This window comes from Sphaeramia orbicularis, chromosome 13 (assembly GCF_902148855.1).
Source record: "Sphaeramia orbicularis chromosome 13, fSphaOr1.1, whole genome shotgun sequence".
Lineage (NCBI taxonomy): Eukaryota > Metazoa > Chordata > Actinopteri > Kurtiformes > Apogonidae > Sphaeramia > Sphaeramia orbicularis.
Genome location: NC_043969.1, coordinates 22132017 through 22276195, shown reverse-complemented (window position 1 = coordinate 22276195; position 144179 = coordinate 22132017). Strand labels below are relative to the sequence as shown.

Genomic DNA, 144179 nt, shown 5'->3' with positions numbered 1-144179 from the left:
TGGCGTTCTGTGACGCTGCACTCTCATTGGCTGACGTTCTGTGACGGTCCGCTGTTATTGGCTGCTCAAAACAACTAAATGAATGAATGAAAAAAAGCCTGTTTTGTTTAAAATCATTGTTTCCTGGTGCTTTTATAAGGCTAAAAACTCAAAAAAGACTGTTCTAGGGAATTTGCAAATGCTCATGTCCTTGTGACTGTAATAAAAGAAGCCTCAAATCATCACAACTTTCATCACAATTTTTTTTGAAAATCAGGCATTTTAGGCCACAACAATCAAAAAAAAAAATCCTGCGAAATCCTGGAGGGACTGATTAATATGCCAGTTTTCATTTTTATAGTAGTTACCTCTGCCAAAGAGGTTATGTTTTAGTCGGCGTTGGTTTGTCTATCTTTCTGTCCATCTGTTTGTGTGCAAGATAACTCAAAAAGGTATGGACGGACTTGGATGAAAATTTCAGGAAATGTTGATACTGGCACAAGTAACAAATGATTAAATGTTGGTGGTGATCGGGGTTGGGGGGAGTGGGGGCCCACAGGGGCCCACTGATCTGCCTTGGCGGACGTCTGCTCTCTCCAAGTGCTTCTAGCTCTTAATTAAACAATCATTACTCTCATGTCTCGCATTCTTTATGAAGTTGTGATTTGAAATACACTTTTTTTAATTTTCCAGACATTAAGTGTATTTGTACAAAGTATCAGTATCAGATTGGTATCGCTGGTACCAGCCTGAATTTTACCCAGCATCGGATCAGAAAGGAAATCTGTTGTATCAAACATCACTACTGACCATCCAAATGGGTCATATCTGATGACCATGAAAAGATGAAAAACTGCATTTTACCTGAATTATTTGACTATTAATAGGTGTAGTGGTTCAGAAGTCATTAAATAATTTTGATCAGTAGATGATTTTGTTTTACAGTGGCTGGTTGGGTCTTAAAGAGTTAATACCGACACTGACAGATGCCTATTTTATTATCATTTCTTCTGAGGTAAATACTGATGATAAATAGATTTCAACACAAGATGCGATTCCTGCATCTATCTGCATTTATTCCATTGAAACCAGTGGGAACAAAATAGTACCCTAGTGCTGGGTGATCTTTGCAACAGCCCAGGCCATCTGTTGAGCATCTGTACAGACTGAAAATGGTTTTGCGAAGACAGCAATTCTAACAGCACTGACAACTACAAAAACTGCTGAAGCTGACTTTAAGCAGGTTTTGCAAAGTGCAGAAATCTCTCACCAAATATTTCCAAGCAGCTGCATGAGGCACCAATAGCGCAAAGCTTTTATTCTGTGTGGTTCAAGATGTTGAAGTCTTGTGCTGTGAATGCTGTACTGTTAACTACCAGACTTTTCCCTTTTCAGAGGACGAGCTGGCTAGCATCCTTGACATAACTCTGTGTAGAAGAGAAAACTCAAATAATGATTTTTAACAGACATTAATGGGCACTTTCCACTCTCAGTGTCGGGCACTGAGCCAAATCAGAGCACCTAAACCTTTTAGTTGAAACAGAGGTTGTTCACAGCCCCGTGGAACTGAAATCCCTCTGTTCTCACCTTATTTTACAGCGATACCCTCTTCACCTGGATGGAAACACTGCAATAAAGCTGAGTCACCTTATGCTTCATTATTTGAATCAAACAAAATAACATCTTATGAGAGATTGTTCATCTGATTTACTCAGAAGTACAAAGATTTTTAATGCATTACAGTCGCTGCAAACTGTACCCGTCCTGTGATAGGCGACATAGATTTACAAGATTAATTTAAGATCAGAATGACAGCCTCTTTTCATCTTATCAATACAAATAAGCAAACATTATTTGGTGTTCATCATTTTAATGAATAGTATGAAATAATGAATAATATATGACAAAGTCCTGGAGGAACATCTATCAAAAAATACAATAATCCTCTCAGTCCTCAGAGAAACAAGGATTAAAAATAAAGAACAGTGACAAAGGAAAACACAACCAAAAAGAAGCTCCAGCCTGGGTTTAAGTGAAGGAATAGGAAAGAGTATTCCACTGGGTCATTACTGCAGTGATTAAAGTGTTTCAGCTGCAACAGGTTTTTTAACCCTTTAACTGATGCAGTGAGTCAATTCTCATCAGTTTGATTGGAAGCAGAAACATTGGACTGTGTTCCAATGGAAAAAGGTCATGTGGTCTGATGAGTCCAGACTGACCCTGGTCCAGAGTGATGGGTGCATCAGGGTGAGAAGAGAGGTGGATGGAGTGATTACCCATCATGCCTAGTCCCTGCAGTACAAGCCTGTGGGGGCAGTGTTATGATCTGGGGCTGGTTCAGCTGGTCAGGTCTAGCTTCAAAACAGTTCTGTGTCATTTCCCTGATAACACAGGCATATTCCAAGATGATAACACCAGGATTCATCAGGGCAATATTGTCCCAACAGAATTTAAACAATGGCTCAACTTTAACCTTATAACGCCAAATGTATCATATTTGAGACATAAGTTTTGAAGACCTCAACATAATCAGTGTGATATTGTTTTTTCTTGAAAAACCTGATGTATTCAATTAGATACGTGCAATACACAGATAATCCACCAGGGGGAGGAATTCATTCACCAGAAGACTTTCCAGTGAAACTACAAGGCTGTCATCAATGAGGAAGGAGGCAGAACTTTGCCAATTTCGAAAAGGAATTACCTATTTGTCAGACATGTTTGTGTTATATTATGTGTCTATTTGTTTTAAAATAATATTTGAGCAGTGAGATTTGATGTATCAAATATGATCCAAAATTTAAACTCATACATGAAAATGTATATTTGAAAACTTTTTTTTTTTGGTTGTTCAGAAGGACCAAGAAAAGCTCCAGTTTAAAATTTTCTGTCAGTGATTTAATGGTTCAGGCTTTACAGGGTTAACTTTTACTGAGAGAGACCTCATATTATAACCATTATTTTTGCTTTTCTTTGAATAATTTGTTGTGCAAATTTTAATAACTTACATTTTTGTTTGAACAATACTAATAAACACAACAAAACTCAAATGTTTTCAAATGAAAATAGAAAACAAAGATTAATATTTCAACAGTATCAGTAACTGCAATGAGCCTGTTTTACATTACGCATATTCTTAGAACAATAAAGTGCAATTTGTTCTAGCTGCGCAAAAACTGAAATGTCTTATGTTTTTCTTTGACCCATTAAAATACTTGTCCGTTGTCCAAACTCTTTATCTACTCAAATGAGAAATCACTATGGCAGTGGATTTGTTTATTGTATCTAAAATGAGTTCAGGCTGCTCCGATGCCAAAACATTAGTTCCACCTGCTACATGTTCTGAACTGAAGACAAAAACCCACCCAGGAGTGACCTGCCCCACAGGTTGAGAAACACTGATTTAACACATGGATTGGCCTCAACCTGAACCCCACTGAGAATGTTTGGGACACGATGGAGAACACTTAACAAAGGGGTCTGACTCCCCCATCATCAAGGCTGAGGTTCACCAGTGTTATGTGTCCAAAACATTAGGTCATCTGAACCTCAGTATGGAGTTTTTTCTCCTCTAATGGGACTGGCCTATTCCAAGATGACAATACCAGGATTCATCAGGCTCAAACTATTAGAGGGGTCATTCCATATAATTTCATCAAGTGGTCCCCACCTGACCCTCTCAGATTTTTCTAAATTTTTACATACTTATAGAACATTATATATGATGGAAAAATCCAAAAATTTCAAGGCTTAATTGTCAATAGTTCCAAAGTTATGACCATTTGAAGTAGGTAGGGGGTACCCTAAAATTGCGACTAAAATTAAGACTTGAAATTTTCTGCTATTTTCAGGCTTCTGCAACTTCTGAACAACAAGAGCTAGAGGTCTGAAATTTTCAGAATCATTTCACAGGAATCTATAGTCCTAAGAAATGTGAAAATATTTACTTGAATTTTATAATTGCATGTTACAGAGAATGACAAAGTTGAGATTTTATCCATCATGAACTTCTAAAATGCTACTTTTTTGGCCACTCATTACACAAAAAGTAATCATTATAGTCATTAGAAACTATATGTGCTATCTCTTGGCTACTTAGGGAGTGGATCTGAGTAAAATGAAGGTCCTATGTTATGTTATGTATGATATATGAACAGCTGAACATCAAAAATATCTGTCCGACCTTCAGATTCAAAGGTCAATATCAGAATGTGGGATCGGTTATATCACAAAATAAAAGACACCATGTGAAAGGACAGGAAGTGACCGAAATTTTGACACCAAGCACAACTTGCTTAACGTAGAAGGATTTATAGAAGCAAGTTGTGCTTGGTGTCACAATTTCGGTCACTTCCTGTCCTTTCACATGGTGTCTTTTGTTTTTAAATTTTGACACCAAGCACAATTTGCTTCCATAAATCCTTCTATGTTAAAATTAAATATGGATGTTTTCGGCTAAAATATGGGATTTATAGAAGCAAGTTGTGCTTGGTGTCAAAATTTCGGTCACTTCCTGTCCTTTCACATCATGGTGTCTTTTATTTTGTGATACTACCTATCCCACATGCTGATACTGGCCTTCGAATCTCAAGGTCGGACAGATATTTTAGATTTTCAGCTGTTCATATACATAACATAACATAGGACCTTCATTTTACACAGATCCATTCCCTTAGTAGCCAAGATATAGCACATAAAATTTCTAATGACTATGATGATTACTTTTTGTGTAATGAGTGGCCAAATGTAGCATTTTAGAAGTTCGCAATGGATAAAATCTCAACTTTGTCATTCTCTGTAACATGCAACTATAAATTTTAAGTAAGTATTTTCACATTTCTTAGGACTATAGATTCCTGCGAAATGATTCTGAAAATTTCAGACCTCTAGCTCTTGCTGTTCAGAAGTTATAGAAGCCTGAAAATACCTGAAAATTTCAAGTCGCAATTTTGGTCGCAATTTTAGGGTACCCTCTATCTACTTCAAATGGTCATAACTTTGGAACTATTTACAATTAACCCTTGAAATTTTGGATTTTTCCATCATATATAATGTTCTATAAGTATGTAAAAATTTAGAAAAATCTGAAAGGGTCAGGAGGGAAATTTTCTTAAAAACAGTTGATTTCACATGGAATGAGCCAGAGAGTAGCCAAAAATGATGGAAATAAATGTTGCACTTAATAAACATTTCAAATTATGCCACAACATGCAATTATTAAAAGTGGTTCAACAAAATGTATGGCTTAATATTAATCATTTCCTACAATCAGGGTTCGTACACATTTTTCAAGGTCAAATTCAAGCACTTTTAGGGGTCATTTTCAAATTTTTCCAGCACACCCCTTATCACTGGTGTAAAATACATATCTACAGGAATAGATATACTCAGGATTTTTTTTTTCTCTCACTTTTGAATCACAGTGATGTACACTGTATTATGGTTTAAAAAAGCCTTCATAAGAGCAAAAAGTTTAGAAATTAAAAGAGAACACAAAGTTTTATCCAAAAAAAGCAAAGCCACTTAGTGTTCTTCAGGCACACTGGCACCAAGACAAAGATTAATATAAACATTTACCAGGAGTCGACCTGAGAGCACCTGGGAATTTTCTTTTTTTTTTTTACATAAATTTTTATATTTCAAAATGTTTTCAAATGTTTCTGTAAGTAGCTTTGGCTTGCCATCTAACTTGGCAGAGTTAATATTAAAAATAAATAAATCACATCACAGAGTTATAATTGCAAGAACTTTCAAGCACGTAAACTAAAATTCAAGCACTTTTCAGACCTTGAAAACACAACATTGAAATTCAAGCATTTTCAAGGATTTCAAGCACCCGTACGAACCCTGTACAATATGTTTTTGCAACACAACATGGGAAGAAAAAGTAAAGAAAACCCAAATGATAACTGAATAAAGAAGAAACAGTCTGAGGAGATAACGCCAGAGGAGCAAAAAGATTGAAGGAGGCACCAGCAAGAAGTAGGATGAGACAAAAAGAGCAGGAAATTCCCCTGAAGTGTGTCAGTGTGTCTCCTGAGAGGATCACAGATCAGAGAGATGAGTGACCTTGTGGTCATCTGTCAACCCCTCTGACTCTGCTGGAGGCAGGATTTCTCTCCAGGGAAAGAACGCTTTGACGCACACACTTGAACATACACCCCCTTTTACAGCACACTGAGACTGACGCGTGTGTGTGTGTGTGTGTGTGTGTGTGAGCTCCCACTCCTATAAACAAAGCAAAGGCAAGAAACAGTAGACGGTAACACTCCTCTGCGTTGTGTTTTCACCTACATATCCAGGGTAGTGTGTGTACTGTTTGAAATCAATGAACAAGATGGCCTCATATTACATCCTAAAGGCTTTTAAAGCTTGGCTGGCATCCTCGCCGCAACTTTTCTATTTTCAATTTACTCGTATTCTGTCGACTGGGGCTTTTACACACACACATACACACACACACCATATATGGAATGACACTCACATTATTACTATCCTGTAGAGAAATTGCAGCTTGCCTATATAGATATTCTAAACTAAATGGACTGTGCAGGTCATTTTCCATCTTATTCCCAATTTTTAAATGGTGATTCAGCCAATTTCTGAAAAAATAAATCATGTTTTATAACACTTTTCCTCATGGTACCCATGCAATTTGAAAGAAGTATCCCCAAAGCTAGCATCAAGTACTTTAGGTTGGAAATGAAGTTTATTGCAAACACATAAACTTCCTTTATTTGTAAGCAATAGTGAAAATACTTGAAACACTAGTAATTAAAAAATATGCTGCGTTAATAAGCTTAAGACTCTCTCAGATGCATGACTTTTATTCTGTATTTCTCACTAAAATGTTATATGAGACCATCTAGAGCACAGGTGTCAAACATGCGGCCCGGGGGCCAAATCCAGCCCCCCTTAGGGTCCAGTCCGGCCCTTGGGATAAATTTGTGAAATGCAAAAATTACACTAAAATATTAACAATCCTTTTAGTTCAGGTTCCACATTCAGACCAATTCAATCTCCAGTGGGCAGGACCAGTAAAATACGATCGTAATAATATATAAATAATGATAACTCCAAATTTTTCTCTTTGTAAATGTAAATATTTTCATGTATTTACACTAAAACAAAGTATAATTTCACAAAAAATGTGAATAACCTGAACAAATATGAACAACCTGAAATTTCTTAAGAGAAATAAGTGTAATTTTAACCATATTCTGCCTGTTACTGTGTGTATTTGTGTATTTGTAAGTTATAATATATATGTGTAAATGATAAACTGAGGCAGAATATTGTTAAAATTACACGTATTTGTTTCAGTTTGTTCATGTTAGTCACCTCTTTTGAAAGGATAGTTTGCAGATGTAAACCTTTTCATAATGTAAATTTACTTTTTCGCCCTAAAACATATAGAAATTTTTGGAGTTGACATTATTTACATATTATTATGCTATTATTTTACTGGTTCAGCCCATTTCAAATCAAATTTAGCTGAATCTGGCCCCTGAACTAAAATGAGTTTGACACTCCTGATCTAGAGTTTTCAGTTTGTGTATAAATGCTGTGCAATTATTCTAATGTTCATTGAGGTTCATGTATTGCTATTATGGTTGAGGCCAGTTGAAGCAGTAGCTGACCATTCATGCAGTGCTGTATTAAAATCCATATTCCCATCATGACTGGCATAACTGTCGTGAGCATTGGTCCATTACAGAATGAAGGTATTACTGATATCACGTAAGTAATGTTAGGAAGCGCTGCAATATGTCTCCTCAGAGATGGGGATCAATGTTCTGCTGGGAAATTGTGACACAAATGTTACATCACTCTGATGAGATACAATAAATAACCTGTGGTCACCGAAGCAGTATGAATATAAGAAATGAAAATAAGGTATTGCATCAAGTTTCAGCTTTCAAAGTTTATGCTGTGGCGTAAAAGCACAAAAAAGGAGAAAAATAAGTAACATGTCCAGTTTCACGGTTCAGATACATTTTTCAAGGTCTGTTGAGCCGCATTATGTAATAAATTCCCATCATGTAATAAAAGTTCAAATGTAATAAGAATGTCACGTCATCTTGTAATAAAGCTGCATTATGTAATAAAGTGACGCATTTTGTAATAAACTACCTCAGTGCATTATGTAGTAAATTTTTTCATATTATGTAGTAAGTTATTACAGTTTGAGAAATTTATTACAAAATGCACTTGACACATTTTTATTTTTAAAAAAATGTAATAACATGGTTCATTATGTAATAACAATCCAAATTAATATAATTTCAGAGTAATTTAGAAGAAATTAGTCACAGGAGCTACAGGTAATGTAATCAGAACTTTAACCACACAGTTTAAAGATTAATTTAGCACATTACATTTTCCTGAAAATAAAAATGTGTCAAGTGCATTTTGTAATAAATTTCTCAAATTGTAATAACTTACTACATAATGCGAAAAAATTTACTACATAATGCATTGAGGTAATTTATACAAAATGTGTCAGTTTATTACATAATGCGGCTTTATTACAAGATGACGTGACATTCTTATTACATTTTGAACTTTTATTACATAATGGGAATGTATTTCATAATGTGACTCAACAAGGTCAAATTCAAGCACTTTTAAGGGTCATGCTCAAATTTTTCCAGCACACTCCTTATCACTGGGGTAAAATACATATCTACAGGACAACATATACTTAGGATTTTTATTTTTTTTTCACTTTTTATGTCAATGATGAGATTCGAGTGTTTACATGTTCTAGGAAAATTTTAAGAAATGATAGTGAATGTTGTGAACCCCATTGACACATCTTGGAATCATAAACCAAAGCAGAACCACCTGCACTTTTATCCAACGTGTGGCATAAAGCACCCAAAAGTAACCTGAAAAGGAAAGTGAAAAAACTGGTGGAGAACATGCCAAGAAATCACCTCAGTTTTCTGTACAGTTTATGTTGTGAAAATATGAAATAACCGTCCAAACAAAGTCAGAACTGTCACAGTTTAGCCCAGTGGTTCCCAACCTTTTTTGGCTCGTGACCCCATTTTAACATCACAAATTTCTAGCGACCCCAGACGTTCAAAACGGAGACTTTTTTTGTGGCTAAAACTAATTTGTTTTTGATCATGTAATAGTTTGTTATACGATGTTGCAAATAAACATTACTTTTAGAGGACATTTAGTCTATATCAGGGGTGTCAAACTCATTTTAGTTCAGGGGCCACATTCAGCCTAATATGATCTAAAGTGGGCTGGACCAGTAAAATAATATAAATAATAGGATAAGAACTTATACATAATGTCAACTCCAAAGTTTTTTTCTCTGTTTTTGAGTGAAAAAAGTCAAATTCCGTAATGAAAACGTTACATCTACGAACCGTACTTGAACATAACATGAACAAATATGAACCTGAAAATTCTAAAGAAAAATCAGTGCAATTTTAACAATATTACGCCTTAGTTTATCATTTATACATATGTATCACAACTTAAAGATCATAGTGGATCTACAAATACACAAAACATTTAGAAAGAGGCCGAATATTGGTACAATTCCACATACTTCTCTTAAGAAATTTCAGATTATTCACATTTTTTTTGCAAAAAGCTAGTCTGTAAATGTAAACATTTTTGTGTAATTTTACTTTTTTTTTACACAACAACAAAGAGAAAAAATTGTAGTTTTCATTATTTATAGGTTATGATAGTATTTTACTGGTCTGACCCACTTGAGACTGAATTGACCTAAAATGATTCTAACATCCTTGATTGTTAATATCGTTAGTGTAATTTCTGCATTTCACAAACTCATCCCAGGGGCCAGATTGGACCCTTTGGCGGGCCAGGTTTGGGCCCTGGGCTGCATGTTTGACACCTGTGGTCGATATAATGTATATTATTGTGGACGGAGGCAGTAAACCCAGGTGTAGATTACTGCACAAAGGGAGATTTTGATTTTCCTTGGTCAGGATATGTACAGTCAGTCCAGTTTGTATTTACAAGGCTGACAATTAATACTGAACAAACAAGAACTCAAACTATGAATTACAAAAGAGCTGCAGCATCTGAAACTGACCACAATGAACAGCTGACAGATAAACAGTACCACAGTGCTGCAGTTTCAGCTTCACAGTTTGTCTTTTATAGATTGTGATTGTTTCTCTCAACTCACCATATATTTTTTATTATTAAGTTTTTATTTTTATCAATTACTAGAAATTTCAGGCGACCTCATTTGAATTCGTGGCGACCTCAAGTGGGGTCCCGACCCCAAGGTTGAAAAACACTGGTTTAGCCTGAACCATGAATCACCAAATACCAAAGATAATCATATCACAAAATAACTATCTCATAATCAGACTCACCCATGTAGAACTGCACTGCTGTGATTTCAGCATCAGACTCCATTCTTTTCATTTAGAGCTGTGTCCACTGGTGAAAACAATAACAGTGTTCCCAGTTTTTATCACTTTATTTCACTGTAAAACACAGATGTCACAATTATTTTAGTTCAGAGGACACCGACACAGCCGTATTTGATCTCAAATGGACCGGACCACTAAAATAATAGGAACATTTGGAGTTGGAATAAAATGTAAATTAAATTATGAAAACCTTTAAATTTACAAACCATCCTGTTACAAAAAAATGCAAATAATCTCAACAATAAGGGAAAATAAATGTGATTTTTGCAATATTATGCCTCAGTTTATCATTTACGCAAATACATTACAACTTACAGATCCCAGTGAATCTACAAAGACACAAAACATCTAGTAACAGGCCTCTGGAACTGACAAATACAGCATTTAACTTCATGGTCAAGACTCAGTGATACCTTTGACTGTCACTGTCTTCTGTGTAATTTTTTTGCTCTGTAAATCCATCCTGTGGACCGGATTGAACCCTTTGGAGGGCTCATTTTAGCCCATGGGACATATCTGACACCCCTGCTCTAAACCCTGTTTCTTAGCAGGTCTCATCCCACCTTATCATTTCCTGTAGCTTTTTGCTTAAAGGGGTCATATTTTGCTATACCTACTTTTATTAGTCTTTGGTTCATTTATTAGTGTATTTGGACCCCAATAGTTCCAAAAGTTTGAATTTGAACCCTACAGGTGCTGCAAAGCTATCTTTAGAGTTCAATGCAGTTCAATGCAATCCGAATGGTTCAGGTGTGTCAGTTTACCAGTGATCTTACAGTTTGAAAACTTTTTTTTTTTGGTTTTGGTTTTCAAAGTTATTTTGGGAAGCACATTCTTTCCAGGTCAGAGGAAGGAAAAAGGATCAGTTTCTCTGTACAATGGAAAAAAGCGTCTTGCTGTCATGTTATAACAACATGCGTTATCATTGTATGATGTTGTAACATATGGGGTTCAGTATGGGGTGTTGTAACATATGGGGTTCAAACAAGATACATATTGAAATGCAATAATTTATCTTGTTAAAATGAAAAAATGTTCATGTTTCAATGTGATAAATGTCTATATTGGTAAAATTGGAAACTCATGTTTGATAAAACAGTGAAAAAGCTTCTGTACTTGTTAGAGCAGTGTAGTATTTATAGACCATTTTTTTGCTTAAGCATAGTATTTTTATTTAATTGCGAAAGACTTGTACAAATGAGCTGTACAGTATTATGAGCAGCCATGTGGAGACGCCCATGCATAGATTTTGAAACAAAAACTTAACTACACGTATAGCCTCGTTGGCGCAGTAGGCAGCGCGTCAGTCTCATAATCTGAAGGTCGTGAGTTCGAGCCTCACACGGGGCAGTTGTTTTAACAAAACAGAGGGACAGCATTTCACACTGAACTCAAAATGTGTTCACAGAGTATTCATCAGTCTCTGGCTGCATTGAGCAAAGTCATCAGAGGGACCCAGCTGCTGACTCCTGAAGTCCAAAAACTGGCCACTGCATTACTCAATCAAGAGGTAATTACGACAGAGAAAGACAAAAACTGAAGTCGACGAGTTGGTAAAAAACCCCCACAACATTATGAGAAATACCGTGTGTGACATCAGGAGTTATTGCATGTATATTTTCAAGATGATTTTAGTGTCATCTTAAAGTGTTTAAAGGGGTCATATTTTGCTAAATCCACTTTTATTAGTCTTTGATACATTTATTTGTGTATTTGTGGACCCTAATAGTTCCAAAAGTTTGAATTTGAACCCTCCAGGTGCTGCAAAGCTATCTTTATATTCATTTTGGCAAAAATCAAGTGGATATCTACAACCCGCTTTAATTCCTGCTTAATTTGTTACATCTATAACTAGTTACGTCACAACATTTGCACATATAAGGTCAAGACTTCCAAAGAACATTTCTCTGAGTACGCCATAATTGTTTATCAGCAGCAGCGGTTGTAGTCCATACTGAAAATATGTCCAAACTTTGAGCCGATTACCTTAAATGTTCAGTTGTTGGTTGTATTAACAAACACAAGTGGTTGAACAGGAAAGAGCAGCACAGCCAACAACCTGGAGGGGGCGGGGCATGAAGTGGCTCATTTTGCATTTAAAGGGCCAGCGCTCAAAATGACCTTTCTGGTGTCATTACTTAGAAATAGGGTTGAAGATGGACCTGTGGAGTTGAATTAATGAAGAATTCAGACCCAAACATAGCATTTACAGTTTATGTAGACCACAGGGAAATGCTTTAAATTCATAATTCAAATTAAAAAAAAAAAAAAAGCAAAATATCACTCCTTTAACCATGTAAAGCCTCAACCATTAAATCATTGACAAAAAAATTCCAGTTCTTTGAAACTGGAGCCTTTACTGGTCCTTCTGAACAACCAAAAAAAATATATATATATATTTTTTTCAAATATCAATTTCCATGTATGAGTTTCAATTTTGTATCATATTTGGTACATCAGGTCTGAATGCTCAAATATTATTATTTATGAGCAAATAAAAACATAATATAACACAAACAATTCCTTTTCAAAATTGGCAAAGTTCTGCCTCCTTCCTCATTGATGACAGTCTTGTAGTGTCACTGGAAAGGCCTCTGGTGAATGAATTCCTCCCCCTGGTGGATTATCTGTGTATTGCATGTATCTAATTGTAAATATCAGGTTTTTTAAGAAAAAAATATCAAACTGAGAGCTTCAAAACTCATGTATCAAATATGATACATTTGGCATTATAGGGTTAAGGCCTTATAAGAGACCAGCAGCGTGACTCACTACTCCCTCTAGTGGACATAATTCAGCCAAACTGTGTGCATGAATACACCCAGATCAAATGTCTTTACATCTTGGGCATAACTTCAGGGGTCTTTATTCCAAACACTAATGATGCTTTGAGGTCTTTAATACTACATGCAGCCCCATAAACATCTGATCTACTGTCATTTTATTCAAACACCTAGAAATAAATAGTAAAGTCATTAGTCTGGTAATGTTTTGGGAGCTGAACATGGATCAAACATATCATATGAGCTATTAACTGAGGACAGACTACCATTAGTTCTGCTTCACAGGTAAAGTCAGTCTCCTGGAAAAGGCTTTGATCCCATTCATTCTCTCAAACACTGAGCTCTCTTTGCAGTTACGTTCCCCGTCTCATCCCACACCTCCTCCACACCGCTCCCCTACAGTGAATCTCCAGCAGGTTTTTTTGCCGTCATCCTTTACACCCCATGGTCAGTGTTAGCTTTTCCTCTCACTCTCCACCCCTGAACACTCTCTTCAGCGCTGGGGCATAGTGTCTATTACAGCAGAATCCAGGATGTTTACCAGGAGCATATACTGGAAGCAGGAGAGACGACGGGCACAGGATGGGAGGATCCAGGAGCACCGTGACCATCTGCCTCCTCAGATCCTTAGAACACCTACTCCGACTGATGGTGATGTACAGAAAAAAAAAGGAGGAACCGGATATGATAAGATTTGTGATTTAGTGATTTATTACGAACATGCAATGAAATGTAACATATCGTCCCTTGAGAATCAGCTGGTTCTTCGTCCACTTTTCCTCATTTTGAAAATTTCCCCTGTCTGATCTCTGATATTTGGAGAGTTATCAATCATCTTTTGTGTGGAATAGTGTTGACTGTGGAAGGTACCCTAAACATATTGTTAACTTGTTCTAAATCTCCATAGGCTTAGAGATATAAGAAGTCAAAAAAGGACATAGAACTCTCTGATTCCAAGGTCTGGAAGTTGCCCCTGGTCAACATGTTCTATGTCCAACATAGGACCTGGTGCCAGGTGTCACTTATGATCCAAATCAGGAAGTTCTATGTCCACCTGAGTTGTTTTTAAAAAAGTTATGAACAAACTAAAAACGTTTTAGTCAGTGATTACATGTATTTTATACTGATGTCACAAAATGCAACATAAAAAAACATCCTTTGCTAGTGTTTTCCAATCCACATTTATTTAAGGTTGACAACTAAAATGAGCACATCTGTCCTTTTTCATTAAAGGTAGAATGGTGAATAAACGTGTTAGGACACCAGGAGTACCTGAGGAAATTGTGTTAACTCAGTTTTCATGGCAAACAAACATTTTCCAGCCATACTTCAATCCTCAAAGGCAGGAGAATTAGTTGTGGAATGGAGGCAAATGATGTGTAACACCATGAACCACCTTTTTAAGACTGAGGAGTGATGAGGACTGAAAATTCTTGGTACACTCACAGATAAAAGTCAATGACTGAGCCACATTCTCATTTGAACCTGACACTGAACAACATTGCCCACTTGACCAGAATCTATAACATAAAAAATAAAAATTAGAAAAAAAAGTGTATAAAATGCAAAAATGGCATCAAAATTAAATATACAGGGTGACACAAAAAAACGGGAACATTTTAACAATCCAATAAAACCAAGAGTGATGGAAGAAAAATATTTTATTCATAGTAATTGAAACCTTAAAACACGCCATTTAAGAAACAATGATGGAATTTTCATTTTTTAAAAATTACATGGTGACCCAAAAAAACGGGAATTTTTGAAGTGCGTATTGGCAGACTTGAGCAAGTGGCAGCACTGCGAGACAGTGACCTTGAGCAAGTAAACACACCCCCATTTTAGTAACCATTGGCGGCTGTGCGAGAATTGTTCAGTAACCGTGTGATCTCAAGATTCAGTAACGTTCCCTGGCCCCCTAGATCGCCAGATTTGTCCGTTTGTGATTTTTTCTTGTGGGGCTATCTCAAGAGTAAAGTGTACACGACTGGACCAAGAACTCTGGATGAGTTAAAACAGAGAATTCAGGATGAAATTGACAGTATCCCAGCTGAGATGTTGCAGCGGTCAATGAGGAATCTCAACAGCAGATTTCAAGAATGCATTCGTACAGGAGGACGCCATCTACACGAAGTAATTTTAAAAAAAATGAAAATTCCATCATTGTTTCTTAAATGGCATGTTTTAAGGTTTCAATTACTATGAATAAAATATTTTTCTTCCATCACTCTTGGTTTTCTTGGATTGTTAAAAAGTTTTTTTGTGTCACCCTGTACATTCACAGATAAAATGATCATATCAAATCAATGACAAGTCTGTAAATGAGCCAAATTCTCATTTGAACCTGAGGCTGGGATAATATTGGCCATTTGACCAAAATCTAGTATGAAAGAATGAAAGGATGGAAAATAAAACTTATCCAGAAATGCCAAATTTTGCGTCAAAATGCCTCATACACTCAGATATAAAATGACTATCAAACACACAAGTTTATCTATGAGCCACCTTCTCAGACCTGACTTCGGGACAGCCTTGCCCGTCTAAAAATGCCAAATTTGAACACTGAACTACTTTGGAGTGAATATCACATGATCCAGGTATGGCCCCTGATTGGCTCCTCTTGGACATAGAACTACCTGATTTGAAACGAGCTTTAGCTTTGATTTTAGAATGTCCTGATATGCTTAACTCCATTTCTGCAAAAAATGGACACAGAACCAGCTGATTCTCAAGGGACGATATAAGCAAACTAGCAAAACATACATAATAATACAAATATCAAGAATCATAACAATCTTAGACAGAAGAACAGCACAATAGTTCCATTTACATGCCTGAAAAGGGGTAGGAAGAAGTGCAACTTAAGATGAATGAGTCTGTTTAATGAGCATTTCTGGTCATGTCTGAGTAAGGTTTTCCAGCCTTCTATGCATCATGTTTTGATGCTGTGTAATGAGTTGTCTGTCTTCTGTAGTACATTCTGCACTGAGTCACCTCATCTGATGTCACAGTATATGCAGCTGGTTGTGGCTTTTCTGTGGTCGCCTCATTGAAAACTGACTACTATGAGATGCAGCTGCGATTAACATTTTAAATCTGGAAACCCAAATGAGAAATCACGCTTCCTGCTGGAACCCAAAACATTTTACCACTCCTGTTCTTTAGGGACCTCGCAGATGTTGGCCCGGTTTGTGTGCTTGGTGCCAAAAGCCGAAATGCCAGGGTCAGATGCATTAGACAAGATGTGTAAAAGATGTTATTGAATGAACAAACCCGACTCCATTCAGAGACAGAATGATTACATATCTACAGGATACAAAAACAAATGAAAACGTCTTATTCTGCACTGTTTATATCTTTGTGTTTAGACTAAATGTTCTAAATGTATTTGTTCGAGAGAGATTATCTGATAAAAATGAAATGTTTATGTCTAACATAGGCAGGCTTTACACAAGTATTGTACTGTATTGAGGTTAAATAAGTAGGGAAACCCCATGCATTGTGACGGGTTGATGAATGGAGGATGTAAACAGCAAAAGTGTAAGAAGTCAGGACTGGACTGGCTGCGATCCAGTAAACAACAACTGATTTTAATTATTATGCACCCATTAGACCTCATTGCTGTGTTTTCTTGACCTTAGTTCTCTTTGTATTATTAGTTCCTTAGTCTCTCTGACTGGATATATTTCCTCTGCGACAGCTATTATGTGCTTGATACTTGATCGAAACATTCATAATGAATCATAACTGACAACAGCGTGTGGGAGTCAATTCTTTGTCTTAAAAACTTGACAAATTTCCTTGCTGTGTGCGCTGCATTGTAATCACACAAAGCCTTACCGGCACACACCGCCTGTGCTTGTTTAGGATCAAAAATCCAAACAAACCTCTTTTTTAAACAATGACTGAATGCCATCATTTTCTGAATTTTATCACAAAGCGTACTCCGACTTGGCATTGCTAATTGGTGACAAAGATAAACTCTGTAAACACATTACCATGGAAACAAGCCTCTGGCAAAGTGGATTGTGTTTGCTATGATGCTGATGTTAATTTTCCACTTTTAGTTGCAAAGTTTTAAAATAACATTTGCTGATTTGAGGCCAATTCATACAAATGTATTAGATAATATACTTGATTTAGATTTGTCATATATGCAGTACTGTGCAAAAGTCTTAGGTCACCTCTAGGTTTGTTGTTTTTGAAAGTTGCTATGAGCATACATGTTTATTTCTCTTTTTTTTTTTTTCACACACAAGAAAATGCAGGAAATATGTGTGCACAGCCTTAAAAGACACACACACACAAAGTAATTAAATGGGTTTGAAAGGTTAAAGTCAATATTCAGTGTGACCCCAGACCCAGCTGACATGTGTTGAATGAAACCTGGTATAAAACATCAAAAAACTGACACAATAAATCTCATATTATCTGAACAAAAAGGTTTAAGACATGTTAAGAGCAAAAGGAGTCACACTAAATATAATCACTTTGACTGAAACATTATTACTATTACTATTGTTAATATTATTAATTTATTTTTTTAAACATTTATTAGAATAAATTCCTTGACATACAGTTCACTCTCACACATATTGAACAAATCTTATCTTATACATATTTTTTCCTACTCATACACATGTGCAGGAAAAAGAAAGCAGAGGGAGAGAAAAAAAAACAAAAACAAAAACACACCTCCACAGGTCAGGAACAAATCTTCCTTGCCAGATACAACTTAACAGGGGACAATGTTTCCAAGTAAATGTCCATCTGGAGTTGCAGGCTTGCTTACAGCTCTGTCTTTGGATCCACTGGTCCACAGTGGGTGGGTGGGGTTTAAGTCAGTTTATAGTAAGAAGTTTATGAGCTAGTAATACAAGAACTCTAAGCATATTGTTTTTTTTTTACTCAATCCCTCTAAACATATAGATAGATAGATGTTCTTCATTTATCCCAAAGTGGGAAATTACATTCTCTAGAAGTTAGGGATGCACCGATCTGATACCAGTATCGGGCATCGGCTCCGATACTCAGAGTGGGTACTCGTATTCGTACTCGTAAAAATAATCTGATACAAATGCACCGATACCACTTACGGCCGTGTGACATTCACAGTTCAGTGCGGCAGGTACGATGGAATAATGTGTGGGGAGTGTGAAGAGTGTGGAGATTTTTCAAAATAAATGACGGTGATAAAAGTAACGCTGATTGCAAGTAATGTTAAAGACACAGACAGATACGGATGGAGCGTTCTGTCCATCCTCTGCGTACATTCCATCTGTTTTCCAGGTGCTGATGGATGCGTAACCAGATGGAGAATACCGGTGGGAACCGTGGAGGTAGAGGATCTGTTCAAAGAACAACTGTGTGAGTTGGTGAAAAACTACTGACATATTTATGACAACTACCCAGGGCTGGGCTGGTTTACATCCTACTTATAATACTATGGGGGTACGGAGCAGTGCAGACCGCCACCAGCAGAAGTGGAAACAAAACTTATCACTCATTTCTCTTTTCTCTTCCTGCTGAAGCTAAGCTTAAAACCTTACCAGAGAAAATGCTGCAATATTAGTATCACATTAGTGTTACCTCTGTCGTCTCCATGTTTGTTATTACTGACTTTCTTCTTCTTCTTCTCCTCATAAAACTTTCCTCTTCTTCGTGGTATTTGTCCAGTACGGTTAATTAAGAGTGGCACCCTCTGGTGGATTAATTGAGAAACGCTCATTCCAGCACATTAAACGTCAGTAGCAGCACTTTGTTCCAGTCAGACTAATGACAACGACAATGAAGCACATTTACAAAAGGAACTAAGAACTGGAATGGGATTATTAAGTACTCGTATCAGTACTTGGAATCAGCAAGTACTCAAATGTAAGTACTCGTACCCATACTCGGTCTGGAAAAAAATGGTATCGGTGCATCCCTACCAGAATTATCTGGTTATGGTTCAAATAGTACATTCCAATCTAAAATTTCTTGTATTTCCTTCTGAATTCTGTCCCAATAAACTCTTTGGTTAGTCCCCAAAAATATGTGAGAAATCCCTGATTAGACCACATCTTCTCCAGCAAAGAGAGCTCACCTTGGTATCTACACTGGCTATTACCATAAGCATTCTAAAAAATCTCATTCTCACCTTCCAGCTATATTCTTTCCAGTTTGGGTTACTCAGACATGTGTGACAGACTATCCAGGATCCCTCCCAGTTCTTTTATTTCATTTATGACATTGGATTCTAATTCACTTTTTTTTTTTTTTTTTTACATTTAATGTGTTTTCTGTGAGGTTCAGGCATATTATAATATATAGAGAAGATATCATTTACTTTTTTTTTTTTAACCAGTTCTATCAAATATTGTCCAATGTTGTTCAGTATTTCTTTGATTTCATTGTAACATTAGGTTTTAATGCTGCGTACTTCCCATATATCCAGACCATATTTTAATACAGAGACAGAGAAAAGCATATGTGTGGTCATTATAACTTTACTGAACCAGCAAACCTGCAGTTGACCTACGACATTTGCACAGTAATGTATTTATTACTGTAATGTGCATGTTCTGCAGGAGGTGAGGACATGCTCTTAATAAAAAGAATCAGCAGAAAGGAGATGAATTAACTTTGGAAAGCAGCATGCTACTTTACTGCCAGTGTCACATGGTACAATACAGCACACACTTATATTTTATAGCCAGAAATAAAATCAGGAATAGCCGGATAATCAATCAAAATTCCAAAAGGCATCCTGAAGTAAATGACTAAAGCAGATTCAATAGGTACTATCAAATACTTGTAAAGATTACATTGACATTTAAACTCATTCATAAATAGCGCTGCTTGAGGTGCTCAGGTCTGTGTAATAATCTCTGATGGTGTTTTTAATATAGGGTGTGTGTAATATGTGTTATATGTTCTTATCATGAGATGTCACAATGTGTATTATTTTTAATGTATTTTTTTAATATCACAGGAGTGTGCAATTTCTATGTGTGTACCTATGACTGCATAGAGTTGAGAATGCAGGTATTTTATAAACTAAAGACCTAAGTGTTTGTCTGCCTTTATAATAATCTTATTCTCTACATTTCAGATAAAATCAGGTATTTTGCTATATTTAATTTACTCATCATGTAGATGTTTATAAAGGCTCAAAGTAAATCTAAAGATTATTATATCAATACAGAGAAAACACATCATTAACTGAATGTAAAACAAACATTTGAAACCACTGTTATTTGTCAAATGACATGAGTTTTACTGGTGAATCAGTGTTGCAGAGGATGACAGTGTTTCCACCTTCACTAAGGAGCCTCTGAACGTCCACATGGGTCATGAATAACTGATTTATTCACATGTATTGATAGGATTACTGGTTCAAAAGTTACTACATATTTTAGATCAGGAGATGCTTTTGTTCACCAGTAGCTGTTTTATTAATACATTTAATTTTTTATTAATACATGACTGGAATAAATTAACTTGACTTTTAAACTTTGCATTACTTTAACCCTTTCATGCACGAATTATGAGAACCTTAATCAAGATTTTTTACCTGAGTGTTTTCATTTCTCTTTAAACATGAAAAAAAACACACACAAAAAAAAACAATGTAATTGAAAAATGTCTTATAAAAAATAAATAAATAGATAAAATAAATAAAAATTAAAAAAAACATTAAAAAAGTAACAATAAAATATAATAATAATAATAATAATAATAATAATAATAATAATAATAATAATAATAATAATCAACTGGACACCATGCGTTTAATTTTTGAAGCAAAGAAACATGTATTTACTGATAAATTTTGTGAAAACTCTGGGGGGGGGGGGGGGGGGGGCTTGTGATTTTGGGGGTTTATGCTCAGGGGAGATCTACACAAGGTTACCAATTCACGTCAGAAAAGATATGTAGTGTCTTAAAACTTTAATAAAGATATGTGTAAAAAAACACAAAAAACAAAAAAAACACAAAAAACAACAAAATCCATGAATATACAAGAGAACAGCTGTAGAATAGCTGTCCACTGTAGTGACCAGTATCCATGAAAGGGTTAAACACATAAACTCAGTGTACATTTGTAATGAAATGTATATTAAAGCTGTATGTGTATTTTGTCATGTTGTAATTTGTATTTTATGTTGTGTTTTATTACAGAGTAAGTGTCAAACTGACCATAAGCCTGCCAGTGCAGTAAGTAAAACACTGTGGTGCCACTCGAATGAATATATTTCCAATCTGCTCCCACTTTCACACTCTGACCTAGTGCTTATTTCTCCATAACTCACTCACTACTTGTCCTAACCTTCTCTATCCATCTCTTTCCTTTTAACTCCTACTCTCCTTGCACCCTATGTCACCTGTATTGTCCTCATTTTTCTGTTTCACTGCAATTTTCTCATACAGGTTTTATAGCCTTTTTCTTGCTGCTCGTACTCCGTGCATCATCTCTCTCTCCTTCTGCTTCCATTTCTCTGTCTCTCTTTCACTCTCTGACCCAAAGGGCCGTGTTTCGCCGAAATCCAATCCTCTCTCTTTTTTAAACCCGCTGTTCCATTTCAGTCCCATTTTGTCACACTGCAGTGCACACACAATACCCGCTCCTCCCTCATTTCAGCCTTTCACTGTCTCCACAAATACACACACACACACACATTCACAGACGACTGCACACACACACACACACGCACACGCACACACTTGCACAAATGCATAAACACAAACAAAAACTAGGCCAACACAGGGAAAAAATGACTTAATTAAGCCATCAATCAAATTTGATGCTCTTGCTTGGATTCTCTGTCTACACACAGACATACACAAACATAACAAACATACACACCTGACAAACATCTCACCCCCTCCTTGCTTTTTGTAGCTCTGTGGCCATCCATCACGGCTTCACCGACTCCACTCAACCTCAACTCAGAACCAATCACACAGAGGTTAGGGACTAACTGAGTGTTTGTAAATGGGTGCATGAGTGTGTGTGTGTGTGTGTGTTACCGTTTGCTTTGGGAACAGACATTGAGGTGTTTCGTGCCTTGAAAACCTGCTTCAGCAGATTTGACTGAGAGACAGAGCGTGCCGAGTGAACTGCGATCTGTATTGTTTACTGTTGAACAGTTGTGAGTACTGATAAGTGTGCGGTGGAGAGTCAGCACGGCTCCGAAACACACCCACACACGCAGACAGATTTTTGTGTCGGCACTTTGGCGAACGGCTGCAGCTAACACAATGACAACAAATAATCTGAGCAAAAACACCATTACAATAACATTAAGGTCATCTTTATTCTTAAAATGAATAAATACAATGCAAAAATACACTGAGGGATGAATAAACTAGAACATTCAGCAAAATAAAACTTGAGATTTGGGTAGAATTTCTTTCGTCAGGACTTTTTGCAGAAAAATCAGTGATGCACATCTTTACAGGAACAGGCACAGAACTTTAACAGTTGTAGAACTCTCACCCCGCTATCAAAAGAATAATTCTACTTCAATTAAAGGGGTCATATTTTGCTAAACCCACTTTTATTAGTCTTTGGTACATTTATTTGTGTAGTTGGACCCTAATAGTTCAAAAAGTTTGATTTTGAACCCTCCAGGTGCTGCAAAGCTATCTTTATATTCATTTTGGCAAAAATCTAGTGGATTTCTACAACCTGTTTTAATTGCTTCTTAATTTGTTACAACTATAACTAGTTACGTCACAACATTTACAAATATAAGATCAAGACTTCTGAGGAACATTTCTCAGAGTTCGCCATAACTGTTTGTCAGCAGCAGCGGTTATAGTCCATACTGAAAATATGTCCAACCTTCGAGCTGATTACATAAAATGTTCAGTTGTTGGTTATATTAACGGACACAAGTGACTGAACGGGACAGTCAACAACCTGGAGGGCGTGGGGTCATGTGCATTTAAAGGGCCAGCGCTCAAAACGACCTTTCTGGTGTCATTACTCAGAAATAGGGTTGAAGATGGACCTGTGGAGTTGAATTAATGAAGAATTCAGACCCAAGCATAGCATTTACAGTTTATATAGACCACAGGGAAATGTTTTAAAATGCATAATTCCATTTTAAAAAAGCAAAATATCACTCCTTTAAATGTTTCATTGTTAATGTGGGTGAGGCCTACACTTGTCTGGTCAGTGAACAGAGAAGAAACTCTTTTCACATGACTGTCAGACCCAAAATCTGTGATCATTCATTTTATGAGTCTGTTAGATTTTAACTTCATGTAGAAGTCTTTGGTCTCTAAACTAAGAAAAGTATTTAGTCAGGAATGGCATCAATACTTTACATTCTGACGTGTTGAGGACTTTCTTTTATATTTCTTAAGTCAGCCTGATGTGACGGCACTATCATCACCTCACAGTGGAAACACGTCGTACCTGTAGTCATGTGAGGCTTTGTTGTCAATCTTTGAGTGCTTGCCCTCATAGAGACGTGTCCTGTCCATCACTGTTGTTTGAGAAAGAGTGCTGCTCCGGTCTGAATCCACTGGTCAGGGTTCGCTCCACAGGGCAGACAGATGTGTGTGACCACTTTCAACCTTTCGGAGCTGGTGTACAGAGGGAGCCAGATGGTATCTTCTGAAGCACCGGAGTCTGCAGCGGAGTTCTAGGATTGAATGTAAATTTTTAAATAGCTGACATACATGTACTCGGATCCACATCATCTGATCAGTCATCCATTAGTTTCTTTAAGTACAATCCAACATAACCTTCAGTTTGACATGAAATCTGTCAACGGAGAAAAATTTTAAGTTGGTCCACCAGATCACTTATTGGATCAAAATAAAATGGATGAGAAAAATATTTACATAGTTAGAGCAGAGTATTTTCAGAGAATTTCAATCTAAGCTTATTTTGGAATCAAGTTTACCCTTTGTTTGGATTGTATTTCTAAGCTAAACATGGCAAACATAGGTTTTCTTCTAAAATCTTGTCCAACACTGAAAGACGTATAAAGCATGGACCAGATGCTGCAGATACTCTCACTAATTGATGAAATGATAACAGTGAACTGGAAAGAATCAAGTCCACCAGCTGTAGGTCAGTGGGAGCAGAGACTTAAACAGGCTCATACAATGGAATGAATGACAGCGAGCCCACAAATGACCATGGACATTTTTGCTTGATGATGGAATTGTGTTATAGGACATTTGGGTGTTTGAGTGATACGAGTTGTTATAACTGAACTATGTTGTTATTGTTGGAAAAAGACAAAAATCCAAGCATTCACTTGGTTAGAAAATTTAAAAAGCCTTTATTTCATGTCGGCATGTAGATTAATTAATAGGGGCTGGAGTTAAAAACACACCAATGTCTGTCGGCATGTGCCTTCTTCAGGGTGTAGGTTGAGTTGTTATCATGATGGAAAATGATCTCATGCTCTGTTGAGAGAATAGCAGTTTTTTTCTTTACCAATATTTATTTTAGTGATTCATCAACAGTTCTATGTCAGGTATGCAAAATTTAATATTCTGAAAATGAAAGTAAAAAGTAAAAAAAAAATCTCATCCAACCTCTTCAGAGAAATCAGTCTACAGGGTAGAGTCATAGATGTCGGTAGGTGAGAAAATAAATATGCTCATTTTTATGTTACATTACAATCCATGAAAAAAAATAAAAAGACTGAAGATACATGTAAATTTCCTCATGTTGAAAACAGACTTACCTGTGGAACCCAGGCCATGTAGCAGGCAGGAACAGCTGACACACTGGGAGAGTCATGTTGGTTCTCACAAAGATGAACTCCATCAAAACTACAGCCCTCCAACTGAAGACCTCCGACCTAAAAAAAGGTCAAAGATTGGAGGATGAAAGGACGAAGAGAGAAAAGGATGAAAATAGCATGACGTGAAGATGCCAAATCGAGCAGTAAGACAGAGACGGGAGGAGTAATGAAGAGAAGAAGCCATGAAATGAACCAAGAATGTGCAAAAAAACAGAAATATAGGGCATCGGAAAATGACATAGATTAACTTGTATGTTATGCACAGAGCACATGAGAGAGGCAGAGTGTTTATGTGAGGGAATTCAGTCCAATGACTCAGGGATTTTCCACAGTAGACCAGACAATAAAGGGAACTCTGGCATCAAGTCAGACATACACAGACAACTACTAAATCACCATAATCTGGGAAAGAGCAAGAAAGACACAGAGAGACAAATCCAGAAAAAGCTTCAGTGTGTGTGTGTGTGTGTGTGTATATGTGTGTGTGTGTGTGTGTGTGTGTGTGTGTGTGTAAGAGAGCTCACTTCTTCACAACAATTATCCTCTCTCTCCTCTGTCAGATGTCTGAGTATTTCCCTTCCTTTCCCTTCCCTTGCTACAGCTGCAGCCTCTTTTTAAACACCCACACCCTTCCCCTCTCCCTCTTTGTGTCATTTTAACTGAATACATGTCATGTCATGCCAATAACTACTGGCATGACAAAAAAGAAACAAACAAAATAATAGATATGAAACTTAAATCAGCATGAATAAAGGAAAAATGAAGTTGGAGTGCTTTTGTACAGAGATGGTTCGCTCCATAGTCTTTTAATTAAATATTATTGAATACATTTCTGCTGATTTAATGCATCAAATGCAAAGAAGGATGCGGATAACTGTTACCAAAAGCAGCAGACTTGTCTCATGTGGTTATGCAGCAAACTTTCTTTGCTTTCTTTCTCAACATTTTCTTTTATTTTGGCTCCATTCTCACTATCTGCATTTGTATTCTATTCTTGCCATTCTTACCCCATTATTTTCTAATTATCACTCATCCAGAGTCGGCTTTGTTTATAGCTCAGTGTTCTGCAGCTGGATGGGGTGTGTCTGCTGCCTGGCATGCATGATCTGTAGGAAGACATTTGTTTGTTCTGATTCTACCTTGACTTGTAGCTTGGCCTGTGCAATGTGACTCCTCCATGATGAGACAAACACCAAACTATCCATAGAACAACCCATAGACCTAAAATCAGAAAATAGATTAAACACTGTTGTTTGTCTTTATCTTGACAAGCGTGTACGTGGACACACAAAGGGATGTTACCTGGCAGTTTCCTGTCTCAAAGCGTTGAGGAAGGTATCGGGGTGGAAGAGCTCAGACAGATCTAGTGTGTCCAACAGAAGAGCTTGTCTGCCTGCACGTTCCACCCAGTTCTAAACACAGACAGACACGCAGATTAATCACCCAAAAAAATAACAAATGAGAAACACTCCAAGATAACACACAACTCAGGCATAAAATCAGTTTTACAGAGGAGTCATGCAAAACACTGAGATCAATTGAAGATAATTAAAGTTTCACAAATGGAACCAAGTCTGAATTCTTAAAACTTAGACTAAATATTTACTGTCATCCCGCCTGTACAGAAGGACTGTGTTTGTACTACATTTTCCTCTTTAAATGTCATTTATCAAACAGAATGTTGACCTGAGAGGAGTGATCATAATTTTCTGTCTGAGTCAGTAGCTAATGAGAGATGAAAAGGGTTACAAAGGGAGGCCCAAACATAAAGTCAATGAAAATGTGTAGCCAATAAAGTCTTTAGTGTCCCCTTGTTCTTTTATCACCATGTTAACAAGCTCTCTCCAATTACCTATTGATGGAAATACAGTAAATGCACACACACAAGTGTGTAAATGCATAAACACAGCACAAATGCATGTATATGTGAAGGCATGTTTGTGCAAAGACACTAAAGGCAACACCTGCTGCATCCAACCACAGGTACACAAACACTGAAGCGAAGCATGAAGTGTGGATCTGTGTGATTGGAGACAGAGCTCTCTAAGCCTTATCCAAAGCATTTATCCAGTCCGCCTGATTCAGCAACATATGCTTCCATCAGGTAAGTACCCTCCTTCTGCGTTGCTGTAAATGCTTGTTATTTTTGTCCAACATGCAGCTCAGGACTTAACCTGGTATGATACAACATTAAACAACACAATCTTAGCTCTTGGTTTGTACGCTTCCATTTCTTTTTTTTGGGGGAAAATATTATCAAAAGGCACGACAACTTATTTCATCCTTTTTATCCACATAGCTGAGCTGAAGAGTCCTGATTTATGTCTTGAGAGCAGTCCTAAGACTTAAGTCTTAATTTTGGGGGATCTTTGTGCGTGCCTTTTTTCAATAGGCAGGCAGTTTTCTTGAAATCACCATAGAAACTACAGGATTTGGAGGTCAGCTGAATAAAACTGCTGACGACTAAAGGCACAATGAGCAAACATCTGATCCTATCTTGATTATAAATGGATTCATTATTAGCATAGCATCAGTCTGCACTGGCTTTGGAGATAAAATGGGATGAGCAATAGCCCAAGAAGAAATGTATGAAACACAAGCCCATATGCACATCAACACGGCCCAGCATGTGCACCAAGAGAGAATTTTGGGTGTTAATAAAAGACGAGCCTGTGTGTGCTGGTATGCATTGGTTTTCCGTGCGTGTGTGTGAGAATCTCTGTGTTTTCAAGGTCTTCTTGCGTGTCCGGATGTACTGCTGTGTTATTAGCTCTTCATTCTTCAGCTGCTCCACACAGCAGCAGCTCTGGCCTGGTCTGCCTTTATTAGACTGATTAGCCAAGAGAACACAGACACACTGCTAACAGAGACATCACTCAGCACTGATGGCACAAATAGACAGTTAAGGACAGTACTGCCTCCAGATAGACACACATGAAGACAGATGAAGTGCAGGTAGACTAGGCAGGCTTGCAGTCAGAAAGAAACAAGAGATGGCAGGCAGACAGGGAGACATACACACAAACAGATGGGAAGGCAGGCAGGCCAGCAGACAAACAGACACAGGCAGTGAGACCGCCCACACGAATAATGAAACGCATCAAATTCACATAAAAATAAATAATTTCTGAATGTCTGAGTGTGTATGTGTGCATTCCAGTCTGCCAGAGCATATTGAAGTAGGCGTACAGTCAGACACAGTCAAGAGCAGCTATAGAAGAGTTTCAGCCAGAACCTTTATTTCCTGGCAGCGACCCGGGGCAGACACTTCCCAGAACCTTGCACTTTTATATAATAATCCCCTTTTATTTATGCTGCACCTTTGAAAAAACAACATTAGTAATTTTCTGGCATTGTTTTAATCAAGACATTGCCTAGATCAGTCATAAATAACTTCAGTTTGAGCTGAAAGCACTCAGCGTGGACTCAAGGACATCACATCACATTCGCACAGCTCAAGGACTGTGCGAATGTGATGTTTAAATACATCAGAAAAAGGGCCTTTTGGGATCCAACTACATGTTTAAAGGTGCAAGGTCTTTTTTTTTTTTAATAGCTCGGAAAAGAAATACCGTATTATGTGTCACAACTAGAGGCCGAGGCTCCAGTGATAGGATATAAATGGATGACAGGTTTAAATGGACCCCTCAGTCATACTAATGCTGATTAGAAAACTCTATTGCCTCATAAGAGTCTTACTCCTGTTAGAGTGGATTCCCTGGGACATATGGAGTTTTGTAATTACCAGTAAGGCTGTCGAGTGATTTTACCTCAAATTATTAGGCTGAAATTTTATCACATATTTTTAAACCAAGATTCTCCGACAGTAGCAGAACTGTACAAATTTCAGTCCCTGATGGAACAAATGCAACAAAAACATCAGGGATGAAACAGAATAGTTGGCATATTATACATGTGCACATGCAACACACACTGACAGTGACCCTCTGCTTTTAACCCATCACACACTATGTCATGTCAGGTACCCAGGGAGCTGATCTGCTGGTCCAGGGAATTGAATCAGCAACCCTTCTGTCACAAGCTGCTTCTCCAACCTCCTAGACCATGAATGCCCATGCATAATATACAGTTGCGGAAAAAATGATTAGACTACCCCTTGTTTTCTTACATTTCTTATTCATTTTAATGGCTGGTACAACTAAAGGTACATTTGTTTGGACAAATATAATGATAACAACAAAAATAGCTCATAAGAGTTTAATTTCAGAGCTGATGTCTAGACACTTTCCATGTTTTCTTGATAATAACCAAAATCACTTCAGTTCTTACAACAATAGCTCTGGCGTTGTACTGATAAAAACAGTGCTTTTAGGCATTCCATGTTTTCTTTTCTGTCTGTTTTAGTCATATGAAACACACAGGAGTTAGTACTTGATAACATAATTATTGTTTTTGATGACTTTTGATGGTCTAATAATTTTTTTTGCGACTATATCTTCAATATTCGCATGCATGTATACCTGTATGGCGATAGCACGTGCTACGACGGCTCTGAGGTATTGCATTGGTTCCTCTGGTCCCTCCCATTTACTCTGCCATGTTAAAGGACACTGAAAGACACAGAAATTAATATTAGCTGAGAGCAATGTCAAAAATCAATGCATAAAAAAATAAAATCTTCATACTGTATCTGTCATTTTACCCATATGACCACACTAACATACAGTAGGTAGTGATAGAATCATGCCTACTCGGCCATTTTTAATGTAGCAGTGTCACCTTTTCTAGTTTTAATTAACATATTTTAATTGTAACATGCAGAAAACACCTTAAATGGGTGATTTCTCTTATATTAATGGCACTAACAAAAGCAAAATATATAAGGAGGTGACAAAAGAAACCTTCCCTCTGGATCCTAGTGTTAACTGGGACAGGTTAGACAGTATGCGATGATTAAACTGAAACAAAGATCAGAGAACTACATCGCACCCGCGCACACATAAATATGCACAATGGGATATTAAGAAAAAAGGCATTGACGCTGTTCAAGCTTAAAGACATAATGGAAATAAAGAAGACCTTGCATAGCTCTCAGCTGTATGTCATCCATTTAGTTTTACTCCTGCTGAGTGTGTGGGTTTCAAACTATGTATAGGGAAAAATTACTGAAATGTCTATGAAGCAAATATTAACTATTGTTTTCAGCATTTCTTTTTTTTTTATTTTCTTTTAGTAAGAGTTCTGGAGGCAGTTTAGATTCTTCAGACTATGTATGTGCTGGCAAATGATTAGAGCAGTCTCAAGCAATTACAATGTTCTTTATGTTTCAATATTTAATTTCAACCAGTCTTATTAATACACTTCAAGCGTAATCTCACAAGAAATGTATATGTGATTCAGTGTCGTATTTTGTTGCCAGAGCTTTTAATTGTGGCACATTAGGTGATCTCCAAGGTAACTCACTGGTGGGTCCTGCTGGCAAGTGTATATATGAATAAGACATTTGCTTTTCTAACATAGGAAATCTAAAAATACTGGTGAAGAAATTGACATTTTTTATGTGCACCAGTCCTGATGCTGCACTGCAAGAGATGAAATTAAATGTAACAGTCTGCAGTACCATGCTATGTTCTTCAAGTCCTGCAGAAAAATTCACTCACACATCAGGTTATTTAACCTTTGATTAAAAAAGTCAACTCCACATGAGTGTTAATACGGCATAAATGCTATTTTTACTGACTAAAGGCAGCTGTGATATTATTTCTATTTTGTACTGATACTTACCCCTTTCATCTGATGCTTGGGTAGTTTCCAAGTGTCTAATTATATTTTACTGCACAGTTGAGAAGAGGGGCAATGAAGCTTATTCCTCCAGAGCTGTGCCTGCCAATCTTTTGCAATATTACAACCCTAAAAGGACTCTTTTTCATATAAGTAAATCACACAACCTTCGTTCAGCCATTTATTCAGTGGTGCTATTTTCATTTTCTATTTGCTACTTACTATACTCCCTCTCATAAAACTTTTATTTATTTATTAATTTCTTTTTATTCCAGTCGTGGGTGTTGTTTGAGTTGGAAGAATGTACAAGTATCATCTGTTATTACTTCTAAAATCAGGCTGAACTTTATATTACAATTTGAAAAAAAAAAATTTTGTTCAGGATTTACGAGCAAATGGCTTGTCGACTTTATAAGAGTGAAGTAAAATAATTATTAGGGTGACAAAAGTCATAAGCTTTTAGATAAGTCATCAAGTTTTAGATTGTACTACTAGTAAATGTAATAATTATGTGTAAAGATTTTGTGAACAGCCGACATGCTCAGCAGTATATCGAGAAAAAAAAAGGACAGCTGCTGCTGTATTTTCCAGGGTTCCATTTTTTTTTTTCCAACCATGGTTACTCATCATGATCATTTTTTTTCAGTTCACTGTGATCAAGGTCTTTAAAAACACTTCCTCTCTATGCGAAAAGACTGTTAAGAAAGAGTTGTGTGCCAATGCTTTGAGTCATAATGAATCATATTTTAAAAAGCATTCTGCCTTCAAAACAAACAAAATACATCTGTCCAATTGTCAGACAACTCACACAAATGCTGCAGTGATATGATATGTAGAACAAATGGAGAACATGTCTAAAGTGATTATTTATAATGATCTTTTGTTTTGTTATTTCCTGTCCATCAGATATTAGTTCAACATCCTCAACTGAACAAATCCCGATAACTCCTGTATGATGGATTCAAACCAGGCTGACGATGTTATGATGGAAAATAATGGAGCTACAGTACCATAATACACCTTCAGGTTTGTTGTTTTTACCAGGTTGAAATGAGCATACATATTTAATTCTCATTCACTCTTCTTCAGATAGACATTATGAAAGAAACGCAGGATAATATGCGCACAGCCCTAAAAGAAAAACAAAAAAAACAAAAAAACGTACTAAATGGGTTCTAAAAGTTAAAGTCACTAAACATCTGATATGAGTTGAACATAACATGGTACACAAACATCAGAAAATTACTGCAATAAATCTCATCTCTGAACAAAAAGGTTAAAGACATGTTAGGAGCAAAGGGAGGTCACACTAAATAGTACTTGTCTGGTTTATAGAAGCAGTTTTTTCCCTTTTATTGCTGTACATACTTGACATATATCCTGATTGTATCTTAATACAGAGCCTGAGAAATGTATATGTGGTCAACAAGCCTAATGTTGGCATAGAACTTTTGCACAATACTGTATGTTTGGGGAGTTAATAAATCTTTAAAAATACATACATGTTTAAAAAGCATATACTAATACATCATTATACATTTCACATATAAGGCAAAATGCATTGAAAATAGGTGAGCTTTAGAAGTATAAGTTGCAGGAGCTGGTAGTGTATCTCTCCTCTACCTCCCCCACCACATCCCCTTTGTCTTCATCTTAGCCTGGAGACATACACAAGGACACATGCAGTGTTTACTTGCTGCCTACAAGTCAACTCTGTGTACTGTTAGTGTCCCTGCCCCTGAGGCCTCAACTTCACAGTATGAGAAAATTTTACATCCAACCTCGACAAAGAAATAGAAGAAGATGTCATCTGGCAGAGAGTCAGAAAGAAACCATTTAGTTTTATAATGAGATTAAGAGTAAATATGTCTAATATTTGGCCGACAGATATAAAAAAAGGTACTGAATAGGTGTGAATTTCACTGAATAGAGTCTACAGAAAAAAAACAAAAAAGGGCTTTTTTTTGTGTCATTTTTCATTATTTAAAGAGGTTATATGCAGTATTGATATTCCTGACTATCAACAGCAAGGACAAGTCACATACCAGAACACACTCTCAGCTACAAAAACCACTGATAAGTATCCACAGACTGTATCCCCACACTGAATAAAGACTGTTTGGTTTGTCTGTTCTGACCTTCAGTAGAGACAGCGTTCAGAGAAATGACTCATGACAGGTGATAATACACTAATGAAAACCTAAATATGAATACTATATTTCTACTCTGCCAATATCCCTCTAAATATTAAACACCATTCATTTAAAGGAGTGATATTTTGCTTTTTCAAATGGAATTGAACATTTTAAAACATTTCCCTGTGGTCTACATAAACTGTAAATGCTATGCTTGGGTCTAAATTCTTCATTAATTCAACTCCACAGGTCCATCTTCAACCCTATTTCTGAGTAATGACACCAGAAAGGTCGTTTTGAGCGCTGGCCCTTTAAATGCAAATGAGCCACTTCATGCCACACCACCTGCAGGCTGCTGGCTGTGCTGCTCTGTCCCGTTCAACTAACAACTGAATATTTTAGGTAATCGGCTCGAATATTTTCAGTATGAACTACAACCGCTGCTGCTGACAAACAATTATGGCATACGAGGAGAAAAGTTTGCCAGAACTCTTGACCTTATATGTGCAAATGTCGTGATGTAACTAGTTATAGATGTAACAAATTAAGCAGGAATTAAAACGGGTTGTAGATATCCACTTGATTTTTGCCAAAATGAATATAAAGATAGCTTTGCAGCACCTTGAGGGTTCAAATTCAAACTTTTGGAACTATTAGGGTCCACAAATAAATGTATCAAAGACTAATAAAAGTGGATTTAGCAAAATATGACCCCTTTAAACACTTTAAGATGACACTAAAATCATCTTGAAAATATACATGCAATAACTCCTGATGTCACACACATGGTATTTCTCATAATGTTGTGTTTTTTTTACCAACTCGTCGACTTCAGTTTTTGTCTTTCTCTGTCATAATTACCTCTTGATTGAGTAATGCAGTGGCCAGTTTTTGGACTTCAGGAGTCAGCAGCTGGGTCCCTCTGATGACTTTGCTCAATGCAGCCAGAGACTGATGAATACTCTGTGAACACATTTTGAGTTCAGTGTGAAATGCTGTCCCTCTGTTTTGTTAAAACAACTGCCCCGTGTGAGGCTCGAACTCACGACCTTCAGATTATGAGACTGACGCGCTGCCTACTGCGCCAACGAGGCTATACGTGTAGTTAAGTTTTTGTTTCAAAATCTATGCATGGGCGTCTCCACATGGCTGCTCATAATACTGTACAGCTCATTTGTACAAGTCTTTCGCAATTAAATAAAAATACTATGCTTAAGCAAAAAAATGGTCTATAAATACTACACTGCTCTAACAAGTACAGAAGCGTTTTCACTGTTTTATCAAACATGAGTTTCCAATTTTACCAATATAGACATTTATCACATTGAAACATGAACATTTTTTCATTTTAACAAGATAAATTATTGCATTTCAATATGTATCTTGTTTGAACCCCATATGTTACAACACCCCATACTGAACCCCATATGTTACAACATCATACAATGATAACGCATGTTGTTATAACATGACAGCAAGACGCTTTTTCCATTGTACAGAGAAACTGATCCTTTTTCCTTCCTCTGACCTGGAAAGAATGTGCTTCCCAAAATAACTTTGAAAACCAAAACCAAAAAAAAAAAAAAGTTTTCAAACTGTAAGATCACTGGTAAACTGACACACCTGAACCATTCGGATTGCATTGAACTGCTCCAGAGCAACGAATGAAAGGACCGGTGACCCCTGACCTTCTGCTGGTGGGGAAACCTTCTGGTGGATCAGAGCAGAGCCCTAAGAAACAGGCAGACAGATATGAGAAGCCACAAAAATAACTTCCTACCGGTTATTTTACATTATAGCACATACAATTATAGAATGATATAGTCACATAAGGACTACAACAACTACAAGCTAAAAAAAAACAAAGGCATGAACATAGCATTATCTACAATTAGATCAATTATGCATTTTTGTTACAGCTGCTCTTAATATCCAGTCTTAATTATTTCTAGCTAGTTTTTCCCTTTTTTGTCTTTTCAGTGTTCTGGGTGGGTCTCCTTACTTCTACATACATAAATAAAATCCTAACTTTCTTGGTTCTTCCATTGCAACAAAGTATAACCTAATGGGAAATCCCCTTACATGGGAAACTAATTTGCTTACACTTGTCAACACAACGATCTGATTAAAGTACATCACATATTTTTTGTTTGTATTTGTGAACACATTGTATTCTGTTGCAGGCATCACACTCTAAACTCACAGCTTATTTTCTTCTCTTTGCCTCTACTCAGAAAAAGGCAGTGAAAAAAAGGGAGGACGACAGGGATGTTGGGAAGGTGGAGCGGAGGAGTGAAGACAATGAAAATGGGGATAAATGAGACAAGAAAAAAAACTGGTAGGATGAGACTTAACTCATCTACAGCTCTGCCATTGTCTCTAATAAAAATGTAACTAAACGGCCAAATAAACATCCTCTCTCTGGATACAGACTATGTAAAAAAAACAAAGGCACACTGACAGAACGCACACACACACCACACACACAGAGAGTCATAATTTATAGACACAGACAAAGATTTGCACATTCAACACATCAGGTAACACACATGCACTGATGGTCAAACACCAAGGGTTAGTAGAAGACAAAGAGCCAGTTAACTGAGAGCAGTCAGAGGTTGATTGGGATCTACAAAAGGCAGCTGCTGATAAAATGGAAACAATTAACACGGTCAATCATTCTTTCTCTGCAAGTGCAAAACAAAACCTCTGCCTGCATGGGGAAAGACAGAGTCACAGAGTGAAGGAATAGATGGGAGAGAGGCTGTAAATGTGCAACTGCAAATGGGAGAAAAGAAGGGCACGTGATTAACAGCACAAGGGTGAATGAAAGAGAGGCAGAGTGCGAAAACAGGAATATGGTGACTAAATTATTTAATGTGGAGGTGATTTGAAAAGGTGCTGGTCTCCAAGCAACTGCACACAGCAGCACTGCTTGACTAGAAAAGCCGGTGGCTATCACACACATTAGACTCTGCTAATTTCCATTTAGGTTTCATAGTATTCATTAATTTACAGTACTAGCTGTTACTTGAGAAATATTAAACCAGATTAGGAATAGAAACTTGAAAATGTCAAATACCTAAAGCAAAATATGAAGTTACATAAGATATACTGTCTATGTTTTAATATTATATAATTTAATAATAAGGAGTTGAGGACAAAGTAGAATAGGGCAATTTTACAAAACCACCAAAAAATTAACACTCTCTACCCACACACTGTACCACTGACTGAATAGTATAACCTATAAAAATGACTGTTTACACACATCTGTAATGTGGTATTATCAAGAGTTATAGTTCTATTTTGACAGTCAAAATTATTATTATTTTGGATAAATATAATCATGGCCATTTCTTTAATGAATTTTAGTTGCCTTTACTCTCTGGTATGGAGAAAGTTTGAGTTTGTACGCCAAATGCTGAATACTGCCCTACTACTATCATTAATGCTACACTATGCATCATTATGCTTGTGCTTATGTTGCTACCCCTATTGTTATTATTATTATTATTATTATTATTATTATTATTATTATTATTATTATTACTTTCTTTTTTTAAATTCATGTATATTTAGACTTTTATGTTTTTGGTCTGTTACTTTTGTGTGTGTTTAGCTGGTTTATTCATTTAGGGGTGGGGGGTGGGAAGAGCGCACAAAGGAGAATTGCAAAATGTAAGACCCAGTATCACTAAGTTTGTACTGTATCTGGATGATTTCTTTTGTGAAATAATAACAATAATATTTTGACTGACTTCACCTGGTAAAATAACACTTTCTCACAATCTTCATGCGCAGTTGATGGTTCACAATAGATATGTTAATTTGCTCTTGTTTTTAGACAGAAAACAGCCACAGTAAAACCACAAATCACCTGTGTATTCTGTCCAGTTTGTGCTGTCAACAGCTGCACTAAAAATCTATTTGGAATTGTCCAAACAAGGTCAGAACTGTCACAGTTTAGTCTGAACTGTGGATCAACAAATGCCAACTTAGCAAAGATAATAACAACACATTCTAACTTTATACATTCTTAAGCCTCATAATGAAACTCACCGTGTTGAAGAAGCTGTTCAGTGGAAAAAACAACAACAGTTCTTGTAGCTTTTATGACTTTGTCACTTTCTTTATCTCTAAAAGTTGTTTCTTAATGGTTCTCATCCCATCATGTCCCTTTCTGACTCACTACTCACCTCTAGTGGTCACATAAACCCACTGGACCATGTGTAAGAATACACTGATATCATTATTCTCTACTATCTAATTCATTGGCATCTTTGGAATAACTTCAAAGTTCCTCATTCTCAATGCTCTAATGATAATTTTAGTTTTTTTAGTTTTTTTTTTAAATATCTGACCGTACAAATACTCCATAATGCCCTTTTAAGGAGAAGATTTTAATCAGATTGAACAGAAAAAACAAGTGCCTTAATTCTTTCTAAACAGAAGACAAACAAAGATTAATGCAGAAAAAGACTGACCTGGTTGAGCTTCTTCCACAGATTTAGGATGGGTGAGAGCCCATTCGACCATAGCTCTCTGTCGAACTTTGACCCTGTGGCTACTGAGCGACTCAGCACACGCAGCTGGGAAATAACCTGAGGGTCAATCAATAATAAACACAAAGAGATTACTCAATTAAACAAAGGGGTTGCACAGATGTACTGTACCTGTTTCCTGAATTAGTTTATAAGGCAGACACATCCTGCAGCATGGCTGTAAAATGTTGCTAAAAATAAATAGCGTGCATGCCTTCATGTAATTAGAGGCAGGTGCCCGTCCGACAATAAAGACCTTTAATTGTGACGGCAATAAAGATTTGTGGCATTTACTGAACCGCACTTGAATTGCATGAAATCTGAAAAATGTAAGTAGAATACCTATACGTGTAGTAATTTCATGCAAATACTAAATGTGATTTTAAAATGACTGATTTCAATGCATTCATTAACATTTTAAATGGAGCTACACTATACAAGTCCAGAAATCTCACAAGGGAGAAACGGTGGAACCCCAAACACATCTTCTAACAGCTCCTTACACACCTAATCAAGCATGCTTAGCTCCAGGCTCAGAGTCCTGGATAGTGCTTGTATCTAGACTCAGTGTGCGTTTGTGAAGTTGTGCGAGTGTCTGTACATGTGAGTGTTGTAAGGAAGGCACAGCGTCTGATAAATGGCTTTCATTTGGTCCAGGAGAACTCTTTACTAACACCTGCTTTATCTTCCCTGCTCAGGAGGAAAAGTGTGTGAATGTCTGTGCATGTGTGTGCAGGAGAGAGAGAGAGAGAGAGAGAGAAAGAGAGAGAGAGAGAGAGAGAGAGAGAGAGAGAGAGAGGGGGGTGGGTGGGGGATAGGGATAAAAAACAGATAACTAATCTAGAACCTCACCATGACAGTGGTAAAAATGAGGGCAGCTGAGGATGGAGATTTGGGATATATTGGGGTTCGAATACATACGGATTTAAATATATTAAGATTTATATTTTTCTAACTGGCAAAAACCAGGCAGTCACTAAATTTACCGTCATAACTGACTTCAGAGGGGAATGAGACAATGACTAAGAGAAATTAACTAACCATAAACCTGTTAAATCGTTCAAAGTGCACTTAATTTAGGGAAGGTTTTCCTTTTAATTACATTTAATCCAGAATTGTGGGTTTTATCAGGAGCTGCTTTAACAATGACACTCACACTGATACAGTTTACACTCAAATGACTGCAGATGAAAACTAATTATGCACACACACACCAGCATGTCTGAAAGCCCGACAGCTTTCTCTGCTGACATTTAGATCCACTTTGACCCATGTTGGATCACTGACACTGATCTTATAGATTTATTTTGAAAAGTCAGACAGCAGACCCATCCAGCAAAACCACTGCCTGTCCCCTTGACTGTGTTCAGTGTGTGTTTAAGTGTGCAACCCACAGATACTGACAAGGGTCTTAAGGGAGAGGTGAGGGAATACATTAAAGGGACAAAGACACACACGCACAGAGCAAGCTTTAACGTGACAGTGACAAATGATAGCAAAAGAGGAGATAGGTAGAGAGACACAGTGGCACAGTCACAAGTGGCCTTGTGGGAGTTCTGTGAATTAAACTAGGTTGGTGGCTTTGTTGATCAGCAGACCACACATGGACAGAATGGGTGTAAAAACGCTGACACCCACATGATGAGTGCACACTTAAGCTATAATGGTTCTGCACGGTTTAAGTACGCAGGGTGATGATGATTACACACAAAGACATCTCACTCAGTCCATCCTCTCCTTCTACTGTAGTTGCAGAGAGAGTGTTTCTGTGAAAACAGTGGGTTTGGTCTAGGGATGTAACGACTAGAGATTTTGGTGCTACAATTATTGTAATAGAAATAATTGCAGTTTGACGATTACTGCGATTATTTTGCGAGGGTCTATACATGGGGGTGCGGTCTGTGTCACACAAACCTCTCAATAGGTACGCGCAGACCAGACAACCGTACTAAGGATGGGAATCGAGAACTGGTTCTTTTTAACAACCGGTTCCTAGTAGCTCGATTCCTTGGAATTGTTTGCCTGCCTGCTTAACAACTCTGCTTATCGATTCTGCCTTCGTTGTGCATGCGCGATGACGTCACACGTACGCTGCATTGTTTTGGTAAGAACGTAGCCAACATGGCGTTAAGGCAGAAACGGTCTAAAAAGACGACACCAGGTTCACTTACTTGGAACACTGTCAAAGCTTCCAAGTGTCCAAAAGGGTGGAATCCCTCAAATATGTTCAAACATTTGTCCACAGCATGTGAATCATTTACAGGAATGTCACGTATTTGATACTCTACTTAGCGGCGCTTGTGAATGTAGCAGCAGAGTGAATGCCGGGCCGGTTCCGGTGTGGGCAACAAACGTCGTAACTCCTCAAATACAAGTTTCCGAAGATAAGAAGGGAAAGGAAATGAGGTGCACAACAACGGGAGACAAGCCGAGCCAAGTCGAACCGGTTCCACGTAGTAGAAATGCGGCAATAGAGGAATTAGTAAAGTGTCTTTAGTTTCACTTTCACTGTACGCCCCCCCCCCCCCCCCCCCCCCCGAACCGGCCCGGTGTCATCTGTTATTATTATTTGTACACACTGTATATTGTATATATTATATTTTCTGTGCAGAGATGGCAATATAAAAGACAGTTAATGCGAACACACCCGTTTGTACTCTTTTATACCCTCACCCAATGAGAATTGATAAGAGAATCGGATCGATAGGCAATATTGATAATGGAATTGGAATCGTTAAATTCTTAATGATTCCCATCCCTAAACTGTACGTCCCTTTGCAAAGTGAAAGTGAAACTTAACATGCGTTACTAATTCCTCTACGTCTCCCACTGTTGTGAAGCTCATTTACCTTTTCCCTACCTCCTGAAACTTTGCTAACTTTCTTTTGAGGGGGCAGGATGTTTATTTAAGGGGGCATTATCCCCTCTTGCCCCCCCTCTAGAACCTGCCCACTCTAAAGGCACATCAGACTATTCTATGCAGTTTGCCTTGTGTTCATATAGGGTGTCTTTGGTTCCGCTCTTAATCTACTACACCTTATGAGATGGTTTTTGGCAGCCTTGACGATTAATTAACCGTGATATTTAAAATCGCAATTAATTGTGACACCATGACGTCATTACAACCCTAGTTTGGTCTTAAAATCAAGGGTGTCAGTCAAATCAAATACACATTACATTAAAGTTTGTGACATTCAAGAGCTCAGTCATGTGCCACTCAATCTATTTGCAGTTTTTTCCCCCAAAACTCTGTGATTTTACTTTATTTCCTTTCCTCTCAGTCCTTTAAACACACAAAACTATGACAGCAAAACAATGCATTCTGTGTATAGATAAGTATGTTGCTTTGAGTTACATCAGAATCTGCAGTGGCCATCAAGAAATCCTCATCCATACACATGAATACACTTGCAGATGCGTACACAACAAAAACTCACTCTTACACACACTCAGTTTATTCGCTTTGAGGATAATTGTTGAGTTTCACTCCAAACCTGTCACAAATTTTAACTGAATTTTTCAAAAGATCTTCAAAAGAATCCATCAATTGAAAATAAGACTAGTTTTTTCATCATGTTTGTTTCATACAATAATATCTACTCAAGCTGTAAATTGAGGAGCTGGCAGACATTAGAGGTATTTTGTGAAAAATCCTGAAGGTTGTTTGAACTTTTATACCCTGAAGTGAACCCTCAATCTGGACCATATTTACCGTTAAAGACTCTTCCACAATTTGTCATAGCCTTGGTCTAATAATTGTTTGTGCAGCTTGTCATCACACATGGTGGTGTTTATTTGTTGTTTCCATCTACAATGACATTTCTGTTTGTTTCTTGTAATAATTCAGTGAACAATGCAGTCTCCTTATTAGACACATGAAGATATGCATAATTACTAACCTTTTATCAATACACCAACTTTTCTTCTGCTACATGTAAAACTTTTGTTGCTATATTTAAGTTTGTTTTTTTTCATATTACCAGAATTTCCACTCAAGTGTTTTATGTGCAAACTGAAAATGTAAATACACCTACTGGCTTAATTTCCCAGAGAGTAACACTATGTTAATATAAAGTCTTACAAATACATGAATAATTTTTACATTATACCTTGTCCCTAAACAATAGTCATAATTATAAGTGTATGAAAAGACTTGCATTCCCTGACGTAACTGACACTTTACAAACATTATCTACTTACATTTTATTATTATTTAGGCCCACATGAGCATTGTCTGCATTGTCTGTGCAACTAGCAGTGTAAACAGATACAAACAAATTTGTTAAAAATACTGGTAACAATCTCTCATTTTGTTATCATGGAAGTTTAATCTACAGGGCTGCCATTTATATTATATCTACAAGTAAATCAGAAATAAAATAATCAGCAGTTTTAATACTGTCAATATGCACAGTAAAACACAGCTGTCAAATGAAAACAGTCTCAACTTGAGTGAAAAATTTGCAAGTATTCAAGACATCGTTTGTGTAAATAAAGTAGTGATACAGTCGCAGAAAAAATGATTAGATCATTAAAAGGCACCAAAAACAATGGTTATGCAATCAAGTACTAACTCCTGTGTGTATCATGTGACTAAAACAGACAGAAAAGAAAACATGAAATGCATAAAAGCACTGTTTTTAGCAGTCCAATGCCATAGTTATTGATGTAAGAACTTAAATGATTTTGATTATTATCAAGAAAACATGGAAAATGGCTAGATATCAGCTCTGAAATTAAACTGTTATGAACTACATACAAATGTATCTTTAGTTGTACCAGGCATTAAAATGAACAAGAAATTGAAGAAAACAAGGATGGTCTACTAATTTTTTCCGTGACTGTGTTTACTTATTTACTTTTCATCCCAGGTACACTCTCTGTGTTCTTACAAAACCTTCATATAAAGCTTGTAAATGCATATGCATATGTGAGTACATTTATGGATGTTTACATGAAGGAATAAATGTATGCCTTTAGCATAAGTGAAGCAGAGATATAGATTGTGGTATGTTTGTCACTGTGTTTCTACGTGTGTGTGTGTGTGTGTGTTGCACCTGGGAACTGACGATCCTCTGGGAGGATCTCTCAATGTTGGCAGGCAGACCAAAGAATGCTGGTCTGTCGTCCTCTGGGAGATTCTCAATTACACTGCGGTAGTCCTGGGAAGACACAGGCACACACACAGGTCGCACAAAGAAATACACAAACAAAGAAGGACAGAATGTCAGCATTTTTAGCAATTCAAAGCAGCATGAGTGACTAAATTTAATAAGTAAAAACTAGAATGCTATGTGGGATGGCATGGTGAATAATAAAGTAGTACTTCTAATGGGTTGTTAGTACAATTTTAGACAGTTTTCCTAACAATTCCCATTTGAAATAAGAAGTTAAATGGCTTCAGTTGGCTCAAAGGCTTAAATTAATAAAACGACCTTACTTAGTACAGGTTGTTAAATTGTATAAAGAGTTTGATAATTCTGCCAGAGGATTTTAGTATTGGCTTTTTTCTTCACCAAATAGTTTGAAATGGTTGTTGTGCACTAACTTATGTAACAGGAAAATGTGCCTAATAAGTTTGGATATTATGCTTTATATATATCAAACAAATGTAAAGCAAAAGAAAAACAAAAAATGTAAAAAAAAAAAAAAAAAAAAAAGGGGTAAGAAATGGCTTCATTACAAGACAAATAATAACAGTGTTAACAAAACGAACATAATAAGACTTTACCCCTAACCAGAGCATTTATAGGAAATATAGTGGGTGAAAAGCGTGGCCCCACTGATTTGGTAGAATTTCTTTGAGCATTTTGCTTCTTTATCGAAGCACTTGGAACCACTAGGATGTGAAAACACAAGTATTAAGTTGCATGTTTCAAAGAACAAAAAGAAACACAGAAGTGCTACTTAGGTACATTTCTTCATGTCCAGAATGTATTTCCATGACATCAGCAGAAGGTAATACGGTTGCAGTACAACCTAAAGAAAGGTTATGCTTGTGCGACACTACGACATGTTTTTTTTTTAACCTACCAGGATAGAGCATGTGCTGGGAAGGCTGATTTGAGGTGGAAAAAAACGTCCCCCTCCTCTGCTCTTTCGCTGTCCAGCTGAAAGGGAGGAGGACAGGAGTCGGGCAGAGAAGAATTGCTCCAGATAAGACCGTAAGATACGGAGGTCAGAGGGGTTGTCGATACGTCCACCATAGATGGCGCATTCGAACAGGCCATGGACGAACTCCCACTGAAAAGCTTTACCACCTTGGAGAGACACCAACACACAAAACACTGGAGTGTGGATTAAAGAGGTAACTGATTACACACCACACATACACCAGCTCTAATTATCATTTGTTCTGGCCACAGGAGTAATAAAACAGATATTTACAGCTTTGAGAAGTTTGTTACAAGCCATCCTACCTTCAAAAAGTCTGTCGATGATCTCAAAGCCTGCACGGAGGTCTGACAAAGAAAACTCATAGAACTTGGTCCAGCCCTGGATGAAGCAGAGAAGAGGGAGAGAAGTAAAAAGACAGCTATGTTTATTTTACTGTCCATACAAGTGCCACAACATATCAAGTGCTAATATACTCATACAGAATTTAACAAAACAGAAACAGATGGTGTTCAAAGTCTTGCATCAAATGTTTACACAGTGAGGATTTCAGCTTTATTCCTCTCACGTAATCACTTTCTTGCCAAATCTTGTAACTGTAGATGCAGTCCAAATTACCGAACATGTCTGATTTTTGTAACTGAAGGATACTCGTTGAAAACCTTTCAAGGTTTTAGATAATAATGACTGAATGTTATCTGTGGTCTTATCTTGGGGTTCTCAGTTTCAGGGTTAATATCAATTTTCATGAGTTATAGTACCTGAAAATGAAGCTTAGAAATAGATTGTTAAAACTAAATCTGCCAGTTCTGTCTTTAGCATGAAAGATTGTGCACAACAGTGGCCATCACAGAGAAGAATTACAATACTGTTTGAACATAATTGAGTGTAAAGGCAGTGTGTGTTTGCTGTGCTTCGCTGCTGTTCAATCAGCAGCCGTAACCTGCCTACTGATGCTGTAAATGGATGGCGTGAGGAGTGAAGGAAAACAACCAGTGTAGGCATGTTTAGTAATTTTTTGGAAGATTGAGTATGTGTTGTATGTTGACTAGTTATTTACTGAAGCATGTATTCACAGGTATTTTTGGGGATACTTGCTGTGGTTTGCAGTGAGCTGGTGAGTCACTCGACTGCAATCACACCCAAAATCATTCTGATACTTCAGTGGTTCTGGAATAATCACAAGGTCTTTCCGTCAATCAGCTTCTAATGTTGAGAGATCCGATGCAGTAGTTCTTTGTTTGAGCTAATGTTGGATTTCACATTTTAGGTCAGTATGTTGCTTTAAATGAAGCAATTTTTTTTTTTTTAATTTCATTTTATTTTTTTTTACACACAGGGGATAGTATATGAGAAAAAGAGGGAGGATATTAAATGAAACAAGAAGAGAGTAAATTATGGAGTGGATGAGAGGCAGTGAAACTGTTTCAATAATGAGCCTATCATGTTTTTGGATGAAAAACAACCTTCACCGAAACAAAAAAAAAGAGAGAGAGAAAAGGCAAACTTTATATCTTTACTGTCTTTTTCTATGTGAAAACCAAGCCTCTGTTTTTCCAAAATGAGACTGAAAAAGGAGGATGTTTAACAGGGAGTACTGGGACAAAGCTTAAGGGACCTGGAGAACAGAAAGACGCGATACATGCGTGGAAAAGTTGTTGCAAGTAATTACAAGAACACGTCCTTTGCCACAGTTCTCCTGAGTCTTTGGGTTTACTGGAAGCAATCTCATTTTGTGTTGCTTAGCCAACAAAGACATCATTGCAGTACATAGAGACAAATTAGTCCCACTGCATCAGGATAGACTGTGCCATACACTGGCATGATACCAAACACTGTCAAGTGGAAGCTGACAGGAAGAAACATGACAGTAATAACTGCTGCATGTATAAAGTACTGAGATAGTGGAGGTGCAATTAGAACTCATTCTATTTGTGTTACCATCTTTAATTTGTTTTATCGTTGTATTATTGTTGTATCATCGTCAAAACTGAGAATTGAATCTTAAACCACAAGTGACAACACAGCGACACTCAAATATCACTGTAAAAATGTGTACTCGTATCTAAAACTGGGGCTGTAGAGATGAACTCACATTAATGAGATTGGAATAATACAGTCCGTGCTTCTGTTACCATGGCAGGTTGGGAGATAAGACTTCATTTTGCAGATAATAAATCCAAATGTGCAGGATGGTGGAGTTTTATGGGTCAAGGCTGTTTAAGTATGCATTTTGAGAACTTCTCTAAAATCCTTTTATGTAGTGATGCATTATGCGTCACTATTGAAGTTAAACAAAATCTTCATTTTAGTACTCATAAACTTACACCAGTAACTTTAGTTTTTTTCTACCAACAGAGATAAAATTACCACACTTCCTTCAGCACATCAAAAGTGAGTAAACAAAACTGTTTTTAGGTTTTTCCATCTGGTTCCCTGTAGCCTGAAAACCCTAATAACCCTCCATCAACGTTTTTCTATTTCTTATCTGGTTTGTGCTGATTTATCATTGCCTGGCGTTTCAGCTGAGGAAAAAAAAAAAAAGTCTGGCTTTTGCTGCAGAAATGAACATTATATCATTCTTTACACTGTCGAGTAGAGATGATTTACCACCACAGTTGTAAACAGAGTTGATTGTAGTTGAAATGCACCATTCACATCTGTTTGGAGGCACTGTGGAACTGTGTTGCACTGTTGTACTAAAATTTTGACACACATTTATCAGTACAGTCCAATGTAGTGGGCCATGAAATCTATTTTCCTCGACTTATATTTCCCAAGGTCTCTTTATCTGAAAAGTGTCAACTGGGAAATCTGCCACTCTGGACCTCCACAGACCCTTTGTTCTACAAGCAGTGCACCTGAGAGACATATCAGCTCAAGAAACTCCTCTAAAATCTTACCACTATGGGAGTGAGTGTTTCTCACAATGTGTGCATGTCTGCTGACCAGCAGGAAAGATCACTATGAGGGTTGATACTTCTTGTGCACACACACAGTCATACAAAGACACATCTCTGCACACAAACACCCTGCCAGAGGCACACAGAGCTAACTTCTTGCTATGCAGGGCAGAAAGGACATAGACAACTGATCTTTTTTGGAGAGTCTTTACTCTTTACTGGAATTTTAATTGAAACTTTCACCCAATTTTAATTTACTTTTTTTTTTTGTAATATACAATCAATGCAACTTCTTCCCTTCAACTGGTAGATTTTGCATTTTGTCTCACTAAAACGACATTATAATGCATCAGCTGTTCTGATTAGTTTGATGCAAATGTAGCATTAAGACCACATGTGTCAGTAATAGTGTCCTTATGCATTTTACCTGTGGTATGTAGTTGCGTCTCTCCTGGCACACAGCATGGAACCAGGCTAGGCAGAAGAGAGACTGAGCTCTGGCCAGAGTGCCTCCTACACATTTAACAGGGGAAACACAACCAAAACAATAATAATCATAACAACAAAGTGGATATTGCCACAGTACTGTGGGACTAAGTTTCTCATTTGTCTGTTATCACAGAGCCAATCAGCACCCTCGTTACATCATGTGTAGACTGGTAACCTGTCACCCTGCTGCCACAGCACTGTGCATCGCACATGCCATGTGCCTATCTGGTTACAGGAAAAGGCCAGGGTACCAGTTAATGGTGGCTACGTTCAGACAGCAATGCTCGTGGTATTTTTCTTTTGCGGATTCTAAAAGTTTTGCGTCCACACATGTATCATTTCAAGAAATATCTGCATCCAGGTGGAAAAAGGAAAACTGGGTATACCACACCTATATGTAGCGCTGTACACAAACACAGACAGAGCCGCAGGATACACTAAAATCAGAATAGACAAAAAGATATTTCATGCTACACTACTCTGGTAGTAGCCATTGCCTAATTATAATTATCAGACACTGTATAGAAGAGTTTTGCTTTTTATACTGATAAACAAAAAAATTAAGATATATTAATACAAGGCAAATCAAGTGCCTAAGATATGCTTAAAATGCTCCATTATTTTGTGGATGGTGAAAAAACAAATAAACTAATAAATAAACACCAAAATGTAAAACTCAGATCAGAAGCAAATTGTCCTAGAGGGTTAACAAAGGCAATAAATGTGAAAAAATAACATCAATAATCAATTTGGATTTTTTAATACACTGAATAGGATTGAAATTGTCAAATATAAAGTCATATGATCACTGAATGAGATTTTTTTTTTCTTTGTCACAATCTCACAAGAAATAACTTGACTGCTTGATTTCTAGGATAAAAGACAAGTAGTACCAACCTTTACTGATTTGCTCTGGTGTCCAGGACTCATATGTTCTCAGCAGGTTCTTCTTTAACCCTGGTGGTGCCTGGATATAGGTGCAGAAAGGGATATTTTAAATCGTCTTCATTATCACATGGCAAGTTTTTCATGCAAAGACAGACTGTAAACATTAACTTTGTTTTGCATGATATGATGAAAGGGACAGAAACAAGAAGACACTGCTGGGATTCGAACCCAGGATCTCCTGTTTACTAGACAGGCACTTTAACCAACTAAGCCACAGCACCACATAACTGACTGACCTCACTTTTAAGAGTGGATGTCCAATACCTTAGCTCCTCTGTTGGTTCTTATAGCAGATCTGTGTATATTTATGCTCTTTTGATATTAAAACAGTATATATTTTAATGAGACAGGGAGTGACACAGAACTAGACTCAAAAGTTTCATCAGAGGTGGAAAAACTGGTTGTTTGGATCCAAAAGGTAAAAATTAACAGAACACTGAAGTGAAAAAAATATTATTAGCAGAGAGAATCCATTTTAATGAGAAGGCTGAACATCTTTTTTTACCATGAACTGGACAAACTGCCAGTTTGTGGCATACAGTTCTAACTGAAAAAATAAACCAAAAACATAATTTGTCCTGATTTGGAATAAGTATAATAAATCCTTTTATTCAGTATGGTATTATCACAAATCTACACAATCTGTTGTCTGTACATAACAGCCTGCTGGAGACAACATGCATTGTTTAAGATAAAACACTAAGGAAAAGATGTTAGTGATATTTCACACACTGTAGGCTTTGCCGGGTATTTGGTACTTCTACCTGGGAGTGTTAGGAATATAGACAGTAATGTATATTGTAATCCTTTACATAATTAGCCAACATTAAACATACTACCACTTCTAGAGACTGAATGTTTATTAAGGCATTCAGTTTTCTACATGCCAAGTGACAGTATGTACTGACGAATATAGTAGTTAATTTCAAAAAGGTCATTCCAATTAAGTTTTCAAACACAAACTACACTTTTAAGTGGCAAATGTTGCAGAAATAGAAGCAGAGCAGCTATCAAAAAATGCATTTGAGATGATGCATAGTGTACACCCAGGTAAAAAGCTCATCTGGATGTTTCCTCACCTGCATGTGACAGCTACCTTATTGCACTGTTGGTTTCTGCTTGTGTGCATGTGTATTTGTGTATCTGAGTGTGTGCGTTCACATCGGCAATGTCTTTTTGTGCCCAGCTGTTACTGCCAGCCATACTATACATGAAGTTTCCCTTTAATAATGTAATAAAATTATGCCAATATAAATATAATGGGGGTGAATCTGCAAAGGACAAGGCAGTGTAGTTTCTGTTTCATAATTAAGAAAAGAGGGAGTTCTATCCGCTGAAATGCTAGAGAAGTTTGAAGAGTTTGGAGATGTTGCTCAAAGTGGTGTTGTAACAGGTAACTTTGGTATCCATCGCTAACTTTCAGATAATGATGGGTTTTTGCTATTTCATTAATTCTTGATCTAGGCCAGGGAAAATCATACAGGGATTTGTCGAGTTCCACATAGTCACTCATGCAATCCACATACCAAGTTTCATGAAGACTGATGCAACCATTGGTGAGTTCTCATGCATTTTAACACACGGAGACATACAGACGGATGCTGGTGATTGCAATACCCTGTTCGCATGTAGGGCAATTATTATAAGATATCGCAGATGATTTATTGTGAAAAGAGCCTTGTTAAATCATAGCACTACTCTTATAGATGAACTCTGGGAAGCCTAAAAGTCACAATGATAGAGGAAAATAGTCACTAAAACAGTATGGATCTTCTGCATTGTCAGTTTAACATACCCGAGTTGTGCACACTACAACATTGCTCATTGGAAAAAAACTAGCCGGTATGTTTTTTAGTATTTGGTGCATGCATATAGTGAATATATATAGTATGCATTGTAAGTGTATCAGAAAAATAAAGACAAAACAGAGATAATAGAGACCGTTTGGGCAGCATGCTTGGCTGATGAAGCAGCTAACCCTTCAAGCATGAGTCCCATCAAAAACACAGTGAGCACTAAAGCATGCATCACTAACACATGAGCTGCAGGCTTCAGTATTTCCATTTCCTTCTGCAAAGTTAAGCGTAAGGTCAACACTACCCAACCCTGGGAGCCATGATAGGAGCATGGTACTATTATGTCTGCAGGTGTAATATGTGTGTGATGGTAAATGTGTGTGAAAATACCTCGTAGGTGATCTTGAGGCTAGACTGCAGCAGTATGGGAGGAAATCTGGGGTGAACTTCTGCAGTCAGCCAGAGACGGAAGCCTGCTTTGGGATGTAGTGCATTCAGTTCCTGTGGAGTCATGACAGTACACATATTAGATTTACTGATGTTACCGCAGTCTGGATGCAACTGGAATCAACTGGATACAAATAGACACAGTTATTAGCATTTCTACATATTTGATCCAGACTTTCTTTCTTTCTACATTTCTGGTTTGTGTCGTCTCTGTCTGCTCCTTATTATTTCAGTATCCAGCCTCCTTTCTTTCATTTCTCCTCAATGTCCCTTCACCCTCTGTTTGTCAAAGGCTCCTGGTTAAAAATAGCACACTGGCACCTTGGGGTCTTGTGTCATCTGATTGGGTACTCTCACACAAGTGCGTACACACAGTGTTATAATCAATGTATTTCTGCATCATTTGGAATCTAATTTACTCTCATGGAATCACTGAAAATCAAAGAACATGGGAAGTGACAGCGCTCTGAGAAATATCTTTTGTCCGTCAGTGTCTGTGTCTGTCTGATGTAGTGTTAACTACAATTTTGCTGGAAGAAATGGCAGTAATGTCAGGGAAAAAAAGCACAACTGTGACAGAAAAAGGGAGATAAAAATCATTTGACTTTATTAAAATCTCAAGTACTTGCCCAAAGCTTCCTCTTGGTTAGAATATAGCTGTACTGTTCAGAAACATTTAAAATCATTTATACAAACTCAATAGTTTTCATTTCCAAGCTGTGTACTGAAGTCAGAAGTGACTGAAATTATCAGTAAAAGAATATTGCCGTAAACATTAAAAATTATGATCAAAATGCGATTCATCCATTTAATCACATTCTTAATCTACATGCCAAAGGACAGACACTGAAGATTAGAGATGAAAGAACCAGCGCAAGTGGAAGAATATGAGTGGACAGGGATGAGAAGACATCTGCACTGCCAACTTCAATTATGAACACTGGCCGCTCTCCATTCTCCTCTCTCTAACTGGTCTAGCGAAGGAAGAAAGGATTTGAGAGACAGATGGAGCCTCAAAATTCACAAACTACATTGTGAGACAGTAAAACTACAGTAAAAGTGAGTAGATGAACAGAGAAAATGAGGCGGATAGTAAAACAAAGCCTTTGCCTAGTAGAGTTTCCACCTGTCTGTTGAGGCTAAGTTAATTCCTCCTTTCACATCAAGTGTTTCCTCATTTTTTTCTAAGATCCCTGCCTCCTTCGTTCCCCTTGTTGCGTCAGTTTTTCATTTCAAGCTCGACTGCTGAGACCTCATCGGTTGCAGGCCAAGGAGCAAGACAAAGAGATGCGAGGGTGGGGAGTGGGGGGGTGGGGGTGGTACAGGGCTTTAGTTGTGCAAAAATAAGGAGTGTAAAGAAAAAGTGGTGAGAAGATAGAAAGGATGATGAAGTGTGGATGAATGTAGAAAAGGAGACACTGAAAAGAAAGAGAGAAGGGACAAAAGTGGAACAGAGAAGGGGGGAAGTAAAAGAGGAGGGGTGTATTAAGCCATGGTTTAAGTCACTATAGAAGCATAGGAATAATACTGAAGTGGTGGGCTATTTGGTTAACCCTAGGGCTTGCACATGCACACACAAACACACACAGGTAGGAACACACACTCAGGTAAGAGCATACACAAACACACACAGGCCAATCATTGCCAACAGCTGTGCCTCCAAGTGTGATATGACCTGTTATAGTGACACAGTACTAAAGTGCACCCCAGGAAAAGCACATGGACACTAATAAACGCAAGAGGAAAACACATATAAACCAATTTAACATGACACAAAAACATGCACACATAAAAAAAAAAAAATAACAGACAGGATACCCAACAATGATCATTGTGATCAACACTAGCATGATAAAAGCCCACATACACACACATGTATGTGCAGAGAAAATACAGACAGACAAATAAACAAACACACGTGGTCACAAATACAGCCACACAAACACAGCACAGTGACTAATATGGGCTGACAGGTAGAATGCAAAATGTGTATGTGCCGGCAAAGGACAGAAGGTAATTTTAGATATGGAAATTTAGGCAGCCAGCAGAATGTGTTCTTGTGTGTGTGTGTGTGTGTGTGTGTGTGTGTGCGTGTGTGTGTGTGTGTGTGTGTGTGTGTGTAGCAGTGTTGTATTGTTATAGATAAACACTGACAACCAGAGTGAAACAAGAAATTACACACATAGTTTAAGTACAGAACATCCTCCAGGCTCCCACTTCCACTGACCTTTCCCCCTAACCGTGACTCCATCTACCGGACACCTTAGGCAAGAGTAGATGTGAACAGGCAATATTACACTTGTTTCCTTGGACTCATTTACTGGACTTATGTTCATGGAATTATCCTATAGGACTTCTCTCCTTCTCTCATTGTACCCCCCCCCTTCAGTAGACTGATGATAACCTTGACAGTCTTTGGAAGTTTTTTATGAGATTTGACATATCACTTTTTTAGTCAATATATCTTCACGTTGTATGTTACTACTTCCCTTTTTCTGATTCACAAGTCATGATACACTCCTGGTTTCCCACAGGCACACAAACACACAGGATCCCTGTAGGATACAGATATGTGATCATCACCTCTCAGAGCTCATCCTCACTGAAAATCAGCGGCTGCTGCCCAATCAATACTGTCCAATCAACTTGCCAGCCAAAGAATAAAATATACAGAATAAAATATTTAATAATAACACACACAGCCACATGCTAACATCATTCAGCAAATAAACACATACAAAAGCTCACATACACTCACAGTACTCACTTTTTCTAGGAGCGGTAGCCATGCCGTGACAAGGTGAAGGTTTTTCAGGCAAAGCCAGTCTCCATTTCGGGAACATTCTCTGAGTGTAGCTAAGGCCACATCAGCCTGCCCCTGACCCATGGAGATCTAGACAGACGGAGAGGGGAAGGCAGAAAGGGCGAGAACACAAGCAGTGGAATGGAAAATTTGATTCCACATTGTAATTTTTTCAGAAGGTAGCGGTACAAACTTTGATTCTGTATTTTAATTTGCTTCTCCTCAAAAGAAGAGACTGGAAAATACTTACAAAGTCTGTTTTTACAATGTGATTTTCTATAAAAGAAGTTCTAAAATGTTACATTTTCTCAATGCCACTGCCACACTGATACCTATTATGTATCAGTGATATTATTTACACATATATTTGACTCTTTTCACTTAATGTATTTTTTCAGGAATCTGCACTGGGTGAAGGTCTAGTGTGCACTGCTTTACCATTTAATAATCAGGTTTACAAGAAAATAATATAGGTTTCAGTTACAACTGTGACTATTAAGTAAAGTGAGGAACCCTTAAATAAGTAATGTCGAAAAAATCTTTTTTAAAAAATCTATTAAAATATCACACTTCCATGGCAGAGCTGTAAAATAGTGAATTTGGAAAGGTAGATGTAAAACAGAAGTGAAAAGGAAGCATTAAAAACATATTTGAAACATAGTCTTAAACAAATCTCATCTATTAAGTTTCCATTACTTTTGAGTAAAATACATTTATTTGAGTTTCAGGCCTTTCCAGAAAATTCTTGATAATTCTGAAAGATTAGACTGCAGGTGCTTACAGTGGAGTTACTTTATGAAAGAGACTGTCTCATCCTCATGCTGGCTCGAGATCTATTACAACTGATGAAGTCTACTGGCAGAGCATTACCCAGACCTTAACCTCCTCCTCCACTGTTTCCATACACCATTCAATAAACTACTACTCTCTCATTTTTACTCATTAGGGTACACGATAGGCTCTACTATGTATTTGTTCTTGTTTCGCTTTCCTTGAGCACTTGCTAATCTGCAATGACTTGTCCATTTTAATCTTGTGATTCTCTACCTCATGATAGTTATCCCTGCCCACAGTTTCTGCAGCTAGTTCTGCGAGCTCCTGGGAGGGATCTGCCCCTGGAGAGATGATGATCAACACTGGCTCCCATTCCAGTGTCTCAGTGTAGAGACGACGCAGGTTCAGAGGAGGGGGAGAGAGCTCTTTCATACCTGCAGAGAAGAGGAGAATGAGATGAGACGAGATGAGATGAGATGAGAGGCGAAGAGAAGGGAGGGTGTTCAAGACAGTAAAGAATCGGTAAAGAGTTATTCAACATTTTATTTAAATTCAGAGCAGAGGTAACAGTCAGAGTAGCAGCCAAGGGGCATTTGGTAAAGGTAGATGGGGAAGAAAGAGACACAGGAGATGTAGACAAATCAGGTGGGAAAAGATGACAGAGCGCGAGAGAAGGAGCGAAGTGTAGATGAGGGTGACGGGGAAGAGATGTTAGGGATAAGAATAAAAAAAGGAGATGGGGAGAGCAGAAGGGAGGCACTGATGGAAAAAGGGAGAGAGGGCAAAAGAGAAAGATTTTTTAAAGAGACAGAGTGAACAAGATTAGGAGGGTGATGCACTGTGCATACTGAGTGCAAGGTATGCAGGAGTATTCACCACACATAGCAGAAGAATACCTTGTCAGCCCCCTGGTGTTGAGAAGCCAGGCTCTTTGTATGTGTGTGCGTGTACATGTGCATGTGCATGTGTGTGTTTTCTCACTTAGCGTTAAGCTTTAATCCCACTGTAATGTATTGAATCACATATCAGATACGAGTTAATAGTGACACACAAGCAGCGGTGTAGGCAGGCACAGCACAAGTGTCGGAGTTCAAATTCCACTGTGACGTTACACATGTATCAGTAGATATCTTTTTCATCCACACACACACACACACACACACACACACACACACACACACACACACACACACACGCGCATGACTCTGTCCTCCAGGTAGACATATATAAACATACACACAGCGCTGTCTTTTCCAGCTGAGGCAACTGCTCCAGCCAAGAACATTCTTTTGGTGTCTGCTGCCAAATGCAATCTGCTGCACTGAAGTACACATACATGTACGCAGACAAGGTCTTGCTTGAGAGCATCTCGGGGCGACCTTTTGCTGCATTGCCATAGCAACACTAAGAACAACAGTCATCTGACCACATGGCTTATGATGTCTGACTACAAAACAGAGAGCATTTACAGAATGTGCCCGTACACAAATAGATACACACTAGCTTTGACTTGGGCTGGTAATCAGTATTCATGCAGCAAACCCCTGCCTCTGAATAGCAAAGTTCACCTTGGGTTTTATGACACGCAATCAGGGCAAAGAGGAGCCAAGATAAAGGTAGTATTGCCCCAATCTCCCTATGATTCCAACACCGCTTAGTGGAACAATAAACGACTAGGGAATTACTGAGTAGCATGACTTGGTCAAACACAGAACTTAACATCAGGGTTATCTATTAACAGATTTTAATTTGCATTTATGTGCTGATTATTGAACAAAATGGGGCATTCTCTTGGTAAGATAACACTGATAGGAAACCTAACTGAGTGACAGAGTGAGAGGTTTTTTTTTTCTTAATGAAAGTGTATATGTGTATTTTAGAAGTGGAGTGAGCAGCTCAGTGAGTGAGACCAAGAGCGTGTGTGTTTGTGCAGTTGTGTTCACCCAGGCATGCCTGTGTGCGTGAGTAGTGCCCAGGACTGGACTGGGGGGATTGAGTGAGATTAGCTGTAAGAGGATTACAGACCATGCCTCATTAGCATACTGATTTACTGCCAAAAACACATACACACAAATCTCTTCTTTCTGTTTTGTCTGTCTCTCTTGCTTTCTCACACCGACAGACACTCTCACCCACCTCATGCACTTGTACACACACTACACCTTCCTCAGTGGGTTCAGTTGTCGTTCAAGGAGTTTAAAGATTATCTCTTTATCACAATAGAGTACAGATACATTTATTCATTTGATAGATATTTCTGTCCGAAGAGGCGTATAAATAAGGATGTGAATATGAGCTGCAAACAAGAGTCACTATAAAGATAGATTGATTAGCTCGAAGTATGGGTATCCACAAACGCATATTTGAAATCCCTCAGACACATAATTAGATCAATACACATATACTGACTGCACTGTTATCCTCGTGGATTTTGTTTCAGTTTAAGTGCCTTTATGGTGCAATGGAGGCCTTCCCTCACTGTAACCACTTACAGCTAATGGAAAAAATGGTGGTTAAGGAAAAAAGACATGATTATTGTGACAGATACCAGCTAATTTAAGTTTATGACACAGAAGTATGCAACCATTACTCTTTCGAGATATCTAATCTGAATTATACTTTGTGAAGCCTCGTTGGCGCAGTAGGCAGCGCGTCAGTCTCATAATCTGAAGGTCGTGAGTTCGAGCCTCACACGGGGCAGTTGTTTTAAGACAATGGATTCCTTAAATAAACCATAAATAGAATTGCCACTACAAAAAGTACTGTATGCTTAGACACAAAGCTGTTATGATTGTACACTTGCAGTGCAAATGTAAAAATGACAGCAAAATCTAATGATATGCTGAAAAATGTGTCATGTACACTACGACAGTATTATTATTAGCACCACAGCAGCTGCACAACAGCTGACACTGAGTGTCAGTCTATAGAGCTTCTGCTCTCAGCAAGTGAGGCAGTGGCAGTATTTAGGCTCATCTGAAAGTTCATTTGTAATATATGTGGTTAATGTCGATATAATTCCATTTTTAGGAGATTCTTTGGACATGAACATGTGTCTCATTTGCTGTATTTATTGCCTGTGATTATAGTCTGCTGGTCTTTAGAAAAACATTCTTTGTGGTCAAGATGTATGCTCCAAAGAAACAGAGGACTTAATCTTAAATATTATGAGAAGAGGATATCTGGAGGTTTTGGGACATGTGCAGATATCAAATAGTTGACTTTTTTTTTTTTTTAGAAAGTATTTAAGGGAATGAAAGAGGGAGGCTGTATTCACAGTGAAACTTTTTATTGAAATCAGGGTATGCATGGCTACATGTAAAAAGGAATTGCAGTGAGCAATAATTTTGATTTGTTATGTCACCAGTAGATAGGAATTACATTTTTTACAGAAAAAATGGCAAAATTGTTCATGTTCGTGTAAACATAGTCACTTTATTTATTGAGTGCAAAGGTCAACAATTTATGCAGCTTTACAAACTTGTCCTGATTAATATGATTTAAGCCACTTCCTGAAGTCATTTGGTCAGGTAGTGCATTTGGACTGATTTTAGGTGCTGTATACTTTGTGGGACAGTGTCAATGGCAGTGTGTCAGTTTGATAAATTTAGCTCAAGCTTTATAGTCACCTGCTGATATCACCTGAAGACAAAATACATTAGTACAACACAATGTAAAATATTAATTTTATGGTTAAAATTCAAAGCTGGTTTGTCACTGCCAACAGAAGTGCCTATAGTCTGCAGTTTCTCCCACTCATCTGTGTTTGTATTACGCTATACTACATCATACCTCTTACTCATTTATGCATGACTGATGCGCTTTGAACTGTTGTGCAGGATCATGAGCCTCTTTGGTGTAGTAGGTAGTGCGTAAGTCTCATATTGTAGGCTGTGAACTCAAAGTCTTCCACAAAGCAAATGCTTTAACAGCAACTACGGGTTTTAAACACACTTGTGAAAAGTATTAATCTGCACTAATCTGTAGAAAGGAGAAATTAAAAAACACAGAAATGTCACTTCCTCAAACTGAACTCCTCTCAGTATCAAATTCTAAAGGGCAGTGGTGTGAATATGCTTTATCAGCACCAGTGCTTTGTGATTAACATATTTCTAAAAAAAAAAAAGGCATGGTTAACAGACAGTTAATTCTGCGTAGTTCTTTTAAAATGACTTCACCTTTTTCTGCAGCACTGCAGACAACTGACCTTATGGAGCTGTTAACAGTGTGCATGTACTTTTAAGCATTAAAAATGAACCTTAAACCTAAAAATATGTTGAATATGCTGAAAATCAGCAACAACAGAAATACTGTAATATTACCTGATTATTTGATATGACAGTTGTTCAAACACTCATCCATGCCTGTCTCATTTGACACAGCTTTGCAATTTGCTTGATCAGCACCAGTGGTTGGTTATTTGCATATTTATAAGATAAGACATTACAGTTAACTCTGTGCAGTTCTTTGAAATGCATTAATGTTTTTCTGTAGCATTGCAGACAGCTGACCTTAAGAAGCTCTTAACAGCATGCATCTTCTTTCATTCTTTAAATGCTAAAGCTTCACCTTTAAGGTTAGAAACAAGACTGTGCATTAACACCTTTCAATCAAACTAAATAAACTAAGACTTTAATATGTTATGAGTGTTTGACATGACAACTATTCAGTCTTGTCTGTGACCCCCAGTCTCTTTTGTCTTGGTTGAATGACTTGGTTGCAAAACAGTGATTGTAATCTTTATGTGAAAAGGTAGTATGCAGATATGTGTGATTCACAGACACTGATAAAAGAAGTCAGATTATGAAGGTTTTAAGCCTCGTTGGCGCAGTAGGCAGCGCGTCAGTCTCATAATCTGAAGGTCGTGAGTTCGAGCCTCACACGGGGCAGTTGTTTTAACAAAGTGGATTCCTTAAATAAACCACAAATAGAATTGCCACTACAAAAAGTACCAAACGCATTTGTTTCAAGAAAAAGTATGTAGGAGGACACCAAAGTTGAATTATGTCCATGAAGCCAATCCCCCCATCATACAGATTTGACCATTTTCTTTCAGCGTTTTGGTTAATCAGTTTCATGTTAGAGTCTCTGCACAGTAGCTGTCAGAGGATTAGATCAGATCAGATCAGATCAGATTAGATTAGATTAGACTAGATTATATTAGACTAGATTAGACTAGAGTAGATTAGATTAGACTAGATTAGATTAGATTAGACTAGATTAGATTAGATTAGACTAGACTAGATTAGACTAGAGTAGATTAGTTTAGACTAGATTAGATTAGATTAGACTAGAGTAGACTAGATTAGATTAGATTAGGTTTGATTAGATTTGATTACACTTTCTCGATCCCACAACAGGGAAATTCACTGGTCAATATAATTCCCCATTCATTACTTATCATGTATTCTTTTCTAAAAAATGAAAAATACATCATTCACTCAAAATAAAGATTTTGTCCCACTAACACATGAATCTCAGAAGATTCTGAGTCTGACTGAATTGAACACTGCTCTCAGTCAAGCATCTCATCTCTTCATTCTGTTCAGTGACAACATACCTCTTAGTCATTCATGGATGGAGACACATCCACTAGACAGACTTCCATGTGACATGTGTTATTATTTCTTAATTTGTTGTATTCCTTGTTGTTTGGTTCCTAATCTATCCCAAGTATTTACTACTGGTAATGACTGTCATTATACAAACATATGTTGTAAATATGGTGTGCAGCAAGAGTACACTACAATGTATAATTAATACACTGTTATTCTGTCTTTTTTTCAATGTTGCAGTTGATTGTGAAAGTGTTCTTGGTGCAGTGGGCAGCGTGTCAGTCTCATAATCTGAAGGTGGTGAATTTGAGCCTCACACAGGGCAGAAATTATGTCATGGTGAAGAAAATAAACTTTACATTTAGTCAACCATCATGTGGAGCTGTGATACAGGCACTGCAATATCTTGACACAACCTGGATTCACTACACTACATAAAAAATCAAATCTCTTGCTAAATCATCTCAGTTTTGGGTTTGTCACTTAACATCCCATATCACCACTGGTGGCCAAAACTACAGCAGGGTTACAAATTATATGTCCATGCAATATATGCAAAATACATTACGTATAAGCACAGAAATCCAGATCATTTCGTATGTATCACAAAAATACCTAGATTGCTACATGCATGTTTTTTTTTTGTTACTTTGAAGTTAAATTGTCTGGAAAATTACTTCTGGCACATCAATGAACAGATGAATGCCCGTGCTCTGTTTTGTGAAAAGAAAAAAAAAAACATCCTCCAACAGACAGAATATAAAGCCCATAGGTCAAAAAACACATAACAGACTTCTAAACCTTGTCACACACCTTATATAAGTCAGTTTAAGTATATTCACATACTGAACGTACATGAACACCTGCATATTAGTTTCTCCTGACACCAATTAGTAGTGTCGCTGATAGTGCAGTCAAAAGCTAACACACCATTAGGATTATCTGCACTAAATGAATGGGCTCATTAAGCACAATAAACTAACCACTCTCCAGCAACATCATAGCGTGTGTGTATATGTGCATGTGAGCATGTGTGCTAATCTATGTTTGTGTTTGTGTGGAAGAGAGACTGTGACAAATGGAGACAGAGAGAGAGAGAGAGAGAGAGAGAGAGAGAGAGAGAGAGAGATAAAGTATGTGTTGGTGTCCTTATACTCGAGGCCAATGACAGTGCAGTAGCATTCTAACACTGAAGAAACAATGAAAAGACAAATGATGAGCAGAGGAAGTGCATGAAAAGCTGTGGGTATATGCTTGAGTGGAGACTGACGGCAGAAGTAATGCAAGGGTAAAGTATTTTGGTAGATGAATCAAATGTAGTTTTAATGATGTTGTGTTTAAGGCTGCATGTGCGTTAACTTTCTATTATTTAGAGAATATTCAGGCCAATTACCAAACCTTTATCAACATTGCTTTGCTTTGTAGAAAACAAAAATACAGTTGGTTATTGTAGGCAGTTATTAAGTTGTTGATTTGTTTAACCTAACCTTCTGCAAAATGCTTCATAAGTATGCAAAACAAATTATAATGTAATAGAAAAATCTTACACTTACCCAGCGCATGGGAGGCAAAGGCTGCCATAGCACTCTGAAGTCGGTCTGGTCTGACTGCCTGGACCAACAACAACTGGAGAGAAAACAGAGTAAAGAATATAAAAAAGATAGTTATTTATAGATTTATTAATAAGTGTAGTGTATCCAAACAGTCAGGTTAAGAAATAATATTATAAGGATAAGGATAAAGAATAAATTAACTGAAAACTTTCTCTTAGAATCTGAGGCATATAGTGACAAGTGCACTGGGTACTATTTCTACACTAATAGTTAAGTAAGTCATATGATTATAGCATGTAAATAATATTTAATTTTAAATTCAGTTCTAATTCCATATTTATATTAATATTTATATCAATACCAAATTTCTTATTTTTCTCTTTACACTTCATTTTTCACTTGTTTGTGGTTCTCTCTACCTGTCTTTTTCTCTGCACTTGCTTGTTGTATGTTGCTGTTAACTGTGAGATTTCTCCACAATGGGATAAAGTCTTATCTTATCTTATCTTATCTTATCTTATCTTATCTTATCTTATCTTATCTTATCTTATCTTATCTTATCTTATCTTACGTCAAGAGGGAAACATGTTAATACAGTCTTCAGGAAGAGAAAGTACACCATCCTTGAATTCTGTGGTTTTATATCCTTACCACTTCCTAAAGAATTAAGATGGTAAGTAGTGGTCAGGTGTTATGTTATGAAAATGCCTTTGATTTATCAGTCATCAGCAAATACGATCATCTCTATTAAAGTAGATATTTTTTGCAGTTTGTTGGTTTAGACCAGTGGTTCTCAAACTTTTTACAGTGGAGTACCCCCTGAAATCAAATTAGGCAAAATTTGTTCCTGTGCCGGAGGTGTCTGTTTGTATTTTCAAAACTTTGTAAACAAACAACATATATTTAACTGTAATATATAAAAAATAACACATTTTAAAGTAAATTTTGTGTGCAAAATATAAACTGAAAAGTGCCCTCTTTCTCTGATAAGAAAAATAAATAAATTGATCATTAATTAATGAACCTTTCATCAACAAAAATAATTACTTAGCTACTCAAATAAGCTCATTTTGAATAATATAAAATAGAAATGTTCTTAAAATGTTACCAAAGCTTAAACAAGATGATTGTCAATAAAACTATTATATGAATGTATTTATTGTGTGTTATATTTCAGCATTAATTCTCATTATTTGGTTTGTATTCGGTACATGATGACTTATTTAATGTATTTTTCCAAGAACATTTCAAGTACTCACTGGGCTTCATCCAAGTACCCCTGGAGCTACACATACCCCACTTTGGGAACCCCTGGTTTAGAGCATTCAATTGTAGGTTAATACAATGCCAAGGAGGAAAGGCATCAGCAAGGAGCTTAAAGGGGCAATTGTTGCTCCACGTCAATCTGGGAAGGGTTCTAAAGCCATTTCCAGGCAATTTGAAGCCCATCATTCTACAGTAAGAAAGATCTTCGCAAGAGTGGATGTCTCAGCAAATTCACCCCAAGGTCAGACTGCACGATGCACAGAGTAACTATAAAAACCCAAGAGCTACATCTCAGATTCTACAAGCCACAGTTAGCATGATGAATAATAAAGACTATTACAGTACAATTAGAAAAAAACTGGGCAAATACAGCTTGTTTAGCCATACATAATAATTATTCAGATGGTAACGTTATCTTTTAAAAGTCTTGGTAGTTTATGAATCGAGATAAGAAAAATATAGCCAACCTGCTTTTTGAAGAGAATCATATCTTTTTGAATGTAAGAAAACACATTACATCCTTAGTCACAAAGAAAGGGATAAAGCTACAGCAGATTCCAATGGCATCTGGCCAGAGGAGAAGTTAAGGCTAACATTTCTGACTATAAGGAGTCAATTAGGAAAGATCAACACAGAACATGAATCTGCAAAGAGAATCATCTTTGTCTGGATTTCAAGAAAGTTAGTCTAAATCCTAAAGAAAATCAAGTTTTAAGGTCTAGGACAAAATATGAGTAATTCTTCAAATTTAAGAGGCGTCTTGTCTTAACATACTCATATTTGGACAGATCTGTCCATCATCCACATTTTGACCAGTGAGTTCTATGTAGCACCTTATATTTAAAAAATGTCAGCTTTGCAAAAGGTGTGTTTAAGCATATACTATAAACAGCTTAATCCACCTGCAGTTGCCAAGCAATCAGAGTTTTGGCAGTCAGATGAACATCAAGACCCGTGAGCTGCTCAGAAATCTTGGACATGAGTGATTAATGAAAGGGAAATTCATTGGAGTTAAGTACTTCTTTGATTCTTTTTGTGAACACAAATTAATAATTGAATGATTATGTCAACACGTATCAGTCAAGTAGTAAACATCTGAGTATAGAGATAAGTGTCTGCTTTTTGAGATGCTTTGAAATTAAATTAACAGGAGATAAAATCAAGTCCTTTGCCAAGGTTTCATGTGTGAGTTTGTCTGCCTCAACCAAAAAAATCCAGGCATAAATCAGATCTAGGAACAAAAAAAATAAGAAAGTAATGCTGCAACCCAAGCCGTAAAAATAGGTAAGCCAGTTCTCATTTTACCTTTAGATACACTTCAAATGTGTTTTTCTGAATTCAGCTCTCTCATTTCTGAGCTATTTTGACAATTTCCAGAAATGTGCACAAATAGTATTGTGCTGAAATACAATATTCTTGGCAGTGATACTGAATTTCTTGACTGAAAGCTGACCTGTTGGAATGGAGTAATCTTCTTGACAATGGAGGATGGGATTTCCTGTTCACAGTGTGAACTCTGAGAGAAGGACAGCCAAAGGTCTAAGTCATTCAAACACAGGGACTGGTAGAGGGCTGGGAAAGTAGCCTGTGAAAGACAAAAAGCAGAAGTAGAAAAGAATTAAAAACAAATCAAGATATAATCTAACGCTATTTTTCCCATCTATTAGGAATACACCAATCATATCAATACATCAACCACAGCATGATGACCACTGACAGGTGAAGTAGTAATTATTTTGTTTATTTCAGTACAATAGGACCTGTCGGTGGGACATATTAGGAGGCAAGAGAACATGTAAACCTTGAAGTTGATGAACTGGAAAAAGCAAAATGGCCAAGGGTAGGAATCAAGGCACCTTTGACAAAGGAGAAAGTATGATGCCATCTGCAGATGCTGTTGGACATCCCTAGTGTAAAGTGATTAGTACCTACCAAAAGTATCTAAAGAACAACAACCAGACCTTAACCAATCAAGGATCAATGACACAATAACATTATTACCACCTGTCTAATATTGTGTCGTTCCACCTTTTTCCACAAAAACAGTTCTGACCCAAGACCTGGACTCAACCAAACCTCTGAAGGTGTGCTGTGGTATCTGGACTGAAATGTTAGCAGCAGATCCTTGAAGTCCTGGAAGTAGAGGTGGACCTCCATGGATCAGACTGATTTGTCAAATACCTACCACAGATGCTCAATTGTGCTGAGATTGGAATGTCCCTCCTTAGTCCATTTCTGGACTGTACTAACCACTGCAGACCAGGAACATCCAACAAGACCTGCAGATGTGGAGATGCTCTGATCCAGTCATCACCGTTACAATATGGACTTGGTCAAAGTCACTCAGTTCCTTACATTGATCATTTTGCTTCTTTCATCACATCAGCTTCAAGGACTACATATTCACTTGCTGACTAATATATCCAACCCAGTGAAAGGGGTCACTGTAATGAAATAATCAATATTATAACCCTGTCTCCTGTCAGTGGTCAGAATGGTTTGGCTTATCGTTGTATATCCAAATTCCCAAATGTGCCATTTAAACAGTACATAATTTAAATAATTTAGATTTTGTCGTAAGTATGAAAATACATGACAGACTCTTTACTTTTAAAATGGCCACAGCTGCATGCCTCTCCTGATCAATCCAAGAAGGGAACTCCTGTTAATAGAGTAGAGGTAAATACTTAATAGTAAATAAAATAGTAAAAAAAATGCAGTTTCTTTTTAGTGGATACAAAACTCTCTTACCTCTTTTTTAAACATTTCTCCTACAATAGATCCAATGAAGACGTCCCATTCCTATAATAGTGGTGTTCATTCATCAGTCAAATTATATTTTTCTTTTTACATTTCAGTTGTCGTACATATCTGTTAATGGTATTCTACAAAATGCAGTTGGGTGCACCTATGAAACTGGTCCCTAAAAACAGGACAGAGGGGCTAAAAATTTAAACAAGATGTAGATTAATGTTTTGAAGCAAGTTTGGAAGCAGTTTTGGTCTACGTTAAAAATAAATATTTACTGAGGTAAAAAAGAAACAATTTTTCAGGTAAAACACATTTTATATTATTTTTATACAAAAATCTGCATGTAACATGATAAAAAGGACACAAAAACTATGTGCTACTATTATTTCAAATATCTTTTTATTCAGTGGACACAGTGGGTTACACATGAAACCTGGAATGAGACTTCCAATTCCTGAAAAACCCACGTCTGAATTAGAAAAACCACTAGGATTGTCAAATTTAACACAGTGTCTTTATTTATAGTGCTATATAAGACCATTTTAAGCCATGTTTTCAGGATAAAATGCACTCACACCTAGGTAGTTTTTCATGTCCCAATTTTGGTCCTATTTTTGGCTCCAATATTTTATCAAAAATTCATTAATTTTGGGATGGCTCAGAGCAAGAGTATACATTTTTTGCATTTATCTGAGGTCATCATTAGGTACATCCTGGGGAGAAATATGTCTAAATTTTTCTTTTATTTTTGGGTCTAAAAAAGCTGGCTAAGTGCCAGGTACCAAAATGAACCCAGTTTCAGCACCCAGTTAAGTTTATAAAAACACTTACATTTTCCTGGAAGAGTTCAGGGTGCATGCCTTTCACAAAGTGCATAGCAAACATCAACTGGTCGACCTGAGAAGAAGAGGAAAGAGAATGAGGTATACCCAGAATATGTCACATGGAAAAACAGGCTCTTCTGCCATGTTCAAAGCCTGAAAAAGAGACAGGCAAAATAGAGCAGAAAAAGTTAAAATCATTTCATATTACTGCTGTCGATAACGGTGGGTGATGCAAGAAGACCTGGTTCAAGTTTCATGACTCATTATTTTCTTATAGGTTTAAACTCCAAGGGTGTTTTATTTATTTTTAACCAACTCATACCAAACCAAACACCTGAAGACGTCCAGTAGTTCTGAATTATTTTTGAGACAGACAGATATATTGTCCAAAAAGTATGGTATTAGATTTTCTTACACTTTTAGTAACTATGAAACTTTTGTGACTACTGAAGTCTAATGAGAAACATTAAGGACAGTTTTCCTTGTAGTACATAGTTGATATTTCAGAGTACAGTTGTGTAAAAAATTATTAGACCATCAAAAGTCATCAAAAACAATGGTTATGCAATCAAGTACTCAATCCTGTGTGTATCATGTGACTAAAACAGACAGAAAAGAAAACATGGAATGCCTAAAAGCATTGTTTTTTGGCAGTACAATGTCATAGCAATTGATGTAAGAACTTAAGTGATTTTGGCTACTATCAAGAAAAGCATGGAAAATGCCAAGATATCAGCTCTGAAATTAAACTCTTATGAGCTATTTTTGTTGTTATCATTATATTTGTCCAAATAAATGTACCTTTAGTTGTACCAGGCATTAAAATGAACAAGAAATTGAAGAAAATAAGGGACGTCTAATAATTTTTTCCACGACTGTATATACTATTGTAGCGTGAATTGTTCAAGTAGCATCATAATATATTATTGCATTCTTGGGTGTTGTAATACATTTATAATTGATTTTCAGACATTTCTGCTCCAAATACCGATGCCATTACACTCAATCACCACATTTAATAACAAACAGTGCACCTACTAACATTTGCATTGAAATACAGCCACGCTGCTTATGTGCTGGTCATGCATATTTATGTAAATCTCATTTCATGCACTTAACGACAAGCTGGCAAAGCCTCACAAACAAGAAGAAGCAAGCAATTCAGTCTGACTTCTCACTGCTGTGTTTTGTAAATGACTGTGACTGCGTTAACTGTGTTAATTAAATCAGTTTGGCTATTCACAGATTGCTACCAAATGATGGGGCATTTGCTGAAAAATCATCCAAATAAAGGAAAAGTTAGTCTATCTGAAAACATCTCCTTTGGAAATATCTTGTTAAAGTACAGACTGACTGCTAAAAAAACCCCTACAGAATTACAACATTACTGATGGAGATTAGACTCAATTATCATGCATAATTTGTAAATGAACCTTGTGCTTATCGTGTTCAACTCATCTGGGACCAGGGGAGATGTTTCTTTGTCCAGCAGTTATCGCAACATGAGATCAGGGGTCACATGCTTAATTAATTAATTTTTTTGTCAGGAATCTGAGCACATGCAAAAACCAACTAAAAACAATGCAATAAATCAATAAACAAAAAAAACAAATCAAACATCCAAGAAAATGACTGAAATAAACATACAAAAAGACTTTATTCCAAGGGTTGATCAGCAAGGTCTAAGTGTTCCTTCTTTGTCTATTCCATACTGTTGTTTTATCTACAGTTGTAAAAGCAGTGTTGGACCAGAGTGCTACACACCCATGCCTTTTCTGAGACCATCTCCATGGTTCATCTCTTGATCTGATGTTTAAATGATTTACACCAAACTGCGAAGCTCAAGTTTATCTACTGAACTGGTGGAGGATACAACGACACAGTGAGCAAAGCAATGTGAGAGGACTGATCAAAAAAAAAGAACAGCAGCATGACCTGGATATTTGTATGAATATATCAGAGAGTATGTCACTTTTTTTTCCAATATTATTGTGCGTACATGTATATTTTAGGGAGAAATAAAGCAAACAGAGTGCAATGAGTATAAAAGAAGTCTGCCTGTGTGCTTATATGTGTATTACTCTCATGCTAACACTATGACAAGACAGGAACCCCAGTAGACAATACAACCTGGAATATGTCACACATCAACACACCACTTACTCAGACTACTGCACGCCAACAAGAGATGTGTCGACATTCCTAAAGTAGATTCATGCATAGACCACCTCACATGCATGCATACATACATGAAAAGCTAACTTAACAGATGTTCTCAGATATTTATATATTATGCACATAGTCTTGGAAGTAAAAAAAAAAAAAAGAAAAAAAAACAACAACTTTTAATTATTTTTGGTTTGGTTTCTTATATTTCCAAAAACTTAGCTTTCACATTGCTTCATTCTACTTTTATATCTACTTTAATATTGACTGAAGTGTTAATTAACTGAATTCGCTTAACATACGCTTGGCAAATTAACATCAATAAAATTTTTGTCCATGAGATGTGCCAAATCAATATTTGCTAGCCCTGATTCATTATCACAGCTTTGATGTGTCTAGGTACACTCAATCAATATCTTATTAAGCTGAATCATTTGTGTCTGCGTTGAGATTGTGTTGGAACACATATATGAAATAGATTAAGCGGGTGCCACTGGAATACAAATACAGAGATAAAACACAGGCAGAATTGTGATAGTTGTGATATTTTCATACATGTATGATATACTTTCAGCTCGATACCCTTCTCTACTCGCTAGTCTTTTTAATTCTTATTACTGTCCTTATTATATGTCCTCTTCTACTCATTATACACCTTTATCTTTTCACCAGACGCCTTCTTTCACCTCTCTGCACACTGGAGTTATCTCTCAGGTGGCACAGATGGGGTTGTGGACAAGAACACTGATAATGTATTCGAACGTTTCCTCTCTGCTAATAACAGAACCACTAACTAATGTATATGTGCATGTGTATATGTGTGAGATAACCTACAGAGGGCTGACAAGCATCTAGCAGCCACCATGACTTTGCTTGAACCCGCAACGTCATTACCATAAAGGACAGCACATACACAAACACACAAAAGAAAAAGAAATTGCATTTACCATTTACTGCCTGATCGATGCACTGATTGCTGTGTTGGTCAATATCTGACACTTCATTACTGTGTTTGTTGACAAGCTTTGGTCCTGAAGAGTGTAAATGTATGCATTTCTAACTGTGCTGCGGTCTAAACAAACCATTAGACAACCAGTAGTATGAACAGTAATATTGGTATAAAATCCCAAATATTTCTGTATATGATCAGGGCTTGAGGGGGAAAAAAAAATGTTTGTTCCACATTTAGCTTATTCAGTGGATACCTGGCTTACTAACTGGGTAGAAGGATGGATTTAACACGGTGTAATTGAAGTGTTAAAGATAATATATGCAAATTAAACTGTTAACATTCCAAAGTATGAGACAGTTGTATATATATATTATATAGCTAATAGGTAGCTAATGTCCTATTTTTCTTTATATTAGTGTAATTGTTTTCCCTTTTTAGATAAAAACAACAATAAACGTATTCAAATCCAGTGATTCATTGAGGGACTATATTTGAACTTGTCACATTTCTTTTGCCCATGATGAAGCACAATGACATTAATTTTAGCATTCATCTTTTAAAGCAAGAGAAATAGTCTTTATAGTATACATTAAACATATCATATGGATCAACGACAGGCTTTTTGAGATGCTGAAAAGCTCACTGATTGAATTTCTGTACGTGAATAAATTTGTGTATTACCTTAAATAGTGAGCGACACACATACTCGTACACCATATTCTTTAAGCTGGCTTCCAAAGCAGCAATCCGGGATTCAGTAGTCTCTGCTTCCTACATAAATAAAGACAAAAAGAGTAAAGGGTTGTTAATTTGGTGAAATAATGTTAGACTACAATATTCATGGTCCATTTTTTTGATTTTCCAAACTTTGACAAAGATATGACTTAAATATTTTACAGTGCAGTGTTTCTGTGTGGGTCAGTCTGGTTGAATGTGTTTATGTTATTGTTGCTCTTTGTCACCTGGATAATGTGAGGCAAAAAAAGAAGAAAAAAAAATAATAAGACAATCAACTAGAGACATCACCAAAATATTATAAAGAGCATCATAAATTATTTTATTGGGGGAGTCAGAAGAGAGGAAGAGAAAAATGATCAAAAGGAAATAAAAATAGTTAAACAAGAGAATTAGAGCAGCCACAGAGAGAAAAAGAGTAAAATTCCTGACGGATTTTTCTCTTTGTCCTCTTTTCCTCATTCATCCTACTGTCCCTCTGCCTGAATTACTGCTGTTTTCAGTCTTTTTTAATGCTGAAATGTCACCACTGTTTACTACAATAAATACATATATAGTAGATGTGTAAATATGTCCTTTCATGCAGATTTCATGTAGTTATCTGAGTTTTTCATAACAGAACTTACCATGTGTGTATTTGTGTCAGACAAGAACACTGACAAGTGTCCCCTAAACCTCAGGAACCATCTGCATTTGCTTATGGCAAAACAAACGTGCTCACTCAATTCAACAAACATGTCAACTACACAATGGGAGACTGATTACATAAATCAGTGCCGTATTCTTTATAAACTTACTGGATATGCCCTCAGACCTACTTATACACAAACACACATACAGAACAGTGGTGACCAGCTGCTGCCTGGTGACATTCTTGGATGACAGCATTGGCTCTAACAACCCACACAGGATTTGGGGAATTAGTGCTCAATCAGTCAGCCCAACGCCCGTGTGCCGATGCTTGTGTATGTGTTTTGGTTATTGGGCAGTGTTTAGGGCTCAGATGGAGGAGCAAACAGCATGATAGACAGTCCATGACGCTCTCCAGCTGCACAGGTCAGACTGATAAACTCACTTAAAAAAGCAAAAATGAGCCAAAATAAATCAAGCTGACCTTTGGTGAAATACATTTAAAAATAATCTTCATAAAGCCAAGGGAAGCTCATCAAAAATAAATAGAGTTGAAACAGTTCAGATATCAAGTAATGCATGACATACAGTAGTGCCAACCCAGCACTATTTAAGCCTTTTTAACCTGCCCATATTCAGTTTTCTACATACACAACAATTGATTCTATTTCAGACTAAAATGTTAAGCTGCTTTAACAACCTGAGTTGGAAGTTGGTCACGACATTCTGCTTACTAAATAAAGATTTCTGATTACAGAAATGATTTTCTTTTGCCTTTTTAAATGTCTTATATTGCTACATCTTTCTTATTCAGCATCCTCTCACAGGTTTTTCCTCGCTGACGAATAATTATGCAGTGTTGAAGAAAACCTAGTGAAGCTCTACCTCCCAATACCAATAACCATATTAATATGCAGATATGATCTAGTGTCTGACGTTAAGCATCTCAGGGTGTTATTAACAGATATGACCATGTTTTAGATCATCTCCTATAAAATGCAACATAGAATAAACTTTCAACGGTAATACTTTAAGCATTTAATAAATAATGCTGAGTAACATATGTTGTCGACATATTTTTACTATGTGTGGGTGTGTGGTGTGAAGTTATGCTACCCCTTGAGCTAAGGCTAAAAAACTGCCATACTTTTACAAACTGTTTTGTATGAAGATAGTGTATTAGCTGCTTCCAGTTCAAGGGCATTTTGAAAACCAGTTGATTTTTAGAGCACTTTTAAGAGAGAAGCACATGTTGGAGTGTTCACCTTCTTGGCCTGAAGAGCTCTTTGAAACAGGCGCAAAAAAGAAGCAAGACTGAATCGGTACATGTTGTTGATCTTGGACAGGTCCGTGATGACAAAATACATCTTGCTGGCACTCTCTGCAAGAGGTAGGTAGGCATCCCGCTCCTAAAGTAAAAAAAAAAAACCAAAACAATAGAGGGACAATAAAAAACAAAGGAAGCAGAAAAAGGACAGTAAAAATTTTAGACAGTGTTTCCGATAATACAACAGATGGGTGGCACAGAAATGGGTATAAATAAGTAGAAGAGTAGAAGAGAAAATGTGTATTTCAATCAAGATGGAAGGAGTGAAAGAAATGAGGATAGACAGGGTGAGGTGTGATAAGATGCAGAAAAAAGTGTCCCGTCCATATGAGAAGCAGAGAAGGGATAATAATAATAAATAAATAAAAACACTGAGGAGAGTCAGAAACAGTTTTGGTGTAACACTGCACCCTAGAGGATGACTATGTAATGCACCTACCACAGCTTATGCATTAACACAGTCTGGAAAGTACGGCAATTTGTGCAGTTGCACTTCTAACGTATTCAAGTAGGTTATATTATTGTGTAATATTATTGCTATGATGCAAAAAATTATATATAGATATAGATAGACTTTATTTCAAACATAAGTAGGCAAAAAAAATTCCAGAGCAAAAAACTACTTCAACATTGTGATAAAAAAGCCTCAACATACATAAATGATTAATAATAAATGGTACAGATACACTGAACCCCGTGTCAATATTTGTTGCCCTTGGTGTCCTTCTTGTGAGTGTAGCAGCTATTGTAAAGGAGAAATAAAGTAATGTAATCATTAAAATGTCTATACTGAATCTGACACAATTACATAGGTAATGTCACTTTTTAGTTTTTCCATTACCATTACCTTTAAATAATGCTTTTATATTCAAATGAAGCCACATAACCACTTGTTCTGTGTAAGGGCATATGAGACATATGAGTACAGTACCTGGTCCAGAGACGCCTGCAGCCTGTGTGATTCCAGCAGTGACTCCTGGATCAAAGCACTGCTTGCCTTGGTCTGGTTCAGACTGTCTATCAGCTCCCTGTTTTCCAGAATATTCCCCTGTGCTGTAGCCAAGGTCTGGGAGATACAGATGGACAAGTGAGGATAAGGCAGAGGCAAAGTGACAGAATTTGAGAAACAGATAAGTGAGAGGGTGTCATATGTCAGTTGGTTGAGGTGCATGATCTGATAGAAGATACTGGGATAAGAGTTGATGTTACATAACTACCTGGTGTGTGGCATTTTTTAATTAATTAATTAATTTATTTATTTTAAGCTTTCATTGGGTGCCATGACACCCCCCAACACACACACACACACACACACACCCACTTCATCCCTTGGAATCTATTCTCTGAAACGAACTAATAAAATTTATTCAAATAAATTCAAATAAAATAGATGAGAAAGCAGCGGAGCATGGAAATGTCAAGTCGAATATGCTCCTACAACTCTAGAATAATTACATGTCTAGTACCACTGAAGCACTGACATCCTGCCTGCTTGGTACTATCTGTGTATGAGTGTATCCAGATTTTTCCTACAGTGCTCAAAAATGATTATGAGTTTGGATCCCTGTATGTCATGATGTCAAACAATTTAGTGTTTATGGTTCTCAGTGTATGTGCCTGAGGCTCTTGGTTTGTTAAAGTTTTCACTGATTTGTTTCTTTTTGTACATGTCCCACCACAGTCCAAGAGTTAATCTCAATTGGATAAGTTTTGCCTCACCAGGATCATGCAAAATTTGTTTGCGCCACACATTTCTACAAATTCCCTCTCAACTGTAAGGACAGTTACATATTCAACATCAGGTTGAGGTTGTGGGTTTCATCCCCGGTCGGAGCAGGGCCTTTCTGAATGGAGTATGCATGCTTTGTTTGTATTTGCTGGTGTACAGGTAACTTTCTTGCGTGGCTACTGCCATAAATAAACAATCAGCATGTACTGTAAAAGTGAAGCTGTCTGTATCACAAAGCAGATTAAGGGACTAGCCAGGCACCTTCTGGTTCAGTGCAGGATTTCCTCTGCTCTCCTCCTGCTCTGAAGCAGGTTATGTTCCAGATAGTGCATCAAAATGTCTGAAAGTGCTGCTGATCAATCAGTTCTCTTCTACGGATGTCTGAATTCTGTTTTTATATTTTTCCTTTACTGTTGACTCAGACTGTTTAACAGGGTTGAGCTGAAAAAAATAAAGCTCCAATCGTCTTTCACGCCCTAAGAATACATCTAAGCAGTGCATTAATTTAACTGGATACACAAATGTAATTATAGTCAGTTATACTCATGCTTTAATGGGGTGTTGCAACCCTACAATATTAACTTTGACATTCAAACAGCGGACAGTTTGATGTCGTTTTTTCCTCCCAAGCTTTGGCTGCAGCATATGTGCTGGTTTTAGCCTATGTTATTATTCTAAACTCTTTGTGTATTTTTTTTTTTTTTGGGGGGGGGGTTGTTTGTTTTTTTTTAATATATCATTCCTGCATGCATCTGATTTCTACCAGTCCATGTTTAGTGCTAGCCCCACACTTTTTATGTGAACACGTTGATATCCAGAGTCAGTTAGTTGATAACCAAGTTATTGATACCAGTTAGTGTAAATGTCACTGTTTTTTTTTTTTCTAGAACAAGGAACAGCTCAGTGGCAAATGGGGGGGGGGTCAAATGCAGAACTCAAATTTCACTAGAGGGACAATATAGTGAACTAAAACCATCACATTAGAACTGAAATTCCCAAACTTAAGAGCTGTAACCTATCTAGTGAAATATGAAACTCAAAACAATAATATGACATATGAATTAATTTTCAATCTCCGAGTTTATAAAAGTTGATCTCACAAATCCAACATGAAATGTACAAGTGGGGTTTGTTTGTGTAAAAGATTTAGCAAGATAAAAATGATGTAAAAGACAACTAAACAAAAGCAGTGTAAAATGGCACTAAAGGTGAAAAGAATGTAAACAATGCAACAGGGAGCAGCAGAAATGTGGACACTGACAATGCATGATGTATTTCTGTAAATGTGGGTCCCAAAGAGACATAAAATCAATTGCCTGCATCTAAAGTTGAAAAAGTTTAGGAACTAAAGGAGTAGAGAGTGCAGGTCTGAGTTGTCTAGAATGGAAGTTAGTAGGACAGGGGAAATGGAGCATTCAGAAGGGACAGAAGAAAATGTTTGACAAGGGTGTATAGCTGACCTTTTTGTGAGTAGCAATGTTAGTGTAAAAATGTAAGAAAATTCATACAGGCTACTGTCCAACAATTTAACAATTTTGCTCTTACAGTGTGTGCTGTGTGACAGCAAGTCTACCTCTAACAGTGATTCCTCTAAATTTGCCAGCTGTATCTTTTTGTCTTCTTCTTGTTGCAGTAGTCTTGTTTTCTCAGTCTCCAATTCTGGCTTCTCCTGCTGGATGGTCAAGGCCAGGAGCTACAGGATACACAAAAAAAGATAAACACATGAGCAACTGGGTCTAAGTGTGTGCTTACAGACACCACACTAAGACACAATTTAGTGCTAGGCTATTGTAATAGATGATAATGATGTGTGTGTGTGTGTGTGTGTGTGTGTGTGTGTGTGTGTGTGTGTAGTCGTGGGTTACCTGTCCTCTCAAGCCTGCTCTGGTGGTTGTGAAGTTGACCTCAGTAACCACAGAAATAGCATCAGGAGGGATGAAGGGGGTGGGATTCCGTGTTGCCAGGAAGAGACGGAAGTCCTCGTTGTAATCAATAACTTTGTCTCCTATCTGAACCACATATCTGGGACCTGTGTGTGACAAGCACAGAGTATGTGTTGAAGAAGGCACTAAAGGCAAAAGTCCCTGTTTAAAAACATGCAGTAAAGTATGTGACAAGCTTTTACTGTGAATCCAGAGGGCACTTTAAATCTTCCCCTCTCCCCTCCTTAACCTTCTCCTCTACTGCATTGCAGTACGGTCAAGCTTTATTCTACGCTTGTTTTTTGATCCTTTTCAACAGAATCTTTACATAAGTAATTTGAGTTTTTCGCACTTTCTCTGCCCCCACTCATTCCAGTTTTGTATGAAACAGACAACTGCCTCTGTAGATGACTCAGAGCCTTATGAATCACCTTCTTTTCATAGGTGACTCTAACAAGTACATTACATCTGTTGCTGCAGTTAATTTGCAGTAATCTTCGATGTAAAACTAAAATATCAGAAAGGCAACCATGCAAACACTTAAGATGTAACATTATTAAAGACGGCACATAATAGAATCAACACCACTCTAAAGGACATATATATGGAATTATTTATATATTAAAAGCCTTTAAGCAACCACTGTTTTTACCAAGATTATACTGCATTGAATGCCATTGATCCTTAAAGTGACTAAATGGGACTGAAGAGGGCTGTTTGATATTCCATAAACACCTTCCAACTTTGCTCAGCATTTAGCATCTACACACACCTGTGAAAAACAACTATTTATAAACAATCAAAAAAATTATTCACCTAAGCTATGAATGATGACATAACATGTTTTTATGAGTCAGTTCTACAGACATGCTCCCAATTCAGTCTGACAGAAAAGGGCTGTAAATTAATTCACTTTTATGTATAAATGAAACCTCACAGTCTTATTTGCCCTTTCTGCTTCCTTTTTTGCTTTTAGCTTTCTTTCTACAAGCCAGCATTGTCAGAAGTGAGAGGAACAAAGACTATTGACGTAACAAAAGAAAGCTCAACAAATGAGCTCCAACTGGGAAACCACAACCTTTGTTTTGAAAGGTTCATTTCAATGCCTGTACAAAAAATGTCAAGTGATACATGAAAAACTTTTTTTAAGCACTTATGTTTTTAATGGACCAGAGTCAGATGAGAAAATATCATTTTTTGTTAGACAAACATGACCTCTTATTAAAGTATCTTTATTTATCCACTCGTTTCTTCACGCTTTTCTTTTCTGAGTCATCTGCGGTGCTCCCACACAGTATGCTCATTAAAATCCTTCTCCTAAGTAACTTAGTCCACTGTACATTCTTCATTTTCTTCTTCTGTTTCTATAGTTTTGTTGAAATACTCAATGGGCATGGATTTATCATGCAGTAAATTGAACTCATCTTTATCCGTGTAATGTTTTCAAGGGTTTTCAACTCTGGTGCGCTTGCCTCTCTAATGTCAAATTGCCAGTATAACTAAATTCAATTGATGACTGATTGACTGTATATAGTTGACAAGGCAAAGACCCAGATTTTATAAAGAACTACATTGGTCCTTGATTATAAATGCCTGAAATGCATTGAATCTGTAAAACACACTATAAACACATACATGTTATCCGATTACATCAGTATCATTAAAACTATTTCAAAATGTCAGATTCTGTTGTGAATTTTGATTTACTGGATGGATAAAACATGAATGAGCATTGTAGAGAAATGGACAGGACAGAGAAGGAAGACAACAAAAGAAAAACTCAGAAATTAATATGGAAAAAGAGCAGGAAAAGCAAAGAACTAACACAGAAACACTACACTAATGATCTATGGTTAATTAGTGATATATCTTTAGCTAGCACATATGTTTACTCATTGTCTATTATCTTCATCTTCCATTATTTAGATTATCAATGGCCGGTAATATACACTGTCACCCACAAAGTTGGAATCCTTCTGACACATTCCTCTTTTCATTCCTATTTATACACATCAGTAATCACAATCACATGGCTACAATCATTTCATGAAAGGAGGTAAAAATATTTTATTCTAAATTTATGGGCAACAGTGTACTTTTTGTTATTATATAGCTTGGTTACTCTGTACTGTAACAAAAGGTATATTGCTGGTGAGCAGGACTGCACAATTTGTTGAAAAAAATTCTTGTCAACAATATTGTGATATGCACCTTGAATCCATTTGCTTTGTTATCATACGAAATGTAAAGATCCCTGATGGTTTAAAATGTGTCTTTTCCAATTCAAACATACAACCTTGAACTAACATAAAAAAAGAAACAAGTTAATATTAAAGTTAATGTTAAATATTGCATGTTCTATACAGGACACTTGTCTGCTCAGTGTCACTGAATCCAAAATACTACCATACACATGCCAGACCATTAAACTGCAGCCGTTTGCGATTACATAATTGCACAGACTGGTTGCAAATGTGATTCAATTAACTGTGCAGCTCTACTGGTGAGGGACAAAAGCTAGGGGTAAGTGAGCCCAAAGTTTGCAGATGATGGATATATTTGTAGTTTGTAACTGACTGGAACTTCTTTTTTTTTCTCTCAACATTAGGTCCAGTCAAAAACTCCATATTGGGATGGAGTTTAACAGAAACCAGCACAGGGACAAATATACCAACAGGGTAAATGCTCTAAGAATCATCCCTGCAGATTGTTCTAGTGCCCTACCCCCAACAACTATACTATAAGAGAAGATACTGAAGCAGTGTTCTTGCTTCTGGCAAAGTGCAATACAAACAACCTGAGCAGAGGTACTTGAAGGAGTGATAACATAATTGCACACTCCTTCAACAACTGAACCGTGAATGGCAAAATCCAGAAGAAGCTATGAATAACCTCTCTTGTATTTTAACACATACAAAAGAGGCCGCTAAATGCTAAAATACTCACAATTTAAAATATTTGATTATTTTGATAGCATATTAATATAGCTTTATAACTTAAGTCTGCTGAGATCAAGTGACAGGACAGTGACAGGAGAAGGATACAGTATTATGCTGATTTTTCACATTTTTCATAAACTTTTCACACTAACAATAATAAATGTAAAGGTTAATTGTTGGTGTATACAGTATATTGAAAAAATTATTTATTTACATTTTTCACCAAAGCTTGAAAATGTAATGTAGTCTAACTTTAACTGATTCATGTGGGTGCATTTAATTAACGTGTGTGTGTGTGTGTGTGTGTGTGTGTGTGTGTGTGTGTGTGTGTGTGTGTGTGTGTGTACCCTGTGCAATCAAGTCCCTCCTCAGCAGTGGATAGAGTACAGGTTCAACTCCATCCATCTCTTGGATGATAAGGGTTTTTCCAAATCGGACTGCCAATTCCAGGGATGTCATGAAGTTACTATCCTATAGAATGCAAACACATAGTCACATCACTGAATGTCTGTAACCAATCACAACTGATTATCTGAGACAGTGACATGTTCCTCCCATCATGTTATATCGTCATTTGGTTGACAGTTATGTCGTGTTATGTAACAACCAAGAGCATTCATTGTATATGAGTAAAATGACACACTGGCAGATAGTCAGAGACGTGAAGAGCACAATAAAGATCTTACATATTAACAAACATGTGCAATCACATCCAGGAACAAAGTAGAAAAATACCAGTACACCCCAGTTCCAACAAGCAAGAAAAGCATGCTCTCTCAGTTTTTGTTTTTTTTTGTGACTAGATTTAAGTCACACTAACATAACACTAACACAATTCATCCATTATCACACACTGCAAAAAAAAAATCTAAATCTTACCAAGTGTATTTTTCTCATTTCTAGTCAAAATATCTCATCACGCTTAAAATAAGACATAATCACCTAAAGAGTAACTTTCAGTGAGATACGAACTTATTTTTACACAATAGATCTTGAAAATCTTATTTCAAGAAATCTTACCAAGATAATTTTCACTTGTTCAATAGGCAGATTTTTTTTTGCTTAATTCAAGATTTTTTTTTTTTTTGGCTTAATTCAAGCCAAAAAAAAAAAAAAAAAAAAAAAATCTGCCAATAGAACAAGTGAAAATTATCTTGGTGAAATTTCTTGAAATATTTTCATTTTATATCTATTGTCTAAAAATAAGTTCTTATATCTCACTGAAAAGTTACTCTTTATGTGATTATGTCTTATTTTAAGTGTGATGAGATGTTTTGACTAGAAATGAGAAAAAAACATTTGGTAAGATTTAGATTTTTTTCCAGTGCACAGTGTAGCAGCAATCTATTGTGTAATCCTAGCATACCTGTTGGTTGATAACCTCTAGTCTGTGCTCTTTCAGATGGGTGCAAAGCCACTCTGTAGCTCGGGATGATGGATCAATCAGGAATGGACAGGCAACACTCTGAAACAAAGACAGCAAAACATTTTAGTCAGTTACTGAATGACGCAGTGAAGCGTGTGTGTGTGTTCGTGAAGTTCAGTGCTGTCTCAATAGAGTGATGTTGCTTATCGACCACAAGTCACTATACCAGGCTAAGAAAAGAGTCACCACCTTCCTTTCTTCCTGTGCTTCTCTATTTCATGGTCTCTTGCTCAAGGATTCTCATTCTTGAAGGAGCTCTTTCAAACCTTCAAATCTCAACAGGTGTCTTTAATCGCTTTTTACTAGAGTATTTCTTTTATGTGTGTATCAATCACATGTACACACAGTATATGTGTGTCTTCAATGGATAGACAGTGCAGATGGTGTAGACACATTTACAGCCGTCAACAGCACCTACAGCACCATCCAACTATGGCTCGAGATGCTTTTTTTTTTTTCTTGAAATTGATGGACTAGGATTACTTGACATCTACTGTCACTTGTTCATATTTAAAAGATAATATTTCAACATGAGACCAAACAAACCAAACCAAAAAGCTCAGTGTGTTTATGAGTTGGTTGATGTGTGTTTATGTGAGTACTTAAAATTAGATCCTTCCTCCATTTTAACTGTGTTTAAATGTGGATGGTAGTATGAGTGCATATGGTAAAAGGATTTAGACACACAAAGGCAGTGAAAAAACCCCCAAACAAAACACTTAAGGTACACTAGACACAGTATGAGGCTAAAAGTGCTAAAAAGGATGAATGGCAGAACATTCTCTTACCTGTAACTTGAGTGCATTGATCTGAAGGCAGCAATGGTAAAAACAACATAATACAAACAAATGGAGGACAGATGAATGGCAACAAGAGTAGATTTTTGACATGATTTATGAACAGGTACATGCCGTATGTACTGTTGTACATTTAAATGGCTATTCTTAAAGTGCATACAACACATAAAACAGTAACATAATATATAGTATATAATGTGAATGAAATACAAAGGAATAGTAATGGCAATATAATGTCCTCTTTAACCCTTTAAGCCCTGAGACATTATTTCAATTAAATTGGCTGCTTAATCCTTGTATTCCTTTTCTCCAGGAATCCTTCTACTTTCAACATCTGGCAGTTGTTTTGCTTTACTGTGTGTTTTAGGTATCAAAAATAGGGTGGAATAACAGAAAAAGACAAAGAGGAATTGAAGTTTTACAGTTTTTTGGATGTTTAACGTAAACTGTGAATTGTAACACAATGAACAACAACAGCTACTTGAATTTTGACCCAATAGCTTTTGTTTTGGGGCTCTTTTTTTCTAAATCAGTTCAGCTGCTTTTTGGCACTTGGTTGAACTCCAGAACTTAGCAAAAAAAAACGGAAAAAATAAAGGAAAATCCCAACAACACTGCAAATAACAGTAAAAAAAAAAAAAAAAAAAAAAAAAAAAGAAAAAAACTGTGTAAAAAACAGGACAAACAAAAAAAACATCTATTTTTATAGTGAGTCGGTCTCACTCACTACTCCGTGTTTTGCCCCCCATTACACAGGTGGCAGGGGGGTGCACTGAGCATGCTCAGATGTCTATGGAAATTGCAAGGTCTATTTATATCAGTGGGTTTTGAAATTTTTCCTATGGAGTAAACGGTTTAATTTTTATGAACATTTAAAATAAATCAGATATTAAGAATCCTCAGGGGCTAAAGTGTTAATGAGATGTTTAAAACCCCACTTTGAACTCAAATGATTTTATACACAAAAACCGAACACCAAAGTAGAGACAACAAAGAAATGAAACTGACATATTGATGCCTAACCTGTAGGATGACTAATGCATTCTCCATGGAAAGGTCATCGGACGGCAGCCCTTGGCTCTTCCAGATTAACTGCTCACTCTCGGAGCACAGGAACGACCGCAAGTCAAACTCTGACACAAGCAAACAGCAAAACAAATGTACATGTTCATTTAATGCTTCTTTTTGTATATTGGATTACTTGGAAAGCACTTGTTATCATTAAAACTTACTTAATTACTGCACATAATTTACCAATAGAAGTGTAGTGATAAAGAGATAGACATTGGAATCACAAAGAGCAATGAGTACAGTTGATTACAGAGGAGTTTGACAAATACAGGTTATGAGTTGGACAATTAATTCGAATCATTCTACATTTGATTTGATAATAAACGTAAATTCAGCTTTAGTAGTTGGGGGGGGGGGGGAGTTTACGAGGAGCCCAACCAAACTACCAACAGGTGAAGGTGGGGTACACTGTAGACGTCTCCTCAGTTCACCACAGGGCAATTTAACAATATTCCACTTTTATAATGATTTTGATCAAACTGACTATTATGGCTGATGATGACTGGCTGGGCTGCATATGAAACTAATGAAATAACAGGGGAAGTACCATGTTTGGGAAAGGTATAATTAATATTGTGTCTGATTTTGAATACTGTTCTCATCCGTCCTCCAGGTTGATTTGGAAAACATACTAAATCATTCATACACCTTTTAAATACAAAAAACCATTGTATGCAAGTATTATGAATTAATGTGAATTATGTATTAAAATGTATTATGTAAAATGTAGTCAAATTTAACATAATAAAAAGGTAAACCAATAAGAAAAATGAAAAATGCACGGGTATAAGATTATTATTATTATTGGAATTATAAATAAGGGGGTGACAACATGTGCTGGTGAATTAATGAGAGAAGATGAAACCTTTATCACAGTAAGTAAGAATAGAAACCTCCTGTACAGACGAATGCGTAACAGTAATGGGGCACACAACTGATCTGAAGTTCATTGATATTCACATGGCCAGGGTTTGTGGCTTTGACTTAGAAATTCATTCTTCAGGGATAGCCCAGTTTTTCCTTCCTCAAATGTTCACCTATCAAAGCTGCTGCTATATTCTACGAGATCATTCAATACAAGAACTTTTCTGTCTCAGACTTAGTTTTCGCTGAATTGGCTTCCATCTGTGTGTCTCAGTTTGCTCACTTCTCCACAATAACATAGTGTACATGGCAGCCTGTAGTATATAGCAACCTGCATACTTGAGGATCCAGACAGGATGAGCCAGCCTCCTTATGCCTGGCAAATTTCATTTTAATAATTTGTCTGATATAAGCAATATATTATGTTTTTCCAGGGTTAAAAGGCTTCATGGTTAGGATGTTTCTTGTGGTCTACCAACTGATGAACACTGGCCTAGACAATACACCTAAGCAGACATATTGAAATCAATGAGGGAAAAACTGAAGAGCTGGAAAAGTCAAATTATATCATGATAAGCCATGACTACTAACTAGTGGCAGGTGACATTTTGAACGTGGGGTCGATTTGCTGTTTTCAGACTAGGTGTGTTGCATCTGTCTACAGAAAAGACAGGTGCAAACAGACCTATATCAGCAAACAGGAGTTCTAACATTTCTGAACACTACTATAACAACTGTACAATTAATGTCCATGTCTAGATAAATATCAATAATCACCTCATTACTTAAAGATTTTAAAGTATGTTTTCATCAGTGTCCAATGTGTCTCTTTTTATTGTGGTATTTATTTTAAGAAACATCAGGTATATGTATTAATCATTATTTAAAAAAAAAAAAAAAAAACAAGCCATGTAAAACTGATTTACACTGACTTTACTGCAAATATTACAATACTCTTAGCTACTCTAAAATCACCGTAAACCACAGACTCTTGGGGCTTATTACTTTAGACAGTACTCATTTTCAGCAGAATGCATAGACTTACACATGTTGTATACAGAGTTTTACATATTTAGAGACATGTTATGTGGGAGTTTATGCCGTTTAGTATGATAGTTTGCATATGCAGGTACTGTGTGTTTACTTTCAAGTCCAGATTGAGCCATCCATGTCTCCAGACAGTGTCTTCTACGGACTTCAGGAGCTGCAGACAGATAGGTGATGAAGGCTGCAGCGAGCATGGCCCTGCTAGGAAGTGTATCCAACTCGTTCTTTATCTCTGACATCTAGTACATAGAAAGAAAGAATCAAGTAGAAAAGATCACTGAGTCCTAACTTGTCAAATTCAAAAATATCAACACTGGTTCAGACAAGAATCCAAGAAAATCTAACTCATCAACAGCAGACACATACTAACACGTTTGCACCCTATTAGCTCAGTATAGTATTTCAGCATTGATCAGGATAATTTAAGGCTCAGTAGTTGGTATTTTGGCATTCAAAATACACACAAATGTCTATTAAATACCCATTTGTCTGGCATAATTGCCAAATTTCATGAGCTTTAAAAGCCATAATAATACGTCAGAAACTGCAGGTTTTAAGGACCATGTAATCTGTAGCTGTATAAATAGTGTATAACATCCCTCTGCCTACTGAACTCATGAAGTGTGTCTATTTCTGTACCACTAACTTTGTACCCTTCTATTTATGTTCCTCTATTTCTTGAAAACACTCAAACAGCTTTGAGGCTTTAACATATACAGTAGCAAACCAAAGCCGCCAGACTATGTGCAAGTTAGAGTTAGACAAATGTGTGCGTATGTGCACGTGTGTAATTGCAAGCATATGGAAATACGTGAGTAGAGAGTCAACTGGCTCTTTGTTGGGGGCCTTAAGGGAGGCTGCGCATGTGAGGGTGTGTGTGCAAGTATGTGTGTCAAGAGGAGATTGAGTGTTTTAATTAAGGGGCAGACAGATGCTGTGGAGAGGAGTAAAAACAGCCAGAAGGGACCTAAGACACACAACTCGTACACACACACATACACCTCCTGTTGCTCTTACATGGTAAATGATCGTCTTTCTGAGTAAATGTGCATAACCTCCCACACCAATACACACAGCAACACCCATACATCAAACTACCTGTGCGTTCCACCGTGTGTGTTCCCCATCCAGTTGTGATATGAGCTGCTGGGCAGCTGTGATCGTGTCCTGAGCTTTTGTCACTTCAGCCTCCAGCTTAGCTGCCTCAGCAGTATGACACTGAAACCTTAAGTAAAGGCAGAAGGGGAGGGAAAAGCTAGTGTACATTTAACATTTGGAGATTTGTCTGAGCTATTAACTGACATAATTTATGAAAGAGGAAAAGAAAAGCCAATCAGGATTATAATTTCCTTATTAGGGTCAGGCATTTTCACAAGTGAAACACAATAGCCATAAAGTTTTAAGGGCTGGAAGAATGGATGTTAACATAGAAGAAGGCATACTTCTCTTTCAGTTCGTTGACTTTGGCTCCAACAGAGTTGAGCTGGTCTTCTAGCTTATTTTTTCTGTTCTCCGTTTTCCTCAGGTTTCTGGAAACAAAATTAGTAGAGTATCTAAAACTGCGTCTGCTTGCACTTGGTGGATATGAAACTGTATAATACACCTCGTATTTAAAATATAATATACCTTATGTGCACTAATGATATGTTTTAAAGTTGCAAATTGCTGTTAGGACAACAATCTTGCGTCACCACGGAGTTGCATTAAAAGTATTGTTCAAAGTATAAGGTCATTTCACAACCACATCAATGTCTGTTCATGCAGAGCTTATAAACAGGTGAGTGATGGTGATGAAAACATCCCAAAAAAACATTTAAGGTGCTTTCAAGAGATGTGTGGGTGCGTGTGTGGGTTCCTACTCCAGCAATCCAGCCTGTTCCCTTGCCAGTGGCTCTATTCTCTCTAGGACATGGGAGTACTGGACATTAGCTTTGACCCACGCAGCCAGAGGAGCAGCTGCTGCACTTGCACGCTTTGCATTCTGACCATAACAAAACAGAATCACAAGTCAGAACCAACTTTTTGCCAACAGCAATAATTTTATCTTCCAAAATCCTAAACAGAACTACACATCTAATTGCGATTCTGCTAACAGGGCAGTCTGACCTTGGGGTCAAAGGAAGCCTTGTTTCTGTTGAGTAGCTCTTCCACACTCTGGCGAATTTCTGGGGTGACATTCCTGGCCTCAAATGTAGCTATATCTTCTCTTACTCCACGTTTGGCCAGGAAGCTAAAGGGTGAAGAAAATAAATGTATAAAGTAGTACTTCCCAAAACCTGTAAACACAGACTGATGCAAAATTGTAGCATATACTCTGATATCGCTTGAAGCAATGTAAATATATGAAATACTTGAATATATATTTATCCCAACAACATGTGTCTTATCTTCTCATCACATGCTGAAACCTCTCATAGGTAAACAAAACTGTGATAATCAAATAAAAAATTATGGCTTTAATTGATTTTTTTCTTTCGTTCAATTCTTTTTTCTCACTTTTCCTGTCTTTGCTTTCTTCTCACCTTTTCATGCTGACCCAGGAAGTGTCAAAGATGCCCATCAGTCTCAGCACCCCCTCCAGGATGTCTCTGATGACATCAGGGGGCATGCGGAGTGAGCGGATCTCAGACAGAGCTTCAGGCTTGATGTTCCCCACTGCACGTTTTGCTTCATCTACCAAAGGCTAAAGGGCAGCAATGAAAAAAGATGGAGAGGAGAGGGAGGGATTAGTACAGAAATGGCATGTATGGAAAAGGTAGAAGACAGGTTTATTTGTTTGAATTTTGAGTCATTTTTAACCACAGCACAACATAACAAACATACCTGTACTTCTTTCAGCTCATCGTCTATTTTGGCCTTTCTTTCTTCAATCTTGGACACTTCTTGAGCCATCTTCCCTTTTATTTTTTCCATTTCTGTCTTCTGGTCACTGGCATTCTGAACAACCAAAGCAATGTTTAATTTTGAACTAAAAATAAATAATTCCTCTGAAACAAAAATGCTGAATGCAATGTGTTTATATTAAGATGTAAATGTTGCAAACAATGTTTCCTTTTTAGTAGTTTCATTGGGTTCAAATTGTGCATGGGTAGAGTGATAGTCCTGCTTATATGAAGGGAGAAAGATTTGGTTTAGAAACAGAATCAGAAGTAATCAATGAGCAATTTGGCAGCATCCCTTTCCCACACTTCTCTTTCTCTTCTGTATTTGTAAGATCTATGTGGAACATGACTCATCTTCAGCCAGACCTAATCTTTTCACCAATGCCACACAAACATCTTATCCCTCTGAAAGGCAAAATTTTCCTTCATCCTCCACTGATCCCTAGTCTGAAATTCTCTATCTATACTAACCCTCCATCACTATTCCTCCTAGTCATTTCCACCTTTCATCTCTTTGTCCCAGTCTCTCTCCTTTACTCACTCCCTGCTGTCTCTATCTCTACAGGAGGCATAGTTGTTACAGCCTCAAGGGAAAATACTAGTCATTAATTATCACTCTGCAAACTGACTCTTCTGACGCTTTTTCCTTCTCTTGTTTCTTGTTTCTCCTCTGTCTTCTCTGCATTTCACTCAAAAAGGAAGATTCACCACAGGGAGAGAGACAGAGGGATATCATAAGTAACGAAACAGAGTTCAGATTCCTTTTTTCTTTCCATGCATCTACCCATCCATCCATCCTCAAGACAGTGCCAGCAGGAGGAAATGGAAACATGGGTGTCAGGAGATAGAAAATGCTAGTTGCACAAACAAATGTGCATACACACGCAAAGTAAACTCTGTCTTCACAGCAGGGAGACACAGCCAAGGGAAATTCAGCAGAAGTTGCTTGTATAATACTGTGCTCACGGGGATAGGAGAGGAGAGGACAGATGAGAAGAGGACACAGTACAGAGAGGAGAGGAGAGGAGAGGAGAGGAGAGGAGAGGAGAGGAGAGGAGAGGAGAGGAGAGGAGAGGAGAGGAGAGGAGAGGAGAGGAGAGGAGAGGAGAGGAGAGGAGAGGAGAGGAGAGGAGAGGAGAGGAGAGGAGAGGAGAGGAGAAGGACTGCTCTTCTTACTGCCACTGAGTTTAAAAGTTACATACTGAGTCTCACACACATACACTTATGTACCTGCATAGAGGTAGTGATTTCCTGCAGGGCAGAATCTGCCTCCTGTTGTTTAGTCTTCAGCAGTGCACTCTGCTCTGCCGCTCGCCTCTTCAACTCATCAACCAGTGCCTTGGCTTCATTCAACTTGGACACACCCGCCTACAGACACAAAAAAGAAACATACATTTCTATACAAACCTTGATAACATTCCCATTCCTATATTTGTGCTCAACATCATGAGTTATTCTTAATCTGGTTACTTTTGATTTATATTTAAGACAGGCATGTAAATTACTAACTAAACAAAGGAAGCGTCAGTATATTTGTCTACTTGAGGATGTTTACTGGAAGCCCATTTAGAAAATGTTCTTTGCACATGTCCTACCATGTACCAGTACATCTAATTATGTACCTGCAGGTGCTGCTGTCGTGTTGTTAGCTGACTCTTCTTCCGGTTATATAATGCAGTATAAACATGCAGAAAGGCCATGTACTGGCTGGGTGTTGCACCGTGTTCTCTACATGACTCATGAACGCTCAGGAACAAACGGCAGAGGTCTCCCTGACTAGATCCTCCTGGAAGCAAAGGTTGTAAAAGCTTGTAAACAGGCACCAGTTTTGAAATTCATTTTCATTTTGCTTAGTTTTGTGACATAAAACAACTTAAAGTTATTTAAAAATAAATAAATACATACATACATACATACATACATACATACATATATATATATGAACATTAGGTGCATTGGGTGGATTGCAATGCTGCAGTTATCCAAAATTATTGTATGCACTTAATATACCATAACTAGACTATATACCTGAAATTTTTCCCTTTGTGGCTTTTTCTCCATCATTTCTGTCTCCTGCTCCATCTGTCTTTGCTAGCAACAGCTCAGGAATCTGAAAAAGTTAAGAAGATAAGATTAAGACAAAAAGCAATAAATTGTGTAGTAAAAGTCTCCCTAAAGTTACCTACATAAAAAACAGAAATAAACTAAATAAAATATACTATACATTTACCGTAGATTGCCAAGACAAATATACCTCACCAATTACACAGTAAAACATTTAGTTTAACTTGTATCACACTTTTTGTAAATTAACAGAACATTATACATATGGCTTATCTTATATCACTTATTTTATCCTTTCAGATAACAACAACTTTATGCCAAATTATGTCTAAAATAAATTTAACCCAACAAATGTAATTTTAGAATGCTTTTTTATTTCAAAGAAGTTAGCTACAAGTGCATTTACACAGCTAAAATCTGGAGAAATCTGTACTTCATTTGAACTAAAGTAACGTGATATTTGAAAAATAGGACCAATGGCCCTGTAGCTTACCGGCCAAATTAAAAGCTTTGGGAAATGTATCCAGATGCCATTTATTATCACCCAGTTACGTGTATTTATTATATTACAGGAATAGCCCATGTTTTGGTCATATTCCAATCAGATTTGTAAAAAATTCAAATTCCAACTTGATATCATTGATACTTACTGATTTATTGGATCAATCCACTTCCTGTTATAATGGGAAAATTTTTCAGTCACACCAAATCCAGAATCAGATCTGGATCGAAATAATTGCAATACCTTGTGTTGACATCATCATAAAGAAGCTGTATACCAAGTTTGAAGTCAATCAGAATTGTAGTTTCGTAGAAGAAGATGATTGAACTGTCGGCCGGTAAGCTCAAAACTTAAACCTCAACTCTACCTATCACTGATAACCATTAGACTAATAGACCAGTTAGCCCATTGGCTCAATTTTCTAATATTGCAGAATGATCGCAACTGGGAGAAAAGACAGCCTTTGGTCTGATTTTGCAGTTTAATATTGTTCGGAATTCTATTAACATCAATCTGTGCTTGTTTAACCTTCTTCATGCTGTTTTCAGACCATCCTTCCATCCACTGGACAGAACACTTGCGGTAAAAAGCTGGGTTACTCTCACAGTTGATGGTGAAGTTGGTGTTGGAGCAGTCCATAATAAGAACAGTGTGGAGGTTCTGCTGGATTCCTAAAAGGGATAATACACAAAGAAAGAAGAAATGAGAAGGAAACAGAGAAAATATGGAACAATTTAAAAGTAAGCAAGAGTTTCAGTTATGAGCCTGTCCCTCTTGTTCCTCTCTTGCAGCGTCAAATAGTGAAGGTGAGCAAAGAGCTCTTTAGAGGGTTTAGAGAGTAACAGAGCTATTGATTCAATTCTCAAGAAGCAACGTCATCCACAGTGACACAGCCCCATTTCTCCAGAACACATAACTGCACAAAAGGGAAGCAGCGGAATGGAGTCAGATACAATCACAGAAAAGAACAAAGATCAGTTTTTATCAGGATGACACCTGTAGTTTTATAGACAAAGGCCAGTGGAATGACACTGTACCATGAAATAAGACAAGCACAGAAACAAGACCCAAAGAAATAATGGAACTGGAAAGGAACAGGAATGCTATCAATATACAGTAGAAATCAAATTTTCTGTTATTTCAGGGTCAGCATTAATAATCAACATAACCAATAACAAATATCTGAAACCAATGTATGTTTGCAGTATATATATATATATATATATATATATATATATATATATATATAGTTGAATAATTTAGTAATAAATAAATATAAAACAGTACAGTAATAGAAAATAAATTAATATTATTTTATCACTGATAGGCTATTGCTAGTTACGTGTAACCAGTCAAAAGGGGACACAACATTACTGAAAACCTCAGTGGTCACTACTGATGAGAGAGGAAAATCTGTCAGGCCCAGAATAGTCCTCATTAAAATTAATTTATCTCATCAAAATTTGGATTTATAAGAATAATTTATAAGACACTAACTGTGGGAGAAGTAGTTATAGAGAGGTCCGGTGAATCCGTCCTGGGAGGCAGCATCTTTGAGGGAGGACAGGAGGGGCTCCAGTTCTTCTGGGGTGTATAAACCTGGAACTTCACCTTAAATGTGACACACAGAGATCAAAGCAAACATACAGAATTCCCTTAGACTTCTAAATTTGTCTTGTTAATGGATAAAAAAACAGAGCAAACACACCTGAAGACAGCAGGCTGTTGACCATCTCTAGGAATGCTGGGTGGACAAACTGATAGTCTTCCAGTAGCAGAACCACTTGTTGGCCTTCCAGACCAGCAAGCTGCATCACCTACACAAACAGTGAGCACAGTCTAACTATACAATAATATAAACACACCAAATCTCCTTTGCAAACTATCTGTGGATTTCAACTTTCCTTAGGTATAAGGTACAGTAGGTGCCATTAAATAACAATCAATCGTGGATAGCAAATCATAAATTAAAACTTCGATGCCAATGCAATTTCCTCTAAGTGCATTTACTTGGCACAATCTGAGCTAATTGAATCCAATGAAATTATATAAAGGCTACTTTATAATCTTACTGTCTTCAGATCATTGTTGAAATGCTTCAGAGAATAACCACGGGAGATCTTGGGCGTAAACAATGTCTTCCCATGCATGTGTGACACCAGGCATGTGGCTGTGTGCCGACCCACTCCATTCCGACCTGCCAGAAGCAGAGAACCACCCGGTCTGCTCAGGACCCGATCCACTCTGGACACAAAGTCACACACCTCCCAGAACAGGAGAAGATCCAGCTCCCTGTTATCTCGACTGTACAGCACTACTCCCTAGAGGGGGGAGAGAGAGGGGGAACACACACAGGTGAGAGGGTGTAACACAGGCACTGGCATTGTGTTATAGTCAAAGGCAGATGTGACAGAAAGAAAGGAAAACCAAAGACTGAGACAGTAAGATTAAAAAAACAGAGGAAATATTCAAAGCCTTAAGTTACTGAGTTATTGTGGTTCAAATAAATTCATCTAAAGTAAGTACATGTTGTGGCTTAAATACTATACAGTTACGCAGTTGAATCTGTAGAAATTTACCTTATTTGAGAGGATGATTATATATTTTGTCTAAGTTATCCTAATCTGAAAACCCCAAATATTAAATTGTACCTAAAAACTAATAAAAACATCAGCCACCAAGGCTGACAATGCAACACATCAGGAAAGACATTCCTCAGTACATACCTTTTGTATAACTTGTTTTAGATCAGCAGAATCCAGGCGTCCCAGTTGTTTACCATGGGGAGGCAGAGACTGGCCTGGAGCTGTCACAGCCCCCTCAGAGGCTCCCCATGTCACATAGAAACCATCTGCACACAGAGGAAATATCAGAGGTTGCTAGCCACGCACTTGCATTTGCATTTCCACTGCTGGTATACTCAATATTACGAAAAAGCAGTTGTGTTTTTGTAGCACTAATTAACACTGTAGCAGTCTTTGCTAATGCTCATTCAGCTTCAAACAGAAGTGCTGTGAATGTCAGGTAGCATTTTTTAGCCAGTGCAATGCCTTAAAGTTGAGGACAAGATAGTCAAAAAAGCTACCTCACTTGTAAACTCTCTTGAATCAGTGAGAGGCGCACATGATGGGAGGCTGAAATTTCAAGTTTTCTTGGGTTCTTAGTAGGAAACTGCTGCTGAAAGAGCACTTTGGATGAAAAGAGCACTTATCCATTAGCCCTCTGTCTCCCTGGTGTCTCCCTTTAGTCTACCTGCCAGAACTGTAAGGCTTTGTTTAACAGCTTCAAGGGTTTTGCTTAGAATTATAGCATTGTTTTTATTCAGCAGCCAAGACCTGTTCTTGATCATTATACTTCTCTGTAACTGAGTCAACTGTCTTTCCTAGTGGCTACCCCTCTTAGTTTGCATGAAGACCAGATTCATCATGCTATCATTTGCCAGTTACTTCTAGTGTGGCATTACAGATTGTTATCTATTATAAAACATAACATGCCTGCACCTGAAAACCCTATGCCTTCAGTCCATGCCAGGGTTTCCTTATCATTGATTATCTGCTGCTCCCCCTCCGCTGCACCAGTTGAGAACTACTGGTGCATGCCAAAGTTTTTGCACATACGGACGGACAAACAGACAGACAATGAACTGATGACAAAACCCTGCGGCAAGGGCCGAGGGTAAAAATATGAATAATGTGATAATCTAAGGAGAATGCGATCTATGTCTTATCATGTCTTCTTTAATGGGTTCTAAGGGAACATCTTAAAGAACTCTGTGGTATTAGTGACGTTGTGGTAAAGATATTTTCTGATTCATGTCTGCATTTTGTTTTTTTCTGTCATATTATTGGTGGTCAATTCAGAGTCACTCAGTTATTAATTTACCTCGTACAGTATATTTGTGATATGTGAATGAGAAATAAAGTGAAACACATGAATTGTATCAAATACGTCATAGTAACAGTCACTGAAGAAAACAAAAAATACTTCAATCAATGATTTAGCCTAAACACTCACACAATTGATGCTGTCATTCAGTCATAAATATCAATATTTAAAATGTAAGACAACCTAAACCAAGCAGTAGGCTAGATCTAATAAAACTTATTGTATCATGCCCTGAAGTTAGGTAGTGTATTCTGTCTGAGTCAGGGTGCAATAAATAAAGTGTTATATGTACGTCATTAATAAGTGAGAGTGCGTGTCAGCAAAAGCACAGCTATCTCATACCGGTCATGTTGTCAAGTGCGTCAGAGCCCCAGTCTCCCCGTATGATGGAGGACAGAATGTTATCAAAGGTGTGAAGGTCTTTGGAGGAAACCAGTCGGTCTCTGAACAGTCTTCTGGCCTCATACGCTACCACCTCCAGCACGCTGTCTGTCACATTAGATTGAGCTGAAAGGGAATGATGAAACATACCTTTTTGATAACACTGCACAGGATATCACAAGACAAGACATGAGCTGCATGGAAGAATAATTTCTAAATACGTGATTAAAATTAGCTCATTGTCATAACTTTCACAAACTTTTTAGCATTAAATCTAAAAAGAGGCAAGATTTTTCTATAAAACAAAAGTCTAACTTTGTAACTCTCTAATCACATTCCACAAATGTAGTGATTAATTTCTTTAATAAGTACAGATATAGGTACAAGCGCTCAATTTGCACTATAACTAAGAAATGTCAGTGAAAATTGAAAAGAGCTGCTTTGGTGGCACTAACTAACAAAAGTATATTAACGTGAGAAATTCCCCACAAAAAAGGTCAATTTCATTCTAAAGTGAAACACAAAGGGAATAAAAATACCAACATGTCAAGATTTAATTCTATAACTTTTAAAGGTTGCATTCATACTTTACATTAGCAGAATATATATCTATCCAAAATACGCAACATATTCTCACATTACACATTTCAATATACAATATTTTAAAGGTTTTATGTGTGTTATTTAGTGCCAATTAGTGGTGACTTTGCAGACTAGACATATGCACATGCAAATACTATATGTGCATTTATTTGTATTTCAATCATCTTGTCCTCCAGTGTTCCTATTTAGGATCTTTTTTTTTTTTTTACAATTGTATTTACATTACATTGTGTACAATGTAATGACAATAAAGGCGCTTTGACTTGACTTTGTTAATACATTAACTGCAAATCCAGGCTTACTCAAACTCCTAACAAACACATGTACTAATATAGTCACAGAATAAAGATGAAAAGAGAGTGCTTTTACATACCAAAAGGAGGGTAAGCAGCAATGAAAAAGAGCGGAAGAAGTAAGTGTAAGTTAAAAAATGATGAGCATGGGAAAATAGAAGTTTGTCCACTGACGTGTTTAATTAAAATAAATGATTGGACTCGCTATCACAGCAGGAACACATTGCAGAGGGAAAGTCTGACAGAGGGAGAGTTGAAAGGACAGCAATGGGACAGGATGATAAAAGAGGGAGAGACAGACGTGTGACAGAGGACGTGAGACAGGAAAAAAGAAGGAGGGAGAGAGAATGAATGAAAACAAAGGTGAGGGTTGGAGACAGTGGCTCTGAGGTAAAGGTATACTGACAAGAAACCAAGCCATCTGGTGCTGTCATGTTGATTCTGGCATCAAAACTGACAGAGTTATTAATGCTTTATGTTCGTCAGGGGCAGCAAAATTATTCGAGAGTAGATTCAGAGGAATTTAAGACAACTAGTGGGTCATTGAAGACCTCTAAAAATGTCGGTCAAAGCCACTTATGGGCCAGAGAGTCTAGGACCCACCCCACAGATACTTGGAAAAGGTATGATCATTGTTAGAGAGGGTTTTACATTCTCTGCTCCTACAAAAACATGTGCTCTGCTTACCTGCAGTCAAGTCATATCGTAGCAGGCTGAGAGCCCACTCTGTGAGGATGCAGGGGGTAAACAGGTAGTGGCTGTGGTCATCAACTGTAAACTTGGCTTTTACCTAGGAGAATCATACAATAGGATGAGGCATAATCCAATATATTAAATAACAAGAAGAGGTACTGATCTATCTTTTATTCAGGCAGCATAGGTAACACAGATCATTAACTTTTAAAAGCCAACTTGTATAATATTGGTAGTCAGACTTTTTGATCATCTGTGATTCTGAAATGTCCAAAACAACATAAAACAAAAAAACCTATTCCACTGCACCCCATTTCTTTGGCTTTTAGAAGATACTACATCACACTGATAGAGGCTCTGTTTAAAGCCTCTGTAAGTCAGTTTTCCAGCAATGTACAGAGCAAACACAAAAGACAAAACAATAAATGTAATAAAGTGCACAATAAGACGGCTGACAATGTCAGCATCTACATAAAATCACAACATTCATCAACACTTATTAACTAAGTTATGGTATTGATACTGTGCATAAGAATCTCCATAGTGCATAAGGGCTTACGCAGTACATTTGTACTGTAACTGGGTGTAATGACACTATATTATATCAAGTACATCTATGTGTTCAGTCAGTGTGCTTGCATTTGCTTTTCTTCTCATGAGGAACAACTGTTCACAAGATTCGTCATTAAATTCATTAAATTTAAAATTAGTCTCCAATTACAGGTTTATGTTTTTAATAAATTGGTAACATTACACATAAAAATTAATAAACTCCCTGGCTAGTTCAATACCTGTTCATAGAGCTGAACAAAAGATCCAGCCAGCTGGTGTGTTCTCCCTGAGCTGGCCCACGCTGCCTGGCTGCCCAGGCTGTGCTGGAGAACAGGGTGCAGGTATGCTGAGTAGATAGTCTGCAGCTGCTCCCTGTCTGGATAGCTAAAGGCAAGAACAAAGAAGCAGAGAAACAAATGGATTGAAAAAAGGGAGGTGATTAGGGTTTGGTCAGATGGATGGCAACAAGTTGAGAAACAGTCTGTGGAGAGCATATATTCAAATCTATGAATAATGTATAACGCAGGATGTTTGGCAAGACATGAAGAACACATTATGCATGCTTACTGAGAACACTTTATGCATGCTTACTCTATTGTGCAGATGCGCACTATCGAAGAGAAGCGGGAGGTGAGTGAATGGCTTCCTACAGCACCCCCTGTTGACATGGAAGCCACAACCTGGATGTTTTCAAGGCTCACCCACTCCAGATTTTCGTCATAGAATCCATGATATGTTAAGACCTAAATGAGGAGAAGATAGCAAAAAAGACATTTAAATTAAAGTCAAAAAAGGAGGAAATATGGCGTATGGAGGACAAAATATCAGAAACACAAAGTACAGTACTATCAAAGTTAATTGGTTGACAGTAAATTTTCATGTTAATCATGCAAATAACTTTAGTTCATCAGTTTATCTGCTTTTTTAATCTTCATTCCCCTTTACCTGTTGCAGGAAAGCAATGAGATTGCTAGTTCCCCATTTGTCAGGTTTGGGCAGGTTGATGTCTTTTAGGTAGAGAACCAGGTTTTCACAGTCCTTTGGCCTGAAGACTCGGCCAGTATTAGAGCTCAGCAACAGGCAGGTCTGAGTGAGCTTTTGTAGGACATGGCGTGATGAAGTCTGGGCACTGCAGTGAACAACAGCCACCTGGGTGGATCTCAACCGGGAGAAGGCATAGCGCAGGAGCATGCTAAGGCAAGAAACAAAACAGAGAAGAATGGTAAAGACAAACGGAGGCATGTATCTTCCTCAAAGCTACAGTCGTAGTTTATAGTCATAGGAAAATGTCTAAATGTGATGACTTTAACACATCTCAGTTTCATAGGTTTAGGGTAATATCAGAGCAGTTTTGAAAAGGACAAAGGATAAAAATGTGCATTACCAGATTTACAACATGGCCTATTGGGATCTAGAGAACAATGTTTGTCAGAACAGACCCAAAGGCAAAGATAGACATTTTGTGAGGGTGCAAATAGATAGAGTATAATTGGAAAGTGGACTGTGTGCAAGAATGTGCATGCATGTTCACTCCAGTATGTGTGTAAATTAATTAGATGCTCTTTCATCAGAAGAATAAGCAGACAAACCCAGTGCCTCATTGGCACAGTAACCTTTCTGGGGAAGTGATGCAAGATAAGAGGACAAGAAAAGAAAAGAAGAGTGAGGCTCAAGTGGAGTGTAAAAGGCAAACTGAGTGACCCCCTGTTCTTCAAACCCCCTGAGGCTTGACGCAATTACTTATGAGGAAACAGCTCTTTGTCAAGACATAAACAGACTAAACTACACGTGTACTACACACAGACCTTAACCTCACTTTCTAATTATTGGCACTTTTACAAGAAAAGTCAATTGCAGAATAGATGATCTTTTGATATCAGTAATGATCATGTGCCTATGTCATTTTCAGTGCATCTGCCTCAGGATCTATAATTCACGTTGTGTGGGACTGTGACCTCACTAACCATATTTCAGGCTACCAGTATGAAGTTTGCTTGAGGCAGTGCCGACTCATACTGTTTAACTGCTAAATGCTTTTACTGCCAACTGCTAAGACAAATGAAAAGACAGTAATAATGTTAAAAGTGAATAAGCACTGCTTGCATCTACTTTGTTACTCTTTATGTGCATTATCAGGGTATTTATGTTTTAGACATAGATTGTGACTACATACAGTACATTGTACTATAAATATTTACTGTATGAACTATTTCCATTTCTAATATTTCCAATGTGTGCATCAGCTTAAGTTTATGAATGATTTTTTCTGTATATCACCTTTCATTTCCGTAAGTTTAATTACCCTTTCCCGCAGCCCTCTGGCCCAACCACCATGAAGGGCTGCCTGTGCTGAGTGGTGAGCCATGGGGAGAAGCAGTGTAGGCCTCTCTGCATATCTGGTGTCTCAATAACAGGCAGCCTCTGCGTATTAGACAGCTGTTCCAAGGTGAGACCCTCAGGACGCTGGAATGTATAGGCAACTAGATGTCCACTGCCCGGGTCATAGTAGGTATCTAGTGGTTTTCTGATGTCAGGTGGATTTTCTCGAGCCCAGCTCAGGAGCTATGGATAAAAACATGGAAATGTAAGCATGTGTAAATTCCAGGACACGGTATGTTTAAGAGTAGTGAGATGGATAAGTTTATACTGGTTACAGGTGCTTCTTCTGCATCAGTACATGATTAATGCCTTGTTATTATTATTTCATGAGTTAAGGGGACAAAACAAACCCCTTTAAACTGAGCCATGAGTAAAATTTAAAAACAAAAAGTTACTTAAAAATAAAATAAAATAAAATAAAATAAAATAAAATAAAATAAAATAAAATAAAATAAAATAAAATAAAACATAAAGCTGTGCTTGCATTAGAAACATTTGTCTGGTCATAATCCATTACACTGTTTATCAGGTTAAGTCATTTATGTTTTAATTGACAAAAATGTTCTATATTTTTGCTTATATCAGGGTAATATTAATTCTTAAGTCATCTGCATACAGCAATCTTCTCCCCATACAAAAATACAGACTCTCACCTCCTTGGCAAATTCTTGTCTTGTTTTGAGGTGCAGATTTCCACCCAGACCTCTAAGAAGGCAGATGATGAATTGACCTCTCTCTGTCACACCACTGAGGTGTGACAGCCCATTGAACACTGTACCCACGAGACTAGTTTCCACCACAAAGTCATTCTGATGACAGGAAAGGAGAAAGGAGTAAGATATATAAGCTTGAAGTAAAAATGTTGGTAATGAAGTGAGTGGTATAACTTTACAATTAACAGTGGATGAGCAGATGTGGAGGTCAAAAAGGGAACTGATATGTATTGTTCAGTTTGTGCCAAAATTCAGGACACTGGGTGTGTAGGACTAATTTCAATCTATTAAGTACAGATAGGATAGGAAAAAATGTACCTGTTTGAGAACCCAGTCAAGACCTCTCTGGAAGTAGTCACCCAGCCAGTTTTCTAGGCTGCTGTGGCACTCTTCTGGCTGACTAGACAACCATGACTTTACCAAGGCTCCCACATCAATGTCTTCATCACTAACAATTTGAAAAAAACAATGAGATGGGCTTCAAATAATCATGGGAAGGAATTCTTCTAGGACCCAAAAAAGAGTTTTTTTGAGGTGCTCTTTGGAAAAAGGGATTCATAAAGTAGATGACAAACAGGAAGAAAACTGCAAGGCACTCTCTTTAAGCATTAAAATGCCTATATTCTCACGACATGGTCATATACAGACCTTAAAACCTTAATAAGGTCTATACATGACCATGCCATGAGAATAAAGGGATTTTAATGCTTAGAGTGCCTTGGAGTATTCTTCTTGTTTGCCATCTAATGAGATGGGTTTGTTGAGACATGCATATACATTACACACAACACCCAAACACTGCCCAGTAACTGGCTGACTGACCTAAGAAAGATCATGCCCATGCGAGATATGGTAGCTGGTGATGCACAGCTTAGGTCATGAGTCTCGAAAAGGAAGTTAACGTTGGGTCCAAACTGGATGCGTTCTCCACTGGGCATGGTTAACAATCGATTATCATCAAGGACAGAATTTAGACTCTCAATCCACTCTGGGTCGATGTCACCATCACACACGATCCAGGAGCTCACCTCTAGAAAACCAAACATACAAATGCATCAGTGCGTAGTATATTGGAGGCTTAGTACATCTGCCTCAAAGGGTATTAACAATAGTCTAACTGCTGTTGACCAGTACAGGCTTGTGTATCCAGTTACTGAAGTATGCACTGACTGGATGCTGTGATTGGTTGAAAAGTATCTGATATCCAGCATCCTAGTTGACAAAAATCTGGCTAGACTACAAATAAACAAATTCTAAACTAACTTCTTCTCTTTCTTACCCTGTGGTTCTCTGACGACCTGCCTGGCACTGTGAGTAAGGACGCCATCAGCCCATTCTCTGGTGTCCATATCTATATGTCCTAGTAGTTGTTGTCTGGGCATTGCCTTAGGATTCATTGTGTATTCCTTAACCTACAAAAATACAGCAAAAATGTAAAAAGACAGCCAAGAAAAATGTTTTCTCATAAGCATTTAAGTATTAAAAGTGACACAGGTGCACAACATGACAAGATGCATAATTAACATTACAGTATAAAGTCAGGAATTATGTCCAAAAATTAAAACACACGTGAGATAAAAGAAGAGACAGTCCAGGAAGACATTGTGTTTCTTACTCACCACTTTGCCTGTCTTATTAAGAGCAGCCCGAAGCATCCTCCAGAGCGTAGACTTTCCTGCTCCACTTGGGCCCACTATCACAACTCCCATGCGCTGCCTTAGCTGTTCATTCAGCTCCAATGCTTTCTTTAGCTACATAGAGACAGTACAAATACTTACTCAATTTGTATAACACAGGTGAATACATCTCCCCATGGCTTCAACAGTTAAAGGACATACTGGACAATTGTGGCCTGTTGTACATCTGGACCACACAGCTATCCAGTAATGTCATTTGGCTTAAACACACTGTGTAACAGGTCCTGAGAGACCAGCATGTACAAAAATGGCGGAGTGAAATCAGGGACATGACTTCATGTGACGTTTAAGTTGAAGTTAAATCGAAATAAAACTTGAAAAATATTTGTTATGCAAAAACCTTGGTTATAGGCAAGCAATTTGTAACTTCAGAACAAATAACACAATGATTCCTAAAGTCACCGGATGATAAAAAGGTTTGGAAAGAAGTCTGAGAGTCTGTCATTTGTGCTGTAATGGTTGTGTGGGAAACAAATTCCATGTTTTATTTGAATGTACTAATGTACACGTTGTTAAATTTAGGCAAAAGTATTTGCTAAAATACTACTCACAACATCCATCAATGTATAAACTAGTAAGGCTTCTTGAGTCCAAACAACCAAAAACAATCCATAAATTAGGCGCCTTTTTGAAAAGGGTTTTACTGCTTTTTCAATGAATTTTGTTATTATTGAATGTATTTTTTTTCTGTTATGACATAATGTTTGTGCTCCATACCATGTATTTGGTGGTGAGCAAAATAAAATAAAATGATAAGAAATATGTATAAACCTTTTCCATATATCTATGCACATTTTCAAAGTGTCCAAATGTTATCCATGCTATGTCTGTCTTAAAGACATTCGGCTGGGATACAGAGTGAACCAAAGTGTTGATTGATCGCCATCATATAAAACACCAATGTCTGTGTCACTTCTTATTAATAGATTTTCACATTTTCCCACATACACACCTGGCTCGGTATCACTTCAAGTCGTGCTTCCTTGTACACTTGCTCCAGTGCTTGCATAAGCGTTTGGTCTTCTACATCGGTGAAATTAACTCCAGAGAAGACATCTCTGACCAGAGCATCAAACCGGGAACTATCAGCAAATGTCAGCTTGGACATGGTGTTAAGTCTTAATGCTTGCACCACCAGGCTGCTCTCCTCAACTGCATGCAGATGAAAAAAAGACAGGCTTAGTTTCCATTTCAATCCTATGGGGAATGTTTGTTCAAATATATACACATAAAACAGTTTTTATATGGGTACAAAACAGAAACAGTGTATGAATAACAAAAAAACAATACAGTATAAGCTTATGAGACTTATGTAGTCATTACTGCTTTGCTCTTGTCCATGACCCTTTTACAAAAGTGACAATTACCAAAGCATGTCATGATTTAGAAGTTTGTCAACACTTTTTGTTCTTTTCTTCAAAAGATCCTGGCCTTCCCTGCAGGTAAAAATGGGGTGTTTTTCTTTTTTTTTCTTTTTTACAACAGAGAGGAACACTTGGCCAGACTACACACAGAGACAAACACAAGAAAACCTTGGGGACTCATCGACAGACTGAAGGTGCATGTGGTATGAGTGTGTGTCGGAGTGTGTGTGAGTGGTGAAACAGAAAGATTAGAAAGACTTTCTAGAAAAGCATAGAGTAAAAATGAATTAGGGTTGATTAGTGCAAATCAGAGATATATGGGGAGATGAAAGCGAGAAGTAGAGGGCAGTAAGTGAGAAACAGTGGGATGAGAGAGGCACTGACAGCCAGGTATCAGAGAGAGAGCTAATGAGAGGTCAGGGGAGGGGGAAGGGGGTGGGTAAAGTGCCACGGAAGAGGTAAACAACAGAACTTTGGCAAAGCGTTTGCGAATGAGAGAATGGAGAAGGACAAAAGTACACAAGAGTGAAAAGCCCAAGGGAAGAAAAGTTTTTCAGTTAGACCATTTCAGTGAAATGTCAATTGATGGTGTGTCTGCATTAGAGGATTTAGAGGACAAAAGTAGGAGCTTTAAGAAGGACTAGTAAACACAGCCTTTTGGTGATCAATTATACTCATGAATAGACTTAATCAGTACATTTAGGAGATACTAACACAACACCTGACAAAACAGTCTGTGACCTTGTTGGGTATAGGATAAGCCTCTTTAAATTAGCCATACTTAAGCTCTAGAACTTTCAGTCTCAAGGAAGTTGATTGTGTGGTAGTGTTGCAGTTTTGGTAGATCAGTGTGGACACAGAACTACTTTGACCAACAGTTTTCAGCTGACTGGTTCTTTGCAAAAAAATTAAATGCTACTTACCAGACCTGCAACTTTTAATTCAAAGCAGAATATACAGAGACATTCTAAAGGTTAAAATGAATAATGCAGTCAATGTAACTATAACCTTAGATAAGGAAAAATTGGGACAGTGTAGAAAATACAAAATAAGAGCAAAAAAACTGATGCTGAAATTTGACAAATAAATGTTGATAAATGTCAAATCAGAGATTTTGTAAGTTTAAAGGCTGATTTTCTAAGCATAGATGATAATGTAAACAACACTAAACAATTAAGTCTAAAGATTAAATTAAAATGTCTGTCATCATTGTTTTTTAGCCTAATTCTCTGTTAACAACAAAACACTTGAATTCAATGTCTCCAAATACTTTTAGTCATATTGTGTATTTAATTTCATGTTTTGTTTAGTCAATTTCATTTCATTTGTAAATATAAATCCAGTTGTGACACTTAGGCCTCCAATGCATTCAAGAAAAACATTAGACGGTGAAGTACTTTAAACTTTGCCATTTCTTTTCACAACAAGTAAACACTTAAGGCGTTTAAGACACCAAGTGGGAAGCTGATTCAGAAGAAATTTTGCCCAATTTTTCCTGCAAATAAGCTGTTGTTACACTTAAATGTGCTGGATATTCTCTGAAGTGTTATTTTTTGGTTTGGAAAGGATGTATATTTACAAATGAATTGAAGCTGACCCTGACAAAACATAAAACATACTGTGTTCAATTCCATTTGGTTTCTGGTGAACACATAGTGACATATTAGGTACAGTTCACTTGTCCCATTATGTACATGAATTAACATCACAATAGAAAAATTACTGTAACTGTACAAAGTAAATGAAGTGAAAAATCTTGATTTTGGATATAATACTGCTGCCTAAAAAAATACATCTAAGCGAAGTCGATCAAAAATATCAGTGAAGTATGAATATGTTATTTATTCTTTAGACAGTCCACACCAGAATATTTCCTTGAATAATGCAAGTTGTACTTCAAATGGTACGAATACTTCCCATCTGTCCTTTCTCCCTCACTGAACCCCAAGAGGATGTTTGACTGCAGATACTGACATGTATTTCACTCAGTAAATCCAGGTGTTGGTGGTGGAAATCACTTTAAGTACACCTTCCACTGCTGAATGTCTGTACCACACATTGTGTTGTGTGGTTATGTTTCACAACAATGGGCAAAGTTTCCCCCTTGTTACTTTCCTGTCACGCTCCACTGTGAAAAAAGAAGAAATACCTCAAGGAAATATTGTATCCTAAAATTAAAAAAAAAAAGCCAGAAGGGGTCTTACTCTTGTCTTTTTCATGGCTCCTCCTGTGTTGTTGCAGGAGGGTGCCACAGGCCTTCAGCACTGTCTTCAGAGCACGCAAACCCCAGTCATAGTGCTGCTGAGGAGTCAACAGTTCCCTGAACACACAAAGACATAGTCACACACTCACACTTTATAATATACACACTGCACACAAACAGTAGTAAAATTGCTACTGCACTTGTCACATTATAAGCACCCAAACATCTATACCATCATGTACTTTAAACCCAAAAATTCTAACCTGGCCAGGTTAAAGATTGCAACCAGTTTTCGTCCTAGCATTTCTCCATTTTTGAAGCCTTCAGAGTAGAGAATAACTTCAGCAATGAGCTCATTGTCTGGCCTGCTCATCGCCACAGGCCTGAACAGCTGCTTTAGATTGTCTGGAAGCTTCTGTCTGCCTCCATAGCCTTTTCCCGCTGGGTTTAGTGTGATGAACACACCAGAGTTTGGGTCCAAGTCCACCTGGAAGGACAGAGAGAAGAGGGGAAAGTTTTCCTTTTCAATAAAATATACAACTCCTTGATGGTTCATGATCCATCTAGCCATCTTTAAATGCATGGATGGATAATTGCTTAATTTAGTCATAGACAGATTTATGTATGTGTAAGAGTTCACGATCGAATGAACTCTCATAAAATTGAATACACACGTGGTTACTGATTAGCCTTTTGAAAGGCAGATTTGAAAAAACGTAACATTTGCAGAGTGAGACCAAAAACTTGTCAACAGGAATAAACTGTGCTGTGTGTGTTTAACTATGTGTGCCAGAAAATTAAACACAGAGACAGAACAATTCATGAAAAAAGCCAGATTGGCCTTGAGAATAGTGGCTAATTGGTTTTTGGAATTAGAGTTGGCAAACAGTACTACTTTTGCCTGCATCTGATTTTCTTTGCTGACCTCCTTCCCAAGCAGTTCACATGTGTGCTTGTGATGTTTGAGGGAATCTTGAATGGCCTGAATCTGCATAGAAACTGCAGATAGCACTGCTTCTTCTAAGCGGTTAAACTCATCAAAGCAACCCCATGCGCCACACTTCACCAAGCCCACAAAGATCCGGCCCATTGACTTCACATCAATACCCTGAGAAGGAGACACAAAGCAAAGAATGACAGATAATGCTGAATCCATGTGACCACAGCTTGGTTTAGTTCTAAAAATCGAACAATATTTTTTATATAGTATTGTTGTGCAGGTCTTAAAATTGTCTCTTAAATTAAGTCTATACCTCATCACAGTTGAACACCAGCACTTGGCGTCCAAATAGACCGCCCAAGGCTTTGACTGACTCAGTCTTGCCTGTGCCTGCTGGCCCATAGGGGTTTCCTCCAAGCCCCATTTTCATGGCCTGGGTCAGAGTCAGGTAGCACTTATCTGTTAGTGGAGTGTGCACCAGCTTAGCTGCATTCCCCTGGGAGACAGGAGAGGAAGGGTGAGGAAGAAAAGTGAGTGATAAAGACAGAGAGAAAGTGACAGGACCATATGGAGGGTGAGGGCCATAAGGGATAGTGAAGGTACAAACCAACAGAAGATGGTGTAAAATGGGGATAAAACCACTGAAAGAAGATAAAATGAGCCTAGCTTTTGTTTTTCAAAAGAACTGCAGCAGGTAAATACAGCACAGAAGCTTCAGTCCTCACATCTTTACATAAACAGTGCCCCCAAATGGTAAGGGATGAGAAGTTCAAATGACTTCCTGAAATGCTGAAAAGGAAAGCTACTTCTCTTACCATTCAGTCGGTGGCATTAAAATCCTGAAACCAGAACATCTTTGATTTTTGAGGTGCACCATGCCTATTCAAGGTGTGTACTTCATATATTTAAACTTAACCTACTCATGATGCAGAGATTTACACCCATCTGTCGTTACACATTTGTTGAATTTTGTTAAGTAAAACATGTATAAACGTGTGGCTCACAGGCAAGGCCACGAAAAAGAATGTGTGTATGCCCTGTAAATACAGTATTTACATGTAAATAAAATGCTGATCCCTCTTGTCCAATTAGGGAAAACAGAGAATGTAATCTATACATTTTTTTTAAAATAGACAAAAATATTACACATTTACAAGCAACTGAAATGGGAATTATAAATGTTAATAAAGGTACATCTCTGAGAATAAATGAATCATATTAGACACTTAGCATGTCAAAAAAATAATTCAAAAATACTGACTGCTTTGAAGAAGAATGTTAATCAAACCACACAAGTGAGCAAATGTAATGAGCTCTTTAAGGTCTGATAAGTTACATATTAAGTTTTTGAGTTGTATTTTACTCTTTTATATGAATTAACTGATAATTAATCATGTAATGAACATATCTAATAAAAGAGGGCTGGAAACATTAGTGGGAGCTTGTGTGACCCTTGTCAGTGTTCCTACCCTTCATGCCAGCATACCTGGTATTCATACGTATAACTGAACTGTGCATCCACCATATGTATGTGGCAACATTTGTCTGGTCCCATGTAAAAACGAAGCTGCTTCTTCCAGGCCCACACATCTGGACTGGTAACACCTTCCTGGTTGAGCTGCTTCACAACACTGATGTTATGAATTATGTCCAGGATCAAGGCCTTTAGCTTCAGCTGCAGGACACTGGACTCTGTTAAGGGAAATATTCAGAAAGATGAATTACATTAAGTATATACATTTCCTATTAATATTTACTGTTAGAAACTTGTAAACTAATTATTAACTTAATTTAGTTCCCTGGATCATGTATTAATCCAAGGTTAATTAGATGCCTCTGACAGGCACTTTAAGGTCATGTTGCTTTACGCATGACAATAACTTTTACAATCAGACATAAGTGGTAAAAACTGAAATTTCTGAGAAAAGAAGGTCACTTTTCCATTTTAGCAACAATGTGGGAGGGGAAGAATATAATGCATTCACAATGATACATTGTTAAGGATGTTAGTGATTCAGCACATGCACAATTATCATAAATTGCGTTACTTTATGCTGAAAAATCCACCTGAAGCTATTTAGACAAAGTGGAGTTTTTTTGTTCCTTTCATCCTTTGTGATTCATTACTTGTGGCACCTTCTGTGCCTTCCCTGGAATTTCAGTAGGGCTCTACTGAAGTACATTTTGCCCCAAAATGAAATGCTTAACATACAACAGGTCTCGTTACCAATTTCCAAAGTTTTGTTTTTATTGTACTGTTTTGTCAATGTGCCAAAAGTATGATGTCTCCCACTCCCTCACATCGGCTTATGACTCATATATACAGACTGTGTAATATGATTATTCTTTTTCCCATCATTTTAGCTGCTGAAACTTGTATTGCAGCTCGCCTGCCCCTTAACCCAACCACACTGAATTAAAGGAGACAGGAATTTAATGAGATGCTATCATGGAAATGAATGCTATTGGGATTTGATTACAGAGTTCTAAACAGTAATGTTCTTGCAATGAATCACCGTCTTTACAAATATGCAATAGTTGCCATTATAGTACCTTGCAGAAATATTTGTATTCTGAAATATGCAAAGAATATACATTCAGTTTGTGCTAGTCAAAAAAAGCATTGTTTTCATAAATACAGTTTTGCATGATGCAGAAATTTGGCTCAAATACCAGGTGAAATGATGCTGTTACTAGAGTTGAGAGGGAACCTTTCATCTCATGCATGAATAAGAACCTTGATTTGAATTTAAAAGTCCCTTTTTTTTCCCCTCTTTTTTTATTTTTTTTTAATTTTTTTTTTTTTTTTTACAAATACAAGTTTTATGAGTCTCCAGCCATGCTTTATCTAGCAATATATTCAGCTTCTGGTCATTAAATTAGTCTGCCAGCTACCACATCAGCAACTTTAAAGGGTACACCCCCCTGCAGCCTTCTGTATCTGACTGGCTATCAAGGGATTCACACAAGAGCAGTCATTCAACGTTAGTCTAAGTAATAACAACCTGCATACTTTTAATCAGAGCATAATCAATAAAAACACAAGATGGTTGTCTTCAAGTGTCCAGCAGCAACGTGTTTTTAAGCACATTAAAAGAAAGCTTCATATCGTCTGGAAAGTGATAAGCACAAGACAGTTGGAATCATGTGTTTTAGTCACAGGTAGGAGTGGACAAAATCCTGTGCATTATTTAAGGCTCTGCAGGTCTCTGTGAACTCGTGTTAATCACAAAGTTGCTGTTTATCTCATCCCTCTATAGCGAGTCATCAGTCTTGTATCATTAATTACTTTATCCTCTCAGTGCTGATTGACAACCTTGATCATGATTAGAGTTTAGTCATTTACAGCACACAAAAATGCAGTACATAGCTAAATAAATTAAGGGATACGTAAGGGTGTTGACATGCTCAATCAATAGAATGAACAGAGAAGTACAGTTTTATGTTGGATCTAATTAGTACTAAATATTTGTACATTTATTTCAGTGTTAAATCCAAGCCTCTGGAACATAATTTGGTTGATACAGCCTGAAGGAAATTCTTTTTTTAGTGCTCGTATTTGGTGAAGTTCTGTAAATACCAGTGTTCAGAAACTGGCCCACTGAAACACGCTTCAGACACATGTACCTTTATTGAAGCAAAACACACAGATAAACACCACTACCTGTATTAGCATGGTCTTCAGAACTGGTGTCAACCGTAGTATAATGTTCTAATTTGGCATTGAGTTCCAAATCCAGCTGCTGCAAACTCTGCCCTTTCATAGCTCTTTCCACATCTTCAGTGAACTGGATTTGCTCAGCCAAACACAGAATCTGCAAGAAAGAGAAAAACTCTAAGATGACATTCAACAACAAACCTGACTACACGATGTTGTGACCCCCTCCAGGAAAGGATAAAGCAAGCTATTGTTTAAGACTACACTAAGGTCCTTCGATGTGTGCACTAGGCTGCTATGGATGTTCTACTGATCTACAGGGGTGAGTGTTCCTTGCTTGTATTCAGGCATGAGGACTAGTTGACATGAGGACAAGTTGATAAGAAAGAACATATATGTGGTGGGAATGGAAATGGACAAGGTGGAAGCAGTGACATAGAAGAGGATGAGAGAGAAGCTTAAAGCTATCATCGTCATAGACAGCCCCTTTCATTCTGTCTGCACTAGGCTGAAGCAGCTGACATGTTGCTCAAAATGCATGGGAGGCTCTTTCATTCTATCATCCATCAGCCTCCACAATGCCACAGCACCTAATACCTGAAACCTCCAATGTCTGAAACTAACTATAAAAGACAAACGTTAAACTATATATATATATATATATATATATATATATATATATATATATGAATAATAGAACTCTGAAACATTGACATACAAGCACATCTACTTTTTGTACTTAATTATATCTTCTAATGCTCCAATTCATTCTAATTTTATTACTGCTACAGGGGATTAATCAAGGTACATCTCATCTCATCTAACGCTTCAGTAAATTAAATTTTATAATTTTGTTAAAATAGATTTAAAAACTGGGTTTTAGTTTCTTCATTAAGAAACCACTGGATCACTAACATTTGTTAAGATAACATTTTACAACAAACTACCAATGGATGAATAGAAATGTGTAAAGCATGTGTTAAACATAACAATGTGTCCTCTGCATGTAAAGTTATAATGTCAGCTTTTTCTAAATAGTTCAGCAAAATTATTTTTCTTCAGCAAACAGTGAATAATTATATGCAGTGTGATGTGTGTTTACCTGTGATGGATAGCGTGAGGGGTCCACCTCTCCTTTCTTCCCTGCTGATACACATTCATACAGCAGATGCTTCAGAGTCTCCTTCATTTCTGACGACAGCTCACTCAACCACACCTAGACAGAAGAAGAAACATTCATGCACAACCACACAGTGATACACAAACACATAACTGAATTAAATGTTTACTTCAAGTATGAAATTTGTCAGACCAAACAGAAATCAATCTGAGAACACTTGACATGCTCAACCTTTTATTTATTTATTTATTTTATTTATTTATTTATTTTTTACCTCCACAAGACTGGAAATGCGTATGAGGTTTCGGAGGGGCACTATCTCTCCCTCCAGAGAACACATGGCAACAATGTGCTGGCACTGCTCATCAAACACAACACTGTGAATGCCTGCACAGAAAATAAAGATTAGCTTCTCTGTCCAACAGAAGAAGGATTGGAAGCTGCTGATTATTGCAAAATGAACAAGCAGAGCAAAACAGATTACTGAAAAGAACTGAGGTTTCTGACCTGCAAAGAGTTTCTTGAGGTGTGACTGGATGACAGTGGGGTTTGTTGCCTGACCGAGAATCTCTAAAAGGTCATCGTCTCCAATGAAATAGAACCGTGGGAAGGCAGAGCGCTTCTCCTGCATCAATCAGACACAAATGTAAATAAAACTAGGATATTGTGCAACTCTGATACACATTGATAGAGACACCTGTATGCAAGTATAAAATGTATACCTCCAGGAACTCATTGAGTGATTTTTGGCAGCGTTGTAGCTGGTCCAGTATGGTGATGAGGGAGTTTCTGATGCCAACTCTGGAGCTCAAGGACACCACTCTATTGTCCCTTTGAATGTCTGACATTATAGACCTGTAACACATATTGAGAACTAACATTGTCACTAAAGGTGTATAATACACATTCCTTTAATGTTACCGGTTCTACTTCATCCATTCCTCCTATTAGAAGAGCGGCTATTATAGCGCAACTCTAGATAAACAGAAAATGATACTATTGGTGTGCAGTGGTCTCTGTCTCAGTCATGATCACATTAGGACTGATCCAATGAGACTGTAAAATATCCAAGCACCTTATGTTGTTGGACTACACCTACTTTAAATCACTGTTATAATTCATATCACTATTTCATTTTAAATCACTGTGCCCTGAAATGTGTAAATACAATCAGAAGTCTTTGTTTACAGTATTGTACAGAAAGTTTTCTTTAGAGTAAGCTCTTTAGAAACTTTTTTAGAGTATATATACTAACCTTAATGTCAACCTGGTTACTAACCCACCTGTTTTGGTTTGTCTGTTTTTTGTCTTCTTGTGCTGTATACAAAGCCGCTGAATACTTGAATTTCCCTTGGGATTAATAAAGTATCTATCTATCTATCTATCTATCTATCTATCTATCTATCTATCTATCTATCTATCTATCTATCTATCTATCTATCTATCTATCTATCTATCTATCTATCTATCTATCTATCTATCTATCTATCTATCTATCTATCTATCTATCTATCTGTACACCCAAGCATGTTATAAAAGTAGGATACAGAATTATTAGAAAAGTATTTAAAACTGGATTTGGAATAAAATAGTGACAGATTTTTCAGCTTACCTCTCAATAGTATACAACTAAACAAAGCATGTATGCAAATTTTTGATCGAATATAACATAAGGTATATAACATGTATATACTGTATATACTGTGTTGATGAGGCCTGTATTACTGTAACTACAGCAGATGAAGTTTGAAAATAAATAAATAAATAGAAAGTACCTGAAATCCTCATCAACCCTTTTAAAGCGCGCCTCTTCTCGTGGCAATGCCCCCCGTCCAAAAATTGGTTCCAAATAAACCCATCGTCTCTGGATAGCATTCAGATTGAGTAGATACTCATCCAAGTCTGATAGACGGACTTCCCACAGACTGACCTGAACATTCAGGGAGCAAATATAGTACTATCAGTTTGGCTATAGTGTTGAGACAGTGATACTACAGAGAATACATAAACACAGTATTTCATTTCATTAGGTGCAGAAATCTTGCTTGACTTAACAGAAAAACTGAACACTTCTACTTTTTCCCCAACTCAAAATGAATCAAAAAAAGCTACTGATGTTTATTTATAGATGTAAAGATTTGACTTGACCTTGTCCTGGAAGCTGCGGTAGTATGGCGAGTCTTTCAGAGACTGCAGCAGACAGCGGTTATCTCCCACCTGGATGGGCATAAAAGGGATGATAAAGACAGCGTTTGCTAATCCTTAAGATTACATTTAATGGTGCCAGAAGATACGTCTCCATCCTGAAACATTTTTATGCACCCACTAGAACAGTTGTTTTGGCTGACATGAGAGGAAATCATAACCATGCACTATAAATACACACTAATGGAGAATACAGGAGCCTTTGCAAAGTATTAAGTCTGAAAATGTAAGATTGTACACATTAATGTGAAATAAGAAATAAGACAAGTACATAAAAATAATATTTTGTCATTTTAAATCAGTTCCAAATTCTGACTACATTTTGTTCATAAAGTGCCAATTGTCAGTGCAAATAGTCAGAGTCTCATGATTAACAAGAAATTAAAGAATCACGGCCAGTCGGGGAAGTTTCAAAATGTATCTGTGGTTATTCAGGACTGCTGGATTGAAAGGGGAATTAAAAAACTTTGGATGTTAACTGAGCGAGAACAGGGACTTTTTTTGCAAAGACTTCCCCGAAATACTATATTTGTTTCAGAAAATAACAGGAGAGCACTGAGTGGAGTGTGTAGTTTTCTTTTTGTTAGTGCCTTAAATCCATTTTTTTATACCTCACATCAATGAAATGCTATGATGTAGCAGTATGTTGTAATTTTTGTCACATGGCTGGAAAAAATTACAGAAATGTTTCATTTTATTTATATCTTTTAGCTGTCCCATTTTAAGCTGCTTAAAAAAGATTAAGACCATTTCAGTTAGTTTACCTTTACCTGCATTCAGCTGCACTGCACTCCCTTCAGTTTTCAAAGGATAAGACACCTCACATCTTGTCACAGAACTTGACTGAGGAATCTAAAGCAAAACTTATTAAAAGCTGCTTAAATGTGTAAATAGAATGTGAGCTATAAATGTGTGTAAAGTATGAGTGACCATATGTTTACCAGTTTTTTTGGGGCAAAAAAAGGGCAAGGCTCAGCAGATTTTCAGTAAGACAGTTGTGTGACCTTTAACTTCACATGACAGGACTTTAAGAAATTGAAGGGGCAATTATAAAATAGGAAGCAGATGTTGAGAATCCCCATGGTTTCAGGCATGTCAGGCAGTCTCAGAGCAGGTGAATATGGTGAAAGGGAAATTCACACCCCTTCCACTTGAATGTTAGCTGAGCTGGATATTTATTTACTGTGCATAGTTTATTTTACTAAGCTTCAGGGATTGCCAAATAATGACCCAGTCTGATTACATGCAAGGTTTTTTATATATATTTACACACAGCAATTGCACATATATCTGCTTGGTTTTATGTGCCTGTATATCTACCTGATTGACTATGTCTTTCCAGTCCTTGATTAGGGCGAGGGAGCGACCGCTGCTGTCTGTGTATTCAGTGAGGTTGAAGGTCGCTGCAGCTCCCCACAAATCCAGCTCCCTCAGTGCTTCTCTGATTGTCACCTCTGCCTGGGCACGGCTGTTCAGATCCTAAATGAATGCAAGCGTGCGCAGTTAATGCATGTACATCTCTTGCTCATTTCATCATTTCTACCCACCCACACTTTATATACTTCAATATAATCATCTTACTCATCAAGCTATCATGATTATTGTAGCGTGCAAGGAATATGATGGTAAAGGGGCCCACTATGCGTTGATATGAAACTTTATAATACATTTACCTTTTTAATAGAAATTACATTATTATATAAGAATAAGAATAAGAATAAGAATAAGAATAAGAATATTTGTGGAACAGGTTTACTTTTGATTATTCTGCCATAAACACAGCGATGGGTCTGTCTATATAGGAAACTTGCAAATATATTTTCACCATGTAAAAATGACTGTGAAACAGTACATTTAGCTTGTTAGTAAAATGAAATACACACACATACCTGAGCATTTATCAGTCTAGCCCATAAAATCTTTTACTTTCTACTGCCCTCTGGTGTTCCATATGATTCATTGCAGTACTAATGGCCACAAAAACCAAACAAGCTATATTTTTTCATATAAATATTTATTTTTAGACCAGAAAAGACCATATCCATATCCTGCATGAGTGTTTGTTTATGTACCTTGAGCTCCATGGCCTTATCTATGATGGTATTTGCAACACCAAGAAGGTCACTGAATGTGAGTCTCTCCAACGTGGTCCCCCTTGGAAGACCCAACAAACGGAACATGTCCAACCAATGGTCCTGGGACAGGTGATCCCCACGTACGTACTTCAATACTGGGATCATGCTCTAGACATGCAAGTATAAAAAGTGTCAACATTAAAGACCAAAAAGTAAAAAAGGTACACTGCAGCCCTGCCAAATAAAGTCTTGTCTGTGTGTAGTAAATGTATGGAAAGGCACTGACATATCATTTTGACATACTGCCTACCTTATATTTGTCCACCTCTGCTTGCAGTTTAACAGACATGGCAGTAGGTTGCTCTAGCTTCCTCAGTCTATCATGCCATGTAAACAGAAACTCTTCAAAAACATAAGTTTTACTCCTGTGAAGCAAAAACAAACACATTGAAACAATCAAACAGACTTAAGTGACAAAAATTCCAAGTAAATTCTCACTCTAAACTCTAGACTCACTCTCATTAACAAAAGGTATAAACTTATCCCCCTACCTGAATGTGATCCAGTCCTCCTGGGCTTTCTCTGTGAAACCCTGCTGCCACTCCTCATACAAACCCCACATCTGGCTGTACTCATCCATGTCTGTTTTTATGTTTTCTGCCAATGACAAATCTGGAACCTCTAGGTCAAAGTAGGCACAGTCTTCACTGAAGAAATGAGGAGAAAAGAGATAATATAGTGACTATAGGGATATTGATGAAGGAAACAACCCTCTTTAGCAGTTGTCCAAAAAAAAAAAGACCAAATTGAAACAACTCACAGCAATTTATTATGCACAACCTCCAACTCTTGAAACTCTTGCTGTTTGTCTTTGATGGTCTGAAGGCATGCAAGTAGAGCAGCATGATCACCACTCTCAAGAATATCATCTTTGGGTTTGAGCTGGTCCCAACGGGCCTTAAACCGTTCCAGATCTGCCCTGTAAGCCTCCACGTGACCTGCTGTATTACTTCGCATCACCTCCACCTTTGGGGAAGAGAAGACAGCAAGAACAAAAGGAATAAAATAATGGCGATTTTCTTTTTTATGACTAATAAAAGATTGCATTAAAAAGAAGAAAAACAGAAAAAAGATGGTGTGTGTGAGTATGTGTGGCCTGCTTCTACACTACTACAGGGTGTACATCTTTTTACACAGTTACTGTACATGAGGGGTCTGAGCTCCCTTATGGAGACAAAATACAGATACTCATAAAAAAAAATTAGTTAAGAGTTGGTTTAAAGGTTTAGTGAGTAGAATGTGGCATCTAGTAGTGAAGGTGCAGAGGGCAACCAGCTGAATACCTATTGTCTCTTTTCCCTTACAGTGACTTTTCAAATATAAACACACCGAACCTTTAAGGTTGTGCTTTTGGTTGGGGTTAGTTAGTCTCCTGGAAATCAGTTAAAGGACATAATGCTGTAATGTCTAAACACAAGGAGAGTCTTGACTTTCATTTACAAAGTGCCTTGAGATGTATATTATCATTTATGATTATATGTAAATGAAATGGAACTGGACTGAATGTTAACACAATATACTTGTGTGTCTGCCACTATGTATGTCACCTGTTCTTTGATCATGAGCTGGTGGCTCTCCATGACAAGCTCTAGTTTGTCCCATTTGGCTCTCAGAGATGACAGAGAGTCCAGGCCAGCACCAGCCACCGCTCGCAGCAAACGATTCTTCTCTTCCGCACTTTGAAACTCAAACAGGATCTGTACATACACATAAATATTAGAGGTCTAATTTTGTATGTCTGGGCAGCAAACATTTATAAATAATTCAGAATTTAGGAGTGTGGCCTACTTCTGGCTTGCGGGCTAATATTTGGGTATATTTGCCACGTATTGCACCAATCTCCTCCATGCTCTCTGGTCGAGTGGACAAGGCCTCTGTTGACTCAGACACAAAACTGTCTATGGTCTGTGTATGACCTGAAATCATGATGAGAGGAAACATTAACAAAAGAAAAGAAACAGAAAAGGAAAGTGAAAACAATGACACAGATAAAGAGAGAGACAAAAAATGAAAATGGGAAGAAACGTTTGTCTTGTGGTTGGTGTTAATTATAGTTTGTGCTTTACTAAATAAGCAAATGTAATGTTGTTAAACAATAGAATGAAGTACATTATTTAATCACATAGCAAAATAACCTCACCTTGTATTGACTTCCTGAGCGACATAAGTAACATATCAAAGAGCCTTTGGATAAGGTCATCGATGACAGCTTTTACAGGCTCACAGTTGACGGTGATACAGTCTACTTTCTCCTGACTGATAAAGGAGAAAGAGGCAGAGTACAGACTGTAAATCAATTGTTAGAGTTCATTTCCTGTAATGTGGTATCAGTAAATATTTGACCTTTTAAGAACTGAATCATACAGTTGAAAACGGAAGAAACTTTAAGGTGTCTGTCAAAGTTCATAACACGGAAACCAAAAATAAATATGACTATTATAAACAAGCAATTTTTAAAGGTATAACTCAGAAGTGATGTTTTACTGTTACGAATAACAAAAAAAGGGAGACTAAAGATCAAAAATGTGCTCTGTGCTATGTGTGTCAAAAGAATTATTTGGAGGTCAGTGGCCATGGAATTAAAATTTAGTGATTAAACTACCATCTAATGCTGTTGCAATGTGACCTGTTTCAGTAGAGCTACGATGCACTAAATTACCCCACTTTATTATTCAGCATTCACACTTATCAGTCACTGAGAGTAAAGCCCTATTCATACAGGACGAGTGTAACCTGGGGACAATTTAGAAATGAAGCCCCTTACATCTGCATTTCATGCAGCACATTTGTATGGGATGAGTGAGGCCTGTTTTTTTTCCATAAATTTACTGTTATTGTCCCTGGATCTAATGTCAAAGCTCGCTACTAATAGGATACCGCTTATTAAGAACTGTTGATCCTGTTGAAAGATTTAAAAAAAAATGTTCCTTGCTGCATACTGTCATGCATGTTATCAGTCTCATCAATTTTTTAATGTTTCACTCCTCTGAAGTTTTCCCCTTAATTGAATCGGTCTCCCTGTTATAAAGAGACATTACCATCCTGAATTTGCACCCAAAGTGTTTTGAAAACCTCAATTTGTAATCATCAGTGTACCCTCCATAGTCCTCAACTAGGAAATAAGCAGAATAAATGCGAGCAGGAAAAACAAAAAAAAAAAATTTCAAATCACGGAGATGTCAATGTGTGCAATGCTAATATTATCAAAGGACCTCTGTGTTTGTTGAAACAAGAGTAGGTCACTTGCAGTGGAATTTTTACAGATAAATTACATATATGGGTAAATCACACAGATTTAAGATTACAGATGACCTTCACAATTATTACAAATTACCAGAGGTCAATAGTTAATACTAGTCCCATGCAGATAAGGCTTAAGCTGGTTGATCATGAGTGATTATGTGTTATATATTAGTTTAACATATACCTGGGGAGACGTTCTGACTCCTTTCCCCGGGCTTTCAGGGCCTTGAAGTTCCGCTCCCAGTCCTGCACTAAGTTCAGATGCTTTTCCACTAAATTCTCTAAATCCACCTGGCCCAGCACCACCCACTCCTGCAAAACACATGCAAGTCAATCCATTTCTTAGTGCAGTTAGTGAGCCATTTCCTAATTTTCATAATGTTGTCAAACATGGCTGAACAGTGTTGACTACAAAGAGAAAAAGCAGAACCAAAGAAGAATGAAGGTAAAATAGTCTGCTCTTTGATAAGGGCTTTCCCCTCTGGTATTGATATGCATGGCTAGAGTCAAACGGGGAAGGGGACAAATATTATACAGTGCCCAATATTCTCAGTATAGAAACACTATAGAGTGAAAAAATGCTGACAGTAAGAACAGAACTGTAGTGCATAAGAAAGCTGTGTGACTAATCAAAGCAGAATTCTTTGAACAAAGCTGTAATGAAGAAAAGGTGAAAAGGGGGAATCAGAACACTTTATTCATTCTAGAGCAATCAGTTAGCATATATTAGAAATGCATGTACTAACACTGCACAGAAACACATCATCAGAGCCATGATGTATTCTATACTCGTCACTGTCAAAAACAGTGACCTTGTGGTCCTCATTAATTCTATAATCAGAACTTCTGAGGGTACCTTAAACTTGTGTTGTACAGCCTGCAGGCGGCTAAAGAGGTCCTCTGCCTTACTGAAGATGGTAAGGAACCCAGTGGCATTCCTGTCAATCATGATGCTGAAGATTAGCTCCTCCCCCTGGGCACTGACCCCTTTGAACTGGTTGGGGATTGATATGAACCGCTTCATCTCTCTGAAGTAGCGTGCCCGCACTTCTTCAAACGGAGGACGAAACTGCAAACGACCCTGCCTATTCCATGGAAGGAGAGGAGAAATGAAGAACAAAGCAGGTAGAAAAATGGTTGTGTAGACAAATATCTACAGTACCGGAACTGCTGTGGTTTTACAAAGGAAAAATGTATGTCAGAGGAAGAGAAAAAGGTCACAAGCCACAGACTTCATCAAAAAAATATGAAAATACAGAATAGAAAGAGAGATAGAAAGTGAATGAGACAAAAAAATTGCAAAACTGATAGATGAGTACTGACTTGAAGGTAAGGTCGATCTGTATCTCAGGCAGGTTCTTGTTCAGTGCCTCCAGTCCAGTCTGATACTGATGTTCAAGAGCCTTATACAGCTGGTGATTCCAGTGCTGACGCCAGGCCCGCATGTCATCAGATCTGAATCCCTGTACATACACACACAAGCACTGCTTATACTATATCTAATGGGGAGTTAATCATAGCCACAAAATAATATCATTACTTAAGGAGAAACAGGCAGATGAAGCTTTAAGAAACTGTAGTTAAAGTAGTTTATTAGTGGAAACTTCTAAATTTTGATGTTGTAGTAATTAACATGCAGCTTCAAGGAATCCATTATATAATTTCTAAATTCTTTTATTTGTTCATCATTTCTTAAAATAACACCATCCCCTCCCTGGAGACTTTTTGTTTATATTTTTATTACATCAAGTAATGGATTTATGTATTATGCAAAATATGTTGAACATTTTACAAAAGTAGCAAAGATACAAGCAACTGCAATCCACACCTGAGCCTCCAGAGTGGCAAAACCAGTACGGAGCTCCTGAAGGCCATCCTTCCACCGCTGCTGATGTCTCAGCAGATCCACATTCATTAGTGTCAACACCTAAGAAATATCCCCCACAAGTGTGAGCAAGCAACAACACCAAACAGTAAGTATTACATTCATCACTATTATTTATTTAAAGCTCAGATGAGTAAACATGAATTGAGCACCGAAAAATACTTCATACATATCAGTTAATTTAAATTACAGCAGAGATCTGCTAATGTAAGCTTCAACCTTGTCTGTGAAGTCAGTGTGCCATTTGCGTAACTTTCTGTTCTCAGTGGAGAGTTTCTCAGCCGCAGACTGCAGTTTAGCAATGTAAACCTCCAACTCTTTTGGATTGTCCCACGTAATCTGCAGTTTACCACCTGATTCCTTTGCCTGAGAACGAGGATTCTGAAAAAAAAAAAAAAGAAAAAAAGATGAGGTTAGCTAAATAAACATCAGGCGTATATTATTAACAAGTTACACTGTGTATCGATGTTTTGTCTTTCTGCATTTACACTTTTATAATCCCTGTACTTTCCTCTTAATTTTTTAAAGTAAAAAAGCAAAAAGGGTAAAATCTAGCAAAAATTGTACCTTGATGACCTGTTCAAAAGCCAAGGCAAGACCAAGCATCATAGGCCTTTGAGAGGGAATCATCTGTTGGTCAATAGTGTTGTAGAAATGGGCCACCTATAAACAGAGGAACACTTATGAGTCAGGTGAACTACTGAGAAGAAAAAGGAAAAAAATAAAGAACATAGGAAGTTAAGAAAGAAACAAAGAAAGTGAACCAACAAACACAGAATTTTAGTAAATACCTGTTTTAGGATGATGGCTTGTCTGTAGAACTTATCTGCAGTATTAGCAGCCTGTTGTATTTTGGCTGGAATAGGGAAGCCCAAAGCAGAGAGTTGTCTGACCTCCCTGAGCAGACTGACCAGTCTATCAGAGTACTGGATTTTTAGTCTTCCATCCACATGGTCCAGGTCCATCACACGGCTGCTGGCCTGGAGACTATTGATAGAGAAAGTCATGTGGGAAACAATATAAAAGCCAACATAAAAGGTCAATGCATGCTGTAGGCTTTGCTCTTTTCAGACAAATGATACTTTACTGCAGTGACACACAAAAAAAGTAAAGATGGAGTTCAGTTCAATTGAGGGAAAGTTTTGCTGAGTGTTTCCAACCTGATTCCTGACTTTGGGTCAGCCAGTCCAGACAAAATATCTCTTGACCAGTCCTCAAACTGTTCCTGTTCATATGCTCTCAGAACCTCCAGCAGATCATCACAAAAATGCAGAAACCCTTTGAACCCAGACAGGTCAGAAAGAAGAGCCTCAGCTATGCGTACAGAGTCCTCCAGCTATAGTGAAAATGCACAGGGAAACAGAATCAGCACATACAATTCTTTGTTCACCTACAACCGTCACACTGTGTTCTTATATTTGTATTAAAAAAATGCAAAGAGCTACCTTGTGTATAAGCTGTCTGACCCAGACAATCTTGTTGACCACCTCGGGTAGATTTCTTCCAATCAGGGGACCAGACTTGTCTCCAGGGCCTCCATGGCAACGACTTTCGAAGTCAGTCTTCAAGCCTGTGACAACAAAGAAGGTAAAGAGGGGTTAAAGAAATGCACCTGTTTTCTCATGTATACTGAAGTATATTGAAGTTGGCCCATTACTTGAAGACACACACACATGCTGTGACACAGTACCCTTGTTGTAGTCCAGTAGTCTGGCTAGTAGGGTCTCTCTCTCTGACTGTAGCTCTTTGCTGATAGTAGGGCGCTTGATCAACTCCTTGTGCTTTTGGAACACATGTAACAGCTAAAACAAACATACACACATGCACATACACACATCAGTTTGCCATATCAACAAACACCCACATACAATATTTTACAACAAAAGATTAACACTACCTGTTGTGGGTTGTCCTGCACATCTGCAATGTAGCTCTTTAGTCTTCCTGCCACCTCCTGCTCTGATGGTGCAATTAGTCGCTCAAACTGAGCCACTGCTGCTCTCCAAAGAGGCTACAAAAACACACAACAATCATGGAAGTACAGAAAAATACCTTTGATATTCTAATTTTGCTGACAATTGTGATGTTCATATGACTTTGAATCATCAGCTGACGTTTGTGTGGTTGAGAGTCTCTCAGCCTGAGTTGTAATACAGTATGTTAGTGGTGATTGCTGATTCTAGAACATATTAAGCACTGACCCAAGGATATGCCCACACTCTTACCACAACCTGTCTACACTGGAGTATTGCAGTTAACAAAACAAAAACATTAGAGAAGGCTTGAAAGAGGAAATTCAGATGAATAAAATTAACATATGCACACGCAAGCATGGGCACGCACGCACGCACGCACACACACACACACACACACACACATACACACACACACACAGATTCCTACAACTAACCTCTGTGTAGGGGTTGTAATGCAAAGGGTTGAGTCCAGAAAAAGGTTCAAACACAACATCTGAAGTCAGAGCCTGCTGCTTTCCTCCTGGTAGCAGACGCAGCAGCTTCTCGTGGACCATACGCAGTGTCACTACCTATTACATGTGAACAGGGGGAGTGTGATCATGGAATTATTTAGTTTATGCAACACCAATTTCCCATTTAAATGGAGACATGAAACAGCTAAATCAAAATAGTAACCACACGCATGCTAAATCCACACCCATGTAAAATATGCAATGGAAAATGCTTACAAGGCAGACAGATAGTTCCTATAACAAAAATATCCTACCTACAAGAGACAAAACATAATTTCTAATAAAGAGGAAAGAGGCACCCGTAGAAATGGAACAGTAGCTTCATGTCTCTGGATCTACATATCCATTTCACAAGGCTATGAAGAGCTATCCTTGACTAAATGAAAACTTAAAAGAAATCTTACACAAAATCTATAAAACCAAACAAAACCTAACAAAGTTCTGACAGAATCCCAGACCTGCAGCACAGTTACACCTAGTACACATTATCTGCATCACCTCACTTTACTGCCTGCCCTTTTTTGTCCACCAAGTTTCCCTTTGATATCCTATCAATAGGACTTTGTTTTACCTTTTTTTTAGTTTCTAAAAAAATGAAAAGTTCAAAAAGTCACATAATTTATGTTCAACCTCAAAGCAGTAGAGAGTAAAAAGAGAGACAGTTTGAACTTGTATTCTAAAGTGCCAGTTATGAAAAATAATGCTGATATGATGCTAATTCAACAGAGCTTTTGACCGTCTATTTCTGTTGTAATCTGCTTACTTCTCGTGGAAAAAAATAGGTAACAAATAACGTGCTGCTCTGTGACACTTGACATGGACCTGTTAACACAGGTATAAAAATACAAATCTACAGGTAACATGACTGTTATGCACACTTATGCACACTTGAAGTAACTAGGCTCACTTTTCCTTCCTTGTTCCTTGTACTTGTTCTAAAATTAACACCAGTGGAAAATTCTATTTCAGTGTGACGTCTGCTCATTTATAAATTAGCAATAACATGGAAAGGACAACTGAACTCCCCTTTCAAGTATTCTTTAAGCATTAAATGCAATGTGACTATTGTGGCAGAACAAAATATGTTAAATGTACACATTCTATCTCAGTTACGTCCAATACAACAGTTTTTCACCCTGGATCAGTACTACGAGGCATCTTACTTCATCCAGTCTCTTTGCAAGGCAATGCAGGGCTTCTGGACACTGTTTGTTTCCCTTCCAAGGGTGAGGAGCATGTCGCTTCCACACCTGGAAAAAAGGAAAATAACTATGTTTTCAATGTGTACAAGTAATTATTGTTAATGTTTTACCTTTACTTTCATCTTAGCTGTACCTGTCCAGTCAGATGCTCACAGGCTACCACCCACTGCTCACAGATAGAAATGCCTGTTCTCAGGTTCTCTCTCACTGATGCAAATGGCTCCTCTAAGATTTTAAGACCACTCAGTTTCCTCTGGACGTATCTTCCCAGGGCTCCTCCTTTAAGATTTTAAAAGGAGACTGTTTTGTTATGGGCAATAAAATTTGTATTATGGGCTATAGTACCGCAAGTACAATAACAACAACAATGTGTCAGCTTAAGCAATAATTCACAGAAACCATTACATTTTAAATGACTTTTTTTCTTCTAACTTGATAGACCCTGTTCTGTATGTATAATACATACTCTGAGGAGTTCCTGTGAAGTCAGTTTCAGTTCTCAAAATGTGCATTTCATCAAAAGCCTGTCCACATTGAATGATCACTGTCTTCATGTACCTTAAACTCTACATCAGCAAACTATCTGTTTCATTTCCTGGTTTTGGTTTGTCTATGTAAAAAAGATTCTGACCAATAACATCCATGAGTCGAACCATGCGTGTCTCTGGGTAAGGTTCATAATCAGTCTGTCGCCAGATGTCATCCAGAGTGTCTCTGCTCTGTTCCACCAAATCTACAACCTCTGCCATAGACAGACCGTCCAGACCACTGTACTCCTGACAGAAATGCAAAGACAAATATGTGTTTTCATCTAAATACTTAAGTGCAAAGTCATGTTGATGACACAGTCAAGTTACTTTTACAGATAAAAGTAATAAAAACACAAATTCCATCCTTTAAGTAGTTTATTTTTGGACTCACTGTCCTAAAATATAGACATACCTTTTGTATAGGTTTAAACTGCTCTGTGAAATGTGCAGCCCGTTCTCTCACACTGTTCTTTTCAGCAGACTCCAAGAGTTCTGCCCAGTACTGGAATTCATCATTGGGAGTTAGGATACCTACACAAAGAGGAGAAAAAATATAGTGTGAACACCTTGGCCTAATCTGAATAAAAAAAACCTGAAATTGCCAATTCAAAGCTATTAGACTTATATTTTGCTTTATATTTTTTAAACTAACAGATTAAAAATGAACAGTAAAGGGTTTATGGTACAAGTCAGTGACATGAACAATTTAACTTTTTAACTTGTAGTTCCAAGACGCATCCCTGACCTGCATTTATATGATCAAGTCAAAATTTTACAGCTTCTGTGAGCACTTTCTAAGCAGTAAGCCCCCAACCTGTGTATGGGTAAATATGTTTATTATTATTATTATTATATTATTTATTATTAAATATGGTTTTTTTTTTTTTGTACTTTATTTTTTATTGTTTTAATATAAAATACAAAACAAAGAGAAACACAGTCAAAGGTCACAGGTACAGTCACACATTTACAGACTGTTTACTGTCTACAGATTGAATGAAAAAGTCCCATTTTTTCCCGTGCTTTACACCCTTATGTTGTTGTAGGTGGAGACTGTATGTCATCATTTCCATTAAATGGATTTGGTTGACAATCTTTATTACCAAGGAAATTGAGGGAGGGTCCTTTTTAAGCCAGTATTTGGTGATGGCTTTTTTGCCTGCGGCAAGCAGTATTCTAAATAAATATATGTCACTTTCCTGTAATTCCTCTGGGGGAATGCTAAAAAACAAAGTAGCCAATGACATACCAAAATGAACACCAAAAACTGAATACATCAACTTAATCATCTCTCCCCAAAAGCCAACAATACCAGGACAGGACCAGAATACATGTACTTGATCTGCCTCGAGCGAACCGCACTCCCTCCAGCAGGAAAAATGAACTCCAGAAGAATGTGACTTTCGTGCAGGTGTAATAAAGAAACGAACCAGACATTTTGTGTAAAATTCAATTGTTGATGCATACCCAGGACATCTTCCTCCACGTGAAACTTTTTGGCAGAGGGTTGAGCTCCAGAATGGCGGACCACTGACCCAAGGCCAAGCTCAAGTTCACTCAGCAGGCCTGCTAGCTTAGGGTCGAATGCTGACCGCCAGTGTTCATCCTGGAGAGAAAAAGAAAGACACATGCAAACAACAAAAAAATCAAAACAAAATATATACACTGCCTGGCTAAAGAAAAAGAATCACCACTTTCATTCAACAAAGCAAGATGGAAAGTAAGATAATTACTGCAGTGATTAATACGTTTCAGCTATCAAAAAAACATACATAACTATATCGCTCTTAATGAGGTATTAGCATTTTAGTTCACACAAAGTGAGACGCACATTTACCATTATATTTATGGTTATCTAAAATCACTATTCACTATCACTATTCATCTAATCATTATTTTGAATGTTTCATCAAAAAAGATTTTTATAAAATTAATTGAAGTTGAACATCATTAGACTTGCATTTTTTGACCAAATAATCTAAATGTATAGCATAACAGTAACATAATCTACAATAAATTATTATAAATAAATATTTCAACATTTGGGCTAGTGTGAACAGGCATGATTGCACATTTTCACAGATCATTACAAATGCTGTTGAGCGGTAGATGATGAGATTACTCATCATGTCTAGTGCCTACAGTGCAAACCTGTGGGGGCAGTGTTATGACCAAGGCTTGCTTCATTTAGTCAGGTCTAGGTTCACCATAGTTATGTGTCCAAAAAATTAGGTCAGCAGACTACCTGAATATACTGACTGACAAAGTTTGGATATACTCCTCTGCGATGGCAAAGGCATATTACAAGATGACAAAAAAATCAGGATTCATCAGACTCAAATTGTGAGTGGTTGAGTGAACAGGAGACATTGTCACACATTGATTAGCCACCACAGAGTCCAGATCTGAACCATACTGACAATCTCTAGAATTTGCTGGAGGAGACTTTACACAGAAAATAGCCAAATGAATTTGAATGGTGTAGCCATATCTACTTAAGCAATATTGTTATTGAAGCCTACATCTTTAATTCCATACTAGTCAGGAAAATGTTCACCTTTAGCAGGACAGGGGCAAAGACCTGTTTGACAGCCTGGTATAGGGTGTTGATGGGAGACTCAAGCATAGAAGACACAAGGAGGCTCTGATGGAGGTTTTCTTCTGTGATCACTGTGGGATGCAACTTAAAGAACACCAACACTTTCTCTCTGCTGTTCCTTGAAGCTTCAATCTGAAAAATAAGTAAAAAAACAAAACTAAACTAAATCATTGTTTATTTTTTCAATGTCTGACAGTTACCTCTAAGCATGCACTTTTACATACAGTACATTTCACATAAACAACAAAAATAACTTATCTTGTGTTTGGCCTTTGATTAAATGACTAGTTCACAGTAAATATAATTTGATTTGGAAATATGTTACTACTTAAAGAGTTAACCTCAGCCACTGGTTAGATACCTTATTTGACAAATGAAGTTCATTTTCATGTTTGCTGACAGAGAGGACAAATTCATTTCCATCATCCAAGAAGTTGTTGAGCTCTGGATTGTCAGCCAGGGAGGACGAAGGCTTTAATCCATAGAAGTTTCCAGTTGTTGTCAGGATAAATTTCTTGCGTACATCATCTGCACCGTGAGGCATCTTTTAGTAAGCGTTAATGAACTGACAATAAAATACCTGCAATAGAAACAATAGAAAGGAAATTACAAACAGTGCAATGGATTTCACACCGTCTGAAAACTCAGTCATAAAAACACTTACTGCTGAATCAGGACTCATTGAAACTACCAAGTAAACATTTTAAATATGTAAAGCCACCCAGTATTCCTTGGACCTAGAAAGAAGAACATATTGAAGCTATTTTAACACCATATTAGCAGAGTCAAATGAAGAAGGGCTCACCTTATATCTCTAGTTTTATTTACTTTGTTGACTTCTTGTTGAATACTTACACGTTGTACTGTCATTGCTGCAAGACGATTTCTGAGCTACTAGCTAAAAATTTACACATCCTACGTGACATAACTCAAACTAATACAACTAGTATCAAGTCACTTCTTGTTTAAGTAGCTGCTCCTATTAAGTTAAAACGACAAAAACTATGGTACAGCACTGACCTAACAGACGCTAATGTTATACCGACCGCTAGCTGGCTAATGCTAACTCGTCAGTCATATCTGTATGGAACATTCCTAGCTAGCTAACCGGTTTGACTTCAGACGGTACGTTAACAAACAGTAGAATGGATATCATACCGTTTTGTCGCTAAATAGTTTAATTTCTTGAAAGACTTGGTAAATTAATCCATGGAGTGAAGACAGAGCAATATGTTGCTTGAGTCCGTACGTGCTCCGGGATTATGCTTGCGTAGTTACTTAGTAGCAACGCCAAAAACTGTACCACGTGATATAATGTACCCGGAATCCCAAATACTTACGGCATTTACGTAGCGTTGACTTTCTAAATCGAATCTGTTTTAGGCATACAGTATGTATTGTAAATATAAATCTAAAGGTTGTTTTATTGAAGAGAAAGATTTTATGTATTTTTATACATTCAATACGTAATATCCAAGGGTTGAGGTGTAAGTTACTGAACTCCTGGGACTTTTGGTCTTCAACTGAAGGAAGGAAGGAAGGAAGGAAGGATGGATGGATGGATGGATGGATGGATGGATGGATGGATGGATGGATGGATGGATGGATGGATGGATGGATGGATGGATGGATGGATGGATGGATGGATGGATAGATAGATAGATAGATAGATAGATAGATAGATAGATAGATAGATAGATAGATAGATAGATAGATAGATAGATAGATAGATAGAGTGCTTGATGATATGCATGAACTGGACTTAATGTAGTTTTCTGTTGTTGCTTTTGAAGTGAGGTGGTACATGGATTTGAACATTTAAAAAAAGATCAACAATGTCTATTTGTTCGTTTGTTAATTTAAGAAAAGGAAAGTGTTACATAGAAATAAAGTCCAAACATTTTTGCTTGTCATTTTGGAATGAAAAGTTACAGGTAACTAATATGATTAACAATACTCTACTGTGCCAAATATCCGAGATGTTATCTCTTTGAATTTTAGAACCTAAAGTGTAAGACTGCTGTGGGATTCCCTTTTGATGTAAAATTAATTTCAGTTCTGTCATTTAATTCCGATTCACTGACTCATGTAGTTCTCAGTCACTTCATACAGTAGACCATACTGTAGATGAGGAGGAACCCTGTTTTCACACCCAGCTGCATATTTGTTTGTTGAGCTCTCACAAATCAGTACGCCTTAATTGTTGATTAGTACAAATGACAATAATACTCCAGCACATTTCTCAAAACAGCTTAAAACAGTTTCCTGAACAGTGGCAGCTTGTCAATAGAGGGCACTAGGGCATCGCCCCACCTGCCTCACACAAAGAAGAGGACAGGAATCACATAAAAAAATTGTACAAAGTCATGAATATTTAAATAAATAAGATATACATGATACAGCCCATGAATTCTGTGTATAATCTGCATTAAAATGTAGGTTAAAAATATTTTCAGTCGTTTAGTGAGCAGTCAAGTGATGTGTTTACTGTTTGGGGCGCAAAAATTTGCCCCCAGGGCTCTCCCTTTATCATATAGACTCTTTTAAATTACATGTGCACAGTAGACCCCCCTCAAATGCAAGAGATAGGACAACCTTGGAGCACAAAAATCTGCACCCATTCACTTCCTACAGGTGTGAATGTCACATCTCAAAAAAATTCAAAACCTTCCTAAGAAATGTAATGCCACATATATAAATAAATAACTAAATAACTAACTAACTAAATAAATAAATAAATCAGCTAATATCTTAGTGGGTAACATATCAAGGTTATTTCCTCTGCCTTCAGGCTTCTTAATTCTATTGATGGGATTGATGGGATATGATTTTGTTTTGTTTGTATATGTGTGTATATCTGATGTTTTTGTTGAATTCAGCAACTGGTAGACTGTAAACTAAATTGCCCTATGCAGATAAAGTGGTATGAATTGAATTGAATTGAGCTAATACTATAGTATTTCTACTGGTGTCTGGGTAGCTCAGTAACACTAATAACTATGATAGAGGAGACAGGGGTTCTAATCTTGGAAGGAATGGTAACAATGCTATCATTTAGGCCATAGGCTAACTTCTGTTTTTTAATGCCATGAGATCTACCCGCAGTACCTTTACCCCTGGTCTAAATGCATTGTCTATACTATCAGTGGAAAAACACTTGTCAGGGACATGCCTAACTTTTACAATAGTTGTGGAACAATAGTTATGGAAAAAAATTTCATGTCTGAAGGATAGACAGGTGAAATTTACATATGAAAAATAAATGATTGAAAGCACATACCATGTATTTTTATTTTAATTCAGATTAACATTTTAAAATAGTAACGCATTTGACATGTCCTAGTGGTGATATGTGGTTATAATACATCCGAAAACTGACTTACACACTGTGCCCCACCAAAAAATAATTTCACCAGCCACCACTGTTCTCGAATCCAGTTAGAGGGTATCCAGTTTTCTAAATGGGCAATAATCTAGGTTGTATCATAAAAATAACAAATATATAATTCAACACAATATTACTTTTTACCATTTCAGGAACCAAAGCAAAGTGGAGTATCATGCATTCTTGGAACAAGCACAATGACAGTGTTATTGCTAAAAGGTGGTGGGAGGTGTTGAAAAAAGTTCCCCTGAATGATGAGAACTGATTTGTATATACTTTATACACACACACACACACACACACACACACACACACACACACACACAGTCTCGCTATTAGCAATATCTGTTCTATAAACTCAAACAATATAGCTATACAATAAGTATCCAGAGTTGTAAAAGGGATGGCATCCATGTAGCTGCTCAATAATACAGTGTTATGTGTATCAGGTTAGTGTAAACTCATAGTAACTTCCATGTACACACACCATGTACAGAGTCAAGGTTAAATGGAAGAACATAACAATGTACTCCCCTGTATGTCATGTCTAGTGTTTAAGTAAGAAATTATTTATAGAAAATAGCACATGCAAAGTTAGAATAGGATGAGAGCATGTAATGGAATGAGTCAGGAAATTTAAGGATTTATTTTCTGGGTAAGTTTCTCAAATTCATAAAGGATACTCATGGAAAATCCCAGAGTTCCCATGTTTGCTGTGTCCACCCAGAATTTGTTATCAAATAGTTGATTTGTTACTTTAAAATACTTTAGTTTGACTGAGATTTGTTCACTGGCATAAATGTGAGATAGAGCCCAGAGTAAGCCCCTGCTTTCCACCCAGTATACATTAGAATATATCTCAGAACATTATAAGATGGTGTCATTACCAAAACTCATTTTGAGGTTTCTAACCACTTTTACTTGTCCTCTGGGGAGTGTGTGATGAGGTCAATAATAAAGCTGCTAAAGAAGATAACTTGAGAATAAATATATTGTAACTTTACAGGTATTGCTATCATTATTATTTTCATGCAAAATTTTTCATTAGACACTGTGTAACAGTAATGGGGGAAACGTGGAAGTGAAATGAGTCTCAAATTGTAACAGAGACACAAAGAGTAAAATATGAATGTGAAACATTGTGGTTAACAGAATAAGCACCTGGAAGAAGCAAAATGTCAAAGACACTGATAAGGAAGCGGATTTTGTACAACATATACACAGCTTGGCCCAAAAAAAAAAACAAAAAACCCCACAGTCTAATATTTCACTGTACTGCCTTTAGCTTTGATTACACAGTGCATTCACTGTGGTATTGTTTTGATAAGCTTATGTAATGTCACAACATTTAATTCCATCTATAGCTGCATTCATTTTTGTATTGATGATAGCACAGTCAGACTGCTGTGTAAAGTCTTCTCAAATCCTAGAGATGGGGTTCAGGTCTGGACTCTGTGGTGGCTAGTCCATGTGTGAAAATGATGCCTCATGCTCTCTGTGTCACTTTGAGCCTGATGCCCGTTGTCATCTTGGAATATCCCTGTATAACCAGAAAAAAGAAAAAAATCCACTGATGTTCAGCCCTGGTCGTGCAGCATATTTAGGTTCAGCTGACTTCATGGGTGATGACTTTATCCACCTCTCTTCTCACCCTGATGTGCCCTTTTTTTTTTTTTTTTTCAGTTCACATTTTATTTACAAATCATTTAAAATACGTATACAAATAGTATTCATAATTTCCAGCAAGATACGATTTTGTAAAAAGGGTAACCCCAGAAGCTATCCATAGCTTATAAACAGGGGCCCAAGACATTAAGCAAAACAGCACAATTTATCATGAAAACAATCCCTATTTCTAACTAAGCTAAAGCCTAACCCTTGCTCAAAAAATGACCTAAGGTAATTCCAATAAATATAGACAGTATAGAATTTAGACAGTATCTACACAACCCATCAATCTGTAACAGGATCAGTCTGGACTCAGTCCTAGTCTGTTGAGCTCTTTTCATAATGTGTGTGTGGAAATATTTTAATGTTTGTTTGTTTTTTATTGTTTGATTTTACCCAATGTTTTAATAATGTGTTGGACAACTTTTAACTCAGTTTTAGTAGGTTATCCAAAGTCAATTTGTTTGCTTGATGCAGGCCCAAACCTTCAACTGTCTGAAACAGAATTACATCTTCTCCTCAACCAAAGAATATGTTTTCTGACATGGTTGTTTAAGAAATGAGAAGCTAATTAATGCATTGGTTAGGCTGAAATAATGAAATAAGAAATATTATAACACAACTCATGGCTTTTCATTGTCTTGTTGCGACACCATTTAAGGTTTTGTTCTGTTCCTTTTTTAATTATTAGTAAACACAGTGTTCGGTACCATTAGTGTAACCACCTGTCCCTGAACTCTGGCCTCATATCCAAGTTTGAAAACAATCTTGTGAGTTGGGAAGTGAGTAAAGAGTGGTTCCCTGCCTGTGGTATATTCAACAGTGAGTCAACTCATGTTCACTAAAAAACCTGGGGTAGAGTTGGCTGCTCAGGTCATTAGACTCACGTCAACTCTGACCTTTAGCTTCCTCCTCCCCCGCAATTATCAGGCACTATGAGTTTCTGTAAACTGACGTTACATTCCAGGGATGCCCTACCTCTTTTCATATGAAAACTGTTTTTGGATTGTAACATCACATGATCTATCAGTCTCAAATAACACTCTGTGTAAGAAAGTTTAACAGAAAACATTAATTTCTCTTCAGCTCAGAATACTGTAGATGTTGATTATCTTATTGGAATTATGTTTCTGATAGGTTATTCCAAGTATCGGGCAGGAAGAAGGCAGGTGGTGATCTGTCATGGTAGATCATGATTGAGCTAAATATCCTAATAAAGACTCATATTTAGATAATTTCAAGAAACAAACAGATATAATGGATGTTATACTTTTGTTTTTGCCGTGGTAAGTAATCTTCCACCAGACTATCTTTCACATGCCTGTACTGCAGTGAACAAACAGGGAAGTCTGTGATCACTTCCTGATACGTATGTTAGCTACACCTATCCATACAAACCAACACAACCATAAAAACCTGTGGAGACTCAAAACAATATAGTAAATCATAGGACTTTGACTCTTATAATATATCAAAATAACTACAGTTATAGAAGAAAAAAATCGGTGCAACGTTATTAAAAGTGTTGACAGACTTGTCATTCTACTCAGGAAAAAAACAAAACAAAAAAAATTCACATCAGAGAAGCTCATTCTAACTCCACCCATCACACCTCTTCAAAAGGAAGTTGAGTGGCCAGTCAGAAACAGAAACAAGCAAGACAGCAGGGCAGCATGATGGTAAGAGTTCTTCCTTTTTCATTTCTCTTGTCTTATTGAAAAACTACTTTTACTGCCATGACACTGGGTATTATTTACTTTAACACAGATGTCAAATATGAGGAATGTTTTTCACGCAACAAAATAGTTTGGTGTGTGAGACAAATACTTGAAAAAACCTCAGACAGTCATGTCAATGTTTGTATTGGCTTCGTCTAAGCACGAGGTTGTCGCTTCTCAGAATTGCAGTCTCAACAGGAAGAGCTTTGTTTTGATTTAACTGCAACGTGAAAATCTATAATGAGTAACAGTCATAATGAATCTGTTTCGGTTACAAACATGATAAGACATGTATGCCTATTGAGAAGACACACAGATCCAGACAATGTTTAGTACTTTGCAAAGGTAGAAATATATGTCCAAAAACATCCTCGTGGAGTAAAAAGGCACATGTGAACAATTATTCAGTTTTATGCATCATTTTGTGACTCATGGTGAATCATCAAGAGTTAAGTAAATTAAAATGTTGTGCATCTATCAGTGTCAGACTGAATCATGTCTGCATTGTAGTAAAAGACCCTGCTATCTGTGTCGATATTGTTGAATTTGCTGGTTCTATTCTGAGTCAATTTGAGGTTGCATATTTTCAGGAATTGCTGGTCTCATATCTGTTTGTTGCACCCCACCCTCTCTGATCTACTTATACTGTATGCAGAAATACCAGATAAACTTTCTTTAGTGATCTAATCTGTGGCTGGCTGAAAAAATAATGTTCTCCCTTAAATCTTTTTCTTTCCTATCTTTAACAACACAGCCATATGACTGAAGTTCCAATTGTGCAGCTCAATAAATAAATATCCAGTTACATTCTTTATCAGTTTAATGATTTTCTGTGATTTTCATAGCCCTTTGTTTGTACCCACAATCAATCTCACATATCTCCCACATAACAAAACATGAAACTCATGTGAGGTGAATTCAAGTTCAGGTTCAGTTGTAGGAAAGGCATGTAGCTCTACAGCTGAACTCAGACCAAAACGGACTGAGCATGTGCCTCTTACCATCAGCCAATACAGAAGTACAAGCAGTAGATAACATTACGTAATGTGGGAATTCCCAACCTTGAAAACCTCATCACAAATACCGGCTCACAACAACTAATAGTAACTATTTATGTTCAACTGACCAATACTTACTTTACTTTACATAGATTAATTTATAGTAAATGTAATCATCATTTTTCATCTGCAGCTTAAGAGAGAGTTTGTGTTTTCCTTCTATGATTCGGCATGAAGACCCACAGCAAAGTAAACAATATAAATCAAATTCCCTTTTAAATAGTCATTCAAATGAGCTTTTAATGGATGTTGGCGGAGTTTTGTCAGTGAAACATTCCCCTATCCTATTGGTCTTACTTTCCCAGAAACTAAACACACCTCGTATAGAGTTTTTAGTGATCATGTGACTCCTTGGGAATTCCCTCAGATGTTGTTAGTTTCTGGTTGGGAGAGCCTCTGACACTGAGAGTGGAGTCATAATGGTGCAGTATCTAAGTAATGGTGCTTCCCCTAGGCGTTCTCTGTGAGAATAATCATACCATGTGTACTTTGTATTCTATTTTAAAGGCAGAGCCACAATATGAAGATATGCCCTCATATAGTGAACTATTAGTATGGAAATCCTGAGATTGTTTTAGATAAGTGAAATAGTTGACAAAAGAACATGTCTGACAATTTAGGGTGATGCATCACCCTGGGAATTTCACTTCACGGACAGTTTTAGATACCATGGGTTCTTTACCACAAGTTTCTAAAACCCTTAATTGAAATGTTTTTATATTACGACTTAAGATGCATTGAGTTATAAAATATACATTTTGTGTATATATACATTATCAGTTAGTTGGTTTCCACACAATACATGAATTATTAGAAAAATGGAGATTTTCCCTTAACAGGTAGAGGGATATACCCCTTTGTTTGTTTGTCTACAGTAACAGGCTCTCATCATTAAGGGTCATTGGGACTTTCCCACAGCCTGACGTTTGTTCTACATACTTTCTTTCAGGAAGAGAAATTGTTTTCCCACCTCCACTGATCAGATAAGACTAGTTTATCCATGTGTGGTTTTAAGAGACAAATGTACGCTTTTTTGTAACTGTGAGTCCATAATTAATGCTATTTTCAGTCAGTGTCATAATAATTATTATGTTTTGCTTAAATAAATCAGTGATGGTGGGTTGTGTCTGTGTAGCCTCTAGAAATGTAATAATTACACAGTAAATTAATCACTGGTCATATGTGACACTCATAGACAAATGATGAACAATCTTTGAATCATCTGTTTTAGATGGCTGAACAAATTCTTCCATCTTAATAATTTTATGTGCTGATAGATAGAAGAATTAGATTAGAAAAAAAAGAAAATTAATCAGAGATATTAACTTGTTTTGTCTCTTCAACAGGACTTAACCTGTAGGCCTCAGAGTTTTAGGTAAGTGCGCTTCACATTTCCTTCTACATCATTATGATTAAATCATTTCAGAAGAAGACATTTTAATGGTATGAATCACTTTAACACTGAAATAAAACGTCCTTGTTAGTCTGCTAATCATGGTTCATATCATTTGAATGATGACTTAAAACATCACAACCCACACTTGGATGGGGTGCTCAGACGGTTGAATGATGTCATCTAAAGTCTGGGTATTTTTAGATTCACATAACAGAAAGACAGTTGAACCAGTTAAATGACTGCCAGGAAAGAACTGAACAGGAATTTACACATTCACGTGACCATTATGGCTAATGTTCAAACAAACAAAACTTGTGAAATCTGCTTCAGTCATCTGCTGCTTTTACCTGGAATACTTCAGAACATACAGTAAAAGTGAACACTATCATACCTATACATCAAAATCAAACTATGATTACAAAGTACTCTGCTTTTGAATCTGACTGTTCCCTGTTAGATTATATTAAATTCTCTTTAAGTTCACCTGAAAATGAAGGCATGTCCTCAACAGGCTCTGAAGATTTAAATACAGGTTGAATGATTGGATAAAAATATCCTTTCAATATGCATGACATGTCATTCCACTAATGTTTCATACATTATAAACAGAACATGTCCAACTCTGCATCATAATCATTGCACATCTAGGGATATCAACCACAGCTGAAGTGCAAAAAACACATTTTAATTAATGCAACATAGACCAAAATCAGTCAGTCATTTTTCAAACCGCCGTACTCTATATTATTTATGTCATAAATGCAACTGCCATTACACTTCTAATTCCTCACTGATCAACTCAGGTCATGTCTCCAAACTGATAATGTTTTCAGATTCAGAAAACTTTATTGATCCCAGAGGGCAATTCTTTTGCTGTATTTTTCAGAGCAGCTCTAACACATACACACAAACACATACAGTGTGTCAGTCCATTACAGTTCACACATAGAACTCATTAAGCCCAGTTTGAGTAACCACATTGTTGATAAACTGAGAAGGTGACATGCCAATCACTCGGACAAAACTTTCATAAAACCAACAAACACTCTGCTCGAGGTAGCTAACCGGGTCGCATGCTGTGGAGTGTCCCCGGATGTAATTTAGGAGGCAAGGCCATGTTACCAGACAGAAAACATTTACAGAACTGCATTTTTCACCTCTCAGCAATGAAATACGTAGGGGAATTTTGCTTTGGTTTGACTAAATTCTTCTTTTACTTTGTTTATGTAAATAACAGTAAACAGTGATTTTAGATTCAGCAAGAATGACTGTGAGTGGCAAGACATGTCCAGTCAGGTGTGATGATGAACAGCTACTAGATCTGTCGTTCCAGAAGATTTTAACTCCACCTGTTTTCTAGCTACATCTGGTGCTGTTTGTGTTATGAATATGTTAATTATTCCAATTATTATCTAACTGTGTGCATGCTGTACATATGTTGTGTACTCACCTCTGACTTATCTGAGTAACTATGTAAAGTACTATCTATTTTTGCCTTTAGTTGTCCTTCATGGCATCTTCAGATTCCATTGATTTTCTTGTTGACTGTGACGCTCCAACCAACTGTCACAGGTGAGTAGTTCTGTCATATCCTTGTATCACAAAAATGCCTTTGTGTTGGTTTTATAGTTCAGCGGAACCAGTTGCTTATCTTAACAAATTGATGAATAGAGAATACTGTTTCTGCAGAACTGTTGTGCTTGATCACACAAAAAACAAATACACAACTCAGCTTTTGCCTTTGAATAAACAGACCAACTATAAATAATATGAAAACAATAACATGAGACATGAGCACTTTACATTCAAATCTGCTTCTTTCGTGGGTTTTAACAATTGAATTCTTTTAGAAAAACAGTTAGAACTTAAATCAGACAACTTGGAACGTAAAACATTTTGTTTTATTGTCAGCAAATACCTTATTTTTTTGTCTCACTGAGTGCATCGGATCTGTTCTCAGCAAAGGTGTAATTTTTTTTTACAAAGATAAGAGGAATCTTTTCTTCTCAGAAAAGTGCAAAGAAGAGAAAGCAATGTGTTTGTTTTTGTGAGCTATCATTAAACATTAACATCCAGGACTGCAATAAAGAAATAAAATCTTTATCGTCTCACTTTTGATGTTTTGGTATTTAGTTCACTTCAGACGTGGAAGGGACACTTTTAGGCGTGAATTTTAGATGAAAATGAACAGAGGCTGAAGAGGAACTGGGATTAGTTCATTACGTCATTAGGGGAGCTCTTAAAAACCCTGACCTTCACACCCACACACACAACCTAAAGTGAGAACTGTTTACTTAAGCATAATGTCTATACTCATTTAAAGTCAAATGTCAGACACGGCACCTTGTCCTGTTTGTCACGAATGCAATCAAATTCATCATGATATCATAAATACTTTCGCCTCTGAATTTTTCTTTTGGTTATCTGTAAGAAGTTTCATTGAACATACCACACTGCCATTAACAGAAAGCATCAAATGAAATACTGTCTGTATCCACCACCAAATGATTAGAATATTTCCGAGACAGATAAAAAGAAAAGCTTATTTAACCCATAAAGACCCAGAGCTACTTTTGTTGAGTAAGCCTGGAATTTGTATTTACTAAAATGCTTTAATTACAATGCACTTAAATAATTTAAGTTTTATGATGTTACTATAAAATGTTAAGTATATTCTACTAATTTGTAGACATAGTTGAAAGTACGAAAAAGTTTAAGTTGAATGGAATTAAATCACTAAGTTTTAGTCATGACCACACCTTTTTATCTTCGCATTGCATTGTGGGTATTGGGCATGTTGTTGAAAATGTGTTATTTTTATGTGCAGGGGTTCAGTGGGGTTGTGGTGTTAGTGTTAATTTGGATTTAATGTGTGTATGTCAGTGTTTATTGGCCTTTTTGTGGTTTGTTTTTGTATTTTTGTAGAGCTGCACAATGAGTCAGAGCCAAAGGAAGAACAATGGCTTTCCTGTTCATCTAAGACTGTTACTGTACAATGGAAATCTTATTGTCTTGTCAAATTAAAAGCACTTCCTGTACTGGCAAATGACCTTGAGCTAACTTACATATATGCTACAATATATTAAGTTGAATAATTTCATAACTATTTTGGTCAGAAATAGGATTTTGAGTTTGATTAACTTAAAAAAAGTTGTTTAATCAATGATAAATTAATCTGGCTGCAATTGAGAAAATTAGTCAGTGTAACCTAAAATGCAGAGTTGAATGGTTGGATAGTGGGGTAGATTTTATAACAGATTTAAAGTACAAATAACTTGTCTTTTAGTGTTTTCTACTTAATAGTTTAAGTTCAATACTTTTAGCATTAAAGTTGAACCTACTTAAACCAATTGATTAGTCCATCCTTACTCAAATCATTTAAGTGCAATCACTTGCCTCTAATTTTTTGAGTAAACTCTACTTATCCGGGCTTACAGTGTACCTTTCTTAGGTGATTTATCACCATTCATTGTGATATTATCCTCTTTACTTTCAGTGTAATCATGCATTTTCCTATATTTAATTCACTAGTCATGTATCTGTTCAAAAAACATTAAATTCAAAGGTTATTATACCAGAAACAGAGAAAACAGAAGAAAAACAGGCTTTTTCAGAAAATTATATCATGAAGTTAAAATAAAATAAGTGTCTCCATCCAGTGTCCTGGATCCAACTCCATGGCTTTGGAGTTGGATCAATGACGGTGTTTCCACATTTACTAAAGAGCCTCTGAACGTCCAAATGGGTCATATCTGATGACCATGAAAAGATGACAAACTGCATTTTACACCAATTATTGACATGCATTGATAGGATTAATGGATCAACAGCAATTAAATATTTTTGATCAGTAGATGGTTTTAGTCAGTGATAGATTTGGGTCTTTATGGGTTAATTAAACATGAAAAAGCCCACTGATTGTATAGATAATGCATTAATTTTCTCTGTAGACAAATTTTACTCTACTTCAGTATTAAATATCTTCCAATATGTTCTAACTATTTACTCTTTTTGACACATGTCTTGCAGAGATAACCAAAAGGCCTATTCTGCTCAGCGGTGAGATCGGTGGAGAAGTCACATTTTGTTGCCCCTACAATAATCAAAGTAGCATTTCTTCTTTCTACCTGCAGAAGGGGGGGGACTTTGTGAATGGTTTACCATAGAACTAGAGAGATTCCCATACCAAAATGGCAGAACAACTAGATTGGACCATGAAAATGTGCATATGAATCACTTAAACATCTCACATGCTGGAAAGTACACGTGCCACTTTGTGTACACTGACAGACCTGGGACGAAACGGACATAGAGCTCAGTATTACAGGTAGGTTTCAAAATATATTTTTATATTTACCTTTCCACTGATATACTGTATTTGCAGCATAATAGCTGAGGAGGAGTCTTTCTGTTTCATTTATGAGAAAACTCCATGGGGAATACCTGTAGGTGTTTGAAAGGTCACTAATATATTGTAATACTGTGTGTGGGTGTACTCTTTGTATTGCTATTAGATTCTTTACATGAATAATTCAATTGGAAAGGAGTATTTTGATAAGTACTTGGGGTAAAAATCCTTGGAAGCTAAGAAATAGCCGACAAATAATATAAAAAAAATAAATAATAAGATTTGAAACATAAAGATGGCACAGGATAATGTTGGATCAGTATTTCTATGACAGTACTTGTGATTAGCCTTAGCTCTCTTCAGAAAAATGATATTTTTTTTGTCGTCTCTTACTTTTTCACACAGCCCCGTACACCAGACCGAATATTACAATGTCATGTAGTGATACAGGTCACAACTGCAAGGTAACATGTACCTCCCACGGTGGGTACCCCAAAAACAAATTTTCATGGGATGTTCCTCCACTCGGGAATGCCAGTGGTCCAACGTGGGGAGCTGTGGAAAACCCTCCAGAATGCGACCCGAAGACAAAACTATGCAACATCTCAAGCACTGCCAGCTTTAACTGCTCCTTTGGGCTGCGCAGAGACCTCCACTGTTACGTTGATGACAACCCAGAGATATTTTCTGCTTTCTCTGTCTGTGAGTATAAATTCCAAGAACAGCTTAAAGACAATAGCTGAAAGAAAAGACCAGCACAAATCCCCTCTTTACCAGAATCGGTTCTTTACTTTCAAGAGCTGGCCAAGTTTTAGGAAGTGTGAAGGGCAATGGAAACCCCTTTGAATAGATCCACTTTAAGAGCTGGGAAAACATTCGGGAAATGTAAAATATTTTTTGTACAATTCCTGTTAACGTTATGAATCAAATGTGACAAAAGTCTTTAGTTATTTCAGATTAATTCTCTTCATGTGACACAACACATGCAAACTTTGACATACATCCTCTTTAACTGTTTAATTTCTATCGGGTGCTCCTCTAATTAAATTATTTCTTTATTTTTATTATTAGCTAATGCACCGCAGATCAAATTAAAGGAGTGATGTTCTGCTTTTTTTAAACGGAATTATGTATTTTAAATCATTTCCCTGTGGTCTACATAAGCTGTAAATGCTATGCTTGGGTCTGAATTCTTCATTTATTCAACTCCACAGGTCCATTTTCAACCCTATTTCTGAGTAATGACACCAGAAAGGTCATTTTGAGCGCTGGCCCTTTAAAAGCACATGAGCCACTTCACGCCCCACCCCCTCCAGGTTGTTGGCTATGCTGCTCTGTCCTGTTCAACCAACAACTGAACATTTTACGTAATCAGCTCGAAGTTTGGACATATTTTCAGTATGGACTGCAACCGCTGCTGCTGACAAACAATTCTGGCTTACTCGGAGAAATGTTCATCAGAAGTTTTGACCTTATATGTGCAGATATCGTGATGTAACTAGTTATAAACGTAACAAATTAAGCAGGAATTAAAACGCGTGTAGAAATCCACTCGATTTTTGCCAAAATGAATATAAAGATAGCTTTGCAGCACCTGGAGGGTTCAAATTCAAACTTTTTGAACTATTAGGGTCCAAATACACAAATAAATGAACCAAAGACTAATAAAAGTGGGTTTAGCCAAATATGACCCCTTTAAGTCAATGCGATTCTTCATCTTTAACAGGTCTATCCTATGGTTATTGTCAAATAAATGGCCTTAAAGAAAAATATGAACTTTTCAAACTACTATTGAAACACATATTTCATAAGTTACAGATTCAGATTCATTATTTGTCATTTAAACATTCCCATCATAGATGATGATAAATGGTGATGCATTGGTCTCTAAAAGCACACAGATAAAACACTTGTAGACAGAATAAAAAAGCCAGTAAAAATGTATATAAATCCATACATAAATATTGCACATAATAAAATCTGTGATGAAAATAAATTAACTGTAATCATCCAGTGTTAAAAAGTATTCCACTGATATAGCCCAAGTCAATATTGCACAGAGTGGTTGAGATCTCACTGTATATTCCACTGTTTATCTGGGACATTGTACTACAGTACAAAGGGTTTCAGTCTGACTGAGCGAGTTTTGTATTTATGTATTCTTATTCCCACCAAGTTCTCTCAGTCTTTAGTCAGTTTTGCTCTCATTGTGTTCTGAGACAGACTAAAAGAGGACAAATGATCATTTTACAGCTGGATATGAAAATGTAAACAAGTATTTTGGTTGAGGATGAACTACGCCAGTACTTTGACTGATGTGTATTTGTTTTTCTCTTGTCAAGGTAAACCATTGTCTCCTACGCCACCTTCTGATCCTCCTACAGTACTAATCGCTGTCGGTGCAATGGTTATAGTAGTCATTATTTTGGGAGTACTGCTGCTGCTGTGGAAATTCAGGAAGGGACTGAGAGGTACAGACTGAAATCAGATTATTTGAAGTGTTTTCAGATATTTTCAATTCAAATATACTTAATTAGTATCAATGATTCTGCAATTAAATGCAAAATATTTTTTTGTTAAATTTTCCCAGGACGCAGGAATCAAATGACAGGACAGGAATTAAATATGGAGTAAGTCAATTTGTAAGCACATATTATGAAAATTATTTCAATATACATGTTTGTGTATTAATTTTTCCTTTCAATATGTTATATTCTCAAGGGCAGGACAACCTCTCTGGGAATAAAGGAGGGAAAAGGCATCATGAACGCAGAGCGCCACAAGAAGAATGTCTGGTTTTCAGTTGGACATAAAATCTTACGTATACCAGAAACTAGGACAAAACTTGATGTCACTAAGTGTAGTTACATAAGTAACAAAGTGGCAACAAACAAAGAGAACCAGTGTCATCGTGATCAGGCACTCGCTTGACCACGTGCTCACAGCACTTCTGACTGTAGTATTTGAGGAAGTGTTCATTTTTGGTGTCCTATAACTTGTGAAGAACAGTGCGTCATCCAAATGTGAATGCCTGACTTCTCGTAAAAGAAAGAAGGTATTTTTTTCCTCATAGTTTGTGGAGATCTGATGCAATCTGTTACACTTGTGGTAATTGTCACTTACAGACATGTTTACCACTATATGATAGTATGTTATTGTAACTGCACATCGATGTCTGATGCCAGTCTATCGGTCTTGTTGGGATGACTGACTCAACACGCTGAAATGAACAACAATATCTGAAAAATATCAGATAGAGTGACAGTTGTTTGTGATTTGTACACACCTGTTGTAGAAAGAGGACAAATCCTTCGCCCCATCTATTGACATTTTCGATTAAATACAAAATTTAACTTAGACTGTTTTACAACTTCCCAGATGTTTTACATGTGGGGTTATAAATCACATAGCCTTTGGAAAGATGGCAATAAATTTGGTACCTGTACCTGTACCTTCAGAATGTATTGCTTTGGTGCTCTCCTCAGCGAAACCCTTCAAGACAAACAAAGAAGCACAGTGGAGTTATTACATCCTCCTTGGAAGAGGTTGTCATTGCTAGAATGATAAGTAGATACTGTTGTGTCACCCAGTACTACTCATATAGTATTTATATAGAGGTAACTGTTCTCAATATCAAGTAAGCTTTTGTATGCTTTAAACTTCTTGATATTTATTTTATGTTTGTTTTTGTTGTTGTTGTTATTTTCTGTATCAAAGTTAAAAAAAAAATGTGAATGTTCCTCCATTTTTCAGTTTCCTTTGCATTCTTGTTAATTTAATAATATCTGTGTTTTGTTTGTCTGGAGTGTTAAAATGTCCTGCTAATTAAATATGTTTAATTTCACATTTTCTTGTGGTCTGCAATTTGACTTTTCTGCCAGTAGATGTCGCACTAGCTCCATGGAACTCCTCCTGTCATGGTTGATTTGCATAGCAGTGGGCTATAACATATGAAAATTGCTTTGACTACCACATTCATGATCCTGATCACATATGTCACAACCTGGCCTCTAAAAGCAGCTTAATTTCCATCAGTCCTGTGAATTAAACAATGTTTATGCATTCTGCACATGATGTATAATCAAAACAATGTGAGCCCAATCCTTTGGAGTAGGATGCGTGTCTGTCTGACCTCAGTATGTGGTCACCTGCCAGGCTAAGACTGGGTAGCCCTTGTTTATGTAGGAAAAGAAAGCAAAATTGAAAGGAAGGAAAGTGGAGAGAACAGAAGAATATAAGTGAGGCTGATTCAGAGAAGGGAGGAGATGTGAGGCCAATTTGATTCAGTTTATAAACTGAATGAAAGAAGACAAGGCTAGTGTTATAATACAGGCACAGATATACACATTGCGTGCAACCAGTTTCTTGTTCCAGCTTAGTTTAGTTTCCACATTTCTTTGGATTTGGCGTGTTTTATAAATTCAAAACACCCTTTCACTTCTCCCTCACACTTGCTTTGTCTCCATCTCATGATTCACTGTGACAGGTTGTCAGTCCACCTCTCTGCCCTGTGTTTACACTGGGCAGCAGAGCAGCACCAGGCTGGTTGCACTTCAGGAATGTAACCCCAAGGTCCTCTACCACCTCTCCCCCATCTTCTATTTCCCTCTTTTATTCCCTTAATACACAGACTCACCCCTTCCCTTTCTCCTCACTTTCCCTCTGTTTTTTTTCTGTCATTTCCCTTATATGCCTCCCCTCCTTCTAATTACCCTCCTTTGCCCTCACCATCCACTCCCTTCCTCTCCTTCTGCCATCCTCTTATCATTTCCCCCTAACACACCATCTCATCTTGTTTCTCCGCTCTGAACCACCACTCCACTCCCCATGCACCCTCGCCTTTCTTTTTTCCCTTTTATAAAATTCAGAGCATTGTCCAGGCTCACTCCAGCCCCCCTTTCCCTTGTCATCATCCCCTCACCTCCTGTCCTCCCTCCCTCATTCCTTTGCTGTCTAACCCAAACAAACCAGGGAGGACTTTCCTCTGCGGTGGCTGTAGAAGAAACACACCACATGTCAGACTTGGTTTAAACATAAACATTAGTCAATTTGAGGGACTGGAAAAGGATATGGACCGTTTCAGTCCAACATAAGATAGAGCTACCAGGAAGTCTTAATGCTAAAATCCACCACTATAAATGCAGAGCAGAAAATGCTACCTTTTGGTGTGTATTTGCAAAGATGACCATG

General features: G+C 37.2%; 2 protein-coding genes and 5 non-coding genes across 10 annotated transcripts; 4 read left to right on the top strand and 3 right to left on the bottom strand.

Annotated features, from left to right (window-relative positions):
* The first annotated feature begins 11689 nt into the window (after nt 1–11689).
* Nucleotides 11690–11762, top strand: trnam-cau (transfer RNA methionine (anticodon CAU)). Its single transcript has one exon. It is a non-coding gene; the product is annotated as a tRNA-Met (tRNA).
* An 11467-nt stretch (nt 11763–23229) lies between these two features.
* On the bottom strand, nt 23230–126676 carry dync2h1 (dynein cytoplasmic 2 heavy chain 1). 4 transcript variants are annotated; one of them, XM_030151684.1, is made up of 97 exons: nt 126572–126676; nt 125778–125995; nt 125375–125548; nt 124285–124423; nt 123230–123348; nt 122919–123063; nt 122421–122566; nt 122249–122335; nt 121008–121142; nt 120495–120608; nt 120288–120399; nt 120043–120167; nt 119758–119933; nt 119389–119584; nt 119165–119260; nt 118817–118978; nt 118541–118639; nt 118036–118175; nt 117569–117797; nt 116897–117024; nt 115610–115725; nt 115258–115385; nt 115017–115166; nt 114230–114435; nt 113961–114116; nt 113720–113834; nt 113407–113577; nt 112655–112813; nt 111278–111346; nt 110905–111059; nt 109852–109984; nt 109637–109754; nt 109404–109516; nt 109112–109225; nt 108016–108166; nt 105838–106043; nt 104665–104847; nt 104337–104519; nt 103675–103898; nt 103413–103528; nt 100797–100996; nt 99767–99898; nt 99427–99559; nt 98970–99177; nt 98466–98595; nt 98088–98243; nt 97358–97617; nt 96001–96247; nt 95647–95798; nt 95295–95439; nt 94498–94600; nt 92876–93022; nt 91375–91499; nt 90721–90969; nt 90357–90465; nt 90146–90259; nt 89177–89319; nt 88111–88192; nt 87705–87868; nt 87313–87450; nt 86024–86137; nt 85723–85883; nt 85307–85430; nt 85060–85181; nt 84643–84729; nt 84299–84425; nt 83298–83439; nt 81242–81351; nt 80210–80230; nt 79362–79460; nt 78343–78466; nt 75000–75163; nt 74708–74827; nt 72337–72471; nt 71344–71487; nt 69395–69484; nt 65603–65668; nt 64772–64822; nt 64629–64682; nt 63474–63605; nt 60755–60827; nt 53920–54080; nt 52837–52962; nt 50013–50123; nt 47776–47845; nt 46817–46902; nt 43792–43867; nt 43406–43632; nt 42430–42534; nt 37316–37432; nt 34452–34559; nt 33690–33791; nt 29433–29522; nt 26254–26363; nt 26091–26172; nt 24892–25008; nt 23671–23832 (listed from the first exon to the last, which is right to left on the bottom strand). In XM_030151684.1, exons 2-97 carry the CDS (start codon nt 125958–125960, stop codon nt 23671–23673), a joined length of 12918 nt encoding a protein of 4305 aa, XP_030007544.1. In that variant the 5' UTR covers nt 125961–125995; nt 126572–126676. The 4 variants fall into 4 exon arrangements, with proteins under 4 accessions (XP_030007545.1, XP_030007542.1, XP_030007544.1 ...); XM_030151683.1 differs by having other exon boundaries at nt 92876–93040; nt 125778–125996; nt 126575–126676; XM_030151685.1 differs by lacking the exon at nt 80210–80230 and having other exon boundaries at nt 23230–23832; nt 92876–93040.
* Nucleotides 33850–33922, bottom strand: trnam-cau (transfer RNA methionine (anticodon CAU)). The gene has a single exon. It is a non-coding gene; the product is annotated as a tRNA-Met (tRNA).
* trnat-agu (transfer RNA threonine (anticodon AGU)) lies at nt 47974–48047 on the bottom strand. Its single transcript has one exon. It is a non-coding gene; the product is annotated as a tRNA-Thr (tRNA).
* Nucleotides 56274–56346, top strand: trnam-cau (transfer RNA methionine (anticodon CAU)). Its single transcript has one exon. It is a non-coding gene; the product is annotated as a tRNA-Met (tRNA).
* Nucleotides 58463–58535, top strand: trnam-cau (transfer RNA methionine (anticodon CAU)). The gene has a single exon. It is a non-coding gene; the product is annotated as a tRNA-Met (tRNA).
* Nucleotides 126677–132128: 5452 nt separating the features above from the next.
* LOC115431075 (T-lymphocyte activation antigen CD80-like) lies at nt 132129–142030 on the top strand. Its single transcript, XM_030151326.1, is given in 11 exon segments — nt 132129–132148; nt 134592–134620; nt 136143–136213; nt 138671–138798; nt 138800–138840; nt 138842–138944; nt 138947–138968; nt 139395–139691; nt 141332–141460; nt 141580–141619; nt 141711–142030. Coding segments are annotated over 11 exon segments (891 nt in total). The 5' UTR covers nt 132129–132142; the 3' UTR covers nt 141736–142030.
* The last annotated feature ends 2149 nt before the right edge of the window (nt 142031–144179 follow it).

Coding starts and splice junctions, on each gene's coding strand:
- dync2h1 (XM_030151683.1), bottom strand. CDS start 125,960: ATGCCTCACGGTGCAGATGATGTACGCAAGAAATTTATCCTGACAACA. Junction 98,244..98,465: donor TTGACTGGGTTCTCAAACAG/GTACATTTTTTC, acceptor TCCTGTCATCAG/AATGACTTTGTGGTGGAAAC. Junction 85,431..85,722: donor TCCTGGGTCAGCATGAAAAG/GTGAGAAGAAAG, acceptor TTCACCCTTTAG/CTTCCTGGCCAAACGTGGAG.